Source organism: Homo sapiens, chromosome 13, assembly GCF_000001405.40.
Source record: "Homo sapiens chromosome 13, GRCh38.p14 Primary Assembly".
NCBI lineage: Eukaryota > Metazoa > Chordata > Mammalia > Primates > Hominidae > Homo > Homo sapiens.
Window position 1 is genome coordinate 89,169,621 of NC_000013.11, and position 144,179 is coordinate 89,313,799.

Consider the following 144,179-nt stretch of genomic DNA (forward strand, 5'->3'; position numbering starts at 1 on the left):
TAGAAAGGTATTTTATCTTTCTTAAAGCCTAAGGTATTATTGCATCAATCTTCCTTATGTCTTTGAGATTACTGATAAACATAAAAATGAAAAAATACATACATAAATTAACTTTTATTTAAAATATTGGTAGCTGAAGCTAAATAAAATAACCCCCAAAATCTCAGCTAAAAGTATAAAATAATCAAATTATACAGGTAGTAAAAAGGACAAATAAAAATGTAGAGAACCATAAACATGCTGCAGCAAACCTTTAGTAGAAATATGACCAAATTCTCTATTCTAGCCCATGTTTCATTTTTGGGGGTTTTGAGAACTGATCTACTTATCTGACAAGCCCAGACAGAAGAAGCAAGCAACATACTTAAACAATGAACTGCAAACAACAGAATATCTCTATGTACTTTTAAGTGAAGTGATTAAAAAAAAAACTGGGCCTCTTATAATCATTAGGAAGGTGAAGGATTAGGCTTGCAGAAGTGGCAGTTCCCAGAGGGACACTGGAGGATTGAGTAGCAGAAGCTACAGCAAAGGTCACAGAGATAAACAAACTAGTCAACACATTGCAGTTGTCACTGTAATGAACACATTTCCTGGCCCTTGGACTTTGTTTCAATCACTTAAGTTCCAATGTACTGAAGATATAATTGGCTATGCCTACATAATTTCTCCATTCATTGTGTCCTTTGATTACCATACCAAGAAGTATACACTAAATTTCACGAGGAAGATACATTTTGAGGATAATTTTTCTAAAGTGAGATTGAAGATAAATTACAAAGTGGAAGGAAGAATTAGATATCAGAAAAATGGTTTGCATTTTCACATAATGTTTGTATATACAGGTATAGTAATAGAACAGATATCTACAAGGCTTCGCAGGGATACAGCTGTATACCTCCCGTCCCGCAGCTACTGCAAGCAGGCAAAGACACATATTCACAGGCATTTCAATCTTTGAGTAAGTCTTCGATGTCTGGAGTACATGCAATGGATTTTTTGATAGTAACAAAATTATTAATAGCATATCAAATAATTTAAAGATCATATTAAAATGGACATTAATATTTTAGAGGCCCAATATAAAATAAAATCAGGGATAACATTGTCATATTTCTAGTAATGGTTTGCTACAATATGTTAAAGATTGTTTATATGTTTTTATTTGTCACTTTTACTACCTGTTAGATTTCATTTCTCTAACTCTTTAGAAGAATAGAAGGGGAAATGAAAATTCAGGTAAATTCTCTCTTTCTCCAATTAACTGAAAGTTAAAATCAGTATTGCTTTAAAGGCCAGATGGTTGTATAATGACTACATTTTTAAAATGTTTCTAACTATTTTAGTTAGAATATCTTATTACTATCATTTAGAGATATGTTTCTTTATGGAACTGGAATCAAGACTATTATAAAGATTCAGAAATGTTTTAGTTTAGCTTGTGCATCATGGGCTAGTCTGATATTATTGTATAGTTATTACTGTTCAAAATATGTTTAGAAAAGTATTTCCAGGGCAAAGTGCAAAGATCACAATAACAAGCAAACTTATTTGTCTCCCTTGTTTTTTTATTTCAGTCAGTCTTTCTCGAATGAGTCAATTGTATTTTATTGCAAGAAATACTTTTCATGCAGAGATTTAAGCTGAAAATGCGTACAGACTCTCTCTGAGTTAAGGTTTTGAAACTAGTATTTTATATGTCTCAGTGATTTGAACTTTTGTCAGCACTCAACAAAATGAATTTTACAGCAAATCTTCTTTCTAAGAGTTTACCACTCTGGATCCTTAATGCCACAGATATAGGAGGGAATGTAGTTTGCCACCACTTTAGTTAGTATTGTGAAACATAATCTGGTACAAAATGTATGTTTCAGGTTTTCTTCATATGAAGGAAAAAACAAACAACAACAAACAACAACAATGAAACTCTTTAAGAGTTCCAATTTCCTTATATTAATCATCCTTAAGCTTTATATAATCTGCATTAATTTATACTTCTTTATATAGCAGTTCAGAACTAGTAAGGATATAGAAAACACACAGTAACACGAAATTTAATGTAAAGCTTTAATAGCTATGATAAAACGAAACCTATAGCATATAAGGAAGCTAAACATGGAAGAGTACCCAAGAGAAGATAAACTCAAAAGAGGTTGAGACCTAGCTGGAGAAGATATCATTCAGTTGTCTATAATATTCACTTGCTTGGCGAGGCTGGAGCTAGTCTGTTGCTATTGAGAAAGCAGTAGGCCACCTTCTTTTCTGGAGTACAGGTAAGAAAACAAGAAATAGGCTGGGCATGGTGGCTCACGCCTGTAATCCCAGCACTTTGGGAGGCTGAGATGGGTAGATCATGAGGTCAGGAGTTCAAGACCAGCCTCGCCAACATGGTGAAACCCCACCTCTATTTAAAAAAAAAAAATACAAAAAAATTTAGCTGGGTGTGGTGGCAGGCAACTGTAATCCCAGCTACTCTGGAGGCTGAGGCAAGAGAATCGTTTGAACTCAGGAGGTGGAGGTTACAGTGAGCCGAAATTGTGCCATTGCACTCCAGCCTGGGTGACAAGGAGAGACTCTGTCTCAAAAGAAAAGAAAAAGAAAACAAGGAATAAGTAACAGGTATCACAGGTGTGCAGTAGGAATCTGAGCAGAGTAGGTGCAGGTAGCCATCGGAGAATACAGGCTGTGTAGGTCCTGTGGAAAGAGTGGAAGTCTGATAGGTGATCCTTCTGGCCACGAGCTGCATGTAGGCTGTACAGAGACTTACAGAGGAAGTGCAGGCACCACTAGTAGAGAAGAGACATTATGGCGAGTAGGCCACATGAGTCGTTTGGTCATCAGTGCAGCTGGTAGTTTTCAGAGTGTCCGGATGTCTACAGAAAAGCTATCAACAGGCCTACTCTGCCTAAACGCTAATTAGCAGGAGATTCTCTTCCTCCTATAATGTCCTTCCAGAGCTCTCTACTGAGAGAACATAATAACATGTTCACTTCAAAGGAGAAATATTCAAAGGGATACTGCTGTTTATCCTACGCCATTTACTGAAGGGTACATTCAGAGCTGAAAGGCAAAGAATTGATAATGAAGAACATGATTAAGTTCAGGTTATTTATTATTTGGTTACTCCAAATAAGCATCCCTCTACATATATTTGAACTCCTCATTATAATAAGTTAACTCTACACGTATACCTAAACGGCACACATCTCTCCTTACAAATGGAGAAGCTCTCACTCTTCTCCAAAATGAGAAGACACACATTTCCAACAGTTATTGTATCTATAAAAAGCTGCATTTCTCACTTCTCAAAATTCGCAGGTGGTTTAAATGAATGGTCTGATGCATTGAATATTCTTTTACTTAATACTGAATTGCAAATTAACTTCCAATAACTAGTATATAAAATACACAAGAACGAGGGCAACAAAGAGAAGGAATAAAAGATTGATTAGTACATAAAATAAATGCGTGAATATAACAAGCAGTAGGGAAACACACAAGCTATTACACTTGGTGTTTCTGTAGTTGGTCATGGATCCTAGATAATATCTAGACTTTGCTCTTCAAAGACCTATTTCAATTTGTTGTTGTTGCTCTCAGCCAGAACCTCAGCTTCTCTTCCAACTTTAGGTGATGTAGTAATTGAATCATTCCCAACTCTTTATTCTGGAAAGGAGAAGTGGGGGAGAGATAGAAAAAGAGAGAGAGAGAGAGAGAGAATTAATACATTAACATTTGTATAATTGGGGAACCTACATAGGGGTGGTATATGTGTATTCACCATATGAATCTTTTAATTATCAGTTGTTGAAAATGTTAGTTAAGAAGTTGGCAAAAATAAAAACGATATAGTTATGGGAAAATAAAATCTGTGTATAAAGCCTTAAAGACATCCAAATACAAATGTCATTACATTTGAGTGTATTTCCACCTTTCCTCTGCTCCAATTAGAAAAAAAGTGAATAAATTGGACCAGAATATTCATATAACTTTTACTTAATGATTTCCTTTTTCTTGATTTAGAAGTAATGCAGTCTTTATTTTGTGAATAATGAGTGTAGTGTTTAATATTATTTCAACTTGGCAGGCCCCTGGTGCCCAGCTTTTGATCAAACGTTACTTTGGATGTTTCTGTGAGTGTTTTAAGGTGAGATTTACATTTAAATAAGTGGATTAATTTATAATATTATCTTCAGAATGTGGAACTTATTTACATGGTTCCAAAAGTCAAAATTATTATGGAAAGCTGTATACAGAGCAGTATCACTCCCTTCTGCATGTCTTTTATCTCACTACTCTCCACTCTTTGTATATATTCAATTTCAGTGTTTTCTGGTTATCCTTTCTAATTTTTTAGTTTTGTAAAGATAAGCAGATAAAACTACATTTTCTCATATTCCCTCCTGTTTTACTTAAAGATTAATACAGTGTATATAATCTTTCACACATTGTCTTTTTTTAACTTAACATGATCCTTTTCCCACAGACTCAGCCCTTTCGTTTTCTTTTCTCCTTTCCCTTCCCTTCCCTTCCCTTCCCTTCTCTCCCCTCCCCTCCCCTCCCCTTCCCCTCCCCTCCCCTCCCTCCCCTCCCCTCCCCTCTCCTCCCCTCCCCTTGCCCTTCCCTTTTCTCTTCTTTGTTTCTTTTCTTTCTTTTCTAATTTAGTCAGTTTGATGGGCAAGCAATTGTTCTCCACTTTTAATTTTGTTTCCTAGTTAACTTGCATTTCCCTTATTATAAATGAAATTGAATACATTATAGCCATATATATACGTTGAATATATTATTTTCTTATATACCCATATGCGTGTGGGTATATTAGAACCATTTGATATTTTTTTTGTGAATTGTTCATGTATTTTGCCCATTTATCTATATTATTTTGGTCTTTTTGGCTCAACTTTTAAAAATTCTTCAAGTATTTGGAATATTATGCCATTAGGCCATTATCTAAAATGTATGTTAAAAATAGTTTCATGTAGCTTGTCAATTGACTTTTGTCTTTGCTTATGGTGTATTTTTCTCATAAAAATTAATTTTGTATAGTCAAATTTACCTATCCTTTTTAAAATTTCTTCTTCTGAAAGTCTTTCTGTACACTCAGGACATAGAGGAAGTCACCACAAAATATTCTATTTTGAAGATAAAAAATCTGAGTTTTACATCGATTATTTACCTAAGCCCACAGAGCCAGTAATACCCAAGCCAAAACTTCAAATCTAAGTGATTTCAAAGGATGTGAGCAAAAGCTTCACATGGAACTGCCTGTATGAGAAGATGGTACAATAGCTGTGCCTAGGACATGAGAAGATGATGTCGAAGAGGTGATTCAAAGTCATATCAAACCACACAGTGTGATGTATAAGCATGCATTTTAAAAAGATGTGGACTTATTTTACTTTATGAGCCCTAAAACCTGGTGACATTTACCTCAATTTTGAAGGACACAAGAGGTATAAAATTATACCTGCTTTCACAAATATTTTTGGCACACATTAACTTGGGAAAGATGTACAAAACCAATAGTACATCCAGTTCTTCACTGGCAAATAGTTTTAACATTGTATTCGTTTTCAACCAAGTTGTTTTTTGATTTGTTAATTACTATCAATAATTTGTAAATTACTGTAAGTTCTATCTTAAACTAATTTGAGGATGAAGAGATACTTGGGAGTCTTAAATTTTAGAAATATCCTTTTGGAATTTGTGTTTATGGCACAATAATATCGTGTGGATGTATCACCCCTCGCTTTGTGTTGTGATAGAAAAATGATACGGCTAAAACATTACTGAGGGTCATTTTCCTCAGCCTTCCTAAAAAATAAAATGTGTGTGAATCCTGGGTATTCCTTTCTCTTTTCCATTTACCTCTTGGGCTTTTACAACTGCAAAGGCTACTTAAGAATTAGCTATTCTAGTTATTAATGGTAAAATGGGAGTGTTGATACTGAATATTAAAATAACTTTTTAGTCATTTTAAGACTGCTTTTCAGTTTATTTCTTAACATAATAATTTCACATTGGGAAAAAATAAAGCCATCAGAACATCCTCAGGAAGAAGCAGGATTTATATTATTCTAGGCTTATTGCTTGGAAATTGTTTTAGAAAAGCCAGAATTCTTCTCTGTGCCCCTCTGGGAACTTCTGCTTCTTAGTTATGGTAGGATTTAGAGCAGAGCTTTTGCACTGAGACATCAGGGAAAAGGCTAGCATTCTCATTCCATTTCTAGTAAAGCAAAAACCAGTGTATAAAAATAAAAGCATAAAATATAAATTATGTATTAAATACACACCTTCTAGATTGGAGGAGTGCTTTTTAATAAAATATATCTATTAAGTTATTATGACCTGAAAACAATTATTTGTAAATTAAATACTGAAACCAACATTATAATAAATGTGTCTACATAATTAATACAAATACCCATGCCAGTGTTTAAAATGTGGTTGGAAAATTAAATCAAAGTTCTTATTTCAGTATCACAACTATAGTACTGAAAAAGACAAACATTTACCATTATATATGATACATTATGTTAACCTACTACAGAACCTGAAATATATTATGACTTTAATAAACATGAACGTTCTTTTTTCAATATTGAAATTCGGCTATCTATAATTCATCAAAATGTATCCATGTACCAACTCTTTTAAAATCCTACATAGTAATAAGGGAAAGACAAAAGTACTAACTCTAACTATGAAGTATATTTTCACAGTTATGACCTATATACTACTTCAAAGCGAAAAAAAAGCAAAAAGAGTCAATAAGAAATGAATCTTCTAAATTCATTCATGCTGCTGCAAATCACAGAATATCCTTTGTTTTTAATGCTGAAGAGTGTACCATTATGTGCATATTCCACATTTTCTTTATCTTTTCAATGACATAGGTATTTCAAGAAAAGCATGGAACGTGAACTCTGTTCTTGTGATCAAGGCTAACCTTTACCCCGCAATAGATCTCTCTGTAAATTAGTATTTTCCTGGGGAGTTCAGGCATACTCTTACACATTTTTAATATTATAAAATATGACTAAAATCTGTGTCATTTATTGTAAAATCTCGTAAAGAAGTACTTCACCGTGAATTGTGTAGCAGCAAAACACAGTACTTCATAATTAGAGCATCAAAATTGGTCCATAAAGAATCTTGATGTGAACATCATCATTGTCAGTTATTAGACATATTGTATTCTGTCAGCTTCTTTACCACTTTCAGTTTGTCTTGCCAGGATTTTGGTATAGAGTTAATTATTTATATAAATTTTTCAACACAATGTTAACTTTAAAAAGTATTATTTTGTAAACATACTTTTCATCATAACGTTAGTTTTGAAATGTATTTATATATGGAAGCTTTGTAGAAAGACAATCATCTATAAGAGCTCAGAATCTCACAGAGAGAAAATGTTGGCACATCTGCAATTCAGTGCTGCTCCAGAGCACATTTTATAACACAAGAGCTCGGCTTAAACACGGTGCTTAATTACTGAACAGTTATAATGAGTATAACACGGAAAAGTCATGGAATTCTGAATTTTGTAACCATTGTGAATCACTAAACTCAAGTAGCCCAGCCTTGACTAATTCCACATTCAATTTTTCCTTTTTATTGCTCACCTAAATTATCTTATATCCTGGCCTAAGCTGTAGGTCAGAACTCTCAAAGTGTCAGAAAGGATTCAATTGCTGCAGCAAAAAGATCATAGTAAGACTCCTTCACAGACCTAATCAGTACTATGGAACCAGGCAACACAATTATATCAAAAGAACAAAAAACAATCACGTCTCAACATAAATGAAAGGCATGTGCATACTGAGGAATATCTTGCTCTTAGCTTTGATATTGTTCACTGGATTCCTGGTTCTACTATATCTGGCATCTGCTCTTCTTGTGTATGTAGATCAATGCTGTTGCTTTGTAATTCATTTGTATGTTTGTTGTGAAGACAGATTTGATACTATCATTCTATATTTACAAAATGTATCCCAATAGTTTGTAGTTTTGAAATTTGCTTATTTATCTAGTGAATATTCAGCATCTAAAAATTTGGTAAGCCATTCACTTTCCACTTGGAAGTGCCTGGGCTGGAATATAATTTTTAGCATATTCTAGTAGGATAATCTTATATTCTGACTAACATGATAGTAAGAACAATACTTTCATTCGTAAGAAGGTGCCATCCCTCACTTGTACTCTATGTGAACAGACAAATCATTCCAAGAGAAGTGATGGATAAAACTGTGCACACGGAATTTGAAAAACTTATTTTCTTTATAGAATAAAGTGCTCAGCTCATCATAGCTTCCTTTTCTAATTTTCAAGCTAACAGACATACATAAAAATAAATTGTTTTCTGTAAACAGGTATCAATCTAAATATACTTAGTAGAGCAGTCTACAGAAGAAAATGTCCTACAGAAAACTGTTGCAGATTTATGAAAAATCTAAACTTAAAGAAATTACTATGTTTATTTGTATCAATGTATTTTAGCCACAGTAGAAAAGGATTAGAATTCAGAATCTCTGACAAGTTGGCTAATGACCACATCTTGGGAGAGACTTAACTTTTGTTGCAAAGTACCTAAATATTACCTGTTTCTCCTGGGAATCTGTTTGCCTTTCTCAATCATTTCTCCCTTTCACTATTGCCATTCTCTCAACCAGAGAAATAGAATATTCTACACTATGTATCAATTATTACTTTAATTTTCTTCATAGTTTTACCAACTATGTATCTGTAAAGAATATATTTTCTCTTTTTATAAACATTTTACAGAGTAATGTATTTTTCTGTATGTTTTTTAAAAAATTACTCAACATTAATCTTGTGATGGAGCCATGTATATTCATTATATTAATTAAGCAAAATATATTTACATGTTACAATCTTGATGGACATTTCAGTTGTTTTCTCTTCTGAAGAGTGTTCATGTGAACATTTTTATGTATATTGAGAAGTGTTTTTCTGTAGTTCATACAAAGTAGTATAATTGATGGGTCATATTGTGAATGTAAAATGGTTCCTCAAATGGTTGTACTAATTAATACTCCTGCAAGCAATGAAGAAGTTACTCATCTTGCTCTATATTACCACTGGGAATTCTATGGCCTTTAATTTTTTGCTTGTCTACTAGATTGGATAACATCTGATTAATGTATAGGATAAATACTTTTTTCATATAGCTATTGACTCTTTATTGCTCTTTTCAAAATTGGCTATTCAAGCATTTGCCCAATTTTTCAATGTTTTTGTCTTTTTCTCTTAAATTGCAGACTACAAGCACACAACTATGTATGCGTGTCTACATATATGTGTGAGTGTGCATGGGTACTCTAGTTGCCAATTTTATGTGTAATCTCAGTTTATCTTTCAATGACTTTATGCTGCCTTTTATAAACATATCTTAGCAATTTCAGTGAAAAATGTATCCTTTTTTCATAATTTATGTGTTTTCTGTCCCTTATTTAGGAAATTCACTCCTGTTCCATAATTATGAATTCAATTTCCTGTATTTTCTCTATTCTTTTATAGTTTTCCTTTCACATTCAAATATTAAAAACCTAGAATTTATGTTTAATAAAAGTGTAAGCATAACTATTAAATTTCTTTCACATTTTTATTGAAATACTAATTCTTTTTTTGTTGTTGTTCATGGTCTGCAGTACTGTCTCTTTTTTTCTATGGGTTTTTTTTGTTTGTTTTTTTATTTATTATTATTATACTTTAAGTTTTAGGGTACATGTGCACAATGTGCAGGTTAGTTACATATGTATACCTGTGCCATGCTGGTGTGCTGCACCCACTAACTCTTCATCTAGCATTAGGTATATCTCCCAATGCTATCCCTCCCCCCTACCCCCACCCCACAACAGTCCCCAGAGTGTGATGTTCCCCTTCCTGTGTCCATGTGTTCTCATTGTTCAATTCCCACCTATGACTGAGAATATGCGGCGTTTGTTTTTTTGTTCTTGCGGTAGTTTACTGAGAATGATGATTTCCAATTTCATCCATGTCCCTACAAAGGACATGAACTCATCATTTTTTATGGCTGCATAGTATTCCATGGTGTATATGTGCCACATTTTCTTAATCCAGTCTATCATCGTTGGACATTTGGGTTGGTTCAAAGTCTTTGCTATTGTGAATAATGCTGCAATAAACATATGTGTGCATGTGTCTTTATAGCAGCATGATTTATAGTCCTTTGGGTATATACCCAGTAATGGGATGGCTGGGTCAAATGGTATTTCTAGTTCTAGATCCCTGAGCAATCGCCACACTGACTTCCACAATGGTTGTACTAGTTTACAGTCCCACCAACAGTGTAAAAGTGTTCCTATGAAATACTAATTCTTATAGAAAAAAATTCACTTAATTAGTATTTTCCCCACCCACCCACATTTCATATCACAATTATGCGAAATAAGTTTCCATCTATTTATGAGTCTGTTTCTGGACTGTTCTTTTTGTTCCATTGACCTTTCTGTCTATATACAATATACTTGGTGTCTTAGATTGCTGCACATTTACTCTTGATTTGTGGTAGACAAGCCATAGCATCCATATGTTCTCCCTTTCTCATAACCTTTCATATTTTCAGGAGTATCTGGTTTCTCTTCATTTGGATGCGCTATTGATTGTTTTCTCCATGACAGATTATAGAATGGTTAATGTAATACTTCAAAAAGTTTTTCATTTGTGCCATACATTGAAACTAATATAATTAGTCAAGTGTACCTGGGTAAAAGAATGCAGTTGTGCCCATGTGAAGTGAGCAGCCTCTGTAGGAGTCAGATATATTCCTGTCTGCCTCAAGTACTATTCACTAATTTCAAAGCTAAATGATCAATATTTTCATCTGCTTGTAACCTGTTCATAGTGCAGCCATGCTAAATGGTATACCTGTTAATTTGGGCAGTAACAATTTTGAGACATGTATTATCTAGCATTTCTTGTGTGTTAGACTAAAGTATAATTCTAGTTTGGCTGGTAATGGATCTCTTCTCTAAATAGAATTCAATTTCTGTTATCTGTTTTTTAGATAGTCTTTTGGAGGCATGGATGTTGTATTTCCTATTAATTTTGCTTGGTTTCTAGTAGAGTGTTCTATACTAAACTGTTTAATTACAAATTTGTGAAAGTTTGTATTTTTAAACAACATGTTTTTCTAGATGCAGAAACAGTATCCCAAATCTGAAATAAGAGCTGAAAGCTTTCTTCCTGTTTCTTCCTTTCTTTTCTTTAGCACTATTTATATATTAGTTCTAAAGTTTTTTCAAGTGCTATGGGCACTAGATCATGGTTAAAAGGATTATATTTTGTAATACTGCTTGAAGTCTGTGGGATGCAACTTCTCTGTAAAGATTTTATTATTGCTAAAGGCAAGAAACACTTTATTTCCAACATCAAAAGTAAGTAAGATGTTGGTCATTTTAGCAGTCCAGGAATATATAATGGAATCAGGATTACCTCAAGAGATAGAAGTTAAGATTTGTAAACTATGAAGAGTTTAAAATTGTTGTTTTTTTTTTTGTAGACAGTGCATAACTTTCTCTAGTCTAACTTTTTAATCCCTTCAACTCCACAGCTGTGCATGGACTATTAGAAGTAAAAGTGAATAGTCCAGGATAAACAACAGCTGCACTCCTATATTCTTGGATACAGACCCAAGTTTTCATATAAGAGGGAATAAAATACAAGATTTGAGAAAACACTGGAGATGGTAAGAAGTATATTTTCTCATATATAGAAGGAACATATTTTTAAATGTAACATTTTATATTTAAAATTTTAAATGTAAAGTTTATATACCTTCTTGTTTTATTTTAAATTTAACTGTATTATACTTGCTATAATGAAGAGACATACAAAATTAGGCTCGAGAGTATGGGCTTGTTTTCTAAATTCTAGTTTTTTACCTGTGTTTAATTGGTTGGCAATATTTTTCAGCTTTTGAATCTACATATTTGCATGCAAGATGAGAAAATATTGACCTCATTATTATTATTTAAAATAATATTTTAAAACAATGGTTTATAATGTATGCTTATTATTATATCATTGCAAAATTTATAATATATTATACATGTATTTTTACAGTGCTATTTAAGAAAACTTAGGTTAATAATATATACTTAGAAATTAAATAATATTTTTCTTGATGAGCTGAAAGTTCTTTTCTATTGTTATTTCTGAGTGCTATATTTTATTACATACTATATCACTTGATATTCTTACATGGAATATCAACATAGTATAGTTAGAAATATAAAGGATATTATTGGTACCTGCTTATGGTTTTCAGCTTCAGTATGTAATTCAGCTTAAATATCTGGTGAAAATATATTTCATAATTGAAGGTGAAATAAAGACATTCTCAGAAAAAGGGAAAATGAGAGAATCTGTTACCCACAGATGTGTTTTACAAGAAATGCTAAAGGAAGTTCATCAGAATGAAGGAAAATTATACCAAAGGGAAACTGAAATCTTTAAGTTTGAAGAAAGAGCAACATTATATGATTAAGTATAAAAGCCTACTTTTCTCTGAAATACTTTAAAATATATATTAATATTGAAATCAAAGGTATAAGATTTGGTGGAGTTTTCAATGTAAGTAAATTTTAAACTTATGAAAAATATAAAATAAATGGGAAAACAAACCTAAAAAAAAAGAATGTTCTAAAGGACACACTTTTTCATTTTTCTAGTTATGCATCATCAAATTTTGTATACATATACTAATAGAATCATAATCTAAGGTGACATAAATTATTCTGTTCTTAAGGTGAGTGGTTTTATATTCACTCTATTTTTTTTCCAGAAGATTCCTTTTATATGTATACCTTGATAGTAGGGCATATTATTATTATAAATTATATTATGCTTATTATTATACATTACAGGCTTATTATTATACATTATATTATTATTATTTAAAATAATGGTTTATATGTATGCTTTTTTAAACCACACACTTTTAAACCCCTATTCTAAATAGAAATTACAATTAAATTTTATAGACTTTAAACCAATTTCTAATATATTCTCTAGAATCGTCTATTAGTGTGTTCTCATGCTGCTAATAAAGACATACCTGAGACTGGGTAATTTATAAATAAAAGAGGTTTAATTGACTCACAGATGTGCATGGCGAGGGAGGCCTCAGGAAACTTACAATCATGGTGCAAGAGGAGGCAAACATGTCCTCCTTCACATGGCAGCAGCAAGGAGAAGTGACAAGCAAAAGGGGAAAAGTCCCTTATAAAACCATCAGATCTTGTGAGAACTCACTATCACAAGAACATCAGCATGGGGGTTACTACCCCCATGTTTCAATTACCTCCCACCAAGTCCCTCTCATGACATGAGAGGATTATGGGATCTAAAATTCAAGGAGAGATTTGGGTGGGGACACAGCCAAGCAATATCATTCCACCCCAGCCCCTCCCAAATCTCATGTTCTCACATTTGAAAACACAATCATGCCTTCCCAACAATCCCCTAAAGTCTTATCTCATTCCAGCATTAATTCAAAAGTCCAAGTCCAAAGTATCATCTGAGACAAGACCCTCCTGCCTACGAGCCTGCAAAACCAAAAGCAACTTAGTTACTTCCCAGATATAATGGGGGTACAGGCATTGGGTAAATACATTTGTTGCAAATGGCCAAAACAAAGGGGCTACAGGCCATCTGCAAGTCCAACACTGAATAGAGCAGTCATTAACCCTTAAAGTTCCAAAATGTTCTTCCTTGACTCCATGTCTCACATCTAGGGCGTGCTGATGCAAGAGGTGGGCTCCTATGGCCTTGGGCAACTCCACCCCTGTGGTTACACAGACTACAGACCCGATTCCAGTTGCTTTATTGGGTTGTTGAGTGTCTGCAGATTTTCTGGGCACAGGGTGCATGCTGTCCGCGGATCTACCATTCTGTGAGTTGGAGGAAGATGGCCCTCTTCTTACAGCTCCACTAGTAAGTTCCCCAGTGGGGACTTTGTGTGGGTGCTCCAACACAACATTTCCCTTCTGAGCAGAGGTTCTCCAAAAGGGCACTACTGTCGCAGCAAACTTCTACCTGGACATCCAGACCTTTCCCTACATCCTCTGAAATCTATGTGGAGGTTCTCAAACCTCAATTCTTGACTTCTGGGCACCTAAAGGCCCAACATCATGTGAAAGCCATGAAGGCTTGGAGCTTACACTGTCTGAAGTAACTTCCTGAGCTGTATGTTGGCCCATTTTAGCCACTGCTGAAGAAGCTGAAGCAGCTGGAACACAGGGCACCATGTCCTAAGGCTGCACAGAACAGGGGCCCCTGGGTCCACCCACAAAACCATTTTTCTCTCCTACACCTCCAGGCTTGTGAAGGCAGGGGCTGCCATCATGGTCTCTGGCATGCCCTAGAGGTATTTCCCCACTGTCTTGGTAAATAACATTTATCTCCTCGTTATTTATGCAAATTTCTGCAGTGGACTTGAATTTCTTTTCTGAAAATGGGGTTTTCTTTTCTGTCACATCATCAGGCTGAAAATTTTATAAATTATTATGCTCTGCTTCCTCTTGACTGCTTAGCCATTTAGAAATTTCTTCTGCAATATGCCCTAAATCATCTCTCTCAAGTTCAAACTTCCACAGATCTCAAGGGCAGGGGCAAAATACCACCGTCTCTTTGCATAGCAAGAGTGACCTTTACTCCAGTTCCCAAAAAATTTCTCATCTCCATCTGAGACAACCTCAGCCTGGACTTTATTATCCACATCACTATCATTATCAGCATTTTGGTCAAAGCCATTCTACAGGTCGCTAGGAAGTTCCAAACTTTCCCACATTTTTCTATCTTCTTCTGACCCCTTCGAACTTTCCCAACCTCTGCCTGTGACCCAGTTGCAACATTGCTTCCACATTTTCAGGTATCTTTACTGCAGCAGTCCACTACCCAGTACCAATTTACTGTATTAGTCCTTTCTCATGCTGCTAATAGAGACGTATTGATAACTGGGTAATGTATTGAGGAGTGAGGTTTAATTGACTCAAGATCCACATGGCTGGAGAGGCCTTAGGAAACTTACAATCATGGCAGAAGGGAAAGCAAACATGTCCTTCTTCACACGGCAGCAGCAATGAAAAGTGCAGAGCAAAAAGGGGAAAGCCCCTTTTAAAACCATCAGATTTTGTGAGAACTCACTCACTGTCACAAGAGTAGCAGCATGGGGGTAACTGCCACCATGATTCAATTACCTCCCACCAGGTCCCTTCCAAGGCACATGGGGATTATGGGAACTACAGTTCAAGATGAGATTTGGGTGGGGACACAGACAAACCACATCAAATGGATACTTGCAGCAATTCACTAAATAAGCATGGTTCTTTCATGTTTCAATGGATGTTCGATGTTCACAGTATACATAAGCAGTCAGATACCAATGTGCACATGTAAGCCTTACAACTCTTTACCTATTTTTCTAGATTCCAGAGTTGCTACATAGTATTTCAATGTTCATTTTTCACAAAAAAGAAAAAATGATGTGAGAAAAACAGTTAAGACTAACGTGAGGAGATCTAGATAAGCTCAGATTTTGAACTCTTGTATCGAATACTCCTATTTTCTCAATGTTATCTAAGTAACAAAGAGGCAAAAAACACGGTAGCAAGTTGGTGTTAGAACCAAAAGCAAATTTAAGTCTCTTCAAATGCCACAAACTACAAAGAATTTAATGGAAAAGACAAGATGGGAGAGATTTCATAGTGAAGGCAACAGTGGCCTGTCTGGAGTGGCCACTGCCATGATGCCAGCAGCAGTGAGGAACACCTGGCCTCTCCTCACTCCCAGCACCTACTCTGATTTTGGAGCAAAGTTATGGACAAGCTTGGACACTGTCACAACCCAGTCAGGTGTGTGCATGCTCGGGGCAGCACTGTCATGCCAGCCCCCTGGCACCTCGTCCCCCTCCAGACTTTGGGTGCCAATAAGTATGGGAGAGGTGCCAAGGGAGCAGCTTAGCATGGGCTTGCAGGCATTCCTTGGCATGAACAGCCTGGGTGCTGTGGGCACTGTGGACAGAAGATTAATGATAGTGGGAGGCAGACAGGCTCCTGGGTGGAAAGGGGCGGGTCCCCGCTGAAACCCCACTTTTAGGCCAGGGACCCCTGAAGCCTAGGGACCAGAGTGAGAATTTATGGTACTTTTCCTGGGCCCACTCATGGCCACCCATGGACCAATCGACATGTACTTCCTCCCTTCTGAAGCCCATGAAAACCCCAGACGAGGGTAGACGACGGGACAACCTGCCTGGAGAGAGGAGCTGCCCGCTGCGATTCTCCACCGAGCTGTTCTGTCATGCAATAAGGCTCCTCTCCACTTGCTCACCCTCCACTTCTCAGTGTACTTCATTCTTCCTGGACACGGGACAAGAACTCATGACCCATTGAATCGTGAGGCTGAAAGAGCTGTAACAAAATCAAGGCTGAAATGCACCCCTTGCTCACCACCTTGTGGGTGAAGAGAAGAGAGGAGAGAAGAGTAGTGGCTCTTCAGGGAGCCGAGTCCTAAGAGCTCCCTGAGCCAGGGCTGTGACACCCTCTTTAGGGTTCCGCATTCCTGGCATTTCCAGGTTTCCAAGTGCCATCGTGTTCCCTGGTGCCAGCCATGGAAGCTGCCTGTGGTACACCTGGTCCAGCTGCAACCTCGCAGGGAACCAAAGCTTATGCTGGTGGCTGGAGCTGTTTGCACTGACAAGTGCAGCCTGCTAGGCTGAGGGGCAGAATGAGTCCAATGGGCCTGAGTAAAACTCAGGCAAAGGCACCACCCCAGCCACAGAGGTTTCCAGCTGGAAAAGCCACACCTCAAAGATTCTGTGACAATATCACTGGTTTAAATTTCCATTAATTCATTTCTCAAATCTTCCCTGAGTATCTACTTGTTTCAGGCAAGTTTTTAGACATTGGGCTTTAAGGAGTATCTTTCCTAAGGGGGGATACACAGTTGTATAAATAGGTAGGTAGATAAACTGGCAGATATTGAAAGAGGCTAGAAAAAAGTAGATGATTAAATAATGACAAGATAACTAATTTTAAAAGCGCATAAAGCAGAATTTTATTTTTCTAGAGATGAGGTCTCACTATGTTATTGCACAGGTCGAAGTGCAATGGCTATTCCCAGCTATCGCCTTAGTGTACTACAACCTCAAATTCTTGGACTCAAGCTCTCCTCCTGACAAGGCAGAATTTTTAAGAGCACACGAATTAGGCTGAAATATACTCTACTAAAATAACCAGGAAGTATACAATGTTAGACAGAAAAGCTTATATACTACATAATTTTATTTATATAAATTTGAAAAACAAAAAAAAATCTATTAAGATGGTAGTCTGAATAATGGTTATGTTTGTGGAGTAATGTCTGAGGGGGACATAAAGTAGTTTCAATGATATTAATAATTTAATATTCTGTAAATTATGGTTGCACAGATGTGCACTTTTATGAAAATTATTTGAGTAGTACTTAAGCCTTTTCTTATGTTTTTACACTCCTATATAACACTTTCACATCAAAAGATACTCTGATGTGAGAATTTGGGGAAAGAGTTGACTAGGTATGTAAATAGCTTGTGCAAAAGTCCTAAGAAAGAGACAAGATTTATGTCTTCTAGGAAAATAACAGAGGCCAGTGTGACTTAAGCATAGTGATCAGAGGGTGGAATATCTGGAGTTGTCTTCAGAGAAGAGGTGGGGGCCAGATAAGTGTAGAAACATAGGAGCAACAGTAGATAATTAAAATTTAATTTCAAATGTGAAAGGAAAACAATCAAGACTTCTGAACATCAGAGAAAAGAATAATTGAGCAATGAGAAGATATCTTGGTGTGGAGAAAGATAAGAACGTACATTATTAGTTTGGTATGGGATCATCAATTAAAAATGTTTAGGAGACATACAACATGGAAGCCTTGGATAAGCGGTAATCCTGACATAATTTCTAAAGAAAAGCAGTGGAGTTCCTTTTCTAGCCATTATGGATTCCTTGGTATTGGACTTTCTAAAACTAAAAACAACTAAAAAATTGAATTACACAAAGAAAAAATAAACTGTCAGGCATTAGACAATGTGCATCCCATGATGGCAATTCCTGACAGAATGGGATTAAATCAGTCGGTTATTACTATTGCTATGTATTTCTGCCTGGGATCGCTTTCCAGGAAAAAATAAATGTATACCATACTGGTCATAATAAGTCAAAGCGATAGGTCAGAATTAGGGAAGACTGAGATATTAGGAATTAGTGGGCAAAGTACTTTAAAAAGGATATCATACAGAGAAGGTAATCCAGAAATTTGCACAAGAATCTCCATAAATCTTTGGTTGAACTCTAACCCAAGCATAACTTGAATGAAACTCTGCAAGGCTAGGCAAAGAAGAATTAAAAGGGACCTGTGAACTAGGAGATATTTAAGTTCTGACCAACCAGAGTACAAAATCTCATGGAACAACCAATATTTCAATTGTGATCTTAGGATATCATATTTTGGTTGTGGGGCTAAGTAAATCATAAACAAAAGGCTACTCCAGACCTACCCTCACAAAGTTTAAAAGCAGGCCTCAAAAGAATTAAGCTGTTCTGCAAATACATGATAGCCTATGAAGAGAAAACAATAATAGTATTTAGATGAAGACAGAAAAATCCATCAGTAAACAACATAACATTTGTCCAATAATGCCAACTGGCCAGAAAATATGACCCAACACTAGTAGATAAATATATCCATAGAATCAGTTCCGGGAAACACAGAGGTGATTTAAAAAATTACAAAATACTTTCGAGCAATTGTAAATATGCTCAAATATTTACAGGAAAAACTGACCACAAGTAGCAGAAAAAAATGACAATACACAAAAGAACAGAAAGGGACTTCTGAAGCTTAAAAACATAATAATTATGGTGAAAATTAACTGGCTGTGCAAAACAACAAATTGAACATTGCAGAAGAAAAACCAGGAAACTTAAAAGAGTAGCTGTCTACACTGAAACTGAGAAGAAAAATAAAAGGCTGAAAAACTTGAACATAGCTAAAGAAAACAATGATACAATATCAAACAGTTGATATCTATGTAATTGTAGTCTTACAAAAGGTGGTTAGAAAGACATATGACATACATGAATACAAAGATAAAAACTGCTTATTTATCTTCATAAAAAGTTCAAGAAAATATGTTTGCTAGATTTTGATACTAGGGAGTATAATCTGAGTTGGATACAATATTTTAAGGTATATTTTCTGAAAAGATTGTGGTAAGGTTGTTTTTTCTTCCTAGAATATTAAATTAAATTCACTAGTGAAATCATCTTGTCCTGAAGTTTTCTTCCGAGGAAGATTTTGAGTAAATAATTCAAATGCCTGTTTTGGTTAATATAGCTTTGCCCTATATTTTAAGGTCAGGCAGTGTGATGACTCCAGCTTTGTTCTTTTTGCTCAATATGCTTTGATTATTCAGGGTCTTTTGTGGTTCCGTACAAATTTTATGATTCTTTTTTAAAATGTATTTTAAAGATGTAATTGGTATTTCAACAGAGATTGCATTAAATCTGTAGATTGCTATGGGTAGTATGTATGGTCATTTTAACAATATAAACTCTTCTGACTCAAGAACATGGGATGATTTTCCTTCTGTTTCTTTCCTCTTCAATTTCTTTCACCAGGTTTTTTTTTAGTTTTCTTAGTAGAGGTCTTTCATCACCTAGGTTAAATTTATTTCTAGTTTTCTTTTTAGTTTTTGAAAATGGGATTGCTTTCTTAATTTTTTTGACTAGTTTGTTATTAGTGTACAGAAATGGTACTGATTTCTGCATGTTTATTTTGCATAATATTGTATAAAAATAAGCACACAGATCATTAGAACAGAACAGAAAACACAGAAATAAATGCAAATTTTTACAACTAGTTTATTTTTGACACAGACACCAAGAACATACATTGTGGAAAGGATACCTTCTTCAATAAGTGGTGCTGGGAAAACCGTATATCCATATGCAGAAGAAAAAAACTAGACCCTAATCTCCTACCACATTCAAAAATCAACTCAAAATGGATTAAAGACTTAAACACAAGGCCCAAATCTACAAAAGTATTAGAAATAAAGCCTGGGAAAATGCTTTAGGACATTTGTCCAGGCAAATATTTTATGGCTTAAGACCTCAAAAGTAAAAGCAACGATAGCAAAGATAGACATGAAATTACGTCAAGCTAAAAAAGCTTTTGCAGAGCAAAGAAGACAAGAGTAAAGAGACATCCTGCAGAATGGGAGAAAATATTTACAAACCATTCATTTGACAAGGGGTTAATATCGAGAATATTTACAAGGAACTTAAACACATCCACATCAAAAATAACAAATAATCTCATTAAAAAGTGGACAAAGTATCTGAATAGACATTCTTAGAATAAGACATACAAAAGGAAAAAAAAGTTTATGAAAAAATGCTGAACATCACTAATCAAGGAAATGCAAATCAAAACCACAGCAAATAACAAATAACAAATGCTCATGGATTTGAAGTCATATTATTACTAAAATGTCTATACTACCATAGCAATCTACAGCTTCAATGTAATTCTTATCAAAATATCAATGACATTTTTCACAGAAATAGAAAGAAACCCTGAAATTTGTGTAAATTCTCAAAAGACCCCAAATGGCTAGAGCAAAATTGAGCAAAAGAACACATCTGAAGGCATTACACCATCTCATTTCAAATTACACTAAACATCTGTAGTAACTAAAACAGCATAGTACTGGCATAAAAACAGAACATAGACCAATAGAACAGAATAAAGAATCCAGAAACAAATTCACTAATTTATGGCATGATTACTACTGTCAAAGGTGCCAAGAATATAAATCGGGGAAAAGACACACTTCAATACATAGTGCCCAGGAAAACTGGATATTCACATGTAGAAGAATGGAACTAGTTCCTCATCTTTCATCATATAGAAAAATCAAGTCAAAATTCATTAAAGACTTAAATGTAGGACCTGAAACTGTGAAATGACTAAAAGAAAATATCAGGGAAACACTACAGGACATTGGTCTAGACAAAGCTTTTTCGGGTAAGACCACAAAAGTACAGGTAACAAAAGCAAAAATAGACAAATGGGATTACATCAAGATAAAAAGCTTTTGTACAGCAAAGGAATTAATCAACAATGGCACAGAAAACTTAATGAAAGGCAGAAAAATTTGCAGAGTATCCATCTGATGAGAGATTAATAATAAGGCTATGTAAGTAACTCAGTTCAGTAGGAAGAAAAGCAAATATTCCAATTTTAAAATGAGCAAAAGACTTGAATAGACATTTTCCAAAAGAAGACATACAAATGGCCAACAAGTATATATAAAAATACTCAATATCACTAATCATCAGGTAAAGGAAAATCAATAGAATGACTATTATCAAAAAGATAAAAAATAACAAATGCTGGTGAGGATGTGGAGAAAGAAACATTCCTACATTGTTGGTGGAAATGTAAAGTAGTAAAATCATTATAGAAAACAGCATGGTGTTCCCTACAAAAACTAAAAATAGAGCAATTGTATGATCTAGTAATCCCACTGCTGGGTATATATTCAAAGGAAAGGAAATCAATATATCAAAGAGACATCAGCACTCCCATGTTTATTGCAGCATTATTCACAATTGCCAAGATATGAATCAAACTAAGTGTCCATCAATAGATTAATTGGTAGAAAATGTGATATAGATACACAATAGAACATTACTCAAACATAAACTAGGAATGAAATCCTATCATTTGCAGCAACATGGGTGGAAATGGAGGCCATTACGTTAAGTCAAATATGCCAGGCACAGAAAAACAATTATTGCATAGTCTCACTCTTATATTCAAGCTAAAAATGTTGATTTCATAGAGATGGAGAGTAGAGATGTGGTTACTAGAGTCTGTGAAGGATAAGAGGAAGGAGAAATAAAGAGAAGATGGTTCAGGGATACAAAAATGCGTTTAGACAGGAAAAATCAGCTCTAATATTCAATAGTACAGTAGAGAAATTATAGTTAACAATAATTTATTATATACTTTAAAATAACTAAAAGGTTGGAATTGTAATGTTTCCAACACAAATAAAAGATAAATGTTTGGGATGATGGATAAACTAAACACCTTGATTTGATCATTGCACATTATCTGCATTTACTGAAATATCACACGTATACAATAAATATTTATAAATATTAAATATCAATAAATTTTATAAAATGAATTAAAATTTCTGAAAGGATATAGGAGTATTTAGTTTTTGTATTTCCTCTTGAGTCAGTTTTTGCAAGTTGTATTTATCAAGAAATTTTCAAATTTCTTCTGAGTTTTAATGTTTTCTTTACACAGTTATTCATAGTATTCTATTTACACATTTTTCTATCTGTAAAATCTCTGTTGATAACCATATTTTGATCCCATTTATGGTAATTTTTGAGCTTTGTTTTTTCTCTTGATTAATCTAGCAATTAATCCACTTTTTAAAAGTTGTTTTTAAAGAATCATCTTTTGGTGTTGCTAAATTTCTCTGTTTTCTATACGTATCTCTACCAACTCCTTCTTTCTACTTATTTTGGGATTGTTAATTATATTCTACATATATTTTTCGAGACAGGGTCTCATTCTTTCATCCAGGCTGAGGTGCAGTCATGGCTCACTGCAGCCTCAACTTTCCCAGGCTCAGATGATACTCCCACCCCACCCTCCCAAGTAAATGGGACTACAGGCACGCACCACCATGCTGAGCTAATTTTTGTATTTTTTGTAGAAATGGGGTTTCACCATGTTGCCCAGGCTGGTGTGGAATTCCTGGCTCAAGTGATCCTCCTGCCTCAGCCTCCCAAAGTGCTGGAATTACAGGTGTAAGCCACTGTGCCTGGCCATGTATTGTATATTTTAAGACTGAATGTAAGATCATCGTTTTTTGATATTTCTTCATTGCTATTTTAAGTTTTAAAGTATGTTATTAATTGCTTCGTTTCTCTTTTAGGCTTTATAGCTTGCTATGTTTCCAACTAAGCACTACTTTAACTGCATTGCACACATTTTCATATATTATCTTTTAATGATCATTCAGATCTAATTATATTTTAATTCCTCTTTTGATTTAACCTATGAGCTATTAATTATTTAAATGAGAATTAATATATGTATTTTTAGAGTTTCCAATATAGCTGAGTATAATTTATTTTTTGAATTTATGTCTGTGTTGTCAGGTAATACACATCAATGATTTTTATATTTTTAAAATGTATTTAGGAGTTCCAGTTTCTAAAACGTTTTATGTCTTTAAATGTATCATGTGCACTTGAAAAAAAATCTGCATTCCGTAGTTGTTGGATGGAGCATTCTGTTTGATATATGTCAATGAAATCAATAATTTTTATAATTTCATTTATATCTTTTATGACTTCCTAAATATTAGTATAATTGTTCCATCAATTGCTGAAAGATGCATAATTTATTGCTATCCTTCCATTCAAGTCTGTGAATTTTTGCCTTGTATATTTTAAGGCTCTACTATTAGCCTTATACACATTCATGAATGAATATTCTCTTTTGTCACTGTGTCCCCTTTATCTCTAGTAACACTCTTTGTCTTGCAGTCTATTTTATCTAATAATGACATAGCTTCTGTAGTATTCTTAGGCTGTTTTTGTTGATGGCACATATTTTGCATCCAGTTATTTTTAATTTATCTCTGTATTTGAACTAAAATATGCTGCTTGTATACAGTATGTATAGCATGGATGTGCTTTTTATGTACTCTGCCGATCTGTGCCTTTTAGTTAGTTGTGTAGAAAATGTAATTATTTATAATGTTAGATTTACATGTATTATTTTATATTTGTTTTTTATGCATCCATTTGATTTTTCTCTTCTGCTCACCCCGTCTCCTTTCCTGCTTATTTCAGGATTATTTAAGTATTTTTATTATTCAATTTAAAAATTATCTTTTTGGACATATCTCCTTTTGTTGCCTTTTTTGGTTGTTCAAAACATTACAACTACGTAATCTTTCATGATCTGCATATAGGCAATAAATTCTGCTTCACATGATGTAGAAATCTAGTTATATAACCCCTCCCTAAATTGACATGTGTCTTACTTGTCATGCAAATTAGATCTAGAGATGTTGGAAACTTCGCCAGACACTAATTTGTGGTTTAAATAATTAAACATTTTAAATTATTTATTTATTTATTTATTTTTGAGACAGAGTTTTGCTCTGTCGCCCAGGCTGGAGTGCAGTGGCACGATCTAGGCTCACTCTAACCTCTGCCTCCCAGGTTCAAGCGATTCTCCTGCCTCAGCCTCCCAAGTAGCTGAGACTACAGGTGCCTGCCACCATGCCCAGTTAATTCTTTGTATTTTTAGTAGAGACAGGGTTTCACCATGTTAGCCCGGATGGTCTCGATTTCCTGACCTTGTGATCTGCCTCCCTCGGCCTCCCAAAGTACTAGGATTACAGGCGTGAGCCACCATGCTGGACCCATTTTAAATAATTTAAATGAGAAAAGGAAGTATATTATATTTATACAGATAGTTACTATCATTATTGTTACTACTTCATTTCCTTTTGAGAGTATAATTCTCCATCTAACAGTTTGTCTCTGGCCTGGAGAATTTTCTTCATAGCACTTTTTGCAGTGTGTCTCATGATAAAAAATTCTCTTAGATTTCTTTAATCAGAGGATGTCTTAATTTGGCCTTTATTTCCCCATGTGAGTAAATTCTTCATATTTGATTACCCAGCATAGAGTACCCTAGTATTTATTAGTATTCACGTTCATGTTAGGTATTATTATTTTGTTCAGAGTTTTTAGTTGTAATCAGTGGAGGGGATGATCTGTATTGGGATTCTGCTATAGCAGAATCTGTTTCTAGTATATTTAAATCTCTGTATACCTGTTTAAAAAATGCTATAGGACACATTTAAAGCAGTGTGTAGCGGGAAATTTATAGCACTAAAGGCCCAAAAGAGAAAGCAGGAAAGATCTAAAATCGACACCCTAACATCGAAATTAAAAGAAACTAAGGAAACAACAGCAAACAAATTCAAAAACTAGCAGAAGGCAAGAAATAACTAAGATCAGAGCAGAACTGAAGGAGTAAGAGACATGAAAAACCCTTCAAAAATTAATTAATTCAGGAGCTGGTGTTTTGAAAAGATGAACAGAATAGATAGACCACTAGCCAGACTAATAAAGAAGAAAAGAGAGAAGAATCAAATAGACACAATAAAAAATGGTATAGGGGATATCACCATGATTCCAGAGAAATACAAACAACCATCAGAGAATACTATAAACACCTCTATGCAAATAAACTAGAAAATCTAGAAGAAATGGATAAATTCCTGGACACATACACCCTCCCAAGTCTAAACCAGGAAGAAGTTGAATCCCTGAATAGACCAATAACAAGTTCTGAAATTGAGGCAACAATCCATAGCATACCAACCTAAAAAAGTCCAGGACCAGACAGATTCATAGCCGAATTCTACCAGAGGTACAAAGAGGAGCTGGTACCATTCCTTCTGAAACTATTCCAATCAACAGAAAAAGAGGGAACACTCCCTAACGCATTTTATGAGGCCAGCATCATCCTGATACCAAACATGGTAGAGACACAACAAAAAAAGAAAATTTCAGCTCAATATCCCTGATGAACATTGATGCAAAAATCCTCAATAACATACTGGCAAACTGAAACCAGCCGCACATCAAAAAGCTTATCCACCACAATCAAGTTGGCTTCATCCCTGGGATGCAAGGCTGGTTCAACAAACACAGATGAATAAACGCAATCCATCACATAAACAGAACAAATGACAAAAACCACATAATTATCTCAATAGGTGCAGAAAAGGCCTTCAGTAAAATTCAACACCCCTTCACGCTAAAAACTCTCAATAAACTAAGCATTAATCGAATGTATCTCAAAATAATAAGAGCTATTTATGACAAACAGACAAACACACAGCCAATATCATACTGAACGGGCAAAAACTGGAAGTATTCCCTTTGAAAACCGGCATAAGACAAGGATGCCTTCTCTCACCACTCCTATTCAACATAGTATCGGAAGTTCTGGCCAGGGCAGTCAGGCAAGAGAAAGAAATAAAGGGTATTCAAATAGGAAGAGAGGAAGTCAAATTGTCTCGGTTTGCAGATGACATGATTGTATATTTAGAAAACCCCATCATCTTAGCCTCAAATCTCTTTAAGTTGATAAGCAACTTCAACGTAGTCTCAGGATACAAAATCAATGTACAAAATATCACAAGCATTCCTGTACACCAATAACAGACAGAGAGCCAAATCATGAGTGAACTCCCATTCACAATGGCTACAAAGAGAATAAAATATCTGGGAATACAGCTTACAAGGGATGTCAAGGACATCTTCAAGGAGAACTGCAAACCACTGCTCAAGGAAATAAGAGAGGACACAACAAATGGAAAAACACTCCATGCTCATGGATATGAAGAATCAATATTGTGAAAATGGCCATACTGCCCAAAATAATTTATAGATTTAATGCCATCGCCATCAAGTTAGTTACCATTGACTTTCTTCACAGAATTGGAAAAAACTACTTTAAAATTCATATGGAACCAAAAAAAAAGCCTGTGTAGACAAGACAATCCTAATCAAAAAGAACAAAGCTGGAGGCATCGTGCTATGTGACTTCAAACTATACTACGAGGCTACAGTAACCAAAACAGCATGGTACTGGTACCAAAACAGATATATAGACCAATGGAACAGACCAGAGGCCTCAGAAATAATACCACACATCTACAACCATCTGATCTTTGACAAACCTGACACAAACAAGCAATGGGGAAAGGATTCCCTATTTAATAGTGTTGGGAAAACTGGCTACCCATATGCAGGAAACTGAAACTGGACCTTTTCCTTACACCTAATACAAAAATTAGCTCAAGATGGATTAAAGACTTAAACGTAAGACCTAAAACCATAATAATCCTAGAGGAAAACCTAGGCAATACCATTCAGGACATAGGCATGGGCAAAGACTTCATGTCTGAAACACCAAAAGCAATGGCAACAAAAGCCAAAATTGACAATGGGATCTAATTAAACTAAAGAGCTTCTGTACAGCAAAAGAACCTATCATCAGAGTGAACAGGGAACCTGCATAATGGGAGAAAATTTTTGCAATATATCCATCTGACAAAGAGCTAATATCCATAATCTACAAAGAACTTAAACAAATTTCCGAAAAAAAAAATCAACAAGTGGGCAAAGGATATGAACAGAAACTTCTCAAAAGAAATCATTTATGCATCCAACAAACATGAAAAAATGCTCATTGCCACTGGTCATTAGAGAAATGCAAATCAAAACCACAATGAGATACCATCTTACACCAGTTAGTATGGCGATCATTAAAAAGTCAGTAAGCAACAGATGCTGGAGAGGATGTGGAGAAATAGGAACGCTTTTACACTGTTGGTGGGAGTGTAAATTAGTTCAACCACTGTAGAAGAGAATGTGGCGATTCCTCAAGGATCTAGAACCAGAAATACCATTTGACCCAGCAATCCCAGTATTGGGTATATACCCAAATGATTATAAATCATTCTGCTATAAAGACACATGCAAAATTATGTTTTTTGTGGCACTATTAACAATAGCAAAGACTTGGAACCAACCGAAATGTCCATCAATAATAAACTGCATAAAGAAAATGTGGCACATATACACCATGGAATTCTATGCATATATATACCATGGAATTCTATGCAGCCATAAAAAAGGATGAGTTCATTCCTTTGCAGGGACATGGATGAAGCTGGAAACCGTCATTCTCAGCGAACTAACACAAGAACAGAAACGAAACACCGCACATTCTCACTCATAAGTGGGAGTTGAACAATGAAAACACATGGACACAGGGAGAGGAACATCACACACTGGGGCCTGTCAGTGGGTGGGGGGATAGGGGAGGGATAGCATTAGGAGAAATACTTAATGTAGGTGACCGGTTGATGAGTGCAGCAACCCACCATGGCATGTGTATACCTATGAAACAAAACTACATGTTCTGCACATGTACCCCAGAACTTAAAGTAAAATAAAAAATAAAAATAAAAAATCCCTAGACCTACAACCTAGATCAGCCACCACCCAGTACCAAATCATTTGATGCCTATAACTTATAAACAATGTACATGACCACTTCTCTTCCCCAAATAAATAACCACTTTAAAATAATATATTTTATTCATGATCGATATAACCAGACATTTTGATTAGCTTTGCAAGTATGTTTTATAATCTTCATATGTTCTTTTTTAAAAAGTAAGATATAGTATACTCATTCTTAGTTATGTAAAATCTGAGGCTGATAAGATAAATCTTTACTAATAACATATACATTTATAATCTTCCAAATTATACATATATTCATTATATATTATAATTTAAATATGTTGAAAAATTGTTTCTTAACATAATACAATGATTCAAGGCACATAGTCAAAAGTGTTTATTTTAACGTTAATTAAATTAAACTACATTAATTTTAGAAATTATCAGATTATTATCCATTGCTGTATAAAATTGTATGTAAGAAAACTTTTCATAATATTAAATATTCTGATTTATATATTAAAGGAGGTTTTTGGATATGATAAATCTTCATATTTTTAAATAAAATAAGTCTATCAGCTTATATAAAATTGTAGGTAGATATAAAAATATATTTATTATATACATATTGGAAAAATGTTTTATACTATAATTTGAATTACAAAGTATATATTTCTTTTTAAAATAAGTTTATTATTAAGCATATATATGAATATAAATGAAAGACCCAAATAAAACTGCCTGGAAAGTGACTACAATTAGAAATGAAGAGGAAGGGATAAAACCTGAGGAATTTAACTGAGCAATGGAGAATTCAGTGAAAATACAAGAAATAGAAAAGGAGGCTGAGGAATAAGTGACAACGTTGAGAAAAGCAGAGGGGTTGGTGTTCTTAACAGCTATTAAATAAATCATGTCTGACAGGAGGGTGGTCATTACCTTTGACAAACATGGGGCCAGTAGGGTAAAGATTAATACTGTCTATAGAATTTTAGGATCAAAGAAGACATGAGACTTTTACAAGAGCTGTGTTTGATAACATGCTTCAGGCAAAAGCCTGATGGGACTGTGTCTGAGAGAACAGGAGAATGGGAAAGAATCCACATATATATTTGTCAGACAGATATTTAGGTTTTAAGATCAGCAAATCTCTCAACCTGTGTTCTTAGGACAATTCTGTGCCTAGAAATACATTCCTAGGTATTCACAAACTTCAATGTGAGTTGATAAGTTTATTGTGTCCATAAATTCCCCTATGAGTTTATGCATATATTTTCATTACAAAATAATATAAAATTATATAAGCATATGTTCTATCATCTGAATGAGCAACTTATAATTTCGTACTGCTCTGCAATTACAAGACTCAACTTGCATTTCCGTTTACAATCACTTTAACAGGAAGTTATTCATCTTTAAATAGTAATTTAATGTGAACAAAAGCAAGGGGCACTTAGAAGTAAAATGAGACATTCTAGAACAATTGATGATCACATGAGGTAATGTACTGTGCTGGATTAACGTAGGTTTTAAAGTAGTCTGATTAGACAAGTAAAAATGGAAAATATGCATTCAAAACTGAAGTACATGTAGACTATATTAGTCAGAGCTACAAACATTAGGGGTTATCTGTTTATCTTATGTGCTCTTTACAACCGAGACTTATACTGTGTCAAGATACAGAAAGTAATACAAAGGAAAGAAAATGAATTATGTCAACACTAAGCAAAATAAAACTGACAGCTATATTAATATCAGAGAAAATTGGCATTTGACAAAGAGCTTTAATAAAGAGAGAAATTTTGTAATAAGAGTTTCAATTTACCAGGAAGAAATTACAATTCTAAATTTATATAAATTTAAAACAAATTTAAATAAAGAAACAAAAACTGTCAAAATTAAAAAGAGGATGAATCAAAATTACATTCGGAATGAGCAATAACACACACCTCTCAGTAATTGAGAACTGCCAGAAAGTAATTACTAAGTAAATATAGATTTGAAAAATAAAATCAGCAAACATGTATATTAAAATAATGGACATACATAACTAGCCTGCAATAAATATATTTTTAAGTACATATCATACGCTTATAAAAATTTACCATAATTGGCAAATATGGATCAATTACAGGTGGATGAACTCACACTTTTGTCAGAGATCTTTCCTTAAAATTATATATTGTTTTAAAGCAGGGAAATTAGTGATCCTAAGTGATCCTCTCACACACACTCTCATGCACACAAATCTGAAGTAATGGTTATCTTTAAGGATAGAGAGACAGTGATTGCAGGGAAATTCTAGGAAATGTCAACAAGGTCCTATTTTTTAACCTTTGTTATTGTTACATGAGCATTTTATTTGTGATAAATTATTGAGCAGTGCATTTTAATTTCATAAAATTAATGTGATTTGCTATAATTCAAAATAAAATATTATGCAAATCAAACAATAATGGGAGAATGTTCAAAATTTTTAAATTTTCCTATTTTTAAGGTTTAAATTATGAACAGTTTTCATAATGCTTCCTATAGTGCCATAGGAAAGCACTCTCTAGAAAATGAGTGCCTCTTTAGTTGTGATAACTTCTAGGCTTCAGATAGTGTAGTCTGCATTATCTTAAGCTTAGTCACTGCATCATTTACTATAAGCTTGTTTCTTCCTCCAACTCCTTAATATGCTGCTAACATCAGTTTCAACAATGACCTCCCAGATGTTCATTACAATAAACAATTTCTAATGTTCTTACTAAACTCATTCTATTCTATTCTAGACATTATTGTTATTATTATTATTATTATTCTATGAGACATGATCTCGCTATGCTGCCCAGTGTAGTGGAGTGTAGTGGCACGATCATAACTCACTGCAACCTGGAACTCCTGGGCTCAAACCATCCTCCTGCCTCAGCCTTCTGAGTAGCTGGGACCACAGTTATGCACAACTACACTAGGATAATTTTTTATTTTTCTTATTTTAGTAGAGACAGTGTTTTGCTCTGTTGCCTAGGGTAGTGTCAAACTCCTGGTCTCAAGCAATCTACCCTTCTTGGTCTCCCAAAATGTTGGTATTACGGGCGTGAGCCATCACACCTGGCATCATCTACACTCTTTCTAGAATTTGAAACTGTTCAAACTCCTTGCTTTTTGCTGGTTGTTAAGATACTATTTTTTTTCCTCCTTTTCTCTCTCTATTTGCATTACTATGACCACCTAAAAAGATTGATCTTCTCCTGCTCCTATTTACACTACCATTTAGAGTTTCAGCCTAATCTTTTCTCCTCAGAGTCCACACTCTGCCTCGTCAGGAATAGACAAAAATTAAGCAAGCCCTCTAAGCAAGGTGCTACTCATGAAGTCCGAGTATGTGCCCGAATGCCTTCAAGACATCTCCAGATGGCTTTCCCGTAACAGCAGTATGTCCACATGTAAATACCTGTCTGTCTTCCAAGTCAAGTCCCCAAGATAGAAGACTAGGTAACTTCCCCTTCTCTTCTTAGATTATTGCTCACCCCTCTATCAATTTTATCCTTGAGCTATCACACCTCATACTTACTACTTCTTAGATGTGTATATTAGGGAAGTTATAGTTTTCATTTATTTGTGTGATTACTAAAAGAGAGTAGTGAATGATATATTGTTTATTTATGCAGTATTCCTTCCAGTCCTTCTACTAGCAAAGCTCCACTTTTTTATATTCCAACCATGAAGTTTGAACTATTACTATATGCTTTACACCCTTCACTCTCAGATTACAGATGATTAGCTCAGCATTTAAACAAGCTGGGCAAATACAATAACTTCCCTGAAATTTTAAAGAAGATTTTATTTAATTATTGTAATAACACTTAACATGATATCTACCCCTAATGCACTTTAAGTGTACCATACAGTGTTTTAAGTATAAGCACAATATTGTTTAGCAAATCTATTAAATCTCTCTTTAGCCGAACAGCCACAGAAGATAAAATAAGCTTCCTGAGCAGTCTTCTTCCCCAAGGAGGAATATCACACATTTTTCTTTAAGATTAAGAATATGCAAGAAGAAGCCAAGAAGAGGAGAGGAGTGCTAGGTAGATATGTAGATAAATAGATCCCTTATTTATGTAAACCAAATGTTTCCTGTAACTGAGCTGTATGCCTGATTGTTCCTCATTCGATCAAAACATTCTGTGATTGAACATTATACTTTTATTAAGTTTCCTTGTTATTTTCTAATATATGTTGAATCTGGCTTCTCTGTTTTGCACCCAAAGTATTACTGACTGATCCAACTTCCTATTGTGTTTCCAATCTGCCTTTTTCTAGCATAGCTACTTTGTTAACAAAAAAGTTTGCTTTAAAAATACAAATCTGATGGTGGAATTTTCCTAAGCAAAATATTGCAGTAGCTTGTTGATACTTTTATGCTATAATTAAAAATATAACTATGACATAAAATGATATGAATTCGGGTTCCTGCTTGTTGCAGTCAAATTTGTTTTTGTTTATTCCCTGTGCAACAAATACTTAATATGAAATTTATAGTATAGCAGGCACTGTCCTAGTGCAGGGGAGTCCCATGTTTTTATGAAGTTTTGCTCTAGTGGAATGTCCCATTTGTGTGTATTTGGCATATGTGTATGTGCATGTGTTATATGTTTATGTATACACATGCAGGCCTGTATACGCACATATATATGTGTATACATGTTTGTATGCATACATGAACTATATATGGATTGTGTGCATAAATACATGCATGCATACTTCTATGTATACATGTACATGTATGAGTGTATGCATACTTGTGTACATATATGTGTGAGTAATATAGATGACAGTGTTTCTTTCACTTGTCCACGTCTTATTCTTTGTCTTTTTTTTTTTTTTTTGAGACAGAGTCTCACTCTGCTGTCCAGGCTGGAGTGCAGTGGCGTGATCACAGCTCACTGCAACATTTGCCTTCTGGGCTAGGGTGATCCTCCCACCTCAGCCTCTTGAGTAGCTGGGACCACAGACGTTCATCACCATGCTGGGCTAATTTTTGTATTTTTTTGTAGAGACAGGATTTCACTGTGTTCCCAGGCTGGTCTCGAACTGTCATAAGCTCAAGAAATCTGCCTGCCTCTGCCTCCCAAAGTGCTAGAACTGCATGCGTGAGCCACAGCAAAGCGCCCTAAACTTTATCTTTATTCACACTCTTCTATCTCCCAGAATGTATTTTGCTCTTTTGAACTACATAGTAAAACTTGTCACTTCTTCCCAATAAAAAATTTGAATATTTGTAGCTATAGAAGAACTAGTCTACCAATTCTTCAGAGCTCCCGTGCATATATGTTTGCTCTGACCATATTGTCTAACATACAGTAATTGCATATATATTGTGTAGTGATTTTTAGTTTACTTCATACATCTTTGATTTTATATTGAGAGCTTGAAAGCGAGTAATGTAGCATTGTGCTCCTGGTATATTTTCCAATGTGGAGGATAGGAAAATTTACGAATATGCCAAATATGTTTGAAAACATATAGAAGATAGGAAATTAGCTATAGAAAAGTATTATGTGTAATCTATTGATGATAAGATATTATAGAACATTCAATGCCTAATGATTGAAGAGGGGAGAAAAAAATGAGAATATGTTGGAGCATATTTGATATTCATCTATATCCTGAATAAAGAGTCCACTTTGGCAAAAACATTAATATGAGTTTTCTAGGTTTCAATGCAAGTGGAGCTGCCCATCAATAAGTGAAACGTGCGTATTGATAACATGGGCATTGTTAGTTTATACAGGTGATATATATTTCAAATATATATATAACTCATTTTATATATATATAAATATATATAACTCAGATTTCTGGATTAGAGCCAACTGCTTAATTAGACCAATAATTTACCTACAAAATACCTTAGTGGTGATTCCTCATGCCCTATTTTTCATTTAGGAGAAAGTGACAAGGCGGACATTATTTTCCTTTACAGGGAGCCTGTAGTAAGTATGAGAAACCCCAAAATTATTAATTTCTGATCTGATACAGACAAGTTTACATGGCTGCTGTTCCTCCTCACTGGAGGAGAGGGAGAATTCTTACCTTTCTTAAGTAAACAAGTTCTCTATGGGAAAACGGAGATTGTTTTCCAGGATGGCAGAAAAATGCTCCATGAGTGATAAACCTGGATATCTCCCTGGAAATCTCAATCTTTAACTTCCAGGACTTGTTTGTCATGTGCTTATTCTTTCACTCATGTTGCCTATGTATTTTACTCAAAAAGATCTGATCAGGCAGAAACAAACATTTTCACATAGAATGGTTTTACAGCATACAAAATACCCATAATATTTTTAAAGTATTCATAAAATTAAATGTTGTTGTGTACCTTCATTTACAGTTGACATTTCAAGAGTTCTTTCAAGTACATATAACATTTTTCAGAGTCACAAAGACACATGACACTTTTCTTCACTGTCATGAATGTTTTATGAAATTTATAAAATTCAGATAAAAATCTACATGGGAATTATACAATTATACATCAAGAGAAATCCCAATCTCATAGATTAAAAAATCAGAAGTCCTAGTTATCAAGAAAAACAAGGAAGTTATTTTGGAATTAATATCATTCAATACTCAGAAACACATAGAAAATGAAAGGCAAATTTTAGAAAATTAAGAATATAGAATAAAATAGCTAAAGGGTAAATAAGTGTATATGGCTATTGTATATTTATTTCACACAAGGATTAATTTACTAAACACTTTTTGTGTCTTGCATAACAATCTCTCTCAATACTGGGAATCCAGTGATCTATAAAATACCTTGTCACAGTAGGATGCACATTTAGAAAAGAAAAATGTTAATCATGTGTTGCAATTTTCCGTGCTACTTACATATAGGACTTTCATTTGTTTTTGTTTGTTTGTTTAGTAATAAGTTTCTCCTTATTACTCCAGGAGAAAACATTAAAAATTGTTGAATATTTTGAAGACATTATTTCTTTTGTTTTATCCAAGTGAGAATTTGTGAGCTTACTTTCTTCAGTGAAATGGTGTTTCTCTGTTTTATTATTTCTAAAGATGATTTGTATTAACATTTATCCTATTTGAATTAATGATATTTTGTGCATAGAAAGAGAGTAGCCAACATTTCTGTGATGACCTCACCTTTTTGTTTGGTAGGTAATTTTGATATTCTTTTTCACAAATATAATCTACAATTGTTTATCCTCTTAATCTGAAAGATAAATAAAGAAACATATCTTTTGATGTCAGGCTAAGATGTTTCATCATTACATTTCTGAATAAGTTGTAGACTATTCTGTATGAAGTAAAACTAAGGGGTAGTATGAAAAAAACTAGTATAGATATTACCAAATATGCTTTCAAAAATAATTTTTAGCTTTTTTTAGATCTTTATTTATTGTATTTTCTGAGCACAGTCCTGTTTCTAATGTACTCCTTGGCATGACAATTCTGTAATATTAGTACCAAAACTTTCAAAAGCTATTCCACAGAGAGGTAGTAGCATAATGACCATAGAAACTAAAAGTGTACCCTAAGGAACAAATTCCATACATTCGAATTTCAGCTCCACTACTTCCCGGCTTTGTAACTTTGACAAATTATAGAATATATTACTTTGAAGTCTCAATTCTCTCCCCCATCCTCTCCTATATAAAATGACAATTGTAAAAGTATTTAGAGCAGAGTTATTATATAGATTTATTAAGGATTAAGAGATTAAGGGAGTTAATACATGTAAACTGTCTAAAAAGCTCTAAATAAATGTTGTTTCTTATTGCATTCTCTTATGCCATCCTAAGCCCTAGTGTTATTCTTTTCATTAGGCTGGCAGGAGAAAAGATAAGGAAGGCTATGTGTCCAGTTAGCTGTCTTGGAAGTTTTAGTTTCTAATCCTCACCTTCTATTGATTAATATATCTGTTTCTTATTTATAAAGTGTGATACTTCATCTTTTGGCACTTGATTTTTAAACTTCCTGTTTCTATATATCTACAGAACACTCTGTAATGGTCAGTTTTATGTGTCAATTTGGCTAGTTCTAGTTTCTAGTTGTTTAGTCAAACATCAATTTAGGTGTGACAATGAAGGTATTTCATAGAGCTGACTGAAGTGTGTAATTAGATGACTTCAAGTTACTTGAAGTCTAGAATATCTCCTCGATATTCTAGGCAGGACTGACTCAATCGGTTGAAAAGCCTGAAGACATCACTGAGGTTTCCATAAGAATAAGGAACTTATGCTTGTGCATAGCTGCTTTAGCTTGTATCTGACAGTTCCTGCGTGCCTTTCTGATGAGGTACTTGCTGGATTTCAGACTTGCTTTACCAGCCTATACAATAGCATAAGCCAATACCTTGCAATGCATCTTTGAATCTTTATTCTACTAGTTCTATTTCTCTGGTTGAATCCTGACTGATACACAATAATAAATTGACTTGCTATACTACTGGACTCTGAGCAGTTCATGTACTTCAACAGTCAATTTCCTAAAGCTCAATGTAATAGTTTTCTGGAATTGCAGTTATACTTGAAATATTCTTTTTAGAAACTGACTTTGAACTTATAATCAACACTTTCTTTCTAAGACAAAAAACAAAACAAAACAAAACAAAAAACTGATGAACATATAAAATCTGCTTTATCAGTCTTACATGCCTGAAATAATTAACTGATGTGTCTGGTATATTTTACAAATGCTCTCATTTATTTCTCTTTCTTTTTCTTTCTTTTTTTCTTTATAGCTGCAGCTTTCAAAAGATAGGCTTTATAATGAAGAGAAAAATGAACTTACTAACAGCCAGTGCATTTAATCTCACTTGATTTGTAAAAATAAGGCCGAAGACCTGTGATATTTTACTCCTTATCCTTTTAGAGAGAGAGTCTATATTCATTACATTGATGGGGATAATCAAGTTTATTATGTTTATTTTCACACTACTTTCTTAATAACTATAAGAAGTAAATTTATTAAGAACTTAGTATTTACTAGGCAACGGGCTTAGCATTATATGTAGGTTTTCTCTTAGAAATAATCTTTTCAATTATTGTTTTTTGACAACTATGAACGTCAAAATCTTGGATGAATTTCTATTCTTACTAATTGGACATTTATATAATATGAGCACAGTACGCTTAACAACATACACATAAAATGCAAACTTTATTTTAAGGTGTGGGGTGCAGGGAAGGAAGAAAGAAGAAATGAGGTGAGCAGAGGGAAGGAGAAAAAGAAATATTCTCTTTCCTTTATAAATTACCCAATCTCAGGGAAATTTTTTTTTTTTTTTTTTTTTTTTTTTTTTTTTTTTTTTTTTTTTTTGAGACAGAGTCTCACTCTGTCGCCGAGGCTGGAATGCAGTGGTGCAATCTCGGCTCGCTGCAACCTCCACCTCCCGGGTTCAAGCAATTCTCCTGCCTCAGTCCCTCAAGTAGCTGGGACTACAGGTGTGTGCCACCACGCCCAGCTAATTTTTGTATTTTTACTAGAGACAGGTTTTCACCACGTTGGCCAGGATGGTCTCAATCTCTTGACCTTGTGATCCACCCGCGTCGGCCTCCCAAAATGCTGGGATTACAGGCTTGAGCAGGGGAAATTCTTTATAGAGTGTGAAAAATACATGTATTTTTACGTGTATTTAAATAAATGTAATAAAGACTAATATATGTATATACACATGTGTATATATATGTAAATGCATATATATGTACTGTACATGTGTATACATATACTTACTTTCTGTCTGTATTCAATGGGAGGAACTATGAGAAAAAAAAATTCTCTTATCAATTAGCATATCCAGCAACCAGATCTTGCTTTCTACATACTACTTTCTACTAAAAGCAACCCTGAAATTAAATAGAGAAATGCCTGATTCCAGGGCTGGGGCAGGGAAATAATCATTAAACATTTGTTGAAACATATGCTGTTAGACTCTCCAAGAGCAATACAAGAAGCTGTAGCCAAACTGCCTTCACGTATGGGACATAAAATCTATGATGATGAAGAAAGATTTATGCTATTTGAATAAAGAGGAAGTGTAAAAAATAGAATAATGGAAAGGAAATTGGAATAAGAAGGAGCTAAATCAACTGGAAATAGTCAAGTTATTCATAAAGAAGGGGACAAAACCAAAGGATATTCAGGAGTTTACTACTGGAGACTTTTTCACACATTAACACTGTCTGTGAGGAAGGCAATTACACCAGTTCAAGCAATCACCCTTGACTAAAAGGCTCCATTATACCATCTTTATTTATTCCAGATTGAATAAATTGAAATAAAATTTTGCTGAAAGAGACTAAGAAATTAAAATATTAGCTCAGATGCTAAATTCAGCATCTCTGTTTAGTTAATGGAAGAAAAACATGATTAATTGGAGAGCTGGGGATTTTTTCGTCTGAACTGCAGTAAAGAATATAGAAAAGAAGATACAGTTGAAGTCAAAACGTTGGGATTGGGTGAACAAAGGTTTTGGAATTATTGAATCCTACTATCCAATATGCTCTAATACATGCCGAATAATGGAAGAGCAATTGCAAACGACCAAAAGTTGAAGCTGGAAGATACACTGATTATATGGTTTAAGGCACTATGTTTATAATAAAATTATAGGTTAAAAGATGTGAAAGTAAAATAAATTTTGGGGCCCCCAAATCACTAAGCTAAAGGGAAAAAGTCAAGCTGGGAAGTGTTTAGGGCCAACCTGCCTCCCATTCTATTAGACTTCAAGCCCTCTGCTCACTGAGATAAATGCATATCTGATTGACTCCTTTGGAGAGGCAAATCAGAAACTCAAAAGAATGCAACCATTTGTCTCTTACCTACCTGTGACCTGGAAGCCCCCTCCCTGCTTTGAGCTTCCCACCTTTGCTTTGAGTTGTCCCCTTTTTTCTGGATCGAACCAGTGTTCATCTTACCTATGTTGATTGATGTCTCATGTCTCCCTAAAACGTATACCACCAAATTGTGCTTTGACCACCTTGGGCACATATCGTCAGGACCTCCTGAGGCCGTTTCATGAGCACGCATCCTCAACTTGGCAAAATGAAATTTCTAAATTAACTGAGAACTGTCTCCAATTTTCAGAGTTCACAAAGATAGCAAAGTAAAATATAAGCAACCCAGCTATAACTTGTGGTAGCATCACCTATGCCTGACTGCTTAATTTAAATAAATATGATGTGTGAGGAAGATTTAATATTATTATATTTGTGTGTTAAAACAAAGTTACAAATCCCTCACCCAGCTTTACTTTTCAGGCTACATTAAGAAAATGCTCATTTCTAACAGACATAAAGCATTATTAAATCTTGGGAGGAGAATAAGATGACTATTTGTATTTACTTTATGAAAGTGTCACTCTTTCCTAAATATCTCGTCTTTATTTTACTTTCACAGAGAATCTGAAAATTGAAATAACAAAAAACTCATGGTAAAATACTTTACATACAAATTCAGATATATCTGTACAGTTCAAATATTAGCTGAAGAAAACTATTATTTAGCCTCACATTTAAATATTGTCCTTGTATGTTTTTAATAATTTGTTTTATTGACTATATTTAAGTAATATATTCAAGTGAGATCAAAGTGTATCACATTTCCCTAGTTCTGCATAGGCACTCTGAGAGAGATTTTGCTTCTATTTCATTTTAGAAAGATGTGGAGATAGGTAAATCATTTACCAGTTTTTGGAATTTTGATAATTTCTCTACAGTGAAGGAATTGTTTCTCCCAGTCTTTATTTTCCTTCTTCTTATATAGTCAAATCAAAGTTACTCTGAATTAACCTGTAGAATTTAACATATTTCAATGTGTAGAGCTCCACAAGACCACCTTTACTTTCCATGAATACAGATTGAGAGGTAAGTGCCTGAATCCAACACATTAGCAAAATGTAGGATTGGATAGATTAAATAAAGCATATGAGCTCCATGAGGCATGGTGATATTTTTACCATTTTTTAGCTTACTGTGTAACTAAATAACGTAAAATATTTTGATATCACTTCACTATTAAGTGTTCCAAGATAGCAAGCCACTTTAATAAGATTCATATGATACTATGATTATAAACATATGAGTTACTTTCATGTACATATTTCTGTATATAATTTTGTAAGAATATGAAGCAAAATAAAACATTTTTATTAAAGATAATACTTCAATATGATAGACATTGGGTTATCTTACAATGAATATCTACTAATAATATAAATTATGTATAAAATACATATTTATGTATACATTGTATTATGTCCCAACACTACTATATTTGTAAGACTACTGAGTTTTTTACAAGCTCTTTTAAAATTAGTAAATCAAATGTAAAGGTGATATGTATGTATGTATGTATCTAAGTATAATTTTGAGTGAACTATAAGTGAATCCAGAGTGAACTTAAAAGAAAATTTATTGTTTTGTTTAACAATAACAAAACGTTTAAAATATTTTACATATGCAAATATAGGTAAATGAAGTCAACATGTGAGGCCACAAATTGAATCATAACTTTCTAGAGAGGACAAAGATCTCATCTTCTTTGAATATTTTACATAGTACACAAGGAAATAATACATTATCTAACTCTTCTGTAAGTCTCAAAATAAAACCAAATGACTATCACTAATTAAATGCTTTTTATTATTAATTATTCCAATAATGAGGCATAGTTAAATAAGTAATATGAAGTAACTATCCTTTGTATATCATAACACAGGAATAGGTGATAATATACAGAAAGTTACAATTAATAATGAGATTAAGAAATTATGATTCTCCTTTTAATTCTCTACTTTGTAAAGTAATACCAAGAACATTTTTCCCTTACACAAAGATTCAGAAGATTTATGACTACTTTGCTATTTCTCACTAATCTTGGAACACAATGTGGTAGAAGATATTACCATTCATTTATGGAAATATCACCATCTCATTATATCTCGTGTGTGTGTGTGTTTGTTTTGGCTAAAAATGTATTGAAAGAGGATGTAACCTCTTGTAGTTTAGATAAAAGTTGTGAAGTATAAATATAATTAATGTCACTGAATTACACATTTAAAATATTTAAAATGGCCTACTTTGTGTTATATGTATTTCACCACAATAAAATAAAAAAGGAATGTAAATTTCTATTTAGTGTCTGAAGTACATGTTTATTTCAGGGATGTACACAGTGAAGATAAGGGTTTGTAATTCCTTGCATTGATTTGAAAGTAACTGAATATTATGTCTTAGAATGAATTTGTCATAATTTTAATAATTGTTTAAAACCTAAATATTTGGGTAGTGTGATATATTAGTATTAGGTGTTAGTACTACATTTATATTTTATCCTATTATTATGCACCTTTCATGCTTTGTTCATCCAATAAGCCATATGTTAGTGTGTATTTCTGAAAGGCTACACTAAAATTGGTGAAGGGTCAAACTTTTTTCTTTTTAATGTCAGAAGTAAGGCAGGCTTTGTAACACCTAATTGTGTAGCAAATAAGTTGATCACTAAATATTGTATCACAAATTTTACCCTTCATAGGTTTATGAGCAAATACAATTCTTTAAGCATAACTGAAAAGTAATACACGAATGAAATTTTAGTTATAGTGATTATAGACTCTATACAATCAATATCCAATCAATAACTTAATAAGGAATTAATTATTTTTAAAACAGTCTAACTTCAGAATTACTATTTTCAAACAAGAAGGTATTTTAAAAATAGTCTAAAGATTTTTAAGAAAAATATAGACATATAATACACATCCCAGTAGGGAATGATATAACCTGCTCATCATTCTACCCTCTCAGTATCACCACTAGCAAAAAAAAAAAAAAGAAAAAAAAATGAGCATACCTCAGTAATGCTCATGAGATTAGTTATTTTTATATTGAAACGAGAAGAGCTATGAGAGTCCTATAAGAAAATGCAATGTTGTTGAGGGAGAAGGCTCTGAAAACCTGTAGTGGATAACAGAGAAGAATAACCTAGAATAACACAAGACCACCTAGAATGAGTCACATATCTTTGAGAAAAAATGTGTGCCTCTATAATCTGCTAAACTTGGAGGATCAATGTAAATTTACCAAGATTTAAACATTTAGGAAAGTATCCAGCCAATAACAGTATATGCCATATATTTTCTTTCCTGAATAAATTCTGACATAATGAAAAATTACATAAATTCGGAAGGAAAATAAAATCAAGCCAAGGTTGTAAACTCTATACCCACCACCTCTCCCCCAACACACACACACACATAGAGAAGCTCTAAACATAGTTACTATTGTTTTGAATTCGTATTTCTCTTCAAAATGGCAACTGATTCAAAGAATAGGTCAAAGGCCAGGTTGATAAATTTGCTACTAGAGCAGTGATTAAAATATTTCTGAAAAAGGTTTTCTTTGTTAAAGAAAGAAGGATATAAAAAGCTAACTGAGGGAGTTAAAGAATAGAAATAAGCTCATCCAGTGGAAAGGACATCAAAATTGTCCTAGCATTTCTTTATTACAGGTAGGTGCTCATCAGTATTCAAAATCTGCTGTACTGAGTAAACAAAGCCAAACATGAAGGCAAACCACACAGGATTCCAGCAGGTTGCTGGGCTTCTTCCTGTTAACTGTACACTGTCACATTAACAAAGTGAACAATTAGAAAGGCAATAAAATCTCAGACAGAGGGAATATCATGATCATAAAAATAAAATACCTAGTACAGTGCTGTATATCATTATTATGTGAGTGTGACACTGCGGTGTTCCCCAGCATATTAATTATCAAAATTTAATTATAAAGTAAGGAAAATTTAAACAGACTTAATAATGGATGAAGAGATAGGAAAAGCTTTCAAAGAATTATATCCAAGGTAGGCAACCTGCCAACATGGTACTAGAACAATTTTTTTTTTATCATTTTCATGGCATAGAAACCATTTTCATGTTGCAGAGAAGAAATTTAGATGAAAACATTCCCATTTAATGTATTGATATTACTGAAGTTTAATATCAAATCCTGACAAAAAAAGAGATTGAAAAATTAAAATACAGATTTTTTATAAGAAAAAATGGTGGTGACTTTAAACATAACAATAATAATTTAGTCTTTCAACCCATTGTGAATTACTTTCTAAATAAGTGTAGTAATATAATTTATCTTATTAGAAAAAAAGGCAAAATGTAAAATGTCTTTAATGGCTATGAGATACTTAAAAGCAATTTTTTTTTGTTTTTTGTAACATGACACCTAAAATCCTCAAAGTAAATTAAGAGCATTGGAATAATTCCGTTTTTAATTTTTTTTTTTTAAATGTTGCCCAGGTTGGCCTTGAACGCATAGCCTCGCCTCCTTGTGCGCCAGGACAACTGGCCTGAGCACCTCAGCTCCCTGAATAATTCTTTAACATACCATTCATGCATTTGAAGCCAAAACACAATTACTTATTTTAAAGACAATTATCCAAATAATTGTGTAACTCATATACAAAATGAAGCAAAAGTTATAATGAAAACATGTTGCGCGCCCTTGGATATTATCATATAACTTGTTTTTTAACATAATCACCCCCAAATAAAATATTTTTAATTTTTCACAATTATTCTAATTATGAAAATAATAAGAAAATTTAAAAATCTTTTTTGAAAACTTGGAATTTAGCACTTGTCTGCCATATATTAGGGTCACAGAATTGCTCAATTTGTCTTAAGAGTAATTTGTGTAGAACTCAAAATTTTGTGCTCAGAACACTACGACTATAAAAAAAGTCAATGGTGCGAAATAGGAACAATGGTAGTTGATTGTGGGCAGATGCAATAAATTGTCATCTGTGCCCTCTCCTCCCCACCACCCCAGTTGCTATGTCTATATGGCTAGCAATACTTGCACAGACAATTCACTGGAGTTAACAAATGGTCAATGAAAAGTACCAGGTCCAAATTCAAAGTCAAGGGCTATCTGGTATCTTTATACCAGGCACCTTTATATTAGAGGGCAAAAAGTGACAGTATACCTCTCCAACTGAGTTATATTAGTCAGATCAAAAAGAGCAAACATAGTTTTATCAATGAATATATTCCTTCTGAGGCTAGAAACATGTTTGTTTGTTCCTTCACAAAATATGTATTTTATGATGTAATACGGACATGGCCCTTAACAGCAGAATCGGAAATTGAGTTATGTACTCTACTACTACTCCCGAGGTAATATGTTGAGTATATCAAATTTAACATTACCAAAAACAAAAGTTTAAATGTACTGTGACTATTCTATTGTTTAAGCTCCCTTTTTCTCAGATCTATATTCAGGTAACTTTTTTATTATTTGTGTCTACATGTTTCTGCTAAATTTAGTAAAAGTTTACAACTGAACACAGCACATAGTGCATGTTAATCTTTCATTCAGCATTTGATAAAGTTAATAAAATAAACAGTTGCCATTACACTGCAAAGTTGATTACTAGGGAGTAATTAATTAACTACTAACACTCTACAAAAGCCCTCAGGAGAGTTGGCAAATTTGCAGATTTCTGAGTGCTTCAGCAATGCTTAACTTCAAAGAGATATTAAAATGCTGCAACCCCTGATTTCATTCTGACTGTCCTTGGAAAGACTCCAAGGACAAATTGAACAAATTGGCTAAAAATCCTACCACAGGAAGCCAAACATATTCTATAGTCTGAAGAACAGAGTAACATTTTTGCTGAATAGAGCACTTACGGCTTTTCACAAAAACATGATTCTTTAATACACATCTAATAATGCACAATCAATCAATATACACATAAGAAAGCTTTTCAAATTTTAGCATCCCACATGGTCTCTGCTGTGAGAGACAATAACGCACTTGTAAAATGGATGACATAAAGCCCTATGCATATTTCAAATGAGACAAGAAGATATTTATATAGTTGATGATGTTTGCTATTGTAATAATGGCATTATTTTTTCAATACACCACTCGAGTGCTATTGAGTATACAATTCCCTCGAAGCCTTTTCTTGTGTTATAGAGACTATTGCAGGACCTACTTTAACACTTACAATAATTTGAAATTATAAAAGAAACACATTCTGAAAGCTTTATTAAATACACAGTACAAGCCACTCTATGTTGAAACCTATTTTTCCACAACTGGCACTGGAAGAGTGATATCATTGATACATAATATGCAAAGGATGAATTTCATCTTGAGAATGAGTTGGTTTTCCTTTGATAGAATCCATTTTGAATGTGATGCCGTGAAATGAGTCATTCAGTGGGACCCAGACAAGTGCCCGTTCTAAAACAATTATGTTTTAGGATCGTTTAAAATGTTGACCTTCACAGCACATACACCCTTTTGCTCAAAAGCTTCTATATTAGTCTATAATTTAGGTAATTGTAACATTCCATGAAAGATAAGAGAATAAAATGAAACTGAAATTCAATACAACAAAAATGTATAGGGAGAGAATCTGCAAATCAGCTCCTTTCATCTTTCATCTTCAGGTAGTGCTCTTGATCTCAGCCAAAGGCCAAAAAGTGATCTGTAGGGAGTGTAGAGATATGAAGCGGAGTGAATACTGTCCATTCAAACGTGCTTTATTACTTGACTAAGGTTGTGAATTTCAGATAACAAAGTACAAATTTTAAATGTTGCTATTTAATAAATTGTGTTTAAATGTCTATGTGGGCCGGGCGTGGTGACTCATTCCTGTAATCCCAGCACTTTGAGAGGCCAAGGGCGGCGGATCAACTGAGGTCAGGCATTCGAAACCAGCCTGGCCAGCATGGTGAAACCCCGTCTCTAATAAAAATACACAAATTAGCGGGGAGTGGTGGTGGGCACCTGTAATCCCAGCTATTCGGGAGGCTGAGACAGGAGAATCACTTGAACCCGGGAGGTAGAGGTTGCAGTGAGCCGAGATCGTGCCACTGCACTCCAGCCTGGGCCACAGAGCTAGACTCTATCTCAGAAAGAAAAAAAAAAAAAAGAAAAAGAAAAAGAAAAAAAAAAGAGTATATGTGAAATTGTTGGCCAGGTGAGGTGGCTCACGCCTGTAATCCCAGCACTTTGGGAGGCCAAGGCGGGCAAATTGCCTAAGGTCAGGAGTTTGAGACCAGCCTGGCCAATATGGCGAAATCCCGTCTCTACTAAAAATACAAAAATTAGCTGGGCGTGGTGGCGGGTACCTGTAATCCCAGCTGTCCAGGAGGCTGAGGTTTGGTGGCGGGTACCTTTAATCCCAGCTGTCCAGGAGGCTGAGGCAGAAGAACCACTGGAACCCGGGAGGCAGAGGCTGGCAGTGAGCAGAGATTGTGCCACTGCACTCCAGCCTGAGTGACAGGGCAAGACTCCGTCTCAAAAAAAAGAAACAAAAGAAAGTGTGTGCTAGTGTATGTGTGTGTGTGTGTGTGTGTGTTACAGTGGAGGTTTCTATTCATTGGTACGTCATACACAAACGTAACGTTTTAGAACAATAATTATCTATACATTCGAAGTGAATTTGATAAGCATTTGTTACTGAAATGACTACTAAATATAATAGATGGTGTGATTGAGTTATATCCACAAACACATTCTCATTAGGGATTCATCAATTCATAATAGATGAAAGATATGTTGTGGAGTCAGTATTTGGTTCCACTTCCTGCCATCTTATTTCTTGATTGTCCTGTTACCACACAATGCCTTTCAAAGAACTGTAGTGTTCTTTTAATATAGTTCCCTTTAGTTTTCCTAGTTAAGTTTCTGTTGTCATGTCTTTAATTTCATAAAAGTAAACGAAAATTTCTGCTCTCTTCTTTTAATATATTAACTATTTTTATGCATAGTCAACTTCTGTAGTTTTTGTACTATTATTATCTAATAGGATCTACATCTTATGTAATTACTTTGTCTTTACCAACTCCATTTTGAGGGAATATATTTCATTAGATTTTAGTAAAGCCATTTTTTAATATGATTTTTTTCTTCTCATTATCTGTCAATCAACCCTATTTTATAACAACTTTTTAGCTCTGCATCAAATTGCCTACTGGCTACCAGGAAAATAATAAGCCTTACCAGACGGTTCAAAACTGGCTAAGTTTAAGGTGAAAACATGCACTGTATCCTCAGATTCTGTGTTTAGCTCTATAACTATCTTTTTCCGTCTTGCTCAGTTACTACTTTTCCTTCTGTTGTTCCTAGCTATAAAATTTCCCCAAAGATTTGTGTCCAACCCTCTATCCCTTTCTCTTTTCTCCCTAATGTCAAGAGATCCAATATTTTCTAATTGTAGACATGCTAATTGGTAAAAATAATTCTCTGTGTTTTTCATGTTCCCTGGGAGCATTCTACATCACCCTGGGAGTGATATTATATTTGGGCATATAGAGTATTGATTTTTATAATTGCATACAATCTACATTTAATATCTTCTATATCAAAGTATATGCATAGATTAAATGAAATTAAATGAAATAATCCTCATTTGCACAATTTAGTTTTCAGATAAGTGAAATTAAACATCAAAGTCATAGATTCTTTCAAGAGTTAAGTTACTTATTTGCATTACAGATATTTAATTACTGTTAAGCTTATATAAAGTTTAAGAAATAAAAATGACTTCAACAAAAAAGTTTAAAAATTAGTAAAACATTTCATGTTATAGAATTTCCTCATATATTTGAAGCAAAAAGTAGCATAAACATATTATGAAAGCATTACAGTTTTAGTGGTAATTTATAAACTTACAATTTTGCATACTGTCAAATTATAAAATTTCTCCCTTAAGGCTTTGCTTAATGGTAAGTGAAAGAGAGAAACAGTTAAGCCAGGTATTATAAAAATAATTTGAGACCTTTAATTCATTCAAGGGTAGTGACTTTATTATTTTTAGAAAAATTTAACTTTAGTCTCTCGAAAAATAACTATCATCAACTGTGTGTCATCATGGCACATTATTAAATAAAGTAGAAATGGCCTTTCATTTTCTTGGGGCCAACTCCCAGACTTAAATGCTTCAGAAATTAGGATAAATGATCATTTTGAAGGGAGAAATTTTCCCATTGCAAAAGATGTATTCAAAGCTTTCTTATAGATTTTACTTGCTTTGAAAATGAAGTGTCTGATGAGGCTTGTCTGTAATTAGAAAACATTAGATAAACTCTTCCCATTGTAGAAACATATTGGAACAACTATTTCACAGTAAATCAGAATTTCACTATCAAGTTATGTGATAAGCTCTTCTGTATTACTCAGTAAATCATGAAGTGTGACAATAAGGACACTCAATAAGCTCTAAGAACTGCATAATAAATCAGGAAATTTCACAGTAAGTTGCACAATAAGCTCCACTGTATTAGTCTCTAAATCATGGGCTTTCACAAAAAGTTATATAAGAATTTCTTTCTTCTTTACCATGTCTACTATTATTATGGGGCATCCATCAGTTAAGGATAAAACTTACCAATAAATGGAAGTCTTTCACTGTAGCCATGTGTTATTGAGAAAAATAGGTATAATTTGTCTGAAATAGAAAAAAAAGCTATTGTTTTGTAAATATGAATAAATAATAAAATTAATTCCAGCAACAATGTTAGCTTATGACTGTGATATAGAATTCATTAATTTATAGTAGATACTATATTTTAAAACTATTTAAAATTAGTTAATATTTACTTTTTATAACGAATAACATATATAAATACATAAACATAATTATTGACAAGGGAAAGATTAAGTATCTAAAATAGAGTAAGTAACCACAACTGTAGTTCATTTTTACTATGTGTACATGTGAAGAGAAAGAGAGATGCTTATCTGCAATAATCTAAAATGTATGTTTATTCTCTAATCTTGATGGTAATAAAATGTAATTAAGCTTTTGATAAATTGAAAATTTGCTGTATACAGTGGTATGTGCCTGAAGTCCCAGCTAATCAGGGGACTCAGGTGGGAGGACAGCTTGAGCCCAGGAGTTCAAGTCCAACCAGCGAAACACAGTAAGACTTCATTTCTAGCAAAAGTTGAAAATAATTTGAAACTTTATTTGAGAGATACAATATGTCTTTATGTGAAATAGAAGTTAAATAACTACTGAATTAAGATCCTAATTCCATTGCTTAAATCATAAGTAACTAAATGTAATTAACTACATTATTTAAATGTCAATTTATTTTTAAAATTACCTTTAGAAAAATATATTAATTATTTTTTCAAGAAAATATTTTGAGAAAATAACAAAAGTAAGTAGATTTAGCATGAACATGGGACTTCCCAACTAAATACTACTTAAGACTATTTTATCTTTGTAATGCAAAAAAAGCCAAAATGTATTTTTAAAATTTTAAATGCAGGTAATTTAAGAAAGTAAGATTTATGCAAAAAACAAGATTTGTTCATAATTCGATACCTAGAATTAGAAAATCCTGTTACCCCAAATACGATAAGGCAGATGTTCCTATAATAATGACAACTAGGATTCTATGTGAAGAATAGGAGGACAGGGAAGTTCTTACTGCAAATGTCAACATCACTGGGGAGAGAGTTCTGTGGAATTTAGGCCCTACTTTCATGGGGAAAATTTAGGGAGTTTTTTGTTTATTTGTTTGTTTGTTTTTTGAGACGGAGTCTCGCTCTGTCACCCAGGCAGGAGTGCAGTGTTGCCATCTTGGCTCACTGCAAGCTCTGCCTCCAAGGTTCACGCCATTCTCCTGCCTCAGCCTCCCAAGTAGCTGGGACTACAGGCGCCCCCCACCATGCCAGGCTAATTTTTTGTATTTTTAGTAGAGACGGAGTTTTACCGTGTTAGCCAGGATGGTCTTGATTTCCTGACCTCATGATCCGCTCGTCTCGGCCTCCCAAAGTGCTGGGATTACAGTCATGAGCCACCACACCCGGCCAGGGAGTATTATTTTTAAAGTAGTATTGAACTGCTGCCCCCTTAAACAGAAACACATACATAAACACAGATATATTGTTATCTATTGATACTCTACACAAATTCTTCTCCATGTTGATAAGCCACTGAAAATAGGAATCCTGAAGAAATTCAGATATCATCCAAGAAGAATCACCCCTACTACATCCATTGCAAGCTAAATTCTTTGATAAGAAGAAGTCCCAGATCTTACAACATTTTACCCTGGGCCCAGTTATTGTTGAATAAAGTAAATTAACAGTAGTTACTTTTTTAATTTCTTCCCTACATCAAATATTTAAGGTTTTTCATCTCTTTATTTTCCCTCTTTTGATTTCCTTTAAATTGCTTGAGTTAAAAGAGCTCAATTTAGTGGGATCATGTAAGCCCCATAGAAGATTGAAATCGACTATGATTATCCTAAAAATCTCAATTTAAAAGCTTCTTTCAATAATTCTTAAATATTGTCAATTGACCCTGAGTTTGAGATAACTGTCTTTATGCAGATAAACAGCATAAATGGATTAATATCTCATCTCCAATTCTGCTTATTGCATTAAAAGAAAGACCAGTAACTACTTCTGACACCTATAATCTTTACATCTTTTGTTTTTGTAATTCAAAAAATAATCTGATTGTATCATAAAGATAAATAAATGTATAGTAGAGTTACATGGAATGATAACATCTTGTTTTCATTTATTGATATTGGATGAGTTTTTAAAACAGAAATTTTAGGAATTCCCCTCTCAGAAATAAAGCAACACATTCTAAATTACAAATGAAAACATTGGTTGAATTTGTATGTAAAACTGTACATATGTAAGTTGAAAGAAAATTCACTTACCTTTAAAATTATATTTTCTAAAATCCCTAAGGAATAGAGGAAAAGCTAATATGAGCAGAATATAAACTTGTTACTAATCATTATTACAATGTTTGAAAAGCTTTGAAACATTTAAATAAAGCCCACTACATATTCATCTAGTATTAATATACATAAACCATAAAATATCTAAATATTTAAGTCAACACAAGAACTCTAAAGTTGATGCCTTATTAGTTCACATAGGAGATATTAAAATCTAGAAAGTAATCATTAAACTCTGCATGAGTTGATGTCAAGAATATTAATGAAGAAAATGGCATAATTATTATTCTCAAAGTCCCACATGTAATATTTCTATTTCAGCAAAACTAGAAAAGATGTCAAAACTACAAGCTCAGAATTTTGAAAGATTTTTTTTTTCAAAATGTGTGGAACATTGCAGCATTTAAAAAAAGTAAAACAAAGCCCCTCATTCAAAATAAATATTTGGTCATTTGCATTTAGTTTCAATATTTCATTCAGCGTAATTAATCATTAAAATTCAATCCATACACATCTGCTTCCAGCCAAGATAGATTAGCTCCATTTTCCCTAGGTTGTTTCTCTTACAAGTAGAAGACCCAGGATATAGCATAATAATATAATCAAGAAGACTGAAAGTTTCAAACAAGTAGGTAAACTTCATAAGGACATAGGAGCTTGAGGAATCACACAGTGTTGTATTCCCTAGGTTTTCTCTTTCCCTTCTATTTTTCCTATACAGAACATCATAAAGTTCTCTGTCCTAGAACCAATAGGCATAAAACAAACAAACAAACAAAAAAGCTCAAAAAAATAGTATGAGAAAAAAAAAAGCTCCATATTCCTGTGCTTTACACTGCTTTTTAGCCGAGATGTGGGAAAATGGTGGCATCACCACAGACCTCTTTTGGCAACACTGATCCAACTGTAGCCAAGCACCAGCATAACAATCATACCCTATTTATGGTTTTCATGCCAAGAGTAAAGTAGATCTTCAAACTCATCCACTTGCTTGGTAGAAGGAGACAAGATGGCTTCTCCCACTATGTGGTGCTAGCAAACTGAATGGGGGCTGATCTTCTCGAGGAAGAAAAATGGTGCTCCAACTAAATGCTTAAGTAGTGTCACTGGAATACAGTTAGTGATGTGAAGAACCTCTGTAACAGGCCAAGCTAATCTTGCATGCTGCCCAAAAAAGCCAATGCACTGGGAACAGCAGGTATTGCAGCAAAGAAAGTTTAATTAACACAAGGCCAGCCAAGCAGGCTAATGGGATATTTATCTCAAATCTTTCTCTGGAAAGCTCAGAGGCTAGGACTTTAAAGAATTATTTGGTGGGCAGGAAATGAAGAAATGGGTGCTGCTTATTGGTTGGAGATGAAATCATAGGGATGTCCAAATGGTCTTCATGTGCTGAGAGTTTCTAAAAGAGGGTTCCAAGACAGGCTGAACAAGTTTCTTGGTATGAATCATGGGTCTGGAAAGAGTCAGCTGGTTTCCATAATGCAAAAATCTGAAAAATATCTCAAATACCAATCTTAAGTTCTGACAACAGTGTTATTTTCTACAGGAGCAATTGGGGAAGTTACAAATCCTGTGACCTCCAGCTATGTGATTCTCAAGCAGTAAGTGATTATAGAAAGGCAAGATAGAAGACAATGACCAGTTATCATTTTACTATGCTTACATTTTAGCAGAATTCAGGGCCCTCCCATAATCCTATTCTTGTGAACTTTCATAGTCTTACAAAGATGGTTTTAGTCTCTGAGCAAAGAGGGGTTTAGTTTTGGAAAGCAACTATCATCTTTGTTTTAAAATTAACAAAGGCAATTAGCTTGTGAGGTTAAAAGCAAGATGGAGTCAGTTAGATTAGATTTCTCTCACTGAGATAATTTTTGCAAAGGTGTTTTTACTTCCAGCCCCACTCTATGACAATGAGACCTAATAAAGCATTGCAAGCAAGGGCTAATTACCACTCCACTTCGCAGTACCCTTCCATATTGTTGGCAGGCACTAACAATGAGCCGAATCTCATCCAGTAGGCATCATCAAGACTGAACTCAAGACTCAAGGCTATAGGACTGAGGGCCAGTAAGAACGCCACTTGTCTTCAACCCTGTAGTCAACTGATTGCAATAGGGAGCTGACCCTCTACCCCTACCCAGCAGCAAAAAAAGTAGAATAAGAAAATGGAAGATTGATCTAGATGACATTTTAGTTTCATCAACTTCCTGTGGTGACAATGAACTCAGCAGAGAGCTGAACTTCTGCCTCTACCCTACTGCAAGAAATAAATGATCAACAAAATGAAATAACAGGATCTAATTGCTCTATGTAGAACATGATAGCCAACAATTTTTTAGTGCTCATAAAACATTCATCAAAGATAGAAGACATTATATTCCATAAAACTGTAACTAAATTTAAAGAAGTTAAAATTTTATAGCATTTTTTTCTGACCACTATGGAATCAAACTAGATTTCAAAAACACAGAAACCCTTGGAAATTTTCTAAAATATTAGAAATTCAATAATACATTACTAAATAATGTATAGATCAAAGAGATAGTCTCCAAGGAAATTTAATAATATAAATAGGACTGAATGGAAATAACAATACAGCAAATCAAAATAACTGGGATGCAGCTAAAACAGTGCTGAGAGGTAAATGTATATCAATAAATGTTTACATTTTAAACGACAAAAGCTCTCAAATCAATCATCTAAGTTTCATCCTCAAGAAACCAGGAAGAAAAGAGCAAAATAAACTGAAAAGAGGTAAATAATAATGATTGATCAGAAATCAGTGAAACTGAAAAAAAAATAAACCAGTAGAGGAACAAAACACTACTTCTCTGACATAAAATAAAATTTATAAAACTTTAGCAGGAAGAACAATAAAGAGAGAAGACATAATTTAACATGTCAAGTATAAAATAGAGATATCACTGTAGACACTGCATTTAGTAAAAGGATAATAAGTGAATATGAAGAGTAACTTTACATGCATAATTTCAACAACTCAGAAGAATGGACCGATTTCTTGAAAACTAAAATCTACCAAAACTTAGCCAAGATCTAATGAACAGTGTAAACAGTTCTATAACTTTTGAAGCTGTTAAATTTAAAAGTGAAATCTGTTAAAAAAAAATTGCCAGAATAAGATTATTTCAATGGTGAATTCTATCAAACAATTAAAGAATAATTAACTACGCTCTTTTTTTTTTTTTTTTTACAATCTATTGTAAGGGAACACTTCCCTACTATTTTGTAAAGTTGCTATGACTCTGATACCAAACCTAAACAAAAATGATATTTTTAAAAAGAAAAGAAAACTGGAGAAAATGTCATCCATAAACATAGATGATAAAACCATCAACAAAATATTAGCAAATCCTATCGAGAAATGTGCAAAAAGAAGGATACCCCATGACCAAATGAACTTTATTCAAGTCATGCAAGACTTTGTTAACAGTTGAAAACTAATGAAATCTTCATAATAGTGGGCTGAAGAAAAAAATCAGAGTAATCTTACCATTTTACATGGACTAATTTCCACATCCATTTCAGAATGATTTTTTTTTAAAACTAGAAATAGAGGGAAACGTCTTTGACTTGATGTAGTGCATCTACAGAGCACCCACAGCTAACATTATACTTAATAGTGAACGTCAAATGCTGTTTTTCTAAGATTGGGAACAAGGCAAGGGCGTTTGCTTTTGCAACATTTCTTCAACATAATACTGGAAGATCATGCCACTGTGAGAAGGGGAAAAAAAGAAAAAAAATCGTGCATACAGATTGAAAGAAATAAAGCTTTTTTTTCGATGACATGATTGTCTATGTAGATAATCCCAAGGGAGATACACACACACACACACACACACACACACACACACACACACACACACACAATCTCCTAGAACAAATACATGAGTTAAGTAAAGTCACAGGATATAAGAGCAATTGTATAAAGAAATATACAATTGATTAAAAAATACAGTTGCTACATAAATTGATATATGAATATAAATTAATTTATTTCTATATGCTGACAACAAACAAGTGAAAACTGAAATTAAAAATGCAACATTATTTACTAGTGTTTCAAAGAAAGTAGGTAGCTCTATACTTAGCCAAATATATATAGTATTTATATGCTAAAAAGTATAAAATCCTGATGAAATAAACCAAAGCAGTCCCAAATAGAGAAATACACTGTGTAAATGGATAGGAAAACCAAAATAATTCATAAGTTCCTATATCTGTCCATCAAAATATCAGTGATGCTTTATAAAGCACCGAGAAGCTCATTCTAAAATTTATATGAAATAGCACAGAACCAAGGATAGCTAAAATTATCTTGAAAAAGAAGTGGTATCAATTGCTCTGTCAGATGTTAAGCCTTACTGTGTAACTACAATTTGTAAAAGAATGTGGCATTCATGAAGGAGAAGCCTCAGTTCAATGAAACAGAAGCAAGAACCATGAGAATAGAGAATCCAGAAAGAGTTTCAAAAAATTAGACCAACAGATTTTTAACAATAGTGTAAAAATGATCCCATGGAAGGAGAAAGTTTTTACTACATAGTATTGGAGTAATTGGATATCCATAAGTACAAAATCTTTTACAAAAGATCCTTTAACTAAAACTCACATATTTTATAAAAAAATAACTAAAAATAGGGTCATGGGCCTAATTTAAAATGCAAAGCTGAAAAACTTTTTAGAAAAAAATAAAATAGTAAAGAAAAAATCTTGTGGCTAAGACATAGGGCTAGGTGAAGAGTTCTTGGTCTTAACACTAAAAGCACAATCCATAAAATAAAAACTGATAAACTGACATCCACAAAATGAAAACTTTTTTTTTCTGTGAAAACTCATGTGAAGAGAAAGAAAATCTAAGCTATAGACTGAAAGAAAATATTTTCAATCCATATATCCAACAAATGTATTTCATCTAAAATATATAACAGACTCTCAAAACTCAACAGTATAAAACCAAATTGTCCAATTAGAAAATGGGCAATAGATGAAGAGAAATTTTCCAAATAGTGTATACAGTTGATAAAAAGCACATAAAAAAGATGTTCAACATCATTAACCATTAGGGAAAGGCAAATTAAAGCCATAGTGAGATATCACTACACATTTAGAATGAGGAAAATCAAATAGGATTAACATCAAATGTTCATAAGCATATGAAGTAACTAGCTGGCCCACTCTGACATTGCTAGCCGGAATGTAAAACAGACCAGTCACCTGGAAAAGGTTGTTGCAATTTCTTACATAACTAAACATTTGTTTATAATATATTCTGGGAATTGTACTTTGGGCATTCAATTCAGAAAAATGAACACTTATATTCATTAAGCTTGAAAGTAAATATTTATAAGCACCTTTGTTCATAATAGCCAAAAACTGGAAATAATCCCAATATCCTTCAATACATGAATAGTTGAACAAACTGTGGTATATCTATGCTATAAAATAATACTCAGTGATAAAAAGCAACAAAAAGGATATAGCAATTTAGATGTTAAATAATTATTCTGACTAAAAATGCTAATCTCAAAAGGTTGCATACTGTACAATTGCATCTATATTACATTCATGGAATAATAAAAATACAGAGATTCAGAGCAGGTTAGTTATTGCCAGGGATTAGGAAGCAGAGGTTAGAAGCGGCTAAGCTTACAAAAGGAGATCCTTATGATGCAGCTGTTCTGTATATTGACTGTGAGGGGGTGGTAAAACAAATCTGCAGATGGGACAAAATTGCATAGAACTAAGGCCACATACACACATATCCATGCACACACACGCAAGAATTCATGTAAATCTGGTGAAATCTGAATAAGGTGGATGGATCAGGTCAATGTCAATTTTCTGGTTTTGATATTATACTGCGGCTAGGCAAGAGGTTACCACCACAGGAAACTGGGTGAAGGGTATATAGATTTTCTCTCGGTATTAGTTTTTCCAACTGAAGGGGAATCTATAATTATGTCAAAAATAAATAAATAAATCCATCCCGTGGTGACACAAATGTAATGTATAAAAATCATGTAATTAAAATCATGTAATTTTTAATGTTTGATGGGATATTGCTTAACGCTAAGAAAATCATTTCTGTTTACCTACTTTTATGAAAAATATATGCTGTTGAGAAGAACTTCTCACATTTTCTTATGTACATTCCTGTGTCATCAACTCATGAAAGGTAGCAAGTGATGCAAACTGATGTGTGAATTGCCATAAAACAATACCTGAAATATTTAAATCAAATAAAAATTTGTTACAAATTTGATTTCAAAGATATTTTGCTTCTATTCCAGAGTTGAACTGTCCCTTAGAGCAGTGATTACATTTTAATAGTTTTTCTAACCTTTAATATATGAATATTACATATTATATTAATATATATATTCTTACTTAGATAATTACTTAAAAAATAAATTCAGTTTCAATTACTTTAGGATAACCTGGTGCAAATAGTCCCCTGTATGTATTATGTGCCATGGTTTTCAACCCTGCCTCTAAACCAATAACCTTACTTTATTCTATATTTGAACATCATATTTCATTTATTTGCTGCATTTTTGTTCTCCAAAAAATTACTATTGTTCTATTTAGTGCTAATTTCCCTTTTTTCTCTAAAATATTTTAGGGATTGATGTGTATTTAAAACCTTGTCATGATTATGAGGGGTGAATGACTTATAGTTTTATCTTGGCTTGAAAATCAATTTTATCTTCCTGTTGACTGCATTTTATGTTTTCTTTACTCTCATCCTAAAAAAAAGTTCTGAAATGAAGCCAAGTTATGATGAGATGTCCTCTGAAGTAATCAAATATTACACTGAGAGTCATCCATCACAGAAGGCCCACAAGTTTTTGTTACCTATATCCTTGGAAAATGTGAATTAAGTAATTACAAATAAACAGTGGACAATATCATTTATGCTGTTTCATTGTGTTAACTTAAATGGCTGGTTGGCAGCGCTAAAGCTGGGCCAGAGACAGGGGAATGCCATATATTTGTATGAGTGATTCATAATTTGAGGTCAATATCGTGCTTCAAATACAAATGACATATCTAATGTGGAATGTAAGAGCAAAACCATATGTCCAAATTATGTATATTTCCGTTTTATTTTGGGCGAGGTCAGTTTGATTAATATACATAGCTGAGCTTTAAATACAGAATGGAATCAAGAAATTAGGTTTGGTAAAAAGAAGTTTTAAAGAGAACAAGGTGGTCAATTCTACATCAATCATAGATTACATCAAAAGTCATTCAATGGCAACAGCTAAGAGAAAAATATCTTAGCTAATTCTTTGTTTTAAAGATATTCTATAATTTATATTTCATTACTCTTTTATTGTAAATTGGAAGGTAAAATATATGTTTCTGTGTGATGTGGGCATGTGTGTGTAGAAGTCCACTGTGCCTTGTCAATAAAACATCACGTAGTAATTTTAAATAGGGTTTTCTTTCTGATGAGCTCTAAAATCATCACCATTATATGCAAAATATGAAAGTAGTAAATAATATAAAATAAACCATTATGTGGCTGGGCACAGTGGCTCACGCCTGTTATCCCAGCACTTCGGGATACCAAGGCGGGCGAATCACTTGAGGTCAGGAGTTCGAGACCAGCCTGACCAACATGGTGAAACCCATCTCTACCCAAAATACAAAAATTAGCCAGGTGCCATCATGGGTACCTGTAACTGCTCGAGAGGCTGAAGCATGAAAATCACTTGAACCCTGGACACGGAGGTAGCCATAAGCCGAGATCGTGCCAATGCACTCCAGCCTGGGCAACAGAATGAGACTCTGTCTCAGAATAAATAAATAAATAAATAAACAAACCATTATGCTTTCTTAAAGGGCAGATAAAACATTTCTCTTAAAAGTGAAAAATATACTGTAGTTATAACAAAAATTTATTTTTCTTTTGTCCACATATTTGTGCCATGGTCCTCAAACCTTTCAGAATATCTAGCCCATGTATTGATTCTAAGATGAAAGAAAAAATTTTGTGAATGAATATTGGGTACAAAAAATAATTATGCAGTTGGGGTTATCAGCCTAATTCAGTGAATCTACATAAGAAATAACATGGGTATCTCATGTGACTTAAGAAACTGCATTCCCATCAACAGTGTATAAGCATTTCCTTTCCTCGGCAGCCTAACCAGCATTTGTTTTTTGACTTTGTAGTAATAGCCATTCTAATGGGTGTGAGATAGCATCTCTTTGTGGTTTTGATTTGCATTTCTCTGATGATTAATAATGCTGAGCATTTTTTATATGTTTGTTGTCATTTGTATATCTTCTTTTGAGAATTATCTGTTCATAATTTTTGCCCATTTTTAATGGAGTTATTTGTTTTTTGCTTGTTGTTTTAAGTTCCCTAGAGCGTCTAGATATTAGGCTATTGTCAGATGCATAGTTTGCAAATATCTTCTCTCATTCTGTAGGTTGTCTGTTTGCTCTATTAATAGTTTATTTTGCTGGGAAGAAGCTCTTAATTTAATTAGGTCCCACTAGTCTAGTTTTGTTTTCACTGCAATTGCTTTTGGGGACTTAGCAAAAAAACTTTTGCCAAGCTTGATGTCGAGAAGAGTATTTCCTATTTTTGTCTTTCAGGATTTTTATAGTTTGAAGTCTTACATTTAAATTTTTAATACATTTTGAGTTAACTTTTATATATGGTGTAACGCAAAGGTCTGGCTTCAATCTTCTGCATATGGCTAGCCAATTATCCCAGCACCATTTTTTGAATAAGGTGTCCTTTCCCCATTGCTTGTCTTTGTTGACCTTGTTGAAGATCAGATGATTGTAAGTGTATAGCTTTCTTTCACAGTTTTCTATTTTGTTCCATTGGTCTATGGGTCTGTTTTTGTACCAGTACCATGCCATTTGGGTTAATTTAGCCTTATAGTATAATTTGAAGACAGATTGGGTGATGCCTCTAGCTTTGCTCTTTTCACTTAGGATTACTTTGTCTGTTTGGGCTCTATTTTGGTTCTATATAAATTTTAGAATAATTTTTTTCCAATTCTATGAAGAATGATGTTGGTAGTTCGATTGGAATAGCACTGAATTGATAGATTTCTTTGTGCATTATGGCCATTTAAAAAATATTGATTCTTCCAATCAATAGTGGAATGTATTTCCATTTATTTGTGTAATTTCTGATTTCTTTCAGCAATGTGTTGCAGTTCTTGTTGCAGAGATCTTTCACCTCTTTGGTTATATATATTTCTAGGTATTTCTATTTTTTGTGGTTATTATAAGTGGGATTGTGTTCTTGGTTTCACTCAGTCTGGACATTGTTGGTGCACAGATATTCTACTGATTTTTATACATTCATTTTATATCCTAGAACTTTATTAAAGTCGTTTATCAATTCTAGGAGTCTTTTGGCACAGTCTTTAGCATTTCCTAATTATAGAATTATATCATCAGTGAAGAAAGATAGTTTTACTTCTTTTTTTCCTATTTTGGTGCCTTTTATTTATTTCTCTTGCCTGATTGCTCTGGCTAGGACTTCCAGTACTACGTTGAATAGGAGGTGTGAGCATGGGCAACCTTGTCTTGTTCCAGTTCTCAAGGGGGATAGTTCGAGCTTTCACTCTGTCAGTATGATGTTGGCTGTAGGTTTGTCACAAACAGCTCTTATTATCTTGAGGCATATTTTCAATGCCTGGTCTTTTGAGAATTTTTATCGTGCATCTTATCGAATGCTTTCTCTGCATCTATTGAAATGATCATATGGTTTCTATTTTTGATTCTGTTTATATGGTGAATCACATTTACTGATTCTTGGATGTTGAACCAGCCTTGCATCTGAGGGACAAAACCTTTTTGTTCATAGTGTGTGAACTTCTTGATATGCTGCTGGATTTGATTTGCTAGTATTTTGTTGAGGATTTTTGCTTCTATGTTCATTTGGTATATTAGTCTGAAATTTTCTTTTTCTGTTGAGTCTCTGCCAGATTTTGGTATCAGGCTGTTGCTGGCTACACAGAATGGGTTAGGGAAGAGCTCATCCTTCCCAATTCCTTAGATTAGTTTTAGTAGGATTGGTACCAGTTCTTCTTTGTGTGTCTGATAGAATTCAGCAGCGAATTCATCCTCCAGAACTTTTTTGCTTGACAAGTTCTTTATTAGTCATTCAATTTCAGAAGTCACAGTCTGGAGGTTTCTCAAAGAACTTCAAACAGGGCTAACATTTAACCCAGCAATGCCATTACTAGATATATACATCCCCCAAAAAAAATCATTTTACCTAAAAGACACATGCATTTGTATGTTCATCACTGTGCTATTAACAATAGCAAAGACATGGAATCAACCCAAGTGCCCATCAATGTTAGATCGGATAAAGAAAATGTGGTACATATAAACCATGGAATACCACACAGCCATAAAAAAGAATAAAATTATGTCCTTTGCAGCAACATGGATAGAGCCATAATCCTAAGCAAATTAATACAGGACTACCCAACTAAATACCATATGTTCTCATTTATAACTGAGAGCTAAGCATTCAGAACATATGAGCATAGCTACAGAAACAAAAGACACTGTGAATTACTAGAGGGTGGAGTGAGGGGAAGTGGGTTGATGAACTACCTATCAGGTACTAAGCTTACTACCAGGGTGACCAGATCTGTACTCCAAACCTCAGCATCATGCAGTATCCCCATGTAACAAATCTGCACCTATATACCCTGTATCTAAAATAAAATTTGAATTTTTTTCAAAAAATAAAATTCAGATGACTTACCTCCTCCAAAGAATTCCACCTTCAGCCAATTTTACCTCAGTTCCACAGTGGAACTTATATGTTATTAAACTTAGGCACCTCCTTAGCTAGATAAATCTTGCCATTCCACTGCAAATACCAGAGTGTTAGCATACGTTAAACAAATAAGAGTTCCTTGGGAATAGGCAGGACCTCTTGTTATGGTAGGAAGATAAACTGGCTCAAAGTTAATGCATAGGACTCCCTGTGTACAGACAAGGGTCTAAGTGCTGATCAGTGTCCAGAGACAAGATTGGCGCCATTTTTAAAGAATAAAAATACAAGTCTGTGTTCTGCTTGGTGTGCTAAAGAGCAAGTTGATGCATTTTCTCATGTATTTGATCAGCCTAGACTTGGTCTGCAATTAAACTAATAAACTACTATTAAGTGAATTCTGAAAATAATACTGGAGAACATGTATAGTTTTATGTAGAAAAAGTAAATTAAATTAATTCCTCTAATTTTTCTGTGTATTTTTAATTTATTTTCACTTAAAAATGAGACTAGCCAACTACCCTGTGATTGTAATTTTAGGTAATTAATTTTACTAGAGGAAGGTAGATTGCACATAACAAGAACTGATTACTGACAATACAAATAAAATTATTTAAATATGTTATATTCATATATAACCCAGGAAATTTTAAAAAATGAGTGTATGTTCTGATTGGTGTGCAAAAGGGCAAGTTGATGCATTTCCACATGCATTTGATCAATTATTACCAACCTTTGAATAGACACAGTGAAGGGAGGTATTTTTAAAAAATCTTTGTTAGATAAATTTGGTCTGTACACATATTTCACTAATAATGTAGTTCTTAAATTACACTGCCTTAATAATATATTATATAAATGAGAAATTAAAATAATAACCTCAAAAAAGCATCTTTTGTAATGTTTGAATCTATAGGTTAAAGTAATACTATGCCAAAATTTAAACTAAGCATTTTAGATGGCCCCAAGGTACCAGTGTACCAACAAAAATTATCAGGTTGGAAGATTCTAGATTTGACCTTGTGTAAGTGTTTAAGAGATATCCTTAAAGAAGACTCCAGATAAATCACAAGGAATAGAAAGGGTATTTCTGCTCGCCTCATTTCTAGGCTGATCTTTTGCACTTTTACAGCCACCCACGGTAACAATTTGCAGTCTTATACTCCCCTTCCTTATGCTGAAAACATGTTTGCCCCCTTCATATGTGTTAATGTGCCTGAAATCTCCAAATTGGATGGAAGTAAATGGGCTCTTTCAATATCACTTTTCCCCTTGGGATAATAGTTTATCACAGTCTTGTGGAAACTTATGTTAACAGTTTACTTAAGTAGACACAACAATCAGCAGTTAAAGCTTGGCTTATTGGGGAGTGGGAAAGACAAAGAAGTAGGTAATAGAAAAATCGGATTGTTTGGTTTCCCTTTTCTCTTCCTCTTAGCTCCTGGAATGAATGCTCTTACAGCTCAGACGTCTCTTTTTTTAAGACGAATTGTGACTATACTGAGACCAGGGCTTATCAGTTTTTGTATCCAAAGAAATCTTTATATTTATAAATCGATGCTTTAGGTTAAAGGCAGTTTTCTATAACTGTGGGTTAGCGCTCTTAAAGTGCTTATCCAAATTCCTATTCTACAGGAATGAGAATTTACATTTCATCTGTGTCTCCCAAGATTGCCACAATGGTGACCTCACTTGTGTCTAATAATTTTTTTATTACTAAATTTAGCACATTAGAAACAGGAAATTTTGGCCTTTTCTTTGGAGTTAGCAACTCTGTTACTTCCATATGCTTAAGCATTTGTTACTTGCTCTCATGCCTTCATCCAGTTTAATTAGCTAATTCGTAAATTTTAAACTTCATGTCACTCTGCAAAGCATGATAAAATCTCATGCTGTCCCTCCCTTTAGTCATTCTCATCCCATGCTGCTGTCAGAGGCATTTTATCATTTCACATCAACACAAGAAGGGTGAGTACCGTACAACAAGATACTTTGAGAGAGAGACCACAGTTACATAATTTTTTACAGCATATTGTTACAATTGTTCTTTTGTTTTTTGTAAGTTATTGTTGTTAATCTCTTATTATTCCTGGTGCATTAATTAAACTTTATTATAGGTATGCATCTGTAGGGGAATAATGGCATCTATAGGATTTGGCACTATCCATAATTTCAGGCAATCCCTGGGGGTCCTGGAGCACATCACTCATGGATAAGGGCAGATGACTGTATATTATGCTACATGATTATTACTCAGAATAAATAGTATACTACATATGTTTTTACTTGAATCTTTTAAATGTTCTATTGTGAAATAAGAATGTGGAAAGCTGCATAGAATCAAACCATACAATTTAGCCAATAATTATGAAGCAAACACCCGAGTAAATACTATTTACTTCCAGAATTTGCCTTCACCTGTCCTGTCAGTTATAACTCGTCCCTCCTCTATTTAGCTAGTCACTATAATGGATATATTTTTCTTGCGTAGCTCACTTTTAAGCATAATAACACCTGGCAAGTGTGTTTTCAAATAATATATATAAATATGAATTGCAAATTAAGCTCTAGCAAGCTATTAGAAGCTAAATTACTACTATCACATCTTCTTATAATCTAGGCACATTACAGGGAAAAGTATTATTTATCCCAATTGAACCTGATGAAATTGAAATTGTTCTCCATAAAGTATCATAATTTACAGAGTTGTAAATTTTAGAACCAGTTCTGACACCCAGTCTTCATGCCTCTTTCACTCATTTCTTTTTTTTCCTGACAAAATAGAAAGACAATGTAAAAAGAAACTGCATTATGAATACAAAGGTGTTCTTGGTTCTCTTCCAAGGTCAGCTATCATCTTTGCTTTGTGTACTGGGTAAATCACTTAATGTTTTTTTATATAGAAATGAATATAAAGTTAAATGGTAGACATCAAACTACCTACTAAATTAAGTGACTGTCAAAACTGTGACTGTTATTTTTCTCTTAAACAGAAATTCTAGTCAAGGGACAAAATAATTATTAAATATAATAATGATTATGGTGATAACTATCATTTATGAATTGCTTATTAATTGTCAAGCTTGCTAAGTACCATATATGCAGTTTATGATTTATCCTTATTGACTTAAAATCAAGAATGAAATCCAAATCCACTCCATCCAGATTCCTCACTTTTATCAGTTCTCCTGTATCATCAGCTGTATATGTCTATAGCTGTATCTATATTTATTCATCTATGTATCTAGATACCTATACATGTGAATACACAAACCTATATAATAAAATAGGAAAAATTTTATACAGTTTAATTTGTGATTAAGATAATTATATACATTGTATATGTGCCTATAAATGTGATTTTTACTGCAAAAAACATTCTAGATTATTTATTAAATCAAATACTTGAACTATTTTAAAAGTTAATTATAGTTCCATATGTGAATACATTTTAAGAACTAAAAGAAATGAAAGCATTTTAACTTAAATGATGTGTCACTAAACCTATTTATTAAGCTATTATCATGTAGTAGCTTTATAGCTGACAATCTCTTTAGAAAAGCATGTGATAACCAGTGATGTGGTCAAGATTTCAATAAAAAGCATATTCCTTTCATTAATATGTTTATAGAATGTCTAATATTGATGAGGATCTTCTATGTAGAATTATATGTAAAAGGACTTATGTCTTATTTTACCAAAATAAAATAGTGTTTCAAAGGTACTGTTATAGTTTGGCTGTGTCTCCACCCAAATCTCATCTTGAATTTTAGTTCTCAGAATTCCCACGTGTTGTGAGAAGGACCTGGTGGGAGATAATTGAATCATGGGGACGATTTCCCCCATACTGTTCTCATGGTAGTGAATAAATATCATGAGAATTGATGGTTTTATAAGGGGTTTCCACTTTCACTCCTCTCTCATTCTCTCTTTGCTGGCTGCCATGTAAAAGACATGCCTTTCACCTTCCACCATGATTGTGAGGCCTCCCCAGGAACCTGGAACTGTGAGTCCATTAAACCTCTTTTTCTTTATAAGTTACATAGTCTCGGGTATGTCTTTATCAGCAGCATGAAAACGGACTAATACAGGTACTATTCAAAATCAATAATTATTTCAATTGCTTACTTAATTGACTAACTTTGTTTAATTTATGTGATATTTAAACAGCTTGATAGTTTTTATTTGAGCTAGTTTATCTGCTAGTATTTTTATGTTTTTATGTATTTCATGGTAATTATATATTTCTCCTTTCTTCTTTTTCTTCCTGTCTCCCTTCCTTCTTTTCCTATTTTACTCCCTCCCTTCCTTCATGTGGACAGAATATGGTGATCAAATTTAATTTGAATTTTAAGTGATAATTGTTAAAATTAGTTAAGATTCAATTAAATATTACAGTAATTTAACCCAGTGTTTACCAATATTTGGCTATGTAGCAGATAACTATGTTAGCAAATAAATCTGTGACCTTAATTCACTCTTTCAATAAATAAAGTTTTAGGAAAATCATTTCTTAAAAGAGTAATTAAAATTAGGAAAAAAATGTAATATCCCCCTCCCTTGCTTTTCTGCTGTATTTGAACTTTCATTGCATTCTGCCCTCATTTATAACTAGATAAAATGAATATAATTCATTATTGCTAGCTTTATTATTAGAGAGTTAAGTAGAAGAACTAATGGGAAAAAAAAATAACAGCACACCGTTCCACTATTTACTGTTTCATTCTTGGGATTTTGTGTAACTCATTATTTCTAAGTTTAAAACTTCCCAAGCCATTTTTCTAACAACCTTGGCCAGCGTGCTTGAGGTAGGTAACCTGCTTTAAATTGCTTTGATTAACTCATGAAGAAATATTCTCAATGCATCCAATTGTATTGTGTATTTATAAGCTCTAGTGCTCTACCATGAACTTTGAATTAACAAAACTATAGAAATGAGCTGATAATGCCCTTAATTTCTTAAACTATACCTCTTATTTCAAGACTTTCCCATCAGTGCTTTTAGAAAAAGATACAATGTCTCTGATTTTTATTCACATTTTCCTAGAATAAGATCACAATATGCATTTATTTTCAACATCTTTCTTAATATTAAAAATCACAATTTTTGACATTTGTATGCTACCTTAATTTTTACAGTATGGCCAGCATGTTATAATAGGTACTTTAAGGTATCTCCAAGTTACAGGTCTACAAATTAACACAAACAAAAATATTCAGCAATATTTCCCTAAAGAAACCATTTAATCATGGTAGCGCAATCAAATCTGTTAACTCGTGTAAGCCTGCATATTTATTATAACTATTTAATTTTAGAAATCAACAACCCTCCATGAACATTAAAAGTGTCATCCACGCACTTTTAACAACTATATTGTTGCCATAAGCATCAGGTGGTTGAAAGAAATCACCATAAGGGAGCTTTTATGAATTTTCAATGGACTCTATGCTTCATAAAATACATACCTCAAAAATATGTGACAGTCTTTCTGTCCTACTACCACTCATATTAATAATCTTCTATCAAATGTTTGGTGTCCCATCTGTCCAGATAGAAGCCACATTGTAAAGAAGAATCATGGGCCATGGCTTCATTTTGCCTAGATTCAAATTCCCTACATTTCTTATTGTATTGAAAACCTTACTAAGGTATATAGAAAGGAGGTAAGCACCTATGAGACATATCTGTCTCTTTGTGTATTTTATCTAAATGTCTTTAATGCTATTATTTTAAAATGAGTTTTTAATTTAAAGTAAATATTTCAACAATTTCTTCATGTTATAACATATGTATCTATGTAATCCTTGTGCACATCTCCTTCAGCACATACATGACCATTTCTCAAGAGTACATACTGGTGGAACCATAAGCAAATAATTAGGGAAATAAAAAGGAGGAAATGAATCTGGAGAGAATTTGGAAGGCAATGAATTCCATCCTTTCAAACTGAATTTTGAAAAACACCAAGAATAGCCAAGCATATGTAGAATTCAAATAAAAGTATATTCAAATACAGTCATATGTAGTATTCTAATAAAAATGTATTCAAATAGAGGCATATGTAGAATGCTAATAAAAATATATTCAAATAGAGGCATATGTAGAATTCTATTTGTTTACTAATTGTAATTCTAACTATGTAGGAGAGAACTTAATCGAGAGCTATAGTTTAGGGAAATATTAAGTGTTAGGAAAGAAAGCAAATGATAATGGGCATTTTTATTTTCATGGAGATGTAAAAAAGTAGACTGCTTTAAAAATATTTAGCAATAGTTGATGTGTGGATAATAGAAAACGTGAGAAATAAGCTTAGATTTGTTGAAAGAAAGCATGAAAGTATACTACAGACATGATATACCAGGCTAGTGGAATCAGTATATTTTCATCTTAGAAAAAAAATAAGTCTAGGTATAAAATAGACTAGATTTGAGGGTCAGAGTCCAGACACAGGACTACCTATATTTACTTTATTTAAAAAAAAACATGCACATGGCATTTATCATGCTTCAAGGACTTCAGTAATAATCTGTAAGTCATAATAAATAGTCCATACTTCACCATAACAACAATGTGAAGTAAATCAAGAGCTTCAAGCAGAGGAGTAGGCACAGGCATATATTGCCTTTAAACATGCTATGCCCGTGTCAGTATTAGCAAGAATGAAACAGGAGCACTAACTCAGAAACCTGTGCAGTACTCCTGCTTGGACAGAAGCCAGGCTGCCTTAGAAAGAGGGCATGTGAGTGGTGAGAAATGGATGGATATTAAATATATAACTGAAGTGGAATAAATAATAACTGATGCTGAAACTAACAAATAATTGTAGCCCAAACTTTATAAACATATGGCTTTTCAGAAGCTGTGTGCTACCAGATGGGAGACTTTGCGCTATGCACATGTTAATTAGGTCCTAACATCTTCTGGTTAGGCAGAAATTTCTTTTTCTTTTTCTTTTTTTCTTTTTTTTCTTTTTTTATTTTTATTTTTATTTTTGAGATGGAGTCTCACTCTTTCACCCAGGCTGGAGTGCAGTGGAGCGATCTTGGCTCACTGCAACCTCCGCCTCCCAGGTTCAAGGGATTCTCCTGCTTCAGCCTCCCAAATAGCTGGGGCTACAGGTGTCTGCCACTACTCCTGGCTAATTTTTTTTGTATATTTAGTAGGGACCAAGCTGGTCTTGAACTCCCGACCTCAGGCGATCCACCCGCTTCAGCCTCCCAAAGTCCTGGGATTACAGGCGTGAGCCACCACGCATGGCCCAGAAATTTCTTATACAACATTACTCTCTGGCACTCTCTTAAATAAGCCGTGAAGTACATTTAGGGACATGTACCAACAAGTCTGTCACACCTGGTTTTTCTGCCTGCAACAGAACAGATCACAGCTTCTTGGCTGAGTCCATTATAAAGTAGTTTGTGTTTAGGGGGCATGAACAAAATAATTTTCACTGTATCTTTAAATATTGGATTCACACTCAGGAAAGTGAGAATGTCACACTGTGAGACACACAGGAGACAAAATTGAATGAAGGCAAAGGCACGTAACATCTCCCATCTCATTTTCATTCCATGGCGTATGCTCATTGAATAAAATAATTCATGAATCATGTTAAATACTTGTCTCTGTTACATTACCACTTCTTTCATCCTTTCCTCTCTCTCCTTCCATCCTAACTTTCGTTCTTTTCTTCCATTTTTTTTTGTTGTCTTCTCTTAGTACATATCTTAAATACATGTACACTAAATGCATAACTCATTTAACCTGAAACCCAGCAGTTTGTCCTAAAAATCATTAGTATGTATAGATAAATTTTTTATTAAGTTTTTTTTTAGTCTCTTCTACTTACCTGAATAATATCTGATTAACTGAACACTGAGTTCCTACATCATTGCTAGGTGATCAAATAGATACCCGTTATCTACAAGCTGTCTTTTAGAACAACAAATTATTTTTCTTCATTAAGAAGTTAATGTGGATTTAAGTGACTTAAAAAACACATGGTTTATATATTGATATCTTTCCTTATTATGACTTCTTTCACCCAACATTTTCCACAATGGGCAAGGAGGCAACTGGAACATGAAACATTAGGATAAAAAGAAATGGTGAGCAAGGGAACTGAAAACACTGTCTGCATAGACCATGTCTTTAGGCAGCTGTGGATGACTTTCCTAAAGCTGTCTCATTGTTTCTCTCTCCACTATTATGGAGTGTATTTCAACAACACATTTCAAAGTCTATGAGCCAACAGGATATTACAAAACACAGAGGATACTCACTTTTCTAATTTAGTAAGGCAAAAAATTCAAAGATTGATTGATTTTTCTGATAACAAAAAGAAAAAAGTTATCAAAATAGCAATTTTGGTATTTCATAAAAAGTGTTATCTAATACTCCTTAAAAAAAACAATTTTCATGAGCCCAAGAATTTCCATGTTTGAGTGCACTGTCTCCTCCTGGGATGGAACAGTTTATCTTCATGATTCACTCAACAAAGATACATTCTGAAAAGTATGTCATTAGATGATTTTGTCATTGTGCAAACATCATAGAGTGTAATTAAGCACACCTAGATAGGATAGGCTACTACACATCTAGGCTGTATCCGTATGGTTTAGCCTATTACTCCTAGGCTGCAAAGCTGCACAGTATGTTACTGTGTTGAATACTGTAGGCAATTGTAACTATTTGCATATCTAAACATATCCAAACACATAAAAGTTACAATAAAAATATAGCATAAAATACAAATAATGGTACACCTGTATAGGGCATTTACAATGGGTAGAGGTTGCAGGACTGGAAGTTGCTCTGGGTGTCAGACAGTGAGGGGTGAGTGAATGTGAATGCCTAGGACATTACTGTACACTACTGTAGACTTTATAAACATGGTATACTTATGATACACAAAATTTATTTAGTTTTTTCTTCAATAATAAATCAACCTTAGCTTATTTAAACTATTCTTACTTTATAAACTTTAAAACTTTTTTAAAAAACTTTTGCCTCTTTTGTAACAACTCAGCTTGAAACACAAGTTATACAACTTAACAAAAATATTTTTTCTTTATATTCCTATTTTTATTTTTGTATTTAAAAAACGTTTAAACTGTTTTGTTAAAAACTAAGACCCAAACACATACATTAGCCTAGGACCACATAGGGTCAGAATCATCATTACCACTGTCTTCCATTGGCACATCATGCCCCACTGGAAGGTCTTCAGGGACCATATGTATGGAGCCATCATCTCCTATGATAGTAATGTTTCCTTCTGGAATACCACCTGAAGCTGTTTTACAGTTCACAATTTTTATAAGTAGAAAGAGTGCACTATAAAATAAAAATAAAATATACTAAATACATAAACTAGTAACATTATCATTTATTACCATTATCAAGTATTGTGGACTGTCCATGATCTCATGTGTCCTGTTTTTATACCACTGGCAGAACAATAGGTTTATTAACACCAGCATCACCACAAACACATGAGTAATGGATTCTGCTACAAAATTAAGATGGCTATGATGTCTCAAGATACTTGGAATTTTTCAGCTACATCATAATCTTATGAGACCACCAGTGTATATACAGTCCCTACTTGACTGAAACGTCATTATGCAGCATATGACTGTGTGAATGGGCCATCAACAGGCCTAATCACCGATTTATGGCCTTTCTCCCTTAGCAAGAGCAGTAGCAAGGATTTACCCTTACATAAAGCTTTTTAATATAAATTATATGTAAAAATACAATTAAATATATAAGCACATAGTGGAACTCATTGACCAATCACGAACATGATAAAAATTCTGCAACTAACAATAGTGAGTTGCCAGGGAGGCAAAATATACTTCCAAATCCTAAATTGAACCAATGATATCAAAGAAGCTTGATATTAGATAAATGATAGAATAATCTTAGCTCAGATATCTTTTCTAATTATAAAAATAATGCAAATGATGTAGAAAAATATTTTTATTGTAATTATGTATCAAACTTTTATTTTTTGCTTTCTTTTTGGACTATTGAATTATACTGTGTTGTAGTTTTGGAAAAGCTCTCAAACTGTGTTTTCCTTGTGATCTCACACCAGCACAACAACATAGAAGACTTCTGTGACCTCAAAATATGTGGCAATATCTTCCCACCAGCAAGCAAGCAATCAGTTTTGCAGTGGACAGCAACTGGGTTTTCTCCATTCAATTCCAACACTGTCTACCTGGAGATAATGTCAGATCCTACAGGCTGGGGTCTCAGTCCCCCAAACTGACCCTTCTTCAGACACCAGTAACAAGTTTAAGCCTCTGCAACTTCTGACCAACTGGCTTCAAGTTGGGTTTCCTACAACCCTCTTTATGTTTAATTTACTGGAGCAGTTCACAGAACTCAGAGAAGCACTGACATTTACCAGTTTATTCTAGAGGATATTCTAAAAGATAAAGGTGCAGAGATACACAGGGCAAAGTATGGGGGACAGGGCAGCATTTATATGTCACCTCTGGGTGCACCCCCCTCCAGGAACCTCCATGGGTTTGGTTATCAGGAGGCACTCTGAACCCAGTCCTCTTGGGTTTTCATGGAAGCTTCATGATGTCAGCATTCTTTCTCCAAGGGTATGGGGCAGGTTCTTCTCTAGAATGGGAGTCTTATGACCTGCAATCAGAAAGGCAGGCAGCGGAAGTTTAAAGTCCTGCTATGGGGCAGGTGAAAGGAGGGTAGGAGTAGGTCAGAGAGATTCTCATTCCTGAGGCCTGCTCTTGAGGCCAGGCACATGCAACATCAATTATAACAAGGGCTATGGGTGTTAGGAACAAGGAACCGGGGAAGAAAAAGCAATGTTATGTATATAACCTTACACCACAATTGCGTTATATTTTATCAATTATTTTCAAAAGAAGTCCATTTGGTAGGTACAATTATATTTATGTTATATAGAAAGAAGCCGCAGCAGAGACTTAAGCAATTTACTCAAGGACACACAACTGTTAAATATTAAAGAAGTAAAACCAAGAAAAGTACTAGGATTAAAGTACTCATAAATGTAACCACAGTAATTATTCAATATTTATTTGCATCTTTTAGTATATTAACATTCTGGCCTCCTTCCTGTCCTGTTTAACTATCTCCTTAGCACTGGCCCCTCATATTTTTCTTCAACGTATGTATTTTAAAATATGTAATTATAAACTGTTGCAGGAAGTCAGGGACCCCAAACAGAGGGACCGGCTGAAGCCATGGCAGAAGAACGTGGATTGTGAAGATTTCATGGACATTTATTAGTTCCCCAAATTAATACTTTTATAATTTCTTATGCCTGTCTTTACTGCAATCTCTAAACATAAATTGTGAAGATTTCGTGGACACTTATCACTTCCCCAGTCAATACCCTTGTGATTTCCTAGGCCTGTCTTTACTTTAATCCCCTAATCCTGTCATCTCGTAAGCCTAGGAGGATGTATGTCACCTCAGGACCCTGTGATGATTGCGTTAACTGCACAAACTGTAGAGCATGTGTGTTTGAACAATATGAAATCTGGGCACCTTGAAAAAAGAACAGGATAACAGCAATGTTTAGGGAACAAGAGAGATAACCTTAAACTCTGACCGCTGGTGAGCCAGGCAGAACAGAGCCATATTTCTCTTCTTTCAAAAGCAAATGAGAGAAATATCGCTGAATTCTTTTTCTCAGCAAGGAACATCCCTGAGAAAGAGAATGCGCCCCTGAGGGTGGGGGTCTCTAAATGGCCCCCTTGGGTATGGCTGTCCTCTGTGGTCGAAACTGTAGGGATGAAATAAACCCCAGTCTCCCATAGCGCTCCCAGGCTTATTAGGAAAAGGAAATTCCCACCTAATAAATTTTGGTCAGACCGGTTGCTCTGAAACCCTGTCTCCTGATAAGATGTTATCAATGACAATGGTGCCCAAAACTTCATTAGCAATTTTAATTTCACCCCGGTCCTGTGGTCCTGTGATCTCGCCCTGCCTCCGTTTGCCTTGTGATATTCTATTACCTTGTGAAGTATGTGATCTCTGTGACCCACACCTATTCATACACTCCCTCCCCTTTTGAAAGTCCCTAATAAAAACTTGCTGGTTTTGTGGCTTGTGGGGCATCACGGAACCAACCAACATGTGATGTCTTTCCTGGATGCCCAGCTTTAAAATTTCTGTCTTTTGTACTCTGTCCCTTTATTTCTCAAACCAGCTGACACTTAGGGAAAATAGAAAAGAACCTACATGAAATATCGGGGGTGAACTTTGCCTGATATCTGGCTGAATTTCCCCTGATAATAAACCATCTTAAAAGTTGCATAATTATGTTTTGTTCTTAATGTGTAAAAATCTACTAAAATATTTTTCAAAGGTTTCTCGTGACGTTTATGTTAAACCCTTAGAGAGAAATTAATTGAGATTTGACTTTTTAAAAATATCTTCAAATCTCCCCTTAAATATTTTAATTATTTACATATAACATCTCTATCACACTGTTATAATAGCATATAGTATTTATTTTAATATATATGAATAATATACACAATATATTCAATATATGCAATAATTTTTATACATTATATGCTATACATTATCTATAGTGTATAATATATAAATATAAATATCAAATAAAATACATTTTAAACATTTGCATGCATACAATAACTGTTTTAACTATTATACCAGAAGATCCTACACATGTATGATATTGCCTATTTCATTCATTCTCACCAATGTTATTATTTTGTCTTTGACTTAATTTTAAATTTTATAAAAGGCAGGTTTGTTTGTTGATATGGTTTGGGTTTGTGTCCCCCAATGTTGGAGGGGGGGCCTGGTGGAAGGTGAGTGAATCATGGGCAGATTTACTGCTTGCTGTTCTTGTGATAGTGAGTGAGTTCTCACTAGGTCTGGTTGTTTAGAAGTGTGTAGCACCTCCCTCTTTGCTCTCTTCTTCCTGCTCTGGACATGTAAGATGTGCCTGCTTCCCCTTCACCTTCTGCCATGATTGTTAGTTTCCTGAGGCCTCCCCAGCCATGCTTCCTGTACAGCCTGTGGAACCGTGAGCCAATTAAACTTCTTTTCCTTATAAATTACCTAGTCTCAGGTAGTTCTTTATAGCAGTGTGAGAATGGACTAATATCTTTGTCTTAAAAATAGAAAGTATTCATAAGAGTAAAGTTAAAATAATATAAACAATAAAAGTTTAGATATTGGGAAAATGTGTCTGTGTATAGAAAATTAACATTACTATTTTTAGCATTTTAAATTTATTTTGTACAACATAAGCATGAAATCATACTTCATATACTGTTTTGTAAAATGAATTTCAAATATGTTATATTTTTTATTAAATTCAAAAGTCAAAGCCAAAATATAGAAGACATTTTTCATACATTACACAGATTAATGAAAAAATCCATTATTGAAGATTGAGGTATCTTGTCCCATTCTCCTCCTCTGTCAACCCATGTCATCATGTTGTATTCATCATATACATGAATGACTTTATAATCTTACTACAAATGCAATAGCCCCCTAAATTACATTTCCACTAAATTTACATCATCTCACTGATCATACTTTATCATCTTCCTGAAACAATGTTTGATATTGATGATGGTGGATGAAAACTTTTCCTCTTCTCTGTTCAAAATTAATAGTATAAAATACAAACTAAGATGGTGATTGAAATGCAATATTACATTGACTCAGGGCTCTAGTTTTAGCCCCATTGAAAAATGTGCTGAGGTGTTAGAACCACTCCAGATTTACCCAGTGATGGGCTGAGAAAGTGAAAAATATCTCCCTGCTTGTGATCAAGGAAAGTGGGTTAATCCTTTCCCTAGTTTATTTAAAGAATTGTACATTATTGGCATGACAAAACAATTATCAGGTTAAATGCAAGAGAAGCAATAGTCATAAGAAGTGATGATTAGTGAGCAATAACATATATTAGCCTATGCCAGCATACAAGTACAGATACATGAAAATTAGAATTTCAACATCAAATAATGCTCTCTGAATACAGCATTAAAAAATAAGTGGATGGCCAAAACTTTTCTCAACATCTTAAGTGATTGCCCACCTATTATTAAAAGTCACTTTATATTTCCTCTTGTGGGTAAAAATATTGTTGAAAGTTTCTCAATTGTGGCCAATGATTGTGTTTTAGAATGAGGGAAATGACAGTGTCTAGAATGTCATTCATTTGCACGTGACAGAATTAAGAAAAGAAAGATAAAAAATATTCTTGGACATATCATAAAACTCAAGTTAAGAAAAATGGTTGAATATCAAGGACAAATGTACATAGGAACCAGGTTGTTGTCTATATTTCTCTCTGTGACTTCCTCTGTCTTAGCTCTCATCCTTTCTTCTTTGTTGTTGTTGTTGTTGTTTTCTTTTTCTGGGTTCTGGAACTCTCAATTTTTCTAGTTTATAAAATAGCAAATTACACAAGTTATCCTCAAAGCTTTGTATCTGACAAGCCAAGATACCAAATTCTCTCTGAATCCGTTTGAAAAGTTCTTATTTAGAACTCTGATTTATTATAGTACAGCAGCCACCAATTGCAGATGGCAAAAACACTTTGCAAGTAAACTAACAGGAAATGAAGGGAGAAAAAGGGCAAAGTCAGGAAAAGTTGTATTGTGCAGATAATGTCATTGTTTGCATGAAAATCTGACATCAGATAATCAAAGTATAAACTCAGCCTTAACACTTATGCTCTTGTTGTCACAAATGACTTTTAACAATATTGAATGCATTGCAATGATTCCACATAAAAGGCAATTACATGCCTAAATAAGGAACACAATCCAAATGAATATCCAACTGTAGTAACTACAGGGGTTGAGGGGTGGCTACTATTGTGAGTTCACACACTTACTTTGGCTTTTGGTCTAATGGTTCTGCAAACTAAGGTCTTAATGACGATATTTTACCACCGTCAAGTACCATGTATGCGATAGGCGGTTAAAGGAAGATCGCTCATAACTTTCATATTTACCAAACTGGGAAATGAATAGCAGTTTTGCAATGGTCTTTATGCTAGAAAATATGTTAAATGGATAAGGGCTCTGATGTACATAAAAGAAGTAACAGTCAACAGACACAAATTATTGACCTCCTCCTATTATTTTTTTAATAAGCAAGATATTGAGAAGAATAGCTAATTGTAGCTTATTTTGCCTTAATTGACGAATTTCTGTTTATGTAGATTCTTGCATCTAGCCTTTCCCAAAAGGATAATATTAACAACTTCTTGTTCATAACACTTGGTGTTTTGTTGGACTCATAACCCTTTTAAACATCAGTTGACTTATTTATTTTACATTGTGGACTTTATTGACACTGAATTTCATAATTATTCCTTAAACATACTATTTGAATCCCCCAAATACTTTTTTTTTTTTTTTGAGACAGAATTTCGCTCTTGTTGCCCAGGCTGGAGTGCAGTGGCATGATCTTGGCTCGCTGCAACCTCCGCCTCCCAGGTTCAAGCTATTCTCCTGTCTCAGCCTCCCGAGTAGCTGGGATTACACGCTCCAGCCACCAAGCCCGGCTAATTTTTTGTATTTTTTTTTTTAGTGGAGACGGGGTTTCATCATGTTGGCCAGACTGGTCTAGAAATCCCGACTTCAGGTGATCCACCCGCCTCGGCCTCCCAAACTGCTGGGATTACAGGCATGAGCAACTGCACCCAGCCGAATTCCCCAAATTCTTAAAATCACTATCTAAAGCCGAGGTATATGCTTTAAGCTTTTATTGTTAGTGGAAAATGTTGATTTTATTTTCATCTTATCAAGCCATAAAAAATTGCTTCAAAGGGCATGGATCTAAACAACTTTAAAAGATATGTTTATCTGGTATGACTAATATTCTTTGTGAAATGTCATCACAAAGATCAATATGCATTCTAATCTAACATTGTTTAATCATAGTGGAAAAATACATAAGGACTGGTCAGGGTGAGATGTAGCACACCTCAGAAGTAGTTTTCAGATCACATTGTTCCCACTCCTGAGGCTCCCCTGAGATATCTTAATTCCAATGCATAGATGTCCATAATTTCCTAGCAAGCATTGTAATTTCAGGTATAAATGCTGTGTAGCAGTGTTTCATCATGTTTCGTGATTATCTGAGTCTTTTTTTTAGATCAGTGATTCTATCTAAAAGTCTTCCCACCTAACAAAATCACTGATTGTTTGCTTTGACTATTTTAAAGCAAGGCATCGAGGACGGGTGTTTCTCTTCTGTGAAGGCTTCTTAAAGGCTAAAATTTCCAGAAAAGAGGGTCTAAATAAGTAATACCATACAAGCTCATTCTGTTTTGTTTTGTTTTGTTTTTGTTTTTGTTTTTGTTTTTGTTTTTGTTTTTGATATGGAGTCTCGCTTTGTCGCCAGGCTGGAGTGTAGTGGTGCGATCTCGGCTCACTGCAACCTCTGCCTCCTAGGTTCAAGCAATTATCTTGCCACAGCCTCCTGAGTAGCTGGGATTACAGGCACATGCCACCACACCCAGCTAATTTTTGTATTTTTAGTAGAGATGGGGTTTCACTATGTTGGCCAGGATGGTCTTGATCTCCTGACCTTGTGATCTGCCCACCTTCACCTCCCAAAGTGCTAGGATTACAGGCGTGAGCCAACGCACCCAGCAATATTGTATTTTTTTAATTAAAAAGAGTACAAGATGTTGTATTAATCAAGGTTTGATAAAGAAACAGAACCAATAGAATATATATGTGTATTTATGTATGTGTGTATATGTATATGTGTATATATCAATATATGGATATATACACAGAAAGAGGGATCTATTGTAAGGAACTAGTTCTCCCAGTTGCACAGGCTGGCTAGTCCAGCATCTGCAGAGAATAGCAGCAGACTGGAGATCCCAGGGAAGAGTTGGTGTTGCAGCTCCAGTCTCCAGAAGGTTGACTGTAGGGAGATTTTTCACTTCCTCAGGGGATTTCTGTCTTTTTTTTCTCTTAAATCTTTTGACTAATTGGTTGAGGCCCACCTCTATTATGAAGAATAATCTGCTTTATTCTGAGTCTACTGATTTAAATATTAGTCTTCTCTAAAAAATAACTTCACTAACAACATTTAGACTAATGCTTGATTGAATATTCTGATATAGCCTAGCCACATTGATACATAAAATTATAGTAGCATAAATTTCCTAAGTAATATAAATCTCAAATATTTCGTCTCAGAATCTCAAAACACTTGATGATAGACACCCAAAGCGTCTATGAAATTTGTATTGCTACCATGTATTTATAGTTGCTGAAAATGAGGAAAAAGAATCTATTCTGGTTTTTTAGGTGTAAAACTTAAAACGAATCAAAATCACTGTGACTAAATTTACTGGCTAAGTTATACCTGCAAACGGAAAGAAAATGAAAAGAAACAGTTGTGTTCCAGGTACTTTGTCTTCCATAGTCTGTTACCAAAAAGATTTTTAAGAGCTTCAGAAATCTGTTCTAGTATAAAAATAAAGTCAAAAGGCTTCTGTAAAATAACCATTAAAAGTGTACAGAAGAAATCTGTAAATTCTTAATATTAAAGGGAACCTCACCAAACTCATAGTATAGAAAAATGCCCATCTTACTGGGTCTTATTATTGGAAGAAGCCGGATTCTCTTCGACTCAATACAATATAACTGCTCTGAGCATATCCCCCAATTGCACAAGAACACCCAGAAATAATAGCTGATTCTGTCATTTCTGAGCAAGACAGTCTTGAGAACCCCTCAACATCCATTTAGGGTTGTTACTCAATTTTACCTCCCAGTAATGCCTGCCATAATTACATTTCTTAGAATCTGGACAGCAGAGCAGAAAAAAAGCTTTCTTGTTTTATAATAAAGATTGTGTTTTTTCTTTCCATATTACATAATTTTTCTATACTCAAAGATGTTAAGGTGAGGATGTGCTGTTTCAAGATACATAATCACATCTGCTTGAAATAGCTTAATAATTTCATCCAACCCAGAATATTGTAGAAGACAGAATTCATATTTTTTTAATCAAAATGAAAATAAATTAGGATATTTTGAGTTTCTATCATTCAGGTGAATATTTGTAACTTCAGTAATTCCAGTTCAGAGTGCACATATGTGCTTTCTACCTCCCTCCCTAGATATTTTAATGTGAATACATGATCTGAGAATTGTGTAAGGTTTTTAAGTTTTTATAATTTCCATCCCTTCATCTTGCATCTGCCTAATAATAGTCTCTTGATCACTCAGTAAAAACAATTTAAGTTGCTCAGATTCAGAATGTATTTCTTCTCTCCTACATTTTTTTTCAGCTCCATTGATTTGTTGGCTTACAAATTTATCACTGTTTCAATTCCTTCCACACTATTCTTCAAATTCAATGCTACATTTAAGAATTTTCCTGTGGTGGAGGCAGCATTCTTAATGGGGCAAATGTAATGCTTCCATTGTTTTGAGGAGAAATTGCACTGTATTTACAGAACCTCTAGGTTCTTTTCACAGAGAAAAGCCAGAAATTGATTATATTTATTATACCTGGTATTCTATCCTGTGTTTTCTTGTTGTTTTTTCTCATCTGTAGTATCTTATCAATTTCAGTCAAATTACCAAGCTAGAGATTTTGCCTGAAGTTTTCGTCTGGGCGGTAAAAATGGCAGACAGACTTGAAAAAGGTATTATCTAGAACTTTCCACGATATATTGATGCAGGAGCCACACAGATTGTGCCCATAGTTGAGTCTTTCAAGTAATCCACAAGGGATTACTTGGGCCATTGAGTCTTTCAAGTAATCCAGAAGAATGTCCAGCTAAACTCCTCTTGGAGGTTTGCAAGGGCTGTCACAAATTCCACTAAGCCATGACCAAATGGGGTGGGCTAGAGAAAGCAAGGCCTCCATCTCTAGAGCTCAAGGCTAAGTGAAAATGGATATCTCCCCGGAAACCTCAAAGACTGACTGGCTGTAGGTTTCACTGGTCCTACCAAAGTCTCATTTAGGCCTCTGCCTCTTAGCTCCAGAAGCAGCTTGCATGTCGATCACATATCAGCCCACCTAAAGTTAAGTACGATGACTTTCTTCAAGAAAGTAGCCAGAGGTCCAAGAAAGTAATCATTTCTTTACAATATAGACATCTAAATACACTAACTTTATCTGGTAATGGGACAAACTGATTGCCTGGAGTAAATGGCTCAGAGACTTTGGCCTGAGGTTGTGCAGAAGCCTCTGAGTTATGTTCAGCCCAGGACTGGTGAAACCCCAACACGCCCCTGAGGATGGGTTTCTGCAAAAACGGTGCACACACAGTCCACACCATGATTGAGGATTACCCTGGAAGTAGCCTCTATAGTCTTTTGAAAATCATGCACACACACACACAAGCACACACACACACTACCCACACACACACACTAACACGATACAACTAAAACATGTAAACCTGAAAATAAATTCAGCCACAATCTTCAGAGGAAGAAGTTTGCCACCTTTGCTTTTATCCTTGACCCACTTTAGTCTATTGCCAAAAGTAAACCAGATTAATTGCATTAAAACATGTCATGTTACTCTTCCAAGCCCATGATATTTAGTGTGGCCATTGGTCCAGCAACACGTTCTGGAGACAGATTTATGCCTACCGAATCAGAAATTCTGGAGAGAGAGCTCTGCAATATTTTTGACTGTCCTCTCAGGTAATTTTAATGCAACTAAATGTTAACAGCCATTGCTCTCCACAAAATATTGCATTGGGTCCTCATAAAGTAAATACCCTTACAATTCTCTAGAACTTAATGATATTTTTTCTTCTCATACTTTTTCTCTGCTTGCTAACCTCTCTAGATGCACTGCTTTCTTGGCTGTTTGTTCCTTAAATAAACCACTTTCCATAACATGTACTTACACTGTACTTTTTCTTTCCATTGCCTAATGTTTTCCCCAGAGATCCATATTCTTCAGAAAACCACCTCTTGACTTCAATGCCACCCTTCCAGTGAGTCTCTTTGTACCTCAGGCCTAAAATTTACACCGTCCCACTGAGCATCTCTATCTTCACTCCTTGTTGAAGATTCTCCTTAATACTCATCACTACTTACCGTGCTCTATTTTCATTTAATTTTCCTAGTAATTGTCTACTCCCTAGAATAGGTCCTGAGGTCTGAAATCCTTGAAAAACAGATTTGTATTTGTTGTTTTTCATTGTTTGGCTCACTTTTGAGGTCCAAGAATATCTAGTAATGGCATGGCAATGCATGATAAATTGGTGTGTCATGACTGAAGATAACATTTTACATAGATTAAAAATATATTCTAAAAATTAATATGTCAGATATTTATTTTATAGTACAATCAGATGTTCTGTCTTTCAAAATATATTTGCTGTATCTATAGTTTACATTTTAAAAATGCACACTTGCTCTTAAATGTAGGTTTTCTACTTGGGAGTTTAGAATGGATATTACATAATTGTGTTTTATACATCACCGAAATATTGCATATGAAATTCCTTATAGTTATAACAAATTTATGTGTTTTAGTTTTCATTTTCCCTGTTATATTTTCATTTTTTCATCCTACAGTGAAAAATCAATACTTTACGAATTTTTTTCTCATTTTTTTCAGAAATTCTTAAGGAATATTGGAATTATAACATATTTTCTCATTTTATATATTTAAAAGTATGTAGAACATGTCCCATATTAGAGAAAAATGTATTATTTCAGTGAACAAAGTGAACAATTATGTCAGCTAAGATGTTATTCACAAAGAGAGTAAATTCTTCTCAACTTTTTTATAAAAATTATTTTTGTTCAAAGGTTAGTTTTTACCCCTTAAGTTTATAAACTATCTTTTATATGTGACTTACTCTGAAATTGCTTTAACATTGTATATTAGAAACTACAAAGCATGTTAATGGCTACTCCCTAAAGAATTATTTTTAGGACTCTACCTAATTTTACTAGTCCTGAAATAGAACAGTCTCTTTGGACAAGTAAAAACCACATGAACTTGGACTGAGAAATTTGGATTTTAATGAATTTGCTGCCCATGCCTTTAACGAAGTCATTTAATCTCACTGGGCTTCTGATTCCTCATCTACAAACTTAACGTTTTGGTTTCTAGACTTCAGTAGTTTGTTCTAATTTTATCTTCTTAAAAATTGCTACTTGTTTTAGACTTAAATTTGCCTTTTTCCCCCCAAATAGATTTCTGTGCAAAGTATAGATTTCAAGCTTCTTCATTTCATTCTTTTGGCACCTGAAATGTTTATTACCAGGGATTATGAACAAAAGAGCTTCCCGAAGAGTTTATGTTGGCTTTTTTTATTGGTCATCCTGTACACTAAATATGTATCTATCACATTAGGCTTATTAATATTTTTTCTAATTCTCAGTATTTATCCATTTTCAGAAAGTTTATTCTGACCAGATAGGGAAATGTATGTTAATATATTTTCTGTTTTAAAGTTTGGATTCAAATGGTTTTGTAGTTCAAACTTTGCAGTTCATTATGGGACCTCTATTAGGTTCAGTAATGATAGCATACTTGCTGTATTTCTTCTAGGTTTTTTGTTCTTTTTTTTCAGTTATATGAAATAAATTTTGCAGCAAAACTCGTTTTTGCTAATTACTTTTTTTTCAAGGGTCATCTTTTTTCTTTTATTATTATTCTTGGAAAAAGTTGAGGGAAGGATGAATAAAGAGGTGGATGGTCAGTTTCATCCATGAAAATAATATTATATCTGCAGACGCTAAATAACGTAAAAACAACAGTGGCACAAGAACATATAGTCATATGAAATCACATTGCTCCAAACTTTTTAGGAGACACAAACATTTTTATAGAAAATCTGGAGGATGAGAAAAACATTTTATTTGTTTGCTTGTTAAGAAAATGCTTTGTGTGACATACAATTTTAACTATAAGTGATTTTCTTTATAGGAAATGCTAAATGAAAAGGATAGGTGTTTTATGTAGTTCTGAAGCCCTGAGGTTTCAGTTATATAAACAAGGATTGAGCAAAAGAATATATTAAGAACATATAAATTTTATTTATTTATCAGAATTATATGGTGCCTTTTCTTTTGCCACGTCAATAAATATATTGCTTACTTCCAGCATTAAGGCCAACTTTCCTTTGGAGGGACCATAGAATTTCTCCAAGTGCTGCTATTAGTTACTATTGCTAGTTCCTTTTTGATCACCTCTGTAGATATTATCTGTCTGCAGTTCTTTACTTATCAAAGTAAGCCTTGCCATTTTATCAACTGTAGGTATGTCTGAGGTATAAAAGAAAAAAAAAACTCAGAATATACAATATAATACTTTCGTTCCTCATCTTTTGAATTTATTCAGAACTGTTTCACCTGTAATAGCAACTGTCATAATGGTTCCCATGTGACTAATTATTTTCCTATTGCAAAAATATTAATTTTCATAGAAATTCTATTTAACAAATGAAAATTCTTACCAATAAAACCCATATCTAAATGGTCTGATTTTGAAACATATTTTTCGGCAATGTACTTATATTTGTGAACTGCCTATTTTTTTACTGCTTAAATAATTATGTGCTAAACTTTTTCTTAAATAATTATGTGGTAAACTTGATGTGTTTATGACTCAAACTTTCTGACAAGATTTTTTTATCATCAACAAAGAAATGGCAGATGAAATAGCTACTTTAAACATATGCATACAATTTTTAATACAATCAATAGTGGTGGTAATGAATAAGCTAACTTCTTAATCCCAAAAGAGTTTATTTTAACATTTAGTCTGTATTTTGTGTTTACTTAGAATTAATTTTTAAAATGCAATCGATTTCTTTTTCTAAGAATAAGCCTTCTTATCCTACCTATAGGTACAATTACAAGACCTAAACTAATCCATTATGGTTCTTCTCAAGAGTGCTGTAGGTGGTGACTATTGAGGAATAGACAGAGATTGAGGATAACATGAAGGAGAAAAGTAATGAAAGTGATATAAACTAAACTGAGTACCTAGAGGCACTCACAGACCACTAAATGAGGATAATTATCAATTTATGAGAGATAATGACTAATAAATGAGGGGTATGATTAACTTAATGTACCTGAATTATCAAAGATTTAAAGAGAAAAAAGGAGACTACAAGAAGGACATTTTAGTTTTGGTGATCAAAGAAGTTCATGGGAGGAAGTGATGTAGACCAATAAGGAGATAAATGAAAGATGGGAATGTGAGTAAAGATTGGGCTGCTGGGGAGAGAATTCCAGAAAGAGAAAGGAGAAAGCACATTTTTTCCTAAGTTGGGAAGGATTCTGATTATGCATGACATTGAGTTTTTTTTTTTTTTTAAGCATGGAAGGGTGCATAGTCTCTTTTTAAATCTTTCATTCCTTTCTTGTGCTTTTCTTTCTGTTCTTTTTTTTAATATTGTTATTTCTTTTACTCTTTAACAAGCATTTGAGGGTTTATTTTTCTGAGCACATACTTAACTATGTAACATGAGTTTTATTGTATAGTACCCTTTTTACTGTTCTCATCTATAAAATGGAGATAAAAATAGCACACATTGGGCAGAGCACGGTCGCTTACGCCTGTAATCCCAACACTTTAGGAGGTCGAGGCAGGTGGATCACCTAAGATCAGGAGTTCAAGACCAGCCTGGCCAACATGGCGAAACCCCTTCTCTACCCAAAATACAAAAAAAATAGCCGGGCATGGTGGTGGGCGCCTGTAATCCCAGCTACTCAGTAGTGAGACAGGAGAATTGCGTGAACCCGGGAGGCGGAGATTGCAGTGAGCTGAGTTCGTGACATTGCACTCTAGTCTGGGTAACAGAGTGAGATTCCATCTCAAAAAAAATAAATAAATAGCACACTTTTTCTAGGGTTGTTGTGAGGATTGAATGAGTTAATGAATATAAAGGGCTAAAAAGACAGACAGCATTTGATATGGTTTGGCTGTGTCCCCACCCAAATCTCACCTTGAATTGTAGCTCCCATAAACCCCACATGGGAGGTACCAGGTAGGAGGTAACTGAATCATGGGGGTGGGTTATTACTGTGCTGTTCTTGTGATAGCAAATAAGTCTCATGAGATCTGGTCCTTTTATAAAGAGCAGTTCCCCTGCACATGCTTTCTTTGCCTGCTGCCATGTAAGATGTGTCTTTGCCTGTCCTTTGCCTTCTGCCATGATTGTGAGGCCTCTTCAGCTATGTGGAATTCTGAGTCTATTAAACCTCTTTTTCTTTATAATTTACCCAGTCTGGTGTATTTCTTCGTAGCAGTATGAAAATTGACTAATACAGCAATATCAAAATTGTTCACTGTATGTTAGCTACTTCCCCTTTCCTCTTTCTCTTCATTATTCTTAATAATATCCATGTTTCATTATGCATTATTTGTGCACTATTTTGCATTATTTGGTTTCACTTAGTGCACATTGACAGGTCATGTTCTTACATTTACATTTTGTAATTTTTGAAATCTAGATAGTATTTTTACTCCACTATAACATCCATTTAAAAATTAGAACACATATATTTCTTTATACTAGCACTTCACTCACACTATACTATTTCTTTTGTCACCTCCAACTACACTATCCATTTTAGCTTTATTCATATTCATAAAAATTATATTCAGTTCCATAACAGAAGCCATTTAGCATTATCCCTATAGTTAAATACTTTTTATTGCCATGTAAGCAATTATCCCAAAGCTTCATGGTGTAAACTTGCAAACGTTTGCTACTTGTCCATTTCTGTGGACCAAGATTCCAAATGTTGCTTAGCTGAGTGCCTCTGGTTCCTGATCTTTCATAAGCTACAGGCTGGAATGCAGTTGTTGACAGGATTCCACACCTGATGGTAGGCAGAAGCCCTGAGTTTCTCACGGACTCAGGGCCTCCCCACTTACGCATCTCCTTACTGCAGCTCACATAATGACAGCTGGCTTATTTCAGAGCAAGCAAGGGAGAAACAGGACACAAGAATAAAGACATGGTCTTTTTGCAGTCTATACTTGAAATTGTCTTCTGTCATACTCTTTTCATGAAAAGGAAACATCTAAATGTAGCCCACATTCAAAGGGAAGGAAATATTCAAGGGTGTTAAGTACCAGGAGGCAGGGACCATTAGGAGGCCTCTTACCAGCTGCCTATCCTATTGCAAGTGGGTACAGCACTCAGCGCTTGATCTTTTGTCACCACCGAAACAGCAAGTGTGCATTATTTATTTTGACTTTTCTTATATTTGTTCCAAGTTTTCACCATCAAATAGGTCTTCCTATTTTGAAACTTGAGATATGAATTTTATATTTTAGGATTTGTGCTTTATTGTTACATTTTGCCTCACCTCCTGACCAAAAAAAAAAAAATCCTAGGTCGGGTAATTCTGGAATCTTTGCATAGTCTGAAGATATCATACCACTCTTTTATGAATCTTGATGCTGAGAAAAATTCTATCTCAAGTTAACCTTATTTTTTCATTTTATATGGTCTTCTTTATAGACATAGGCCATCTGTATGCTAAAGAAATGGAAGTAGGGCAATGATCTAGGTCAGATAGAAATTTCAAGTTACTTAGAATATCTTATAACAGTTTCTTTACAAGTCAGTTTTGACTTTTACCCTGAGGGTATATTAATGATAGTAAACATGGACTGAGTAATTATTAAGAGGCTCAGATATTGAGCTCAGTAACTAATCGACATTATTTTAATTGCCATGAAAATTCTATATGAGAGATACTTTTTTCCTCCAATTCTACAACTGATAAAAAAAAGGACCAAGAATGTATTATACAGAATTATTTAAACTAGACATGCTAGAGCATCCAAAATATTTTAGAAATATGATGTGACCCATTTACTCTCTATTTGATAACAACTCTAGAGGTGTCTATAGCAGTACAATCAAACATATTGAGAAATATATGAATAAAAATATTAGCATGTCTGTATGAAACATTTGGATATGCATAGGTAACAGAGTTAATAAAATTTTAAATTTCCTTTTAAATGACACCAAGTAAGTTTGTACCAAACCTTTACAATCTTTGATATGTTAAAGCTACTGAATTTTGGAATTGCAGAGAGGGGGATGTTAGCATGTGAATTTAGAGACCTGTGTGCAAAGGCTAGCAGCTGGCCAGTGGTTTCCGGGGGATTTTAAGCCAAGTAGCCTAACTTCAAGATCCACATTTTTAAGTGTTCCATATCAGTGGCTTGGACAAGTCTGGCGACACTCAATTTGGAGGTTTTTCTTCCACTTAGAATTCCTCTCACCTGGAATCAAATACTGCTTCTGAGACTTACTAAGTGTTTGTGACTTTGAGCAATTTGCTAACTCTTTTCGATAACCCCGGGTGATGAAATGTGGTACTTGCTACTGTGGCCACCCCAGATATCCTTCAATACTAATTGTGCTACTTTAAGACATTGTTTAACCAAGTCCCCAAAGCTCTTATCTCAGGAGTCAAGTGGTCTGAATCCTAAGATAACACTTAAAACTGATGATTCATTACTACCAACTTCATTGCTAATTTCCTTGCTAAAATAAAAGCTTTCATAATGACTTCTACTACACATGGATTCAACTCACTTACCTTTTAAAAGACTAGTATGGTTTTGTTGTGTCCCCACCCAAATCTTATCTTGAATGTAGTTCTCATACTTCCCACGTCATGGGAGGGACCTGGTGGGAGGTAATTGAATCATAGGGCGAGGGCGATTGCCCTCATGCTATTCTCATGATAGTAAGTTCTCACGAGATCCGATGATTTTATAAGGGGTTTTCCCTTTCATTCAGTTCTCATTTTTCTCTTTCCTGCTGCCCTGTGAAGAAGAACATGCTTGCTTCCCCTTCTGCCATAATTGTAAGTTTCCTGAGGCTTCCTCAGCCATGCTGAACTGTGAGTCAATTAGACCTCTTTCCTTTATAGATTACCCAGTCTCTGGTGTGTTTTTATTAGCAGTGTGAGAACAGACTAATACAAAGACGGTCATGTGATAGTCCCAGTTTCTGAGAACAGTTTTAATAACAGAAAACTGAGTAGTAAATTTAAGAAGTATTATTAAGATGTGTGTAATTAAATATGGTTGCAGAAACAAGTTCTAAACAAGTCCTACACTTAAAATACTAATTTCATGCAGTAATGTTTATATTCATTTTTTCTCTTGCTTTTTAAATTTAGTGATATTTAAAATATAAGAATAATTTGAGCACTACGCCACAAGGAATGTTTAATGTCACATTTGATGTATGTAGTATTATGAATTCATTATGTTTGTTGATAAAGGTCAGGGAAACTATGTGACTTTGCTCATCCCTTCCACTTTCACTGAGTACATCACTCTTCTGAAACTGGTGTGTAACTTTTCTATTCATAGTTCTGTAGTTTTACTTCACACATACAAGTGTATTACAGCATTGTTTGTAAAATTTTGTAAACAACCTAAATGTTTATCAATATGGGAATGGATATCTAAATTTAAAAATTATGCATATAATTATTAATAAGTATTTTTAAAATATATCTGATTGTATTGTTTACCCTTTAAAAATTCATGAGTAACAATATAGGATAAAGGCTTGCCAGGTTTGCTGATAATGTTATCTGCCTTATCAAATTTGATTAGAAATTTTTTAAAGCCAAGGAGTTTCCTGTAATTTATTCAGAAAGTATTCTTCACAATGACCGTTAACTAAAACTGCAAAAATTACGTTGCTAACAGAAGAAGTGCAATTGGAAAACACTGACTGTAATCCAACTATGCCATAGGGTAACAATATTTAATTTGATTTGCCTTCTCCAGCAACGTTAATTATGCTGACGTGGAAATATGGGAGCAGTTTTATCAACTAGATTTATATTTGGCTTAGCAGAGGTGGAAGTCATGTAATGATGTCCATCCAGATGACTCGAGGGTTAAAGTTTAAGTATATCTGGTTAAATAATTTGATCTACTGCTAAATATTATCCATAGATTTTACAGTTTTCTGGTTTGGGTTGTGAGATTTCAGAGAAGTATAGATGTAAAATAAAAATTAAACATTTTCAATACTTTTTTTATTTACTTGTGCTTTTCCTAATTAATTGAGGAAGAAAATGTGTAGGACTCATGCTATCAAATTTTAATTAAAAAGGAAAAAGAACAAATTAGTATTCATGAGCCTAGAGAAATCCTTAATATTTTTAATCAGTGAATGCCTATACCACAGAGAAAATCATGCTGATTGATATACATAGAAACATACTAATTGCAGATTTCAAATAAATGTTCTTTAAATCTTCATGAATAAAAAAAGTATGTTGTGTTTTCAGAATCAGCTATTATTTTTAACAACATCCAGTAACAGGTAAAATTATAATATCATATTATTAGGTTGTATTTATATAAAGAAAGTGTCTCTTTACTTCCAGTTTCCCAGGTTGCTACACATTTTCATTCATCATCTACTAAGAGGACCTTTACTGGGTTGCTAATTATTTGGGTTGCCCTTATTGTGGCTAAGATTGGGCACTAGACCTAGGTGGTCCGAATCTAAAATGCAGCCAGATTTTTGTCTAAGCAATTGCAGTTTTTATTGCTTGATTGAAACTAATTCTTGCTTTCTTCTTTCTTTCATGATGTAATCTAGAAGCATTGAAAGAATTTGCTAGTTGGAAGTGGAACAAGAAATATTGCTTGAAAAATGTTAAACTGGAGCACTTAGTTAAAATATTCCAGTTTGTTGTCATACAGTTTTGCTTTCCATTGGCATACGTTTAAACGTCTATAGAGTGGGCTGTATAATTTTATATGGGTTCTGTTCTCATATCCTTATAATATTTCTTCTTCTCAGCCAGCATACGAGATTAATTCCTTTTGTAACTAATACCACTTATCAAGTAGCCTCTGTTTTCTCTGCTTAAAAAAATGGGTTTTAAGGAATACATTCATAAACAGGGAAAAAATTCAAACCATGTGTAGGTCAGAAAGTAACCATCCTTCTACTTTCCAAGTCCATGAGTTCAGCTGTCTTAATTTAGATTCCACAAATAAGTGAGATCATGCAATGTTCGTTTTTCTGTGCCTGGCTTATTTCACTTAACATAATGATTCCAGTTCTTGCCATGTTGTTTCACATGACTAGATCTCACTCTTTTTTATGACCAAATAGTACTCCACTGTGTATATGTACCATATTTTATCCATTCATCTGTTGAGGAACAATTAGGTTGCCTCCAAATCTTAGTTATTATAAACAGTGCTGCAGCAAACATAGGAGTGCAGGTATTTCTTTGAGATTCTGATTCCCTTTCTTTTGAGTATATACCTAGCAGTGGGATTGCTGGATCATATGTACCTCTATTTTTAGTTTTTTGTTTATTTTTTGTTTATTGTTTATTTTTAGTTTATTTTAGTTTTTTGAAGAGTCTCCAAAAGTGTTCTCCATAGTAGTTGTATTAACTTACATTTCCACCAACAGTGTAGTGGGATTCACTTTTCTCCACATCTTCACCAGCCTTTGTTATTACCCACCTTTTGAATATAAGCCATTTTAACTGGGGTGAGATGATATATCATTGTATTTTTGATTTGCATTTCTCTAATGATCTGTGATATTCATCACCTTTTCATATATCTGTTTGCCATTTGTATGTCTTCTTTTCAGAGATGTCTATTGAAATCTTTTGCCCATTTTTGACCAGATTATCAGATTTTTTCCTACAGAGTTGTTTGAGCTCCTTATATAATCTGGTGATAAATTCATTGTTGAAGTGGTATTTTGCATATTTTCTTCCATTTTATGTGTTGTCTCTTCACTTTGTTGATTGTATTCTTTACTGTGAAGAAGTCTTTTAATTTGATGTGATCCCATTTGTCCATTTTTGCTTCAGTTGCCTGTGACTGTGGTGTATTGCTCAAGAAATCTTTGCCCAGAACAATTTTCTGGAAAATTTACCCAATGTTTTCCTCCAGTAGTTTCATAGTTTGAGGCCTTAGGTTTAAGTATTTAATGCATTTTAATTTCATTTTGTATATGATGAGAGATAGAGATCTAGTTTCATTTTTCTGCATATGGATAACCAGTTTACCCAGCACATTTATTGAAGAGACTGTCTTTTCCCCACTGTATATTCTTGGCACCTTTATCAAAAACGAGTTCACTGAGTGGTGTGTGGATTAGTTTCCAGGTTCTGTATTCTCTTCCGTTGGTCTATGTGTCTGTTGATATGCCACTACCATGCTATTTCGGTTATTATAGCTCTGTAGTAGAATTCGAGGTCAGGTAATGTGATTCTTCTAGTTTGGTCCTTTTTGCTTAGGATACCTTTGGCTGTTCTGGGTCTTTTGTGGTTTCATGTAAATTTTAAGATTGTTTTTTCTATTTCTGTGAAGAATGTCATTAGTATTTTGATAAGGATTGCATTGAATCTGTAGATTGCTTTGGGTAGTAGGGACATTTTAACAATATTGATTCTTTCAATCTATAAACATGGAATAACTTTTTATTTTTGTGTGTCCTCTTCAATTTATTTCATTAGTCTTTTATAGCTTTCATTATAGAGATCTTTCATTTCTTTGCTTGATTCCTAAGTATTTAATTTTATGTGTGGCTATTATAAATGGGATTACTTTCATATTTCTTTTTCACGTTGTTCATTGTTGGCATACAAAAATGCTACAGATTCTCATATGTTGATTTTGTATCTTGCAAATTTATTTATTTATTTTTATTTTTTTTTATTTTTATTTTTTTGAGACAGAGTTTGGCTCTGTCACCCAGGCTAGAGCGCAGTGGTGCAATCTTGGCTCACTGCAAGCTCCGCCTCCTGGGTTCATGCCATTCTCCTGCCTCAGCCTCCCGAGTAGCTGGGACTACAGGTGCCCACCACCACGCCCAGCTAATTTTTTGTATTTTTAGTAGAGACGGGGTTTCACCGTGTTAGCCAGGATGGTCTCGATCTCCTGACCTCGTGATCCACCCTTCTGGGTCTCCCAAAGTGCTGGGATTACAGGCGTGAGTCACTGCGCCTGGCCCCTGGCAAATTTATTTAATTGTTTATCTGTTCCAATAGTTTTCTTGTGGAGTCTTCCAAATATAAGATTACATCATCTGCAAACAAGGATAATTTGACTTAATTCCTTCCTATTTGGATGCCTTTCATATACTTCTCTTGTCTGATTGCTATAGCTAGGACTTCCAGTTCTATGTTGAACAACAGTGGGAATAGTGGGCATCCTTATCATGTTCCAGATCTTAGAGAAAAGGCTTTCTGTTTTTCCCCATTCAGTATGATACTAGCTGTGGGTATGTTGTATATGGCTTTTATTATGTTGAGGTATGCTCCTTTTATATATTGTTTTTGAATGGATTTTATCATAAACAATGTTGAATTGTATCAAATGCTTTTTTAGCATCAATTGAAATGATCAGCCAGCCGCAGTGGCTAACGCCTGTAATCCTAGCACTTTGGGAGGCTGAGGCCAGCGGATCACGAGGCCAGGAGATCAAGACCAACCTGGCTAACACAGTGAAACCCCGTCTCTACTAAAAATACAAAAAACTAGCTGGGCGTGGTGGGGGGTGTCTGTAGTCCCAGCTACAGGGGAGGCTGAGGCAGGAGAATGGCGTGAACCTGGGAGGCGGAGCTTGCAGTGAGCCGAAATTGCACCATTGCCCTCCAGCCTGGGCGACAGAGTGAGACTCCGCCTCAAAAAATAAATAAAGAAAGAAAATAAATGATAATATGGTTTTTGTACTTCATTCTGTTGCTATGATGTAGCACATTTATTTTCATATGTCAAACAATCTCTGCATCCCAGTGGTAAATCCCACTTGGTCAGGATAAATAATCTTTCCAATGTATTGTTGAATTCAGTTTGCTAGTATTTTTTTATTTTGAAATATCTTTGGTTTTGGTATCAGAGTAATACTGGCCTCATAGAATGAGTTTGGAAGTATCCCATCCTCCTCTGTTGTTTGGAATGGTTTCAGTAGAACTGGTACTAGTTTTTCTTTAAATGTTTGGTAGAATTCAGCAATGAAGCCATCAAGTCCCAGGGTTTTTTTGTTTGGTTTTGTTTTGTTTGTTTTTTTACTGGGAGACTTTTCTTACTGATTTTCTCTTTTTTGCTTTTATTTCCTACTTGAAAGTATATATGTGCTTATCTTTATTCCCAATCTCATAATCTTTTGCCTTTAATTTTAATGCTTTTTCTACCTTCTTCACACGGATTCTGAGATTGTTGAATTTTAAGATTCCTTTTTTTAAATGCATATATTTAAAGTTATAAGTTTCCTTTCAAGTAGAAATTTATTTGCACCCCCATAAGTTTAATGTGTTATATTTTATTAATATTAATTTCAAGCTGTTTCTAATTTTTACTGTAGTTTTTTCCAGACAATATAATTTGGTTGTTTCGTTTCTAAATATTTGTGCTTTTTTCTGTTATTACTTTTATTGTATTAATTTGTAACTTGTCAAAGCACTTTTTGTATAAATTCTTTTTTATTATTAATTTATAAACTTTATTTTTAGAGAACTTTTAGGTTGACAGTAAAATTTAATGAAAAATACAGAGTTCCCATGAACCCCACACTATAAAAATGCACAGCCTCTTCCACTATGGACAAACCTCAACCAGAGTAGTACACTTGTTAAAATTATGAACCTACATTGACACATCATTATCAACTAAGTCCATAGTTTACATTAGGGTTGTACCACAGTTTAATTATTCATTCACCTGTTGAAAGACATCTTGGTTGCTGAGGCAAATGTCCATGTGGAGGCTTCTGTGTGGATACAAGCTTTCAGTTCATTTGGCTAAATATTAAGGATCATGATTTCTGGATAATATGGTTAGAATATGTTTAGTTGTGGGAATGTACCACTTTGCATTTCCACAAGCAATCAATGAAAGTTTCTGTCATTCCACATCTTCAGTAGCATTTGACACTATCTCTGTTTCAGGTTACGGCAATTCTAATACATGCATAGTGGTATCTTATTGCTGTTTTAATTTCCAATTTCCTAATAATATATGACATTAAGTTTTTTTATAAACTTACTTGCAATCTGTGTATCTTTTTTAATGGAGTGTCTGTTGAGCTCTTTTGTTTATTTTTAATCAAGTTGTTCATTTTCTTTTTATTTTTTCTGGTTTTACTGAGATATAAAACTAAAAATTGTGTGTGTGTATATATATGTATATAATGTATCATGTGATGTTTTGATGTATAAAAACATTATGAAATGACTACCATAATCAAGCTACTTAACATATTCATCATCTCAGTAGTTATATTTTTTTGCATTGTGGGGGAGAAAGAGAACATTAACAACCTACTGCATTAGTGAGTTTCAAATTACAATACAGTATTATTAACTCTATTTCCCATGCAATACATTAGATTCTCAGAACATATACATCCTGCTTAAATAAAACTTTTTATCCTTCATCCAGAATCTCCCTATTGCCCCCACTCTCTAGCTCCGGCAACCATTATTCTGAATTCAAATTTTTAAAATAACATATGATCTACTGTTTTTTACTTTTTGACATAAACTTTAGAATAATGTTAGATATTACATTTTATAAATATCATTTAGTTGGGGCTTGCTGAGTGTTGTTTAAATGTATACTCACGGATTTTTCTTTTGTGTGCTTCTTCTGTTGTTTACTGAGATAGTTGCATTAAGAACACCAACTACTTATTAAATAGGGAATCCTTTCCCTATTGCTTGTTTTTCTCGGGTTTGTCAAAGATCAGATTGTTGTAGATATGCGGCATTATTTCTGAGGGCTCCGTTCTGTTCCATTGATCTATATCTCTGTTTTGGTACCAGTACCATGCTGTTTTGGTTACTGTAGCCTTGTAGTATAGTTTGAAGTCAGGTAGTGTGATGCCTCCAGCTTTGTTCTTTTGGCTTAGGATTGACTTGGCGATGCGGGCTCTTTTTTGGTTCCATATGAACTTTAAAGTAGTTTTTTCCAATTCTGTGAAGAAAGTCATTGGTAGCTTGGTGGGGATGGCGTTGAATCTGTAAATTACCCTGGGCAGTATGGCCATTTTCACAATATTGATTCTTCCTACCCATGGAATACTATGCAGCCATAAAAAATGATGAGTTCATGTCCTTTGTAGGGACATGGATGAAATTGGAAAACATCATTCTCAGTAAACTATCGCAAGAACAAAAAAGCAAACACCGCATATTCTCACTCATAGGTGGGGATTGAACAATGAGATCACATGGACACAGGAAGGGGAACATCACACTCTGGGGACTGTTGTGGGGTTGGGGGCGGGGGGAGGGATAGCATTGGGAGATATACCTAATGCTAGATGACGAGTTATTGGGTGCAGTGCACCAGCATGGCACATGTATACATATGTAACTAACCTGCACAATGTGCACATGTACCCTAAAACTTAAAGTATAATAAAAAAAAAGAAAAAAAAAAAGAACACCAACTACTTTTGAAATATTTCTGTCTATTCTTCAAGCTATTTTGCAGTTTTTCCTTTAAAAATCTTTAAACTATTTCATTGAGCATATACAAAATTAGGGTTGTTTTAGCTTCTTGATGTTTAACTTTTAAGCATTATTAGATTGTTATCTCTAGAAATGCTTCTTCCTTTGAAGTATACATTCTCTAGTATTAATGTAGCTATATTGCTTCCTTTTTGTTAATGTTCTCACATTACGCATGTTTTTATCCTTTGCTGTCAACCATTTTATTTATATTTAATATAGTTTTCTGTTATGCCAGCATATGGTTAGAATTTTGTTTCTCAGCTAGTTTGACAATGTTTGCTTTTAATTGCAGAATATATCCCATTTACATTTTATGAAATGAAGGGATTTCGTATTTATATGTACCACTTTACCATTTCATGTTTTTGTACTATTCTCTATTCTTTTGTAAGTATGTTATTTTTATGGAATACTACATGTTATAAAACAAATACATTTTTTCTTTTCTTCCTCTCTGTTAACTTGTTAATTGAAACTACTTTTACTTATATTCAATGGTTATTGCACGCATTGCAATATTTGTTCTTGATTAGTAAAATGAAATCAGTATATGTCTAATTATTTCCAAAAAATTCAAAGACCTCATAATTTTTGCCTACATTTATATCCCCTCTTAGATTTCCCACTCTTTTTCTTGCGCTTTATATTTCTGCATATATTTTAAACCTCAAAAGATATTGCTATTACTGTTCTCAGTAGTCGACGTTATCTTAGATTTATTCACATATTTGCCATCTGTATTCCTTTTCATTCCTTTCTGCCTTACAGTTTCTATCTGGACTAATTTTATTTCTGCTTAAATAATATACTTTATAATTTCCAAGGGCAGAGCTCTGCTGGTGAATGTTTCACTGTTTTTGTTTTTGCCGAAAATATATTTGTTTACCTTCATTTTTGGAGAATATTTTCTGTACAAAATATTCTTGCTTGGCAGTTATTTTCTCTCAGCACTTTCAAGCAATGTTTTTATTTTTTTCTTATCTCCACTATTTCTATTTGAAAATTAGCTACCATTCTTATTATTGCCTCTTTAAGGAAAATGTGTTTTCTTGTTTTTGCTTTTAAGATTTCTTTTTTTCCTTTTTTAGCAAAGTAACATAGGTGTGGTTTTATTTTGTATTTCTCCTGCCTCTGTGTGTGTGTGTATGTGTATGTGTGTGTGTGTGTGTGTGTGTGGTGTTTTGTTTCATATTGTTTTAGATCTCCTTGAAGTTGTGGATTCACATTAGGTTTTCATAAGTTTTAGAAAATTGTCCAGTTTTATTTTTTCAAGTATTGTTTCTGACTCAAGTTTTCTCCCTTCCCTTGGGAGCTTCATTAGATCTTATCATCATGAATTGTATGTCTTTTGAATACTATTGTGTATTTAAAATCTATTTCGGATGCATCAGTTCAGACAGTTTATCTTGCTCTAACTTTCAGTGTATTTGCTCTTTTTAATGCTGTGACTACACTATTTTTAAACCAATCTTTTAAATTCATAATATGTTATTGAATTATTCAGTTCTAAACCTCCCATCTAATTGATTTTTGTTTTTCTTTGCTGAAATTCCATTTTTGTCAATATTCTTTAATATTTAAATCACAGTAATTTTAAACTTCGTCTCCAGTAACTCTAATATCTTTATTGGTTGTGGGTATGAATTACTATCTTATGCATTTCTTTCGGTTTTTGTTCATTTGGACCTCTTTCTAACCACTATTTGTTTTTGAATTAAATTCTTTAAACATATATATGGAAAATTATATAGTGTGTGCAGGGTATTATTTTTCTCTGCAGAAGATCTACCTATTTTCACCACCTTGCACAGAACAAGAAATACATACCTGGTTTGTGCTTACATCTAGAGTTTAACCTTTTCAAGTCTCCCAAGTGAAATCCTAGGGTATGTACAAAGGTCCTTCCTCTTGTGTTGAGGGGTTCCTAAGCTCTGTATTTGTCTCTCCTGAGTGGTGAGACTGTTGAATCCACGCTTCGCTTTGTAGTTTCTGAGCAGCTGTTTTTATGCTTTCTTTATCTGAGTCATCACCTGTACTGGAACAGTGTAAAAGTTGAATAATGTCTTACAGCAATACTGTACTCACACTGTGTGGGTCATTTCTCTGTGGTTTTCCTTTCTCTTAGGATATTGCCCTCATTCTTGGTTGTTCAGAAGTCATACATTTTAGTGACTGTTTTCTCAGCCAAGGGAATGCTGCAAGTCCTGGATTGCTACTCTCAGTTTGCCCCTATGTCTCGCACCTAGAATTGAATAAAGGCTCAAAAAGAAAAAGCAGCAGTAAATGCAGGGCTCACCTCAATGCATGACCCTGTCCTATAGGATTGTGGCTCTGGAGTTCTGGCAGCCTTTGTTGTTTTATAAATGCCTTCAGTGATTTTTAAATATTTTATTCATCTTTTGTAGTTCTGTTCATCTGGCATCTGTCTCATGCCAGGTACACCCTGCTGAAATGGGTTTTTGTTGTCAACATCAGCTTTTCCATTTTAATCATTTATACATGTTTTATATATGAATGTGTTTGTGTGAATATATATGTACATTATTGTGCATAAATTATATATAAAGTATATACATTTCTATTCATGTATCGTATGTATATTATATATTCATATATAATACATAAATTATTTATATATTATACATGAATGACAGATGATACAAAATATATATATTATATTATGTATAATTTACATGAATTTTTAGTACATAGTTCCTATTTTAAATTATAACATAGAATAATCAAATTTTAGATGTAAATATGGACTAAGGGCTCTTTCCAATCAATTTCAAGTACATTTCTATTCCATATATCTATTAATTTAATAAGAATCTAGGGGGTTATTGCTGTTGTTTTTGTTTAATAGCACTATACTCAAATTTATATTTATATTTAAAAAAAGTTTTGCACGCATTATTAAAATAGTAACTGAATGTAAAGTACAATTATAATAATGAAGATTTTCTACTTTGACAAAATGAACTTTCAAAAATTTGACTTTGATTTAATAAATTCCATTAAAAATTCAAAACATTTATTAGTATTTATTCTTACTGATTTTCATTCTGAATTCTCTGATAATATTGATGTAAAACTAGTCATTTGTGGAAGGTTTCTGATAATAAAGTCAATACATAATTATTGCTTCACTTTGCATGTATGTGCCAAATACTTGCAAAAATGAGCAATATTAATATGGAAGTATAATTGTGAGATTTAGATAAAAGTATTTCTAACTACATATAGAATAGATAACCATTATATTTCTGTGACAGGGTTCACAGAAATAGAAATGTACTTTCTATAATTGTACCTTGTGAAAGCATCACTTTTGGGCACATTTTCTTTAAATACATTTTTTACTTTTGAAGTAAATGATGGCATTTCTTAATTAGTCTGGTGTTATTTGGTTTTCATCTTGTCAGAATTATTGGTACAACCCCTAACATGAATAACTTTCTCAAAGATTTTGTTTCTAGTTACAAATTCATGAAAAATGTCCAAAGTAAATTAAAGTCAGTAGTTAAATGTTATGTTAAATTTTATTATTTCTTTTAGTTAAACTCTGTGGGCTTTTTGCTGATAAATGTGATTATTGCCTAAAAAGATACAAAGAAATAATAAATTACATAAATAGATTTAGATTTACATTATGCAATACAATACTAATCCACTCTTTTAAACGTTTGCATATACTTTATGTACTCCACATAATGCTGTTCCACTAAGATTTCCTGCACAAATTTGCTTTCCCCTAGCCTATACTCTTCCTGCATTTTCAGTGACCTCACTGACTGGAAACTGGGCACCTCGTTCCTTCTCACAAGGTAAGGAACAGTCTTATCAAAGTAATTATAAACTTTGTTTCTGAAAAATTGAATATATGTATTAGTTGTGGGAATGAATTGCTATCTTACTCATTTCTTCTGGGTTTTTTCATTTTGATCCTCTTTCTTGCCATGCCTTGTTTTTTATAAAATTAAAACCAGATTCCTGACAGAGAAAGCAGCATCCTACTTCTATGACCCCAGGCAACAACCCGGAGTAGCTAGCTTTCCCTGCAGACTCATGTTTTATCAGTAAGCACCCTGCAGACTACACATGCAAATGAGATGTTAGCTATGATAGCTTCTGGGGAAGATGTTAGCTTCTTGGGGAGGTCAATAAAAGAAAGACAGGTTTGATCTCCTTTGCTTCAGATTTAGTGATGCATTATTGTGGTAAATCTTTTCGTTTCACATGCATCCACTAATACATGACACTTCATCAGAGACTCAAAGTCCAATTGGGAGGTATAGCAAATCCTCCAGCTTGTGTTAATGAAAATATAAATAAAACATTTTTAAAATAAAAACATTTAATATATATTAAACTGGAGGTAAAAGGGACTTTGAGTATAAGCCAGGATCTTCCCAGGCAAGTCATGATGTGTGACTTGTTCATGATACATAGGTAAAGTGTGATTATTTGAGAAATATTAAACATCATTGTTCCAGATCGAGGTGAAAACATAGACTATCTAGTTATCAGCATTAGCATACAATATAAACAATAGGCATTTTAAACAATGGATTATTTCAAAATATCAATTTGGCAGCTATATGGAATCCTCCACATTGCTTATTGAAAATATTAGTAAAAGTCTTATAGGGAAATATATTTACATCAACCAATGCATCAAAATCAATGTGATACTTTTATTTCAAAAGATATTATAAATAATATATGTGTTTCACTCTGCCCTATAGCAAAAAACTGCAGCAATGTAAAAAGGGATACTTTGCAAAGAGTTTAATGAGTGAAATAGATACACAGGAACAAGCAAAGTGTAGTGAAACCACAATAAATAGTGCAATGCCTTCTGGTTGGTAAAAATAGGTGTCTTTATGGTGCAGGCCAAAAGGGGCCAAGGGCTGAAGAAGAGAGAGGAATCCAGAAAAAGAGCTGCATGGGGAGGCAGCCAGCCAGGAGCTGTTTATTTTGGTCCAGGGACACGTCCAGGACATGAAAAAAATGATGGCTAACATTTACCTTGACCTCACTCTATTCCCTCCTACTGATCTCCCTCTGGGGATGCCTATTGGCAGCTATTACCTGGAAGACAGAGAGCAACAATCCAGCCAGCATCCTGGGGACAAGGAGAGGGATGAACAAGGATAAGGAATAGCTCTGAAGAGAAAAACAAAAGATAACCAGCACGATGTTGTTTCTTTCTTTTACATCACGAAAATATATAATTGAATTTACTTTGATTTCTGTCTCTGCTGCCAGAAAAATCTAATTTAAATTATATATTTCTTTTATTAATTTATATCAAGTACTGTCTTTGAAAAGCATTCTCAATTCATTTGAAGAATTAGGATAGAAATATTGAACTAAAAAAATGAATAATTGAAAATTAATATTTTAATTTTTTAACATTATCTTGTAGACATTTTTCTTAATCATTATCCTTGCGGTATGTACAGTGACTAAGAAAACAAAGAGCATTTCTTGACTTTCAGAAGGTGACCCAGCACTCATTGTAGGCCATGTTGTTCTCTTATGTAACAATTCCACAAAATTTCAACCTCAGACCAATCCTAAATCCATGATAAAATGAGACAAAGCAAGGCTACTTCATGAGTTTGTCTAAGTAGAACAAAATCTAGGTTGCTCCTCAGCCCACAAAATAACAGTATTTCCATTCTTTTGCTAAACTAGTGACAGCTACTTCTTTTTTAACCAATCATAAAATTGCCCCTGCTTTCCTTTCACGTCAACCAGCATATTAAAATCAATGTGAAATTCTTATTTTGAAATACATAAAATATATTCAAACTAGCAGAAAACCTTGCTTCCTTGGACCTTCTGCCAAATCACCCAAACTAAGTCCAAATCCTATAAAAGATTATTTATTTTTTAACCATCTTATTGTGACACCCAACAATTCCCTATAGTAAGCAGTCATACTCACTTCAAAGAGTAATAAATCCATTTTTTTAAACTACAGCTGTGTTCTTGGTGGTCTTTGGCTAAAGGGCATTAATAATAGCTACTCCTGTAGAGAAACTCCTCTGCACCGTAAGCATTACTTGTATTCCAGCCTGCCTTTCTTAAAATGATACAAGATGATATGAGAAAGCTGTCAATATAGCTTTTATAAGATCTGTTATATCTTGAGCTGCTAAAATTGGGACATTTTTTAAGTAAATAAATCATAATCATGTAGCAAATATTTCAAAAGGACAATTGCTAAAACCTTTTTAACAGCTACAATTGTAGGTTAATTATCAAAATCCCCTAATGATATTCATTGCTTGCAGGTATGGTTCACTTCAGTGGAAAATGGTGTTAATTGTAGAACAAGAAGATGACAAGCAATTAGATGTCTTCCTGAAGGAATTTTAAAAGCCTAATCTTTATATTAAAATAGATTAAAGAAAAAAATATTTGGGGAGATAATGAGAATTGCGTTTCAAATGGTTAACCCAGTGCATTGCCAAAAATGGCTTTTAGAATTCATATATTAAAACACATATGAGTTGGAAAAAATGTATATTTTTAAAATCTCTGTAAGTCTGAAACATTTTTAGATCTGTTTTATGATTGATACATTAAGAGACTTCATAGGTTTTACTGTAAAAATTAAAATGTTATTTTATTAGGAAATTTTTGCAAGGTTCTGTATATTTTGAACTAAAGTGCTTTTTCACAAACAGATACAGACAATATGTTCCAAAGCTTGTACCTGTGAGGTAGACCCATTCATTATTTACTGTATGCGACTGAAGCAAATTATTTAATCTTTTAAAATCTCAGTTTCTTTATCCTACAGTAAGGATTAGATTTGTTAATTCACAGATAATTCTTATATCAAAGAGGTGGTGCTGATGCTATTGTTATTAGTTAGGCCTGATGCTCTGGGTTTTATTAACGGTAGGGGTAGCCACCAAATCAGCATATTTGCAATTGTTTTCTTTTCTGGGCACTTTTTAAAAATAAGGACTCAGAATAATGTGCTTCAATTCTTCCCTAAACATTTTTTCCCTCTAAAAATTTATGGTAAGATTTAGAACCTGCCAGAAAACAGAGATATATAAACTATTTGTTACCTAAAAATATTAAATAAAATTTACTAGGAGAAGCCACAGAATTGGAATCCTCAGAGTTTAGGCTACTCCTTTCACACTTAATTCAGTCAGCCCTTTAATAACCCCATTCTTTGTCTGAAGATCAATTCACTTTGTGGTTTTTTTTTTCCCTCAGAAATTCCATCATTGTGGAGCTAATTATATCTGTGTTGATGCTAATCATTAACTAGCTTATTTCTATATATTTTTCTTATTATAGTGTCATAATACACCATGAGGTGGTTGGGTCCCATTTCCAGAACAACCAGAGTGACGTCTGAACAATGCTCTCTAAACAAGATCTTCATGTCTGCTCCCAAAGAGGGTTGCTACATTCTTAGCTTCCCTCAATTTAATTCTTTTATGATAAAAAGAAGGTAATGTATAAACATGATAAAAAAAGATAACATGATTAACCTGTCTTGTCATTTCACTCTCCTTTAACAATGCTGTGCTGACATGTCAATTTTCCTGCATTTAATAACACGATTTCATTTTTGGCTCTCCTCACTAAAGTTGGTGCTTTGCTCTTAATATATACAACAGATTTCAGGTTTGAGCAATTCCTGTCACTTACTAATCATATATTTGTTACAAAAATCATAGGTTTTTGACTTCTTATTTTGGATCAGCCACTTTTCCATTCTATTTCATTTAAGGCTTATACAAACATTTTGTATTAGACTTTATTGTCTCCATTTTATAGATGAGGGAACAAAGGTCAAGTAAATCAAATAATGTGCCCAAAATTATACAATATTTAAGAAGCTCATAAGAGTTTGAAATTAGGTGTGTCTGTGGCTAAATTAAATGTATCATCTATTTATTATCCTATACTTCCTCATTGAGAACATTTAAAAATATGCTACATTATATTAAGGGACCTGAAATAAACACAATATAACTTGATCTGCTAATGCTGCTCTGTGTGTATATATATATATATACATATATATATATATGTATATATATATATGTGTATATATATATATACACATATATATGTATATATATGTATGTATATATATATATATATACAAACACACACATATATGCACACACACACATATATGCACACACAATATATATCTGTATATACCTATAAATTAGTATATATGTAATCAATCATATACCTACATAAATTTTAGTCGACAACTATGTAACAGAAGCTCGGGAATTAGATTCTGAATGGCTCTCCATGGCCAAAAGCAGACTATTCCTATTTTATTTTTATTTTTGTAGTGTGAAAGTTATAAACTTTGCCTCTGACCTTTGTCTCTCAGTATTTGTAAGAAAGGGCACAGATTTGTGAAATAATTGATTTTTAATGTTTAAATGTGAACTTTATTTTTATAAAATAATTATCCTCCCTGAGAAGTCAAGAATATTAAGTTGAAATTGTATTTTCATCCTCAATAGCATTCATTATTAACCAATTATTACTAAAAATGACAAAATAGTTTAGATGGGCTAACAGTCTAAATTTAGTCACTTGATTATTCTTGAAGCACAACATAATCAGCATAAAAAATGTTGATAGTTTTCTACTCCCTTCAAAAATAAAGACAAAATATAACAATTTTGGTGACAACTATTTTTCATGTAAATAAAATCTCAAATTTTTGTGACAGTGAACAAAGTGCTTATTTGATTTTAATTCTTATAATAATGCTATGAGGCAGGTACTAGTACATTAAGTTTGTAAAATAGATCGAGAATTCAGTGCAGAATCTGAATATAGATTTCATATATCTTTTTCTTGACCACAAAGCTAAAAATGTTTTCACTAAGATTGAAATAAGTTCGTCTCATTTCAGTAAGAGTGAACAATTGTACTGCACAATTCGATAGATAATTAAACCTACTGCTCTTTATATTTTTTAATGAAAAACTATATTCTATTCTAAATATTTAATATGTGCCTGTTTCCCACAATAAACTGTGGCCTTACTGTCATCTAAAAAAGTATCATTGAGACTTAGTAACATGACAATTACGGTACACATGTTTTTTGGGAAATAAACATTTAGTTTGTATAAATTAACTGTGAGTTAAGAAAATATGATAGGATAAAAAGAGGAGAGAAAATAAAAAATACTTTAAGTAGAAAAATGAATGGGCCACCATTGATGCCTTTTCTAGCCTCTAAGTTACAGCTTTCCAAAGCTAATTTACCATTGGTATTGAACACATGGATTTGTGCCTAAAAAATGTGTGATTCTTAGTTAAGGGCAGAAAATTCCTCCTCCTCTTTGCAAGCGCAAATATAATTCATGTTTCCAGTAACAAAAGAATACTTTGCATTCTTGTAAAAGAAGAGGTAATAAATATGAAATGAATTGAGAGAGTTCAATACATATTCCGCTGTGGAATTGTGCAAAAGCCACTTCACCATATGAGCAAATGAACAACAAAATTATTTTATAGTTCTCTATGCTCAATAGTTTAATGTCAATTTTAAACTTAGAGGCTAGTAAGATGATGTTAAAGTTTTCCAGTTCCTCTTCATTTCTTTCTATTGAGCAGTGTTTGACTTTTTTTTTCTTTTGAACTCTTTTATAAAAATGAATATCCATTTTGTATTAGCATAACCTTTAAACTTCATAAGTTGATAAAGTACAAAGCTTGGTTTTATGCTGACTTCAGGTATAACTATATCTTATGAGAAAGTTTTCTCACTCAGGGTTCTCTAGGGTTTCACGACCTTTGAGAATATGTGTTTCAGTAACTACCAATTACAAGTTTGTCATTTAGGAAAAGTCAATTAGCAATAAAGCATGAATTACAGAATGATATAAAATTGTGAACTCTTCAATAATATCTTAAACCATAACATTGTATGTTGGTTAATATTTTATGCTCTTTCATCTTTAATTAGTGTGTCTCTACCATATTTAAAAATCTAAATATTTAAGTCTCAAGTATCCTCAGTTCAAATTAAAAATCAGTGTTTTATTAAAACTTTTGGTCCTTAAACATAATTTATTTGTTATCTTAATAAACATCTTATAGGAAGCTATGCAACTTTTCTTATTGATGACACCTTTTAAATTTTTCTCACATTTACTCTTTTGTTTCTATTTATTTTGTCATTACCAACATTATGAAATTTTTAATAATCTCAAAATTCATCTATTGCAAGGCATCTTGATTCCTTACAGGATGATATTAGATGTTTTAGTCCAAGTAATTTCATCATTCTAAATTCCCACCATCATTTAGAATATGGTAAAAATATAAAAGCCTTGAAATTAAGAAAACTATAAGTAATTCTTAGATACTTTGGTATTTGACATTAGAATGCAATTCTTTTATTGTTCAGAGACAAGAAAAAGTTTACTGAGTCTTTAAATATTTGTTTAACTTGGACTGTGTGTAAAATGTTGGTCCTCAAGTAATTCACAATTTAATGAAAAGGATAAACATAGAAAGTGGTAATTATAAAATAAACCAGTACAAGGGACAGCAAGTCATTTCTGTGAAAGACCAGAGAGCATATATTTTCAGCCTTGCAGGACACACTCTTCTCTGCAACAACTGCAAAGCTCTACTATTTAGCATGAAAGCTGCTACAGACGACGTAAAGGGGAGCCTGGGTATATTCCAACAAAACTTTGAGGACTATCGAATTTGAATTTCATGCAATTTTCACAAGTCAGATATTATCTCTATTTGATTTTTTTCAGCCATTTAAAAATATTTGAAACACTCAAAATTTTGGGCTGTACAAAAACAGGCAATTGGCTGAATTTGGCCAATAAATCTACATTATTTTCCTATAGCTGCTGTAGTAAGTTACCATAAACTTAGTGGCTTAAAATAACAGAAATTTATTATCTCACAGTATTAGAGGCCAAAACTTTGAAATCAGTTTCCCTGGGTGGAAATCAAGGTGTTTTCAGGGTTCTACTACCCCCAGAGGCTTAAAGGAAAAATCTGTTCCTTACTCCTTCCACCATCTGGTAGCTTTTGACATTCACTCCCATCTCTCGACTCTTTCCTGTGCTGAGTGGGTCCCTCCTGTAATTTTGCTGATCCTTCTGCCAGTATATTTTTCCTTGCACTAAGAATCTCCTGCTGGTGATTAATGCTGGTTTGTTTTATACACACACATGTGTGCACACACACACACAAACAGAACTTTCCTTTCTGGATTTGATAAATGAGATTATTTATTTATGGTAAAGAGGCAATTAATTAGAAGGAATAAGATCTAGAATTTGATAGCACAACAGGGTGACTATAGTCAACAATAATTTAATGTATAGTTTAAAATAACTGAGTATATAATTGGAATATTTGAAACAGAAAGAAATGATAAATGATAAATGCTTGCAGTGATGGTTACCCCATTTACCCTGATGTGATTATTACAAATTGCATGCTTGTATCAAAATATCTCATGTACCCCATGAATATATATACCTAGTATGTACCTATAAAATATTTTTTATTTTTTTTTAAAAAGAGGCAGTAAATTATTTTAAGCAATGGTGATAGCATGAGTATAACCACAGAAGTAAAATTAAATAAGTAAATAAATGATTTTAAAAATTAAAATACATTTTGACTATGGAAGAATTTCAGTCCTTTTGGAAAATAATGTAAATAGAAAAGACCAGTGAGTTATGAGGCAGAAAAAGTAAAAATGTCCAAACCATAATGATAAGCTAAGATTTCATCCAACTGCAGTGATTTGGTAGGGTGAGAAGATATATGTCAGGTTCTGTGTTTTGAATTTGTCACCATGTCTACAGTATAGATAGATTTGTAGATAACTCTGAGTACATTTATGATTTCTTTTCTGGAGGCCAGGAATTAAAGAATGAAGACTGGATTTAGGTGATATTAGAAGTGCTCAGAAGGAAAGGTTGAATTCAGTATAGAATTACAATATTTAGGAAGCCAAGTGGACAGAATTTGAACTACTGTTAGTGGGTAGTAAACATTTGGGGCAAGTCAAATATATCTCTTGGTATATTAACTAGGGTGAAAATATATGATGCTGCAAAAAATGCAGTAAAGAGTTTAGGCGACTGTCAGGAGCCCAGCTGAGGTGGGGGAGAGCTGATCTGGCAAATATCAGCATAGTCTATAAAAGCAACAAGCCAAACACAAAAAAATTAAGCCTTTAATCATTTTCTGTAGTGGAAGAAGCTAAAACTGGAGAAAACACTGATGAAAACCTGTTTTATTTTACCTCATAGAGTTGTGCCTCAGCGAAGGGTCAGCATGGGTACGGAGGTCCCCTCAGTTGAGGGAACCTGAAAGGCTCCTGCAGTTGTATGGACCCTGGAATGATGATGCAGGAGAGAGTTAGGAGTGGAAAAGTACTAGAAAAGTGTGGAAATTGTCTTCATGTTTTCCCTGTCTTTCCTCCAGTAAGGAGGCTTAGCAGAGGTGCTTGAAGAAGGCCTCCACCTAAAGCCTCAGAGAAAGACACCTAGGAATGAAGGTGCCTGGGCTTGGAATGCAAATGGCGGAAGAACTTGATGGACCGGAGCAGCCTGGCCTGAGTCCTTTTCTGCCATTCCCCTTGGACACTGCCATCCTCTGGATGGGCGTCAAGCCTGCTGTGGAAAGGGCAGCTTCCACTTCGAGGCCTGTCACATAAACCTTTTGTAATCATTTGTGGTCACACCTGGAAAATAGTAAGTAGGTTTTTAACCAGGAGTTGGACTCCTCACACCAATACTGTTTAAAAAAATGATAATTTAAGTTTCACACATGTTTCTTTTGAGTAGCCTGTGAGAAAGGAAATTATAAATGTTTAAAATAAAGTGAGCATAACTTTGGGAATAATCAAGATCGAGTTTGAAGAATTATCGGCCTTGGTTGTTAATTGATACAAGAAAGAAAGAGAGTAATCACTCAAAAGAATGAGTAGCGTGAAAAGAACAACATCAAATATTTGAAGTTCAAAACTATTCAGAAAATATTTGGAAGGAGAGAGGACATTCAGAAGATAGAGAAGATGAAATGAAGATGTTTAGGTTTAGACACAGGGGTACCTTGTCACAATAGAACATGAGTAGGTAATTTTGAAGAAAAATCTACAGGAATAAACAGAGAGAAAGAACAGGCAGCTGTATTCATAAGCAAATAAAGTAAAAATGATAAAATACTACAGCATTCTCAAATACTACAAACTCTTCTATGAGTCTGTACAAATTGAAAAAAAAGATAAGGTTCTATCCAAATAGTAAATAGATCATCTCTGCATTGTAAGACCCAACATTCCGTATGCTGCCTTTGACCTCTGAACCTCTGAGAACTCCGAATTCTTAGTGCTACAACCTTTTCTCTTATCAAACATGCCCTCCCACTCACCAGCAAAGCCTCCCCATCCAGCTAGGTCCATTTTCAGCCGAACCACCTGCACCCAGCTTGGTCCTCAACCTTCCCGCCTGCACAAGATCCGATTCAACCCAGTCAGTCACAACCCTCATGAGAACCAGGTTGCACCCCACCTTCCTATTAATACAAAGCCTGCCTCTCACATCCCTCCTGTTTCACTCTGCTCCTGAGTGTAGCCTTGCACTGCACGTGGCATTCTCCTTTCTTGGGCTGTGAGTAAACGTGACTAATAATCTGCTGCTAACTGCATCTGTTCATTGTCAAGTGTCCTGTGTTCAACCGCCTTGTACTATTTATAATGAGGGATTCCTTCTTCACCAACAGGGTGAACAGAAAATGTTCAGAGCAATCATCCTCTGAAAATTCATATAAATGACAGCAGAAATACAAGAAGGAGATTGGATTTCAATCCTCTTGGAAACAATTGATTTGGAAGTGGTCTGTGGTCTAAAGATTTTGACAAAATTTTAGGAGCAAGTAAAGATGATATAAATATATAAAGAGACAGAACAGAAGGGAGATAGCCACATTTCAGAAAACATGGAGAAATTATACAAGTGATTCTTCCCAGGAAATTCTTCAGAAATGTCCAAAGAAAAAATTATGGACTTACAAATCTGACTGTGCGATGACTGCAAAATCCTCCTTTATCTTCCTCTCCCTGACATGCATGCAAACACACACACACACACACACACACACACACACACCCTGAGATTTGCATCATTTGTCTTTAGGCTAAAATAAGGGAAAACATTTCAAAATGATTTACCGATTTTTTTAAATGATGGGCACAGTAACCATAATTAAGTCTTCCGTATTTGGCATTGGAATGAAGGTAACGGGATCAAACCCTTCTATTTACTTCTCCTTACTCATCCAAAGATGCAGTCAACCATCAACAAACACTTCCCTAGTATACTGCCCACAAAGTCAGCTCGTAAATTCAGGGAAAATAGTTTATAAGGGTCTCAAGGCTGTTTAAAAACACCAACACCATAAGAGAGATGGAGTAGGTGGAAAAAATACACAAAGAAAGTGCAACGAACAGAAACAACTAAAATAAACAAGGAACATTCAGCAAAAATTTTAAATGTTGTATTATCTGTTATGATTTTTCTTTTACTTTTCCTTCATAAGTAAACCATTTATTTTTCTGAAAATTTTGAGTGTATTCTTTCTATCATCATTATGCTTAAACGTGATGGGAAACTTACTGGGCATTATTTACAAGGCACATTTCTCCACACACTTGTTCCTTTTCTTTTCAATAACTTTCATCTATGTAAGCACAACAGGCTCCCTTATTTTGCTCTGTTCTTCTGCAAAGTCACCTTCCATATGAAAAGACTTCCCTGGAAAGTATTGCCTTCCCACTCTACCTAAAACTTCAGTGTATTTTCCAGATATTCTATATGCCCTCTCCTGATGTGATTTGTTCTCCTTATAATTTTGCACTGATTGTTATACTATATTTATCTTGATTATTGTCTTTCTCCTCTACCAAAATGTAAGAACTGTAAGTGCAATGACATTTTTCTCTTTTATCACTGTATTCCTGGCTCCTAGAGGAGCACCTGACATGTTATAATTGTTCTTACTGAAGAAAATAAATAACTGATTTGGTGAAAAACCTAAAACTGTCCATCATTTTATTTTTTAACTCAATTGATTTTTTTAAACAAATATTTTTGAATAGTTGGGGTGGGACGTGGTGGCGAAAAAAGAACCTAGATTTAATAGAACATATAAAGAAAAAAGGAGATGAAAGTGACATGGTGAAATTTCTAGAAGGATACGAAATGAGGAAAAGAGGTGCATATTTGAATTTTAAAAGCTGAGATGAAATAACATGATATGGTAACAAGATCCATGGGGAGATCCAGCATGTGGTGACAGACCCGGAGAGCAACTGGGCTGAGGGAACTAGAGTAAAATTAATTGTTATCCTGGAATATGGTCAAGATGACAATATTAAGAAATGTGTGTTCAAAAGGTCTGTAATCATGCACTCAGAAGCTGCACAGTTTTTGGTTTAAGGTGTGACATTGCTTAAAAAGAATTGACAAATGCAAGGCAGGACTCCCCTTTAAATCACTTGGTGTTATTAGTTTATCAAGATCAAAACTTCAGCTGTGGATGGATATCCAATTACCATGAACTGGGAGGAAAGTGCAGCTTTACATTTAGAAACAAGAGGGGAGACCATTTACTAAAATTGGATCACAAATTTGGAGGTGGATTTGCCGCAGTAATGACATAATCGTCTCTTACCTAAGGGATGGCATAGGCACATAATTTTTCACAGTTGTATGTGATATTCCATCCAACAGGAGTTTCGTTTCAAGTAAACTTATAAAACACTGCATAACTGATTCCACCCTCAGTGTGTCATAATACAGGTTAGCAAATTTAAAGCTATTTGAAGTTTGACAGGAATGAACCTGCTTTGTTGAACGCAGTTTTTCTCTGACTATATTTAATTAACGAACCCATCATTCACAGCGTGTCTATTAATTTCCTGTGGAACTAGTGAGAAATGCTTTTCTACAGCAGAGCGTGAGGCCATGGCTATAAGCAGAGATAAATTGGCTCAAGTTGCTGAGAAAATTAAACTCTTCGGTCAAAAAACAAAACGAGTCAATAATTTAATGTGTTGGCATTGATCCATTGACACTCTTCTTTCCAAATTTTATTTTTGACTTAGTTGAATATGTGTGAGAATGCAAATGAATTATTCCTGGAAAAATAATTAAATAACTCAATAGTGGCCACAGTGAAAACCACTACAACAAATTCATTTTATTGAAACAACCAAAGCATACTCTTTTATAACATTTTTGCAAAAGATTATTGAATGTTTTCCTAGGGCATTTCATATAATATTCTTGAATTTTGAAGGAGGCAATATTCTTACCAGGGCTTTAGTCGGTTGAACAATATCCTCCCAAAATCCACATGCATCTAGAATCTCAGAATGTTACCTTATTTGGAAATAGGGTTTTGCAGATGTAATTAGTTAAGTTGAGATCATACTGGATTATGGAGGGCCCTAAATTCAATAACTGGTATCATTATAAAAGAAGACTTCACTCAGAGAAACACAGAGAGGAGGCCATGTGAAGATGGGGTCAGAGAATTGAGTTATGCTGCCATAAATCAAGGACTCTCTGGGCCATCAGAACCTGCAAGAGACAAAAAGACTTCTACCCCAGAGACTGACTTTACAGGGAGCATGGCCTTACCAAAACCTTGATTGCCAACACATTGATTCCAGACTTTTAACTACCAGAACTATTAGAGAATGAATTTCTCTTATTTTAACCCATCAAATTTATAATAACCTGCTATTGCAGACCTAAGAAACTAATACAATGACCAATCAGTTATCAAGTTTTTGTATGTTTATAAATTTTTTTAATGTTAAGATGCATGCCACTGATTGGTTTAGCAATATCATGTCAATTACATGGGCATATAGGGACTTTTTTATATTCTGTTATTTACCTTTAACAGCTTTTCTAAGGTATAACTTGCATGTAGTTGATTTGATTCATATGTAATGCAAGTTCATGCATTTTATTTTATTTTATTTATTTATTTATTTATTTTGAGATGGAGTCTCGCTCTGTCACCCAGGCTGGAGTGCAGTGGTGCATCTCCGCTCACTCTAAGCTCCGCCTCCCAGGTTCACACCATTCTCCTGCCTCAGCCTCCCAAGTAGCTGGGACCACAGGCGCCCGCCACTACGCCCGGCTAATTTTTTGTATTTTTTAGTAGAGACGGGGTTTCACCGTGTTAGCCAGGATGGTCTCCATCTCCTGACATCGTGATCCACCCGCCTCGGCCTCCCAAAGTGCTGGGATTACAGGCGTGAGCCACCGCGCCTGGCCAGTTCATGCATATTTAATACAATGTAATGGAAGGATTTTTAGTAAATATGTAGATTCATTCAACCATTAGCAAAATTCAGTTTTAGAAAATTTCCATCATCCCTTTAAGTTACTTCATGAGAGATTACAGTCTCCTATTTCCACCACATGATAAAGGCAGCCATTGATCTACTTTACTAAGAATTTCACACAAATGGAATCATATAGTATGTTGCCTTAGTGTACTGCTTCTTTCACTTAGTTATTGTTCTGGCATTTATCTATATTGTAGCATGTATCAATAATTAATTTCTTGTTAATTCAGAATAGTATTCCATTGTGTGTTTGTGTAATGACATTATCTAGTATATATTATGCCACCTATTTCTTTGCTTACATTTACATATGTGAGATTCGTGTCTCTTGATATTAACTGATTCCAGTATTATATCTCATATATCAAATACAATTTGTTTATTCTTTCTCCTGATGTTGGACAATTATTACTAATTTCCAACTTTCATTTTCTACTCTTAAAGTTATCAATATCTTGTGTGTATCTCATTCTGCACACTTGTAAAACAGTTTCTACTATATGTAGTTAGAAATAAAGTTTCTATTTTGTTTATATTATTGAATAATTAGCAATATTTGACCCAATCATGGAGAAGAGAAAATAATGCATGAAATTCCACAGATTTTATGCTTAAATTTCTTTTATTTCTAGGAAATCGTGTTTGCGTGTTTGCTTGGCCATACAGTGCTGCCTTTAATTATCTGGAGCTAACAATGCATAATTTATCTTTTGTTTCATTTGTTGGTTTAAGTTTCATAAACTTCCTTATATTATGTGTAATTTTGCAGGTGAGAAGATCAGCTCATTGTTCATTTATTCACTCCCTGTCACAATTTAATTAATTTTATGATTGGCGTCAGACATCTACACAAAGTTGGAGTGAAACTCTGAAGAATTAATCCTGTTTAGGTGAGAAGTATCATAAAATACAGGTTTTCCATGATGTTCATTAAAAATTTAATGTATATCTTGGTATGATGTTTCACATAATCTATGATATACTATTCAGACACACAATATTCTGCTGTCTTTTCTTATAATTTCATCATGATTTGAGCATTATATTGACATAATTTTAGAAATCTTTTTTCTCAGTTTTGAAATTTAGGTGAAAATAGTAAATATTTTGAAAAGAAATTGTTGCCTCAGGCTTGAACTAGCACATTTGGAGCCTCTGTAAACTAGAGTTAGGTTTATTTTTTGTTTTCTCCTCCTCTGTTTTTGTGACTTTTAAAGTGTTATTTACTAAGTAAAATGTTTATCATATTTTCCATTGTGTTTTCTAATACTGCCTCTACTTCATGTTCATAAATGCCCCCATGTCCTGCCTCTAGACTTATATTGATATCTGATTCAAATTAAACCATAAATTCCAGAGGCACAAAATATAGAAATTATGATTCATTGTTAGTTTAAATGTATTATTGTTGACATTAACATGAGCAACTTGGACAATATATTTTCCATTGAGGAAACCTAAAAAATATACATTGTCTCTTTACATTGGAAAGAGGTAGAAATCAAACATAATTTTAAACTAAATAAAGTGTGGGTTTAGTATTGTGAAACTATTGTTTCATTATGAAATGGGTTTTGGTAAGATCTCTATTTAAATAAGAATAGTAATGAGAATAATTCAATAGTATATGAAGGACATTTGTTTGACAGGGTCAAAAACAAATAGTGATCAGGGAACATGCATATTGGTATTATGAGATTAATATTGAGCAAAATAAATCTCAAGAATTATTACAGAAACGTCATAAATTTTGCTACTTAGAATTTCATGAAGGCTAAAGTCAAACATGACAATGCAAAATGGAATAAATATGTACATTTGTGCTGACAACAACCTTAACTATAATAGATATGTTGTACTTGGCAAAATATTGCATTTTCTATTTTTTTAAGCATAGTTTTGTTATTTGTGTAAGTTACTTGTATTCACACACACAGTCTTCATTTGAATTAATGTTCATTTATCCTAAAATAATATATACCACTATCTCATCTCACAAAACAACAATTTCATCACCTTTACATGTTGTAATGTAGAACTGAGTGCTAAATAATGCTAGGAAAAATATAAATGCCATAAAATGTAAACATAAAAGTTTTCAGAGATCCTCACATTTGGAGGAAAAAGGGCATATAAAAATATAATAAATCATCTCCTCTAGCTAAGTAAGTCTATACCACCATTTCTAAAGATATTACACTGACACAGTTGAATAGCATCAACTTGGGTTAGAAATATATGCCACTGAATATAGTTTTTCCTTTTTTATATAGGTGTCACTTTGTTTTATAGTTGGAGTAAATAAAAATACTGCTTTTCTTTAGGCTGATTGTTAAAATTGCACCGTACAATTCCCTCTTAGTCCTCAAATGGTTATAGAGTCTCAGAGTATCAGAATGGGCTTATTTTGTAGAAACATGAAATTCTAATTTATCTTTAATAATAATTATTGATGAACGGTACTAATTATTACAAAATACTGCTATTTTCTCCAATATATTTATATATTCAAAAATATTTAAGATTATTTACAATTATTTGCATATTGTCACTTAACCCAATGATGGATACAAAATATACAAAACTGGTATAAATAAAAAGTGAAAAGCTTCCAAAAATGGTGATATTTTTTATTGACCTACCTTAACACTTGCCCTTTGGGAAAGTAAAAAGGAAAAAACACCATAATATTATTGTAACATATTTTAAATAAAAAGACTTATTAACAATATAGTTGCAATGTATTTCAATGTTTATCATATTTTGGGAAGTTTCTATTTTAAATTTAAACTGAGAAATGTTTATATAAATCATATGCCATGTTATGGACTGACTTGTGTCCCTACAAAATTTGTCTGTTGAATCCATAACCCCCAATTGTACCTGAATTTGGAGATAAGGTCTTTCAATATGAATTAAAGTTAAATGAAGGCATAATGTTGGGGGCTAGATTTAATGTGACTGTTGTCCTTGCAAGAGAGAGACACCAGGGAAGTGCCCACAGAGAAAACGCCATGTGAGGGCATAGCAAAGAGGTGTTCTGCAAGCCAGGAAGAGGACCCTCACCAAACATTGAATGTGCCAACACCTTTCTCCTGAACATCCAGTCTCCAGAAATGTGAGAAACAAATTTCCGGTAAGCCACCCAGTCTGTGGTATTTTGTTATGGCAGCACTAGCGAACTAATACCATGTCCCAATGTTGCTAATTTTCTCTTTCACAGTCCAGGAGATAATTGATAAAAGAAAGTGCTTTCTTTTTTCTGAATTTTTAATTATTGTTATAGGTACATGGTATGTGTATATATTTATGGAGTACATGAGATGTTTTGATACAGGCATACAATGTGTAATAATCATATTATTGAAATTGGGGTACCCATTTCCTCAAGTATTTATCCTTTGTGTTATAAACAATCCAATGTTACTCTTTTAGTTATTTTTAAATGTACAGTTAAAATTATTATTGATGAGATAGTGTTACAGGATCTTTGGGGTGTTGCTTTTCTGGCTGGAAACCTCTGTGTCCCGTGGTGCCTTTGGCCGAGTTCTTGTCCTGCATCCAGGAAGAATAAAGTATGCAGACAAGTGGAGGGTGTGCTAGATGACGTGGAGCTTGATGGAGTGTTAGAACAGCTGAGAGGTGACCTGCAGTTGGTAGCTCATCTCTGTAGGCAGGTTGTCCCCTTGAGTGTTCAGCTGTCAGCAAAAAGAAGGCCCTGGAGTGGGTGGCTCCTCTCTGCAGCCAGGTCATCCCATCGTCTCTGCAGCTCTTAGCAGAAAGATTGAAGTGCGTAGCTCTTCTCTGCCAGTAGGTTATCCTAACGAGTCCCTGGAGAGGGTAGCTCCTCTCTGCAGCTGCTCATCCCAATGTCTGCCCAGCTCCTAGCAGAGAGGAAGCCCTGGAGTGGGTTGCTCCTCTCTGCAGCTAGTAGTCCTGATGTCTAGAGGGTAGCTTCTCTCTGCAGCTGGTTGTCCCATCATCTTCTCTGCTCCGGCTAAGCCCGGCCCTTTTATGGGCCTCAGAGGGGAGGAAGTGCATGCTGATTGGTCCATGGACAGCCATGGGAAGGCCCAAAAAAGTCACCACAAGTTCCCACTCCAATCCGTGGGTCTGGCAGCCCAGCTCCCAGCCTTCAGGAGAGGCCTTACTGGGGACCCACTCCCTTCCATCTAGGAATATGTCTGTCTCCTGCTACCCTTCATGGTGCCCGGGGTCAGCCTGCACTTTGCTCCAATGTTGGAGCGGGTGGCCGCAGCAGGGAGAAGCCAGGCAGTGGGAGCAGGCACTTCCGAGACTGCAAGGGCAGGGAGGGGTCTTCCCAGGCTCCGAAGAGTGCAGGGATGCCTGAGTCTGCAGCCATGGTTTCAGCAGTGCAGCTGTCTTGTTGGGGGTGGGGTAGGGGGGCAGGTGGTGGTACTCCTGCCTGCTCCTGGCCCCCAAGAGCACAGGAAGGCTTGGATCCCTTGGATCCTCAGTCACGACTTGGGTGGCTGCAGCCCCACCTGGGAGGGTGGGTTTCCTGCCTGCTCTGTGGATTGAGAGGCCCAGGTCTGCAGCCATGGTTTGGGTGGCTGCAGCAGCAGCCAGGGAGCTCCCACCCCTACTCAGAAGTGGCAGGGATCACTTTTGTCCCTGGCTCCCATTGGCTCCATGGAGAGTGCAGCCCTGGCCACGCCTCCCTGCTGCAGCAGGTATGATGGCAGCAGCAGGCCATCTGGAGAGGCCACTGCCGTCAATTGTACCATGTTATGTTGTCAAATACTAGGCCTTACTCATTCTTTCCATTTCTGTGGCATCCATTCACCATCCCCACCTCCCCACCAATACAAACCCACTTCCCTTTCCAGCCTTTGGTAAACATCCTTTTAATCTGCATCTCCATGAGTTCAATTGTTTGGATTTTAAAATCCTACAAATAAGTGAGAAAATGTGATGTTTGTCTTTCTGTGCCTTGCTTATTTCAGGTAACATACATAATGACCTCCAGTTCCATCCATGTTTTTGCAAATGACAGCATCTCATTGTTTTTTGTGGCTGAATAGTATTCCATTGTGAATAAGTACCACATTTTCTTTTCCCATTCATCTGTTGATGAACACTTAGTTTGCTTGCAAATTTTGGTTACTGTGAACAGTGCTGCAACAAACATGGGAGGGCAGATATCTCTTTGATATACTGATTTACATTTTTTTGTTGTTCTGGGTATATATCCAACAGTAGGATTGCCAGATCATATGGGAGTTCTATTTTAATTTTTTGAGAACCCTCCAAACTGTTCTCCATAAAGGTGGTTCTAATTTATGTTCCCACCAACAGTATATGAGGGTTTTCTTTTCTGCAAATCCTCTCCAGGACTTATTGACTGTCTTTGGAATATAAATCATTTTAACTGGGGTAAGATGCTATCTCATTGTAATTTTGATTTGTATTTCTTGGATGATCAAGAGCATCTTTTCATGTACCTGTTGCCATTTGTATGTCTTCTTTTGAGAAATGTCTATTCAAATATTTTGCCCATGTTTTAATAAAATTGTTTTTTCCTATATAGTTGTTTAAGCTCCTTATATATTCTAGTTATTAATACATTGTCAAATACATATTTTTCAAATATTTTCTCCCATTCTGTGGGTTCCTCACTGTGACGAAGCTTTTTAACTTGATGTGATCCCATTTGTGTATTTTTGCTTTGGTTGCTTGTGCTTGTAGGGCATTACTCAAAAGTTTCTGCACAGGCCAATGTCCTAGAGAGTTTATCCAATTTTTTTAATCAGTTTTATCATTTGAGGTCTTAGATTTAAGTCCTTAATCCATTTTGATTTTACTTTTGTATATGACAAGAGATAGGGGTCTAGTTTCATTCTTCTGCATATGGATATCCAGTTATCTCCACACCATTTATTGAAGAGAGTGTCTTTTCTTCAGTGTATATTCTTGGCACCTTTGTGGAAATGAGTTTGCTGTAGGGGCATGAAGTTGTTTCTGGGTTCTCTACTCTGTTCCGTTGGTCTATGTGTCTGTTTTTATGCCAGTACCATGCTGTTTTGGTTACTGTAGCTCTGCAGTATAATTTGAAGTCAGTTAATGTGATTCCTCCAGTTTTGTTCTTTTTGCTTAGGATAGCTTTGACTATTCTGGGTCTTTTGTGGTATTATATAACATTTAATTTTTTTTTTCCTATTTCAGTGAAGAATTTCATTGATATTTTGATACAAATTGCATTAAATTTGTAGATTGCTTTGAGTGGTATCAACATTTTAACAATATTGATTTTTCCAATCCACAAACATGGAATACCTTTCCATTTTTTTGTTTGTTCATTTTAATTTCTTTCACCAGTGTCTTATAGTTTGTATTTTAGAAATCTTTCACTTCCTTGCTTAAGTTAATTCCTAAGTATTTTATTTTATGTGAGACTATTGTAAATAGAATTTTTTTATTTATTTTTCAGATTGTTCACTGTTGACATATAGAAATCTACTGGGGTTTTTTTAGTGTTGATTTTGTATCCTGCAAATCTCTGATCTTGTTTATCAGTTCCAATAGTTTTCTTGTGGAATCCTTAGGGTTCTCCAAATGTAAGATCACATCACCTGCAAAAAGGATAATTTAACCCTATTTAGATGCCTTTCATATATTTGTCTTGTCCGCTTGCTCTAGCTAGGCCTTCCGGTTAAGTACTATGTTGAATAACAGTGGTGAAACAGTGACATCCTTGTCATGTTCCAGATCTTGGAGGAAAGGCTTTCAGTTTTTCCCCATTAAGTATGATACTAGCTGTGGTTTTGTCATATATGACTTTTATTATGTTGATGTATGTTCTTTCTATACCCTGTTTTTTGAAGGATTTTATCATTAACAATGCTAAACTTTATCAAATGCTTTTTTGGCATCAGGTGAAAAGATCATATTTTTTGTCCTTCATTCTGTTAATATGACTTATTATATGAATTGATTTATGTACATTCAAGGATCCTTGCACCCCAGGGATAAATCTCACTTGGACATGAAGAATGTTATTTTAATGTTTTGTTGAGATCCGTTTGCTAGTATTCTGTTGAAGGATTCTGCATCAATATTCATCAAACATATTGGTCTGTAGTTTTCTTTATTTGATGTGTCTTTATCTAGTTTTGGTATCAGAGTAAGACTGGCCTCATAGAATGAGTTCAGAAGTATTTCATCCTCCTATTACTGAGAATGTTTTTAGTAGAATTGATATTAGTTCTTTAAATTTTTAATAGAATTCAGCAGCGAAATCATCACGTCACAGGCTTTTCTTTACGGGGACATTTTTACTATGGCTTCAATCTCACTATTTGTTATTGATCTGCTTTGGTTTTATATTTCTTCATGATTCAGTCTTGGCAGGTCGTATATGCCTAGGAATTTGTTCATTTCTTCTAGATTTTCCAATTTATTGACATATAGTTGCTCATAGTAAACACTAATTATTATTTGAATTTCTGTGGTATCAGTTGCAATGTCTCCTTTTTCACCTTTTGTTTTATTTATTTGGGTCTTCTCTTTTTTTCTTAGTCTGGCTAAAGATTTGGCTATTTTGTTTAACTTTTCAAAAGCAACTTTTTTGTTATATTGGTCTTTTGTACTGTTTGCTTCATTTGAATTTCATTTATTTCTTCTCTGATATTTATTATTTCTTTTTTATGCTAATCTCAGCTTTGGTTTGCTCCTGATTCTCTAGTTTGTTAAGATGCATTGTTATTTTGTGTATTTGAAGTTTTTCTGCTTTTTTTGATGTAGACACTTATTGCTATAAACTTCTGTGTTAGTATTGCATTTGTTGTATCTCATAGCTTTTGGTATGTTGTGTTTTCTTCATCATTTGTCTCAAGAAATTTTTTAATTTCCTTCTTAATTTCTTCATTGACCCACTGGTCATTCAGGCACATATTGTTTAATTTCCATGTATTTTTATAATTTCCAAAATTTCTCATTATCAATTCCTAGTTTTATTCCATTGTTGTCAGAGGAAATGCTTGATATTATTCCAATTTTTTGGAATGTTTTAAGACTAGTTTTATAACCTAACATATGGTCTATCCTTGAGAATAATTCATGTGCTGAGGAAAAGAATGTGTATTCTGCAAGCATTGAATGAAACATTCTGCACATGTCTGTTAGGTTCGTTGGATCTATACTGGAGATTAAGCTCGATGTTTCTTTGTTGACTTTCTGTCTGGAAGATCTCTCTGATGTTGAAAGTAAGGTGTTGAATTCTCTAGCTATTATTTTATTGGGGGCATATCTCTCTCTAATAATATTTGCTTTATATAGCTGGGTGTTTCAATGTTAGGTTTACATATATTTACAATAGTTCCATTTTCTTGCTTAATTGACTCCTTTATCATTACATAGTGACTTTGTTTGTCTCTTCTTATACTTCTTGTCTGGAAATCTATTTTGTCCCCATACCCTTATTTTCAATCTGTTTCTTTCTAGACAAAGTGTGTTCCTTGCAGGCAACAAATTATTGGTTCTTGTTTTGTTTTTGTTGTTTTTTTTTTAATCCATTCAGTTACTCTGTGTCTTTTGATTGGAGAGTTTAGCCTATTTACCTTCAATGTAATTATTGATAAGTAATGACTTACTCCTGCCATTTGTTAGACGTTTTCCGGTTGTGTTTTATAATCTTCTCTTCCTTCTTTCCTTTCTATCTTCCTTTTAGTGAAGGTGATTTCATCTAAGGCTATCATTCAGTTTCTTGCTTTTTATTTTTTTATATTTGCTGTATATTTTTTAGTTTGAGGTTCCCAAGAGGCTTACAAATACTATCTTATAACTCATCATTTTAAGCTGATAACAGCTTGACATTATTTTCATAAACAAGCAAAAGGAAAACTAACATAAAAGACTCTGTGCCTTAACTTTATTTTCCTGCTTGTTATTTTATTGTTTCTATTTGTATCTTCTTGTACTGGCTATGTCTTGAAAATTGTTGTAGTTATTATTTTTTATTCATTCATCATTTACTGTTTCTGCTTAAGAATAGTTTACATACCACAGTTACAGTGTCACAATATTCTGTTTTTCTGTATAATCTCTATTACCAGAGAGTTTTGGATCTTCAAATGATTTCTTATTGATTATTGTCTTTTTCTTTCTGATTGAAGTACTCTCGTTAGTATTTCTTGTTGGACAGTTCTGGTACTGATGAAATCCCTCAATTTTTGTTTGTCTGGGAAAGCCTTAATTTCTCCATGTTTGAAGGACATTGTCACCCGATATATGATTTTAAGTAAGAGGTGTTTTTTGTTGTTTTATTTTTTTCCCTTCAGCACCTTGTATATGTCATGCCACTCTCTCCTGACCTGCAAGGTTTCCACTGAACAGTCTGCTGCCAGGCATACAATACAATTGGAACTCCATTGTGTAGCATTTTTTTTCTTTTGCTGCTTTTAGCATCTTTTCTTTATCCTTGACCTTGGGGAGCTTACTTATTAAATGCCTTGAGGTAGTCTTCTTCGGGTTAAATCTGCTTGGTGTTCTATAACCTTCTTGGATGTGGATATTGATAGCTTTCTCTAGGTTTGGGAAGTTTTATGTTATTATCCTTTTGAATAAACTCTCTACACCCTTTCTTTACCTTCTGTTTATGGCCAATACATCTTAGATTTGCCCTTTTGAGGCCATTTTCTAGATCCTGTAGGTATCCTTCATTGCTTTTGATTCCTTTTGCTTTTATCTCCTCTGACTCTTTGTTTTCATATAGCCCATCTTCAAACTCACCAAGTTTTACTTCTCCTTATCAGTTCTGCTATGAAAAGACTCTCATGCATTCTTCCATATGTCAATTGCATTTTTAAACTCCAGAATTTCTACTTGATTCTTTTTAATTATTTCAATCTCCTTGTTAAATTTATCTGACAGAACTCTGAATTCCTTCTCTGTGTTATCTTGAATTTCTTTGAGTTGCCTCAAAACAGCTGTTTTGAATGCCCTGGCTGAAAGGTCACATATCTGTGTTTTCCAGAATTATTCCCTGGTGCCTTATTTAGTTCATTTGATGAGATCATGATTTCCTGAATGGTGTTGATGCTCATAGATATTCTTCTGTGTCTGGGCACTGAAGAGTTAGGTACTTATTGTAGTCTTCATATTCTGGGCTTGTTTGTACTCATCCTTCTTGGAAAGGCTTTCCAGCTGTTTGAAAGGATTTTTGTGAATAGTGCCGCAATAAACATACGTGTGCATGTGTCTTTATAGCAGCATGATTTATAATCCTTTGGCAAAGACTTGGAACCAACCCAAATGTCCAACAACAATAGACTGGATTAAGAAAATGTGGCACATATACACCATGGAATACTATGCAGCCATAAAAAATGATGAGTTCATGTCCTTTGTAGGGACATGGATGAAACTGGAAACCATCATTCTCAGCAAACTATCGCAAGGACAAAAAACCAAACACCACATGTTCTCACTCATATGTGGGAATTGAACAATGAGAACACATGGACACAGGAAGGGGAACATCGCACTCCAGGGACTGTTGTGGGGTGGGGGGAGGGGAGAGGGATAGCATTAGGAGATACACCTAATGTTAAATGATGAGTTAATGGGTGCAGCACACCAACATGGCACATGTATATATATGTAACGAGCCTGCACATTGTGCACATGTACCCTAAAACTTAAAGTATAATAATAATAAAATTAAAAACAAAAAAAGAAAGGATTTTTGTGTTAAGATCTAAGCTGCATCTGCTTTAGGGGGCGCCCAAGCCCAGTAATTCTGTGGTTCTTACAGGCTCATAAAGGTACTGCCTTGATGACCTTGGATAAGATCCAGAAGAATTCTCTGGATTACCAGCTGGAAACTTTTTCTCTTCCCTTATTTTCTCCCAAACAAACAGCATCTCTCTCCCTCTCTCTCTCTTTCTCTCTCCTCTGCCACCTGGATTGCGGGTGGAGTAACACAAGCACTGCTGTGGCCACCACCCCTGGGACTATGCTAGGTCAGACCCAAAGCCAGCGCTCCCTTAGCCCACCCTCTATCCAGTGTCTCAGTATGTCACATCGGCCCCGACCAGCCCACTGGCTCTGGGCCCAGTTCAGCACTAGGATTTGCTTAGGATTTTTATTCCTTGTGGCCTAGACTGCCTTTCAAGTTTATTCAGAGTCCCAGAGCACTTTAGCTCATGGTGATGAGGCTTGTGGGAAATCAAGTTCCAACCTCTGGAACCGGCAATTCCCATCTGGCTAGCACTGGTTTAAATGGCCCCTTTGTGGGTGGGCATCAGCTGTGTTTGGTCCCGCTTTTCTTTCTGCTGTAACAGGGCAGCACTGAGTTCAGTGCCTCGCAATTGCTAAACTCTCCATCTCTCCAGTGCACAGAATCACTCACTGCACCACGCGGCTACTGCCATGAGGTAGGGGAGGGGTTGCATCAGCAATTCAAAACTGTTTTTCTGATGTCTTCAGTGCCTCCTTCAGTGATATTAAGTTAAAACCAGGTATTGTAAGTGCTTACCTGATTTTTGCTTCTCACGAAGGTGCTTTTTATGTGTATATAGTTGTTAATTGGTGCTCTTGCAGGGAGGATGATTAGTGGAGCCTTCTATTCTGCTATTTTGCTTTGCCCCTCTCACCACAAAGTGCTTTCTAGTAACTTTTATCTGTCTAAAATAACGAGCACTAATATCTTTTGAATTCTTGTAGGAAAGTTAGAGTATAAACATTTTTTGTGTATTAAATCATTTAATCTTCAAAATAAACCAGTGAGTTAGGTTCGCTCTATTTTGCAAATGAAGGGACGAGAGCACAGTGCTCTTAAGAAACTTGACTGAGTTCACTGAGTATGGGAAACCTGCAGTTGATACTTCCACTTAACAGGTATAACTTTGTTTTCTGTACTTGTAATTTCAAAGTTAACTGTATTTTAATATATCAAATATTTGTACCGACTTGAGAATGTCTTTTTCTCACTCCAGCTGGTAAATGCCATTTAACAAATAATCTTGGATACTTCTGTCTTTACTCTAGTGAGTGACGGATGCTTTCTCTAATAATTGGGTTATTTTCACAGGGAACTTGTAGAAAGTTTACAAGCAAAGAAAAACTATAAATCATTATTTTCATACTTTTTATAGTAACATTCAATTATATTAAAATTAAATTACATTAAAAATGCCAAAAACATTTCACACTTATCAAAAAAGGGTTTGAAGTTTTGAAAAATAAAAATTGCCATGCTGTTTCTTTCAATGGATAAGGCATTTTACATTTCTTACCAGCAGTATAGAGGAATATCAGTTGCTCTGCATTCTCATGAACAATTGCCATTGTCAGGTTTTTACATTTTAGTCTGTCTAATAAGTGCATAGTAGTATCATATTGTGGTTTCAATTTGTATTTTCTTAATAACTGATAGATTTGAGTGTCTTTTCTTGTGCTTCTTTGTTTTCTATATCTTCTTCATTAAAGTATTTGTTTAAATTTTGCACTTTTTATATCGGAAAATATTCTTTTATTGTGTTTTAAGAATTCTTTATATATTCCAGGTAAAGTACCATTATCAACTAATTTATTTGTAACTATTTTCTCAGTCTGCATTTTTTTATTTTTATTATCTTAACATTGTCTTTAGAAGAGCAGACATTCTTAATTTTGATAATGTTAGAGTCATCAGCAGATTATTTATAGATTGTATTTTTGGCTTAGTACTTAAGAATTATTTGCAATCCCAAGGTTGAAAAGTTTTACTCCAGTGAATTTTCTTCTGAAAGTTTAATAAATTCAGGTTTTGCATTTAAATCTACTATATATTTGAGATTTTAAAAAATATAATATAAGGCATAAAAACTCTTTCTAAAAAACAGATTATCCAATTTGTCAAGAATAATTTGTTGTTAATATTATCTTTTCTGCATAAATTGCCTTTGTACCTTTGTTAAGAATTAGTTGTCTATATATAGATGTGTGTCTATTATTTATTTCAGAACTCTCTTATCCTTATTTATTTATCTATTTTTATAACAACATCACACTTTCTTACTTGATTAGTTATTTTTATAAAGTTTAGTTTATCTCAATGAAGTCAGTCTGAATTAAACATACCCCTACTGTATGATCTATCCATTCTATTCCTATGAATTTATATGAGAGAAATGAAAATAGATGTCCACACAAATACTTGTATGTGAATATCCACGGGAGTTTTACTTAAAATAGTCCAAAACTGAAATGTCCATTAACATGGCTTGAATATTTTGTCCCCTCCAGAAATTTACATTGAATACTAATCCCCAACGCTACAGTGTTGGGAAATAGGGCCTTTTGGGAGGCATATAGATTATTAGGACTCTGCCATCATGAACGTATTAATGATGTTATAAAAGGCCTTGATAGAGAAAATTTCTCCCTCTTGCTCTTTCATCTTCTACCATTTGAGGACACAGTGTTCCTTTCCGCTGGAATATGAAGTCTTCACGGTTCCATCTTGGAAGCAGAAAGCAGACCTCACCAGATGCTGGCACCATGACCTTGGACTTCTCAGCCTCTAAAACTGCTAGAAATAAATCCTCATTTTTAATGAATTACCCAGTCTGTGGGTATTTTGCTTTAGTAGCACAAAACAAACTGAAAGAGAAATCAGTATCAAAAAAGTGGAATGTTGCTGAAACAAATATCTACAAATGTGGATATGGCTTTGGAGGTGGGTAATGAGAAGAGACTGGACTAGTTTAGAATTAAATGCTTGATAAAGCCTGGATTGCCATTAATGGAGCATTAAGTATGATTCTGGTGAGGCTTGAGAAGAAAAGGCAAATAAAAGAAGCCCCATTCTTACAGATTACTTGTGTGGTTGTGAATGGAATGTTGATAGAGATATGGACAGTAAAGGCCATTCTCATGAGGTCTTAGATGGAAATGAGAAACAAGATATTAGAAACTGGAGAAAACGCCATCCTTGTTTTAAAGTGGCACATAACTTGAGTGAATTGTGTTTATGTCCTAAGACTTTGTGGAAGGCAGAACTTAATAGTGATGAACTAAGATATAGGGGTGGACAAAATCTTTAAGCAGGAAAGCATTAAGGATATACTGTGTTGTTTCGCTTGACTATTGTAAAACACAAGAAGAGGGAAACTATTTAAACATAGGATTTTTAATTAAAATGGAAGTAGAAGGAAAATATTTGGAAAATTCTCAGACCTTCCATGTAAAAAATAAGAAAGCATGCTTAGGATAGAAAACCAACGGTGCGACTAAAGGGTAGTTTGATACGGAGATCAGGATACAAGGAAGCCAGGCATTATTCACTGAGATGATGGAAGAATGACCCCACAAATTTTCCCATATTTTCAGGGATGCCATGTCCATGATAGGCCCTTGAGTGCTAAGGCCTTGGGTGCAGAATGGTTTTTGGAGAGGGGCCCAGGACCCCTTTAGGACATTGAGACTCACTACACAGGACTGTCATTGGTCTCTGTTCCCCACATTTTGATCCAGTGCTATTCAGCTTCTCCAGATACAACTCATGTAGGCTCAGGTGTGTCTTGGGCCTCTGCTCCTGAGGATGCAAGCATTGTGCCTTGGCAGTGTCTACGTGGTGCTAATTATGCTTTCACACAGAGTGCAAGAGCCATGAAATCACGGCTTCCCCTACCTAGACTTCAACTGATGCATCAGTGAGCCTCAGGGTGCAGAAGAAGTTTCACTATGGAGAGCCCCCACCAGGAGGATATTTAGTGGAGCCATGGGGGCAGGACAGCCCAAAATGCCCCAGAACTGTAGAGCCATCCGTGTGCACCAATAGCCTGGAAAAGCTGCAAGCATGTGACTGCTGAAGCATGGCTTACTGCCAGCAAAGCCCTGTGGTGGGGCTGCCTGGGGCCTTGATGGCCCAACCCTTAGCCTTGTGTATCCCAAAGACAGGACATGGAATCAAAGAAGATTGTTCTTCAGCCTTAAGGTTGAATGTTGTTTGCCTTGTTGGGTTTTGGACTTACTTGGGACATGTTACTCCTTTTTTCTTGCCTATTTCTCTCTTTTGGAATGGAATTGCCTATTTTATGACTGTGTCACCATTGTATTTTGAAAGGACATATCTTGATTTTGACTCTTGGTTGGAGGAAAATTTTCTTCAGGATGAATTATACCTTGCGTTTAATGCATATGTGATTTAAATGAGATGGTAAATTTTAGACTTTTGAGTTGATGCTGGAACAAGTTCAGACTTAGGGCTATTGAAGTGGAATAAACATATTTGGTGAGGAGGACACAAATTTTGAGGGCTCAGGAAAGAATGCTATGGTTTGAATGCTTTCATCCCTTCCAAAAATTCATATTGAAACTTAATTCCCAATGCAATGAAGTTGCGAGGCAGGTGAGGTGTTTAGGTCACGAGGACTCTCATCATAAATGAATTAATGCCATTATAAAAGTGCTTGATGGAGCCAGTTCTCCTTTTGCTCTTTTATGCGCCGCTATGTGAGATCACAGTATTCCTCCCCTCGGGAGGACACAGCATTCCAGGTGTTATTTCAGAAGCATAAAGCGGCCATTGCTAGATCCTAGCAACTTGATCTTGGACTACCCAACCTGCAGAACAGTGAGAAATAAATCTTTAAATTGTACATAAGTTACCCAATTGGTGGTAATCTGTTATAACATCACAAAATGGACTAAGGCACCCACTATCAGTTGCATGGATAAACAATATATGGTATATACATATGTGATGGTTTATTTTATTTTAGGTGTTAACTTGACTGAACTGAAGGATGCCAGGATGTCTGGTGAAGCATTGTTTCTCAGTGTATCTGTGAGGGTGTTTCCAGAGAAGATTGACATGTGCCAGTGGACTGAGCATAAGAAGACCCGCCCTTAATGCAGGCAGACTCCATCCAGTTGTCTGGGGGCCTGCCAAAGATAAACAAAGAAGAGGACTCTCTCTGTTCTGGGGCAGGATGCTTTTTCTCTTCCTGCCCTTGAACTCAGACTCCAGATGCATTGGCTTTTACACTCTATGATTTGCACTAGTGGCTTCCCAGGGGCAATAGGTCTTTTGGCTTCAAACTGATGGCTGCATCATCAGCTTCCGCAGTTCTGGGGCTTCCAGACTAAGCCATGCTACCTGCTTCTTTGGTGCTCTAGCTTGTGGATGGCTTGTGGTGGAACTTCTTTACCTCTGTGATCATGTAAGCCAATACTCCCTAATAAATCACCTTCCACATATATTCTATTGGTTATGTCTCCTGGAGAATCCTGACTTAAACACAATTAAATGAAATACTACTCAGGAGTAAAAATGAATTACTGATACAAGCTACAACATAAATGAATCATGAATACTTATGCTGAATAGAAGAAGCTAGAGAAAAAGAATGAATGCATTCCATTTGGCTCTCTTTATGTGAAATTCTAGAAAATATACACTAATATATAGTGACAGGAAGCAAATTGGTGTTTGCCTGGGCATGAAGCGGAGGGATACTAAAGGGCTGGTGAGAAAGGTCACAAAGGACACAGAGGAACTTTTGGGTGTGATGGATACATTCGTTGCTTATATCATGCTGATGGCTCCACTGATGTACAGATGACAATATTAAACACATGTAAAACATACTCAATTTTATACTTTAACGGAGTATATTATTTGTCAATTACATCTCAATACATGTTTTAAAAATGTAGGTGGAGAAACACTATCACATATGTTCCTCCTAATCATTTCTTATACCCACAATGATTTATTCTACCATCATGCAAGCTGAGACCCTGATTTTAGCCTTCAGGTCACAATTTTCTACTTGGCTACCTGTGTACGTGATAATTTACTCTACATCTCCAACTGAATATACCATAACATTTAACTTCTACACATATTAAACTAAACATTTTTAATCAACTTAGTATTTCAATCTACTTCAGACAATGTTAATATCTAGAACCCAGTAACTACAGACAATCTTGAGGGAAAATGTCAAGTTCTTCCTCTTCTATGTATCAAGAATTTCCAGTAACTGGGCTTTTGCATAGAAAGACTTTCAGGATCTGGCCCTTCATCTTCTGCAATTGTGTCTTCTCTCATTAAATTTTTTTAAAAAATCACAATTGACTGTTTTCTTGATGAACTTGCTAAGTTCTTTTGTGTCACACACTTCACTTCATGTTATTCCATCTGCCTGTAAATCTGCCCCTTTCATCATTTGTAAATCTTAATCCAATGCTATATTCCTTATAGAGTTTGTTCCCAGATCTCTCACTGACTTTGGAGTGCCATTTCCTTTGGACTCACTATATTAAATAAATATCATCATTTTATTAAATATATTAGTTTATCATATTTGTTCAAAGTCGGATATTAACTTTACTGGGAACAGGGCATGGAGGATGCATTTTCATTTGTACATGGCTAGTGCTCAGCACAGCACTTGATATGTAATGAATTGCAAGATGTGAAAAAATGAACAAGATAATTGGCCAAGAAGTAACAGTGCTTCTACATGCCCAGAGAAGGCTTGTCTAGCTTAAATTGTTTTTTTCTTTTCTTTAGGTATGAAAAGATAGGGTCTCAAAGCAGGCAGCAGTTTTATTTATGTGGCAGAATGTACCAGTCTGAGGTGTCATACTTAATAAGCACTCTCCGGAAATTATTTGTGTAATAATTTTTTTTAATCTGAAGAATCATTAGTGATGAGGGAGATAAGTCATAATGATACACGGTGGCCTTTCATTTGGTGGGTGGTGTGATCAATAAAGTAGTCCAGTAAGATTTATATCTGGACACAGATTAGAAGAAAATTTTTTACCCCTCAAATCCTATATGCAAGAAAGCACTATTCATACAAATTCTGCTTGCCATTTATGAATGAAATTAACTATGCATAACTAACATTGGAATTAACTTAATGAGAAAGATATATAATAGATCAAATTGTGAATGTCATGGATCACATTAACTTTTAAGATGGTAGTAATACATTAACTGTGCTATTTCCAAATGTTCATTTAATTTATTTGTTTAGTATGTAATTTTTTGTTTATTCAGCGCTCCATGGTATTTCAGAAAAGCTAATGCTTCCTTTTTCCAAGTCACATATTTGGGGTTGGTAAATCAAAAAATTATGAAAGGAATTTTAACCTACCTCCCAAAAATGTGCCTTCTTCTCCTCTTCCTTCTCTCCCTTTTTATTTTTGCTCTTCTTTCTTTTCCTTTTCCCTCTCATTATTATTATCATTATCATCATCATCATCATCATCATCATCATCATCAATCCATTACCCTTAGAAGTCATGGTAGATCATGTCTCTTTTTAAACGTCCATTATTTTGCATTTATTAAAAACTTAAAAGATGATTAAACACTGCTTTAAATCACATTTCACCATTCATTTCATTTCATATTTCAAAACTGTGTTGATCTTAAAATTTAATGATACACTTATAATTTTTTTACCTTTTAGGCCACATAGTATAATTAGATGTGATTTGTAAAAGTATTTAACATATAATTTTCTAACATACATTAAACTACAATTTTAGGGGAGTAAAATGTGGTAACCAGGGACTGGGACAATGGAGCGGTGAGTGTGTTGGGGAGATATTGGTCAAAGAATACAAAATTTCAGTGAGCTGGGAGAAATAAGTTCAAGAGATCCATATCACATCATAGTGACTATAGTTAACAATATTATCTCTTCTGAAAAAATACTAAGAAAGTAATTTTCAATGTCCTCATCACAAAATAACTGTGCAGTAATGAATACATGAATTAATTAGATTTAACCATTTTGCTATATATGTATATATTTCAAACAGCATGTTGCACCCAATAAATGCATACAATTTTACTTGTCACATAAATAAAAAACTGCATATTTAATTAAAATCTGAAACATTTCTAAATAATTTTATTAAGCAATGCACTGCATAGGATTTTAATGACCAAATAGAATGTTACACACATATATGTGCACATACTTAAATATAAATACATCCATATATATATAGAGACACACACATTTCATAGGCAAGGTCTAAGTTATTGTAAAATAATTTATCCTCTAAAATTTCTGGTTGTCTTTAAGTTTCTTGAAGAACTGTATTATGTGAAGCTTCATGCATACACACTGAAGTCACTAGATAGATAGATAATATTCTGTCAGTGACAGATAATATAGTGACAGATAATATCTGTCACTAGACAGATAGACAGACAGATAGATAATGAAACAAAAATATACTTCCTATCAATACAATATGATTTGGAATATGAAAACTTACATTTCTAAACTGACATTTAAGAATAATACAATATTTACAAAAATTTTAATTTTGAGAAAATTTGACTGTTTTCAGGTCAATATACTTCATTGAAAACAAAATATTCTGAAAGGAATAAATTCACAACCAAAAAATGCCTTAGTTCCAGTCAGGCACAGAGAGTGGGTCTCACCAGTTAATCTCCAGTCTAACATATTCCTGCCCCTTGATGTTAGGCATGGCCAAGTATCTCATTTTGAACAACATATTGTGAGCAAATCCTATTCCTTCTCCTACTATGATACCCAGGAACATTCTAGAAGGGGAGACTGATTCAACTGAGTCCCTGAGTGCCATTGTAGGGTACCTTTATTTTTTTTATAACAACCTTCATTGAATATGGAGTGTGATCAATACAAAATATTTTTTGTGTTAAACTGCTTCATTTTCAGTGTTGTTTTTAGTGTTATTCTATCAACAATTATTTAAGCAGGAAGCCAAGGATGGTAATGATGCCTCATATTTTTCCTTGAATACCTTTAAACCACAGTGTAAAGCCACCAGTTTGCTGTAAATTACTTGTGGGATTTGTTTTATGTTTTATTTATTTATTTATTTGTATTTTATTGTGATTGAATATATGTATCATAAAATTTGCAACCTTATCCACTTAAAATGGTCTTCTATAAATTCATAATGTGCAAACATTACTACTACTCATCTCCATAACTCATTTCATCTTGTAAAACTGAAAGTCTATATCTATTAAACAATAAATTCTTATAAACTCTCTCACCCAGCACCTAGCAACCACTCTTCTACTTTCTATAGTTTTGACTACTTTAAGTATATCATGTAAGTGGAATCATACAGTCTTTGTCTTTTTTGTGACTGGCTTATTTCACTTAGCATATTGTCTTCAATACTCATTCATGTTGTAGCATGTGTCAAAATTCCCTTCCTTTCTAGCCTGAATAGTATTTTATGGTATATGTGTACCATATTTTACTTATCCATGTATCTGTCCTTGGGCACTTGGGTTGCTTCCACATTTACCTACTGTAAATAGTGTTGCTAAAAACATGAGTGTACAAGTATCTCTTCAGGATTCTGCTTTTAATTGAGGGGGGTACAAAGCCATAAGTGTAACTACCATACTCTTTTCCACAGAATCTGTTCCATTCTGTGTTCCTACCCACAGTGCACAAGGAATCCAATTTCTCCACATCTTCATCTGCTATATTCTATTTTGTTTTCTTTTTTTTGATAACTGTCATCCTAAAGGGTATTTCACTGTAGCTTTGATTTTCATTTATCTAATGATTAGTGATGTTGAACATCTTTTTGTATACTTATTGGCCATTTTTACATATTCTTTGGAGAAACATCTACTCAAGTCATTTGCCTACTTTTGAATCTGGCTGTTTTTCTGTTGTTGAATTTTAGTAGTTCTCTACATATTCTGTTTATCAATCCCTTATCAGATACATGATTTGCAAATAGTTTCTCCCCTTCTGTGAATTATCTTTTTCCTCTCTTGATAATGCCTTTTGATGGACAAATATTTTTAATTTTCATGAAGTCCAATTTTGTCTACTTTTTTTGTTGCCTATGCCTTTAATGTTACTACTGTTTTGTATTGATGTGACACTCTAGAACGAAAACGAAGCAGGTACTTATTCATACATATGCATCTAGATTACAAACTCAGGTAGGTAAACAGGTACATTGTTTAAATCAAAACATGAATTAATAAAATGCAGAGGAAATATGACCATGAGTTAATCATAAACTATCAGGAAATCACTCTCCTTGACAACTCTCTATTAAGGGTTGGGACTAGGTATGTAGAAAATAAAGTGTGGACTAGGTTTTAGAGATTAAGGAATACTGCAAACACTTTTTAATCTTATTAAATGTTTGCTAACCTAGAAAATTGCAGTGATTAATGGGTTGTCATTTTTCTGGGGATGATGGAGTAATGCAGTCACATATTGGTAGCCTGCAAGCCAAATCCATTTCACATATGAGTTTGGTTTGGCTTGGATGGTTGTAGCTCAAACAATATTTTTAAACAAAGGAACAAACAAAGTATTGTTCTACATTCTAAAAATATACTTATCCACTTTTTCTTCAAAAACTAGAAGGTTTTTCAAAGATAATATTTAGGTGGAGAGCACCTGCATTTATTTCAAAGGGTATAAATGCTTCATTATAAAAGAGTCTCCACATCTTACATTTTTATGCTCATACTCAACTGGCTTTATTTATTTTTCTTATCTTCTGGGCAAGTGCATATTTTCATATTTTATTATGGAGAGTAAACGATTTGAGTGGTAATGAGCAACAATTCATTTTGAAAATTAACAATCAAGGTGTAGTTCAATAATTATCTAATGATAGGGTCACTAAGAACTAATAACTTATTTTGAGCCTATAACTTTCAGTGAAACTGATTTAACAATATAAAGGAGGTGGACAGAGATAAGAAGAATGAGCATTTGGATTAAATGAATGAGAGTCACAAACTAAGAGATTTGTTTCAGAACATAAATCTAGATAATTAAGCCTTTGGTATGATAAATTTTTAATAATTTTACCCAGCAACTATGGGTATTTACGTATATTTTTTGATGACTTTAAGTGTGTTCATCAATTAGGTTCTTAAGTCTTAAAATGTGATAGTGTTAACAATAAAAGAACTGTGGAAATGTAAATAAAAATGTTTCTTGCACTTCAGAAATCGAAATTCCTGTGATCTTGATATATAGAAATGAAAATGTTAATAGCTGTTCTTTGTTAATTGCCTCAGTCAGTCAAATATTGGCTGTGTGCCTGTTCTGTGAAGGACGCTGTGCTACGAACCTAAGTAGATCAGGAGTTTAAAGAGAAAATGCTACATATATGTTACTGGTTTGCCTACATAATGTGGTGTGAGGAGAAAACGAAAAGTAAATATCATGCGTAAATAATATGTTAATTTTTTTAATGTTTTGGAAAACTGGAGGAGGATGAATTGTATCATGAGTGCTGAAATGAGTGGATAGGATGTGAAATAGGTTGTTATTTCATTTTAAATAGGATGAAAATGGTAGATTTTATTAATAGGGTGGAATTTAAGCAAATATTTGAAGTGAGTTAGGCAGATGAATATCTAGAGGAGCATCCCTGATAAAAGGAACAGTCAAAGCAAGAGGAGACAAGAAAGGATTACCCTTGGATTATTAAAACAAAACAAAACAAAACATTAAGGTGGCCCAGGTGACCTTGAAAGGGGTAATCAGTAGAAAAATAGTGGGGGATGAAGTGTGAGAGGTAATGGGAGCCTGACTTGTTAGTCCCTTACAGTGACTTTGGCTGTTTCTTTGCATAAAATGGGAATCACTACAAGGCTTAAAGCAGAATAGTAACATTAACTGGCTTGCATTTTCAAGGTATCACCTTAGAGGCTGTCTGGAGTATAGAATGTACCCTTCTAAGGATAGGAGAAGCAGGCTAGGGTAATAATTTGGAGAAGCATTGCTATTGGCTTGAACCAAGATAATCAGAGTGATGATCAGTGGTTACAGTTTAGGTGTATTTCCACGGTGGTGCCAAGCAGATTTGCTGAGGTATTGATCATGTTTGGAAAAAAAAAGAAGAAAGAAAGAAGGAAAGAAAGAAAGAGAGAGAGAAATAAAAACAATATGACCCCAAATTATTATATTTAAATAAGTACAAGGGGGACACTTTGAGTAAAGGAGGATGAGGTGGGGCATGGGGAATAGTTTCAAGGAAGAAAGACCAGAGTTTGATTTGACATTGATATGTCTATTAGGCCTGTATGTCAACTGGTTAGATGAATTTGCAATTGAAAGCAGCAATCCAGAAAAAAATGAAAATTATTGGCAAAAATATAATTTTTAAAGATAAAATTTGATGAGATTATAAAAGGAAAGATTCTAGACAGGAAATAGATGAGTATCTGGAGCTGTGGAATATGGAATAGTCAACATTAATAGATGAAATATCAGCAAAGTTATTGAGGAGCAAATTTTGAGATAGGCATTGTGCTAGTTTCCAGCGGCTGCGTTAACGAATTATCACATACTTGGTGATATAAAACAACAGAAATTTATTATTTCACAATAGTGGAGATCAGACGTTCAACCGAGTTTTACTGGGACATGATCCCTCCAGAGGCTCTGGGGAGAAGCTTTCCTTGCTTCCTCCAGCTCCTGCCAGGTTTTCTTTGCTTGTGTTCACATCACTCCAATCTCCCCTTCAGTCTCCCATCACATTTTCTCTTTTGTATGTGTCAAATCTCCCTCTGCCTCTCTCCTTTAATGACATTTCTGATTGAATTGAGGACCTACTTCAATAATTAATAGTGATCTTTCCATGACAAGATCCCTGACGTAAACATATCTTTTTTCTTTACAAGTTAATATCCACAGGTCCCAGGGATAAGGAGTTAATATCTTTCAGAGGTCATTATTCTGACTAATACAAGCAAAAAATAAGAGTATGTTCTGTCAATTACAGCTAAATTTAAGCAATAGGTCCAAGGAGTTTTGCTGCAAAGGGGAATGAAGCAATTGGGCATAAGCTGAAGAGTAAACTCGGGTCAGGATTATTACTATTATTTTTTTAAGGTGAAAGAAATGTAGTGGAAGTGGCAAGTAGGGATTGATAGTGATCAAAAAGATGAGAGTATCTGTGTTGGTGTTCTTTGCTAAATGTCAAATAGGTCTTATAACAAGAATGAATTCAAATATTAATAGTTTATTTGAATGATAAAAGAATGAGTGAATGAGAGGAAAGGAAGAAAGGAAGCCAATAAGTGTGTGCTATGAGATGACCACTGTGGGGAATTGGTGATTAGTAATACCGAGACCTCTGAAAGACCACATGAAATACACTCAGGGTTTTATCTCTCAAAGAACAAGAGTTGCAGTAAATTACTCACCAATTCCTTTCTATCATTGAGTGAGGGCACTACTGGGATCATTAACTATGCAGCCCTTCTGACCTGGCCTGTACTTAAGCTCAACTGATCCCTTCAGATGAAGACTTCACGGGGAATCACAGGTTCTGGAAGTAGAAACTCTTTAGTGTATACAAGCAAAACTGAATATCACTGGGTTATAGACAAGGTCCCGACAGGAACTGTTACAGAAAGGGAGAGAGATAGGGTCAAGTGCTCAAAGATCAGTATATTTTATTTGTATCACTTGTTTAACAGCTTTCACATCTCTCTCTTGAATATCTGTGTATCTATGTATATCTCTATGTAGCTATTTCTGTCTATCTGTAGTTTAAATTAAGTAAAAAAGATAAATTAGATAAATTGATACACTTGAAGCCTAGAGGAGAATTATTTTACAGTGCTAGTATCTACCACCTTTTAATTAAATGTCAATGATGGCATTTACCAAGATTGCTCCAAAGCATAACAAACAGTATATGCAGTGAAAGGACTAGTGTGTGACATATTTTAGAAATACAGTAACCAGAACCTTTGCTTCATTATAGCAGCAAAAATTTTTTCAGCATGTGCCACAGATGTATTCAAACCATAGAGACATGGATCTTACCATTTTCAAACTTGCTTTGATTATTTCATATTTTCTGGAAAAGAAATACTTAGTTTATGTCCAAGTTTAATTGAATTGAAACAACGGCCTTATCTCCCATAGATAAATTTAGTTTATAATGAACAGAGGAAGATGGACATACTTTTATTACCATTCCTCTTTGAGATTTATGATGAAATTAAGTTATGTTGTTTTCATCAACAAATTTACTTTAAAAAGTGAAAAATTATCCATGACAAAGAAATGAGGGTATTAGTCCTTCATTTCTATTATACATGTTTAATAAAATATATGTATGTTCTTTTCATTTTTATTATAATTTTTTGTTTTACATATGAAGAATATTTCTTTGAAATTGGTTAATTATTAACAAAAATCAATAGATTGAGGTTATTATAAACCCATTGAAATAAAAATGATTATATCCTTCCAGCTTTTAATTGTATTTGAAATAACAGACTGATTCTATTCACAATACTAAGATAAACAATAATTAAATTTAATTTATAAACTTTATCTTTTGTATTTTTAGATAAGACAATATGTATATTTATAACCTGAGAATCTATTTTTAAGCATTAAGTCGATATCTGTACTGCAAGAAAATATTTCTAACACGCTTTCACTCTGCCCTTTAGAATTTAGTCCAATAATCACCAAAATCACAACTCTGTCCGTTAGATTTCCCTTCTTACTCTGACAGAAAACGTGATTTTTCCCTGAGAACATCTATTTCCCTGCAAATGTCTTAGGCATTGTTTTCTAAGGCTTTGGTAATCCATTGCCATAAACCAGGTGGATTAAAACAACAGAAATTTATTCTCAAAGACTGGAGATGAGAAACCCACAATCAAGGTGTCACAGGTACTTCTCTCTGAAAGCTCTATGGAAGAATTCTTCCTTGTCTCTTCCAGCTTCCGGTAGTTGGCAGTAATTGTGTCATTCCTTGGATTCTCTCCATCACACCACTCTCTGCCCCTGTCATCTCATGGCCTTCTCTCTGTGTGTCTATATGTCTGCGTCTCTTCTATTATAAAGTATCTTTGATTATATTTGATCAAGGCCCATCCTAATGACCTTGTCTTAATATGATTACATCTCCAAAGACCCTATTTCCAAATAAGTTCACCTTCACAGCTACTTGGGGTTCAGTTTCACATATGATTTAGAGGGACACAACTCAACCACAACTGGCACTGACTGTTTTTATAAGTTTAATTTAATGAAGACTCATGTAGGACAGTATGTGAGTTTTCCACCACAGCTCTAGTAACACTGGATGGAAAAACGCTCTCTTTCTGAGAGTTACCTCCAGAACCTTTTTTCTCCAACTGGCCTAAAACCATCAGGCCTTGACTCTTATGTGCTCTCATTATGGCAGCCAATAGATTCTCATTTTTTAAATGAATTTTGAAACTAACTCCAATATCTCCAAATCTAACTTGATCTCGAATCTTGGTCAATTTTCTATAGATGTAGGAGGTCCTTCCAATAGTCTGCACTCTCAGCTCTTGGAATTTGTCTTCCTCTATAAGTTTGTCCTTCATCCTATTGTGACCAATTATTTCCTTGGTCATAACCAAACCGTTTGTCTTTATCAATGGCAGCACATTGTCTATAATTACAAAAGCATACATTCTGCTTGCTGTCCATTGGCCTTTGTACTTTGAGTGTATTCTCTCCAGCTTCCTCACACCAAAATCTTTTGACTAATGAATATTTAAGCTTCATTAATTATATTGGCTTTGCCCTATTCCTATCTCTAGCCTCATATACTTTGTTTCACCTTTAAAAAAACACTTTGTTTTAACATTTTTGTTTTTAAAGGTGAAATTCCACAGTCAGACCTTTTTATCAATTGCTTTCATGTATCCTCAACTCCATTTCTCTGTTTATTTTTATTACATACAAACTTTTGATTACATACAAATTTCTCCGTAATAAACATCCAAAACTCTGCAACAGAACCTGGCTGAAAAGTTATTCTAGCTATGCTCATTGTTCACTGTAATTTATAACTACAAAAGTGAAAGTTTATCCTGAATGCAATCTGGCATCTTCCTTTCAGCTGCCCAAAAATCTTACTTTGTTTCGTCATTATTCACTCCACATCTCTCTTGGGTACTTAGTTCATAACTTCTACATTCTTCTCAGCCTCTAACTTTACACCCCACTCCATCTTATTTAACTGATGTAGCCTTCTATTTCACTAGGAAAATCGTAGCACTCAGAAGATGACTTGGTCAAAATCTCACTATCACATTTGTCCAAGCACTTGCATGCACAAATATATAACGTGGATTCTTATCAAAATAAGAAAACACATGTTTGCAGTACTTTGAGATTTGACCGTATATTTGTTCTAGATTGGCAAGTTCTATCTCACATTTTGTCTGGCTTTAGAACTAAAATAATTTTGAGAGAAGACTGACAAACCATGTGTGTGTTTGTGTGTGTGATTTCTCTGAGGGGGTGTTCTAGTTTCTAGCAAGTTGAAATATTTAACCTGCAAAGATGTCATAGGAGGGAATAGAATTGTTTGTATGTTTTATTGTATAAAAACTACACTATTCAAAGAAAATTAATCAAAGGTTTTTTGGCTGTGAAAGCATCAATATTTGAAATTTGTAATAGAATTTATAACTAAAAATATTTTGTTTCATTCAATTCTCTCTTCTTTCTGCATGCTTGTGTTTGCTTACTAATGTTTGTAAATTTCAGTTCACTCATTCAGAGTGCTTTCTAGTTTAATAAGAACTACAGTTTAAAGTATTAGGTAGTAGATAACCAATAGATAAAAATGGAAGGAAACATAATATATTTTATTATGGAACAAAATAGTCTTTTATAAATATTACATTAACACATAATATATAAACATTAAAAAATATACCTTACTAGACCAAAAATTCTATAAGAGAGAAATCATATATTTATCTTTCTAAACTTCAACAACCTATCAAAATATATGGATGCATTGCTATTCAATGAACGGCTTTTTCAATGTATTAGTCATGAAAGAAAGCAAACACAGTCATTGTTTATTTAAAATTTAAACTCAACTGTAAATTATTTTCATACGATTTCTCATATATTCTTGATACTGTGAGATTTTTGTGATAATGCTATTGTTTTTCATCAGCATATCCTTGTAGATAGTTTATTATTGGTTTTTCAGATCAAACATGTAGTTAATGGAAATGATGGAAAGTACAGCTGTCTTCTCTGTTAGGCCCTTGGAAACATGTTATCCAGAACTAACTCTTAGCATGAAATTGCTGTATTCTAGCATTACACATGATGAATGAGTAGTGTAATTCCCACGTGCATTGTCACATTACAGAAGCCTATAAATCCAAAATTTTATTGTTAATGGCAATGAGCTCCGTGTGTAATAGCTGACACATTAGCACAGAAATGCTTCTTTTTTGTCACAAATGTATTGTTGAAGCTGTTTAATACTTGTTTGCTTACCCATAATGATGCAAAAATGCATCTATAATTACTGTCATGGGGCTGAGCCTATACCATCTGGTGTGGAATAAAAATGTTTATATCCAAGCTTCCTAGAGCAGAATATATATTCTGAACCTTTATTGTAAAGACATTCATTTTATCTAATAACTTCTTCACTATATGAGCACAGACTAATGAGCATAAACACAGTTGAGGCTATAAAAATTCCAGAATATACAATGTTTGGTAAAATAGTGTTGACTCTCTCACCCAGAAAATAGTAAACATACCTATGTATCTATAGGTTGTCTTCAAAATATTTATTGACTGTACTGAATGTCCAAAATATATTTACACCATTGTGAATATCAGAATGCCCTAAAGTTAAATAACAGTTGATTTAGATAATATTTATTAACCCAAGTGCTGTTTTTGGTTCATGTTTATGAGTTTCAATAATTACATTATCCCCTCATCTTCATAAAAAATTTTCAAAGTCCTACGTCCTGCAGAACTTTATATTAGGGTTAAGAAGGAGTCATATTTTAAAAAGAAAGCAGAATAGAATGGGACATCTTATATGGTTTGGCTGTGTTCCCACTCAAATCTCATCTTGAACTGTAGCTCCCATAATTCCCAAGTGTTGTGGGCGGGACTCAGCGGGAGGTAATTGAATCATGGGGCCATATCTTTCCCATGCTGCTCTTGTAAAGTGAATAAGTCTCATGATCTAATAGTTTTATAAAGGGGAATTCCTCTACAAAAGCTCTCTTGCCTACTGCCATGTAAGACTTGACTTTGCTCCTCATTCTCCTTCAGCCATGATTGTGAGGTCTCCCCAGCCAAATGGAACTGTGAGTCGATTAAACCTCTTTCCTTTATAAATTACTCAGTCTTGGGTATGTCTTTATTAACAGTGTGAGAAAAGAATAATACAACATTCTAAATTTTAACAAGGCAAATCATAAAATTATCTTATCCAGATAACTATCTGACACAAAAGAGACGTAAACAAATACAAAATCTGCTTATTTTCTTGAATATAAAGTCTGAAGAAATAGTAATTCTCCCTTAAGTAATCTGTAATTGAGTATTACCTGTTTAAAATGCTGAGAGTTGTTTTGTTCTGGATCTAAATAACTTTGTTATAAAACTTATTTGGAAGAACATACACAAAAGAGTGAACAGAAACATACTGCAAAAACAGAGTGAGAAGCCGGGTAAGTGCTGTCAGATATTAAAACATATTTTAAAACCTATATAATTACAGAGGTATGGCATTGGAAATGAATAGACATAATCAGTGTAATAGAATACAACATTCAGAAAATTTCCCAATTTTGTGTATCTCATCACCATAAAGTTTAAACTTCAAATCAGTGAGGTATTGATGGACACATACAGACAAAATGTTACCAATTAAACCCATTTCTATGCAGGGCCAAATTTCAGATGGATCAGAATTAAATGTAAAAAAAAAGAAGGCAACCATAAAAAACCTGGGATAAATTGCAAATTTATTTCCTCTATAATGTGCAATAAGTAGCAATTTTATATCGCTGAATATTAAAGAACCTCAAATTGTAATAATAAAATAATAATCATGCTTTGCTCTTGCTTCTGCTGGGCAGTTTTTCATATCTGGGCTGGGCTTAGCTGCTCTCAATGTGGCTTGATCAAGTATCTTCAGACAGTTGGTGGGTCTGTTAGGGACAGGCTGGTTCCGGATGGACTCAACCCTGTATCTGGAGGCTGACTCAGTGTCAGCAAGGGTAATAGTCTCTCACCAACAAGCCAGCTAACCCAGGTTTGTTTGGGTTCCTAGAGCAAGATGATCATAACCTCCAGGGTATGAGGATTGTTTTGCTCTTGCTTCTATTGCTCACCTTCACTAACGCCTCACTGACAATTATTGCAAGTCACTTTGTTGTTTCAGATTGAAGGAATGAGAAACAGATTCATCTTTGTATGAAAGGAGTGAAAATTCCTGATCATTTTTATAATTTACCAAACCTGAAAATGAAGTATAATCCTCAAAACTATGTATTAAAACTCTGGAGCACTAAGGGTAATTATAAATAAATTTGATAAATTAAAGTTTTTAAATTATGAAAAAGGAATATGCAGAGTAAAGAGAAAACAAACTGGGGAAAGACACAATTGTAAAATACATCACAGACAAACAGTTATAGTCCTACCTAGAAATGCTTCTAAAAATAAAC

General features: G+C 34.1%; 2 long non-coding RNA genes and 1 pseudogene across 2 annotated transcripts, besides 1 other annotated feature; 1 reads left to right on the forward strand and 2 right to left on the reverse strand.

Annotated features, from left to right (window-relative positions):
• Nucleotides 1-45,226: 45,226 nt before the first annotated feature.
• On the reverse strand, nucleotides 45,227-67,270 carry LINC01047 (long intergenic non-protein coding RNA 1047). The gene is made up of 5 exons (NR_131229.1): nucleotides 67,199-67,270; nucleotides 50,914-50,939; nucleotides 49,951-50,089; nucleotides 48,615-48,674; nucleotides 45,227-45,707 (listed from the first exon to the last, which is right to left on the reverse strand). It is a non-coding gene; the product is annotated as a long intergenic non-protein coding RNA 1047 (long non-coding RNA).
• LINC00440 (long intergenic non-protein coding RNA 440) lies at nucleotides 65,671-110,620 on the forward strand. Its single transcript, NR_047025.1, has 4 exons — nucleotides 65,671-65,738; nucleotides 100,012-100,080; nucleotides 103,586-103,742; nucleotides 110,047-110,620. It is a non-coding gene; the product is annotated as a long intergenic non-protein coding RNA 440 (long non-coding RNA).
• Nucleotides 73,341-73,842: an enhancer, noted in NCBI's record as "NANOG hESC enhancer chr13:89895215-89895716 (GRCh37/hg19 assembly coordinates)". NCBI's record gives its function as "activates a minimal SCP1, AML or CMV promoter by ChIP-STARR-seq in naive H9 embryonic stem cells {active_cell/tissue: H9 hESC(naive)}" and the evidence as "EXISTENCE:reporter gene assay evidence [ECO:0000049][PMID:30033119]".
• Nucleotides 79,240-81,051, reverse strand: TRIM60P13 (tripartite motif containing 60 pseudogene 13; annotated as a pseudogene).
• Nucleotides 110,621-144,179: the final 33,559 nt, after the last annotated feature.